This window comes from Ahaetulla prasina, chromosome 6 (genome assembly GCF_028640845.1).
Source record: "Ahaetulla prasina isolate Xishuangbanna chromosome 6, ASM2864084v1, whole genome shotgun sequence".
Taxonomy (NCBI): domain Eukaryota; kingdom Metazoa; phylum Chordata; class Lepidosauria; order Squamata; family Colubridae; genus Ahaetulla; species Ahaetulla prasina.
The window spans coordinates 91,836,501-91,973,210 of record NC_080544.1 but is presented as its reverse complement, the minus strand read 5'-3'; the positions used below and the strand labels follow the sequence as shown (position 1 = coordinate 91,973,210).

The window sequence follows — 136,710 nt, the reverse complement described above, 5'->3', positions numbered from 1 at the left end:
GGCAAGTTAGGTTAGGCAACTATGTGTGAATTAGGAATGGAATAGAGAAGAAAACAACCAAGAAGGAATGGGTTGTTGGGAGGTTGAAGGAATTTGACAGATTAAAGGAGGGGAGATCAAGGCTGGGAGCAAACAGGGAGAAGGCTTAGAAACAGACTGGATCAGACTTGGCATCAGAATTGTGGAGTGTTTTTTTTTCCATATTCAGAAGCAGAGGCAGTGAGAAGTCGACAGAGGAGAAGGTGGAAATAACTTGCATTGGAGAATGAAATCACATCATAATGGCTAACATGATTGGGCAGCTGTAAGTTGGCAGTGGCGGTGAAAGAACAGCAGGAATGGGCTAGTGAGTGAGCTGCAGAGATTGCCCTGTTGAAGATCAATAGGAGAAGGGGGTAGCCTGGATAAGAATGTGATAATCTGTAACTGGAATATGAGCAAAAAAAAAACACTCCAAAAACAAGAATGGAAAAACTCTTAGCTGGCTACAAGAAAAAAATTAGATGCTGTTGATTCTGCCACACGAAATATTATAAAGAACAAACTGTCCAAATGTCTGCACTTGCTATACTCAGTTTTGAACTATATCGAGGATGTATCACCTCCTGTTCACTTACTGATTCACCGAAACATACAACTTGATCAGACTGTATAAACTATAGCATGCAACTTACATTTCTGATGTTGACTACCCAGGGTCATCTGAGTGGATGGCATAAAACTTTTGTAAAACATAGAATAGAATAGAATAGAATAGAATAGAATGGAATGGAATGGAATGGAATGGAATGGAATGGAATGGAATGGAATGGAATAGAATAGAATAGAATAGAATAGAATAGAATAGAATAGAATAGAATAGAATTGAATAGAATTGAATAGAATTGAATTGAATTTTTTATTGGCCAAGTGTGATTGGACACACAAGGAATTTGTCTTGGTGCATATGCTCTCAGTATACATAAAAGATATGTTCATCAAGAATTCTAAGGTACAACACTTAATATACGAGCTAAGCAAGGACGGAACAAATTTTTCATTAAAAGAAAAACAGAATGAAAAGAAAATAGGGTTAAAAAGCTGAAGGTTTGCAGAAGCATAAAAGGAGGTGGTTTCTATAGTCATTTTTATATTCTAAGTAGAAAAACTATAGTAGATTCCAAACAAAAAGCATTATATATCAAATGAATCTTAATATTTCCAGTAGTTCATAGTTACCTGATTTGGGAAAGGAAAAGTGTTCAGTTCATCATGTGAATTAAACATTGTTTCCCTGAGAAATTCTTGGGAGAAAATGTGATCTAATTTGAGGTCCAATTTAGCTCTGCCTGGTAAGGCCTGTTATTAAGAACACAAAGCCTGCAATTACTGCAGGTTCGAGCCCGGCCCAAGGTTGACTCAGCCTTCCATCCTTTATAAGGTAGGTAAAATGAGGACCCAGATTGTTGGGGGGGCAATAAGTTGACTTTGTAAATATATACAAATAGAATGAGACTATTGCCCTATACATTGTAAGCCGCCCTGAGTCTTCGGAGAAGGGCGGGGTATAAATGTAAACAAAAAAAAAAAAAAAAAAAAATTTCTAAATTAGAAATTGGTCCTCAAAATTGTAATTAATACATAACTTTCCAGATTGTAGGAACAAATTGAATCTCAAGAACTGTATTTTTGAGGAGACCACTTAACGAAATAATAAGTTCCTGGTAGCCCATCCACCAGGCCTCATTGCCGCATTTCCCTGTTTAGATCTCCATCGAGTACAATGCTTTACAGACCCAAAACAGTAGCCCCTGTGAGTCATAAAGATACTATCATCTGCTTCAGTTGGCCAGCCTGCTTCCAAAGAAAGTCACTTTTGCATATTCATGGCAGCACTTTTGCATGATGAAAGCCTGCAACTGGCTCTGCACTTAAAAGTGGGAGGCCTTAAAAGTGGTCCTTTGATGAAGGATTTTGAAGAGACATTTTATTTGGACTTTCACTGAAGTCTTCAGTCTTTGGAAGGTTTGTACCAGCCCTAGATAAAAAAAAAAGGCCCAAGGGCAGCCTCTTGCCCTTACTAATCCCCTGGAATTGCCAAGGATTGAACATAATAACATTTTGTATGCATGTCTTGTGTTCTTTGCTACTGACCTACAGGTTTCCCAAAGAACTGGGTTTGTACTGTAGAAAGAACAAACATAAATTTACGCTTTGTTTGGCCCATCACCAGCAAAGGTCACCCCACTGCTTCCTGGGTGCAGGAACAGATGTTGTCAGCCTCCTCCCATTCTTAGCCCATTGCAAATGCACCCCAGGCTGATGTTGTCCTGCTCTGATTCATAACCACTCTTTTCTGTCCAAATATGGTCTCATTCTGATACAGTGATAGCTCCTGATTGGCATTACTTCTCCACTCAAGCAGCTGGTTGCTGCCCCATGCAGCTATTTTGCCCTGGGCTGCTCAAGAGCTATGTTCTCAACAGTTCTAGAGTTGCAGATGATCCAATAATGTCCCTAAAGTCAAATGAACTATTCTCACTCCCCAAAGCTCATGTTTTATTCAACCCTTACCTCTCTGAGGCTGAATGAAGCACATCCCCCTTGTTTTTCCATTCGCTGCTCATAATACTTCAAACCTTCTCTTCTCATCCTCCCTTTCCTTCTCTCCTTTAAAAATCTTCTAGTGGTTTTTCCCTTTCTACAACATTTCCTTGGACTACAGAAAAAGGGAGGAGTTGAAACAACAGAATAAATATAAGCCTCAAAAGGGTTAATTTGGGAAGTGGATGGGGTGTGAAGATATGTGCGGACATCTGAGAAAGCAAAGAAACTGAGACTAGTGAGAAGGGAATAATTGTTGTGGTCCGTCAGCAGCCTATGAAGCTGGCAACGGAGTCGGGACAGCGATGAGGCTGAGGTGAGGCCAGGGCCATTGGGAAGTGAGGTGCGGACTCCAGAGCCTCCAGAGACTGATAATAGTGAGGAAGAGGAACAGGAGGAGCCTGTTCCTAATGCACACATGAGAAGAGCTGCCAAAAAGCAAGAGCAGCTCAAGCAGAGAGGACAATTCGGGAGTAGGCCAAGAGATGATTGGCTCCTCCCATAAGGCTTAATAAAACACCGGTGTTTCAGCTTGCCGGAAAACAACGTTGTAGCTGCATCATCTGCTTCATGTATGTCTCTGTTTTTTTGTGGTTTCTGAACATTTTCCAGGAAGGGCTTTTGGCTGTTTGCCTAATTGGACTAAGGTTTGTGATAACTGAAGAATTTGTCTTTGGGAGGCATTTGTTTTACTTTGGGTTGAACAACGCTGGGAATGAAGTAATTCCCAGCTGTTCGAATAAAGTTTATTTTTTCACGGACTGAGTTTGTTGCTACCTACTTGGGTCTGGGTCACAACAATAATCCCTAAAAGGATAAGGCACATGGATAGACTGATATACATGGGAAAGAGCCAAAGAGACTTGACTTGCTGCATGGATGAGAAGGACCAAAAGCAGAAGAATAATCAACTAGCTTTTGGGGTGGCCTTTGTCCTATCCAGGGGTGAAATCTAAAAATTTTCCCTACTGGTTCTGTGGGCGTGGCTTAATTGGTGGGTGTGGCTTGGTGGTCAGGTGACTGAATGGGCATGGTCAATAATAATAAATAATAAAAATAATAAAGTATACAAAACTTGGGAGGCACCGGTCTACCTTCTTTAAAAACAGACCTCGGTCTACCAATTGCCTTTTACTGACAGGCCCCAGTCTACCTTCTTTAAAAATAGAGGCACCGGTCTACTAGCTACCTACAGTGCTGATCAGCTGTAGTGCGGCTCTTTGAAGTGCCACGGCAGTCATATAAGGCCGTTTGAAGCTATATCACCACCGAGCGCTTCAGGGACAGAGAAGAGGAATAGTGAGGCATGGGCAGTGTGAGGGAGCAGGGATTTTTGCTACTGGTTCTCCGAACTACCTGCCCCCATCGCTACCGGATCTCTTGATCCGGTCCGAACCGGGAGCATTTCACCCCTGGTCCTATCCCATTGGCAACCCACTGCATCTAGACTTGAATTTCTGAAGTTGCCTTCAGAAAGAGCTGGGAATAGCTCAGGAGAGTAGCAGCTTTGGCTATAGAAGACAATTGCCCTGAATGAAGTTGTGTAAATGTTGTAACGTCAGTGATATATGCATGAGCATACATATATATATGATACGGTGCAGGGGTCTCCAACCTTGGCCCCTTTAAGCCTGGAGGACTTCAACTCCCAAATCCCCCAGTCTGCTCTTAGCCAAGGGAAAAAAAATTCTACTAACAGATGACCCAAGAATTCCCTGTTCAAACAGGAAATGAACTTCTATGTAAAAAAGCTAAATGTAATTTGAGGTTGCGCCATTTCTTCTTGTTGTTTTAACTTTTCAGGAAGGGGGAAGGAGGAGAAATATCTATTTGAATATTTATGTTCAGGGCTAATTGAGTGACAAAGTTGGAAAGCTTGACTCCCCCTACCCCATTTTCAGGTCCTGTTCATTTCTTGTAGTTATAGGACGTTCCTAGAGATGCTCAAATTTGGCAGGGCCATGCTAGGCACAAACAGCTCAGAAGTCTGAGCACTTATAGCCAGAAAGATTCCATCTATTACTAATCCCATTCACAGGAGTTGGCTAAAATCGGGAGGCTAGCAGAATCCAAGACAAGGCTAAATCTCTTTTATGAACTTGCTTTAATTCCACAGGTATGTAGCAGTTTCCATGGAATACCAGCCCTATCTCTTGTTCTATTCAGCATGTCAAGAGCCTCTTTCTTTTACAGATTTCTATTGCTTTCCTGCCAATGTTATTAATTGGTTCAAGGGTTCAGGGATTGTGCACGAAAAGGAAAGCGTCTGGTGTGTGATCTGGCCTTGTCTGCCTCCACAGAGCAGAGGGAGTATGATCGCAAGACCTCCCATATTCAACCACCCCTTAGAAAGAGAGATGGAAGGACCAGTGCCAGCAGGCCAAGCAGAACTTTTGATCTCTAATTACTGCAGATTGTTAGACTTCTGGCTTAAATTGGGTCTAATTGAGGTTATTGCAATTACAATAGCTTTCTCTTTCAGATTCTGCCCTTTCCCCTGTGTGAGCTGCTCAGCTAATGGGAGTTGGCAGCTCTCATATATATTGTAGCGCTGTTTGGCAGGAAACCGTAGGAACGTGGCCTGCTTCTTAGGGGGCAGAGAATGATTTCCTTTTGCAAAGAAGGCTGAGAAGGTGAACAGCCCATTTCTGCCAGTGGCATTTGTCAAGTTGCGTTATTTCTTTCAGCTTGCAAAAAGGCCCTTCCACTGAGCTGGAGGTGAGCGATTATTTCCTTTTTAAAAAAGAAGAGAGAACAAATTAATGTTTTCTTGATAACCAACTGACTTCCAATCGTCCATTAGGTTTTTCATTTCAGATTGCCTGCAGGATTCTCGGTTAGAGAGCCCCTGCAGGGATCTACTTCGAATATTTCTGTGATTGTCAACTTTTCAATGGGGCAAGAGCTGAAATGGGCAGGGTGAGGGGATTTGCTAACATGAAACCATTAAAAACACAGCTTTGCTACACGATATGAAAGCAGCTCATTCTGATGCATCATCACAGCTATTTATGATGGCTTGGGAGTGCATTAGTTGCAATTACAAGACAAGAAAAACATCTAAGTATCCCCTGTAAAATAATAGTATGAAAATGGTCTTTTTGTTATGCTTTAGTAGCATCTTTCTCTTTTTTCTCTTTCTCTTCTTGATATAAACCAGCTTGAGGAAAAACATGGAAGCTTTCTTACAAAAAAGGACATAGTCTCTTTCCCAGATTTCTCCTAGATGTTCTTCTGGTAAAAGGTATTTCTGATCCCCATTCTCAGCTCGTGCTTGTACAACCTAATTGATTATTCCATCAAGAGCTTTACTGCTGTCCTCTTAGGCAGTCAAATTCTATGACTTCATAGTATAATAGACTGTCCTACTGGCAGAATGAAGCACACCCACTGTTGAGATGTAGGTTGCTGTAAAAGTAGGTTACTTGCTAATTCCAGCAGCTGCCAACAAAGGCAGGGTGGAGGACACATTGCAAATGTTCCTTTAGCTGGTCTGATTTACTGCTGTGTGTGCCAGTACACTTTAATAAAACAAATTCAGTGAGAGGGAAATTCAGTCCAAACCACTGAAATATCTTTAACTTCACAAAATTAGTAGGATGGGGGTCTCACTCTTTACCCAACACAGAAGATGTCTCTGGAAAAGACTTTGCTAAAGTCAGCCATTCTTTCTTCAGTGATCCCCTTTATTATTTAATTTTTAAATGCCATGGTATAAATCGAGAAGGTTTTCTGACAAAATATAAATTAAAAAAAACCCCAAATACCTAAAACATTATTTAGATAAAGGGACTGGGGAATGATAACACTTTTCTCCCATTTTTCGCCCTGACACAGTCCAGGACACCAAGTGCTACTAATTTGGAACAGGAAAATGCACAGTCCATGTATTGTCTGAATTAGACTTGAATCCTTTAGTTATAGCTAACCTGGATTACAGGCTTTGAAATGCCTGATTCTACAGTGCAGTATCTATCCAGCAAAAAGCTTAAAGACAGTAGATTCCATGAAAACGGTCAAATAACATTAGCAAGCACAACTTGGTATTTCATAGACACTGAACACAAAGTGATAGAAGCCTTTCCCTTAAAGGTTTCTGGTCTTTGAAAGAGTCATAATAGAGCTGGAAAGTAACTTGGAGGCCTTCTAGTCTAACTCCCTGCTCATGCAGGAGACCCATTTCAGACAGTTGGCTGTCCAGTCTCCTCTTAAAAACCTCCAGTGATGAAGCACCCTCAATTTCTGAAGGCAAGCTGTTTCACTGGTTAATTGTTTTCATTTTTAGGAAGTTTCTCCTTAATTCCAGTTTGCTTCTCTCCTTGACTAGTTTCCATCCATTGTTTCTTGTCCTGCACTCTGGTGCTTTGGAAAATAAAATGACCCCCTTCTCTTTGTGGCAGCCTCTCAAATACTGGAATACTCCTATCATATTACCTCTATTGTGACACCCTTTGTCCTTCTTTTCTTTAGACCAGCCATACCCAAATTCTGCAATCTTGACCAAGACCCAATGGACTACTTAAAATCTGTCTTGGCTTACCTTGAGAGTTTCTATCCCTACTGCAATCTCTGGAAATTAGTTGAATTTCTGAAGGAGCATCCATGAGTCGCTATTGGCTATTGCTCAAAGAGAATATTGTCAGATATTTTCCTTGTCAATGTGCATTTCAAAGCAAAGAAAGGAACATCAATCATTTGATACCCTTACCTCTAATTGAATATCCAGCTTTTTGTTGAATAAGCTTAATATTCTGAGATGGAGTAAGTTCATTTCCCCACCATAAATTTCATTCTCCATGCCTATCAAGCACCCCTCAGCTACCAATACCACAAAGTGTTCTAGGTTTCTCAAAATGGGCCAAATCATCAGTGCCCATTCTGTCCGAAGCCAAACTCTTACTGGTTTAAATGAATAAAAATATGTATCTGAGTTGCCCAACCATTTAATCTTGGATGTCTTCACCAGTCAAGAATTTATAAAATTCTTAGGGTGGCAATCATATCTTGGAAGCACTTTGCATGTCTCTTAAAATTCCATGTATTATGTTTGTTTTTTTTAAGTTCATCATTGCACAATATATGGTAAAATACTACATTAACTTCTTTTGTCATGCTCAGTTTTAAATGCTAGATTGATTTGGATGTAGCTCAGTGATTTATTGAAAAAAGACTCTCTGCTAAAAGATATTCATTACTCATTCTCTATGGCTACATTTCAGCCAGTAACTTTCATAATGTTCCCTTCTTAGTCACTAGGTTTTTTTAAATATTGGTAACTGTGTTCAGAAGATAAACCAAACCAGCAGGTTCTGCTTATTTATTTTGCTCATGAGCGTTTTTCCTTAACTTCCAGCAGTGACTTTAGGAGTCTTGCTTCCTAAAACCCTTTGGACTAGGTTTTCTATCCATCATGAAAAGGAATTCTTCATCTAGCTCAAAACATATATTTTCTTTTGTGTTCACTGGATCTCTGGTTTTTCCAGATGTAGATGAATATGAATATGGAAGGTAGGATCATCCATCTAATGGATGTCAGAGTGTTCCCCTGTGAGAAACCCTTAGTTTATGGTATAGCAAAATAATATTATCTAATATATACTTGATCTGAAAAGTCACCGAGAAGTAGGTCTTAAGATGAAGCATTCTTGAAAGCAATAAGACTTTTCACAATGTTTTGCTAGCAAAGAGACTCTGATGCAATTTTCTCTTACAGCTGATTATCTGTGGTGGCCTTTATAAACTCATATACAGTCTCCTCGCAGGCTCTTTCCATCTATGCAATACTCTCTGCTATTTGTTGCCTTTAATAGCATGGATAAATTCCTAGTCAGATGCTTTTAGTGCTTGATTCCTATTAAGTCCAATATGGGTAGAATACTAAACTAGAAAAAAAAATTGCCACAAGACAAATATGTGACTTTCTGGGTTTTTGAGAATCACAGTGTGATTTACATCTCCACTTGGTGATCACTGGGAATTTCATACTAATTATATATTGAAGGGATGATTCCATTTTTTTTATTGCCTTTGAAGAAATCACATTTTTCCATTTCTAAAGCCCATGCAGTACAAGAAAGCCTCTGAGGCTACTGCTCAATTCATTTATCATTTATTAATTATGGAACTAAGCTCAGAACAGTTGTTTCTTGGTTTGTTTTTTCACCTCCATAAACTTCCAGTCAGATCTACATTTTTCTTCAGGAGTATACATGGTTGCATCCATTTGAGATGTATTTGGATGCTATAATACAGTGGTGTCAAACTCAAGATCCGCGGGCCAAATCTGGCCCACGGGGTGCTTAGATCTGCCCATGGGGCCACTGTGGAAACAGCAAAGGACTGGCCCATGGTGCCTCTGCCAGTGAAAACAGAGCTCCGTTTTCATTGGCAGAGCATTCAGGCCACCACAAGAGCCCCCAACATGAGTGAGGAAAAACTGGTCACACCCACCCTGGCCACGCCGAGCTGGTTGTCTGAGGTCAAAAACAACTCTGACACAGCCCTCAATGAAATCTAGTTAAACACCCCTGCTGTAATAGGTGCCAGACCACTTGAAGTCTGACTAAAAGGAAAATTAGCCCTCATTTTACAACTCATAACCTCCCTGAAAGCAGAAGGCTTATCATGAAGTTTATGTATCTCAGAAAATGTAATCTCCTTAGAAAGAAAATGTTCTTCTTTGCCCAGGGCTGTTATTCCGACAGATAAGAAGAATATAGCAGAGAAGTGCTGACATGAGCGAAGGTTTCAGAGGCGGGTTTCAGCAGGTTCTGACCAGTTCTGTAGAACCGGTAGCGAAAATTTTGAGTAGTTTGGAGAACCGGTAGTAAAAATTCTGTCTGTCCTCACCCCCATCTATTCTCTGCCTCCAAATTCCTAGCTGATTGGGAGGAAATGGGGATTTTGCAGTAACCTTTCCCTGGAGTGGGGTGGGAATGGAGAGGGAATGGAGATTTTACAGTATCCTTCCTCTGCCACGCCCACCAAGCCATGCCCACTGAGCCATGCCACACCCAGCAAGCCACACCCACAGAACTGGTAGTAAAAAAATTTGAAACCCACCACTGGAAGGTTTATCCCATTTTACAGGCCTAAGTGGCCCTTTTTGATGCAATGTAATCTGGATTCCCAGGAGGGAGGGAGTGCCTTCCAGACGAGTACAAGGCAACTCAGTTCGGATCAGGGGTCTCCAACCTTAGCAAATTTAAGACTTGTGGACTTCAACTCTCAGAATTCCTCAGCCAGCTTTCCTAAGGAATTCATATACATACATATACGGTACATACCCTGTTTCCCTAAAAATAAAACATCCCATGATAATAAGCCCAATTGGGCTTTTAAGCACATGCACTAAAATAAGACACCTCCCCCCCTGAAAATAAGCCCTCCCGAAAATATTTAATCACATGCACAGCCAGTCCCCACCATTTTCTCTGGTTAGGATTAGAGAGACAGAACTGGAATCTGGTAAGACGGCAAGAGGGGCCCCGTCTTGCTCCACACGCCCCAAAATAAGACCTCCCTGAATATAAGGCCAAGCGCTTATTTCAGGGTTCAAAAAATATAAGACAGTGTCTTATTATTGGGGAAACACAGTAGGTTTGTATGTATCCTCATCTATAGTCTCAAGTGCTTCTGTTTGGAGCACGTCTTGCCTGACTTTTGTCAATCAAAGCTCTAGTTCTAATTGCAGGTAATCTTTACCACCGCTACCACCTTTCCCAAAGAAATGTGAGATTTTCCTTACTTACTTGCAGGAGACGCTTCTGCTCAAAAAGTAGTCTTTTTTTACTTGCTAGTTCAGTTGGCACAACTTTCTAACGGAACAGTTGAAAGTATCGTGTAGATGTTAGATCTGAAATGGTAAATTTAGGTTTTGCTCTCCTCCCCTATTCAGTCCTCCTGTGCAAATGCAGCCTCGATGTGGAAGTTCTGATCTAACTTAGCCTGCCAGGCTGGTTGATCTAGTCCAGGGCTTTCGAATCTAAATTGTCACAAGTGCTGATGAGGATGAGTGCATGAAGATGCCTGATGAAGATGACATGAGGATGACTGATGAGGATGAGCTTATCAGTCTGGGGTTCACCACAGATAAATTCCAACATTTAAAAAATTGGACCACAATGTAGAGAATGTACAATATGTACCGAAATGTACATGCTATTAAAATATAAATGTATTAATAAGCAAAAGCTTTGCTGCAGAACAAAGCTTCTTGCAAAACAAAGTAATTTGGTTTTGGCCATTAAGCCAGCAGAATTTTTCATTAAGCAGAACACTGATATTTGATTTTATTATTGGGTTAATAGATATTTTTTCTCAAGATGAATCTAGCAAGGCTACTCCACTCAAAGTGCCCTAGTTGTGTCTTTTCTTTTTCTTCTTTCTCTTTCTGGAACAGATGCTTTTTTTTTTCTCATACAAACTCTTTTCTCTCAACTTTCCTGCTGCTGCTTATAACAGAGGGATCTTACTTGTTTGGCCTTTTTCTCCTTCCTTGCCCCACTCTTACCTGGTCTTGGGTAGTCTTCGTCTCCTGGGGTCTCTTCCCTGGACAAGCCAAGCCTTCCCATCCCCCCCACCACTGTTTCTGCCTAGAAAGCAGGGGTGAAAGCTAAACATGTTCCCTACCAGTTCTGTGGGTGTGGCTTAATTGGTGGGCATGGCTTGGTGGTCAGGTGACCGGGTGGGCATGGCCAATAGCAATAAATAATAAAAATAATAGACAAAGTACACAAAACAATAAGAGGTACCAAAAACCAACTTTCACACTTTATACACACACAAGACAATACAACTGACTCACACACAATGTAGCTGCACTTCACCCAAAATGGCCCCTGCAGCAAGCAGCAACCTCACACAGCCACAAAAAGCTCAAAAACCAACTTTCACACTTTACACACACAACACAACACAACACAACTGACTCACACACAAAATGCCACATACAGCTTTGTGAGATTTTGTGTGTTTCTGTAGTTAGAGTGAAACACTACAGAAACACACCAAATCTCAGAAAGCTGCACAAATATTTTATTTTATTATTTTATTTTATTTATATTTTAGATAAAAACAGCTAAATTCAAAACTTCCTTAACTTTAAACTGCTATGTCTAAAAAAATAAAACTCCTTAAAAAAACCCAATTAACTATTTTTTTAAAGTGCCCCCCCCCCAGTAACTTACCCACTTCAAGGGACAAGGCAGGCAGATTGAGTTGCTCACCAACGAGATGGATTGCAGGCAGGCAGATTGAGTTGTTAGCTGATGCAATTGATTGCAGCAGCTAAAGCAAGGCAGCGCGAGCCCGAAAGAAGCAGCAAGCTGCCAAGTAGGCAAGTGGAGACCGGACAATTGGGTGGCCATGGGTGCCGGGGGTGGCAGGGATTTTTGCTACAGGTTCTCCGAACTACCCCCCCCCATTGCTACCAGATCGCCAGATCCGATTCGAATCGGGAGCATTTCACCACTGCCAGAAAGTCTTAGTTTCAGAAGAATGTAGGAGAAGGAATGGCAGAACCTAGGAGTGGAGTAAAAAGAAGGATTAGCCTAGAATCCCTACGCAGCCATAGAAGAACTAAGTCCGATCTCCTTTAAACCCTGTTGGCCCTTATCTAACTCTAACCAGGTGCTGACAATTACTTGAGAAGGTTCTTGTGCATGGTCATGATTAGCAATAAATTAGTTTAATTGGATCTTCACACATGGACCTGATCTTTTGCACCTGACAGAGAAGGACTTCTCACACTGTAAGAGACTAGGCAATACAGCTGGGTTCAAGAGGCATTGTTGTGCCAAGTATATAGGCTCTGCTGTTGATGAAACACCTGCTGGAAAGATGTGAGAGGCTACTATATTGCTGTACAATGTTGCGCCAATGACCTCAATACCTACCAAGTATTCTTGTGGGCCACAGAAGATGATTTGAAGAGTTACCTGACATTATGAGTTTGAGATCATTGTGTAGTGTGTGAACTTGGACTTTAGAAGCTATTTCAAAAATGTTTCTGTGGTATTGCACAGCAAACAATAGAACTTTTGTATGTGTATGTGACAGTAACTCTTAAGTACAGATGTACTATTTTGGCTACGCTATTACAGACATGAGGTCATAATGACTGTTCTAGCTGCTGGCTGTAGTCCAAGTAATTGCACTACAATATTGTGACTAGTGGTTCTGGATCTATTGCTTCCAAAATGTGCAGAATACCATTTGAATTTGTTCTTGCCATATAAATTATTGCATGATGTAGATTGTACCTGGTCATCAATTTCATCGGGAGCTTCATCATGGCTGATGTCAAAATCGGCGGTGGGTTCCTCATCATCCATTACAAAAATTTTGTCACAATCCGATTCCACTTCACTCAGATCATTCTCTGTTTCTTCATACCATGTTAAAACAGTTTCTTCAAAGTTTGGATCACCAAATCGCACTCTTTTTGGCAGAAAATGTGGCCCCGACATAAAAAAAATATACGTTAACAAAGATCTGCATTCAAAATGACCGCAACTCAAATTCAAACGCCGCTACGGAAAACACCAAATAACTCACGCAAGTGCAATGCTGCATACACTCTTACTGGCAGGAAAACAAAAGCTATTCACAACCATTTGTAAAAATAGGGGTGTTCCAAACATTTTGGAAAACTGTTGCGGTCACTATGATCGCAGGTCTGTGGTTATGGGTTATAACGCATATACAACAGGGTTTCAGGTGGGTGGATTGTACCATGATGCTGTGATGCTGCTTTGGTCATTCTGATCCTGTCCTGCCTTCCCACAGATGTTGCGGCTGCTTGTGAAATTTTGGATGAAGCACCAGTCCTCACCAAAGGCCTTTTCTCTTTTCTCACAAGTCTGTGCAGGAATGGCGGCTTCCATCCCTCAATACATCCTGCATAACATACCCTTTATATTAACTCAAACTTAAACACACACACATCAAACACAGTCGCTGATAATGATGATGATGCTTTGTTAAAAACTGTAAACCTTACTTCAGACAAATCCGAATACATGCTGATTCAGTTCAAGTTCCTGTCTACTTTTAGAAAATTCACACAAAGTACCTGATTGGGCAAGTGGAGTGTAATATAACTTCTAAAACATTGCTCCACTAATATACTAGATGGCAGACCAATGAAATTAGTAATATTGAACTAGCAGTATTAATGCTAGTATAACTAGCATTTTAATTAATTAAATTTGATTTTCCTTAAACTTCTCTTGGGATTAGGCTTCAAATAGGCTTCAAATGTCTTCTTTCTCTGCATATAAAAATCGGGTTGATTTTTATTCTTGATCTTGTTGCTTTCTGTTCAGTTAATTCATTGGAAGGTTATGAAGAATTTTTTTTAAAATCTAAAACAGCATTTCTTCTGCCCTTGCTATTATATTTCCATCTATGAATATGAGAAAACTCAAGGAAGGGTTTTTTTAATGTGTCTTCAGGGAAGACTGGATTGGGTGATTATTAAATAGCATAAAGAGATTTCCTCCTGAGTGATTTCAAATAATTATTTTGATAGCTTTTTAGCATCTGAAATGAGTTTGAGGCCTTAGGTATTTGCAGTATTAAACACAAGTCTTTCACAAGGAAAATGAACTGTGCTACATAACTTATTTTGCCAAGTCAACAATTATTTTTATGTAGCTGCAAAGCTGAGGTTGGACTTGTTCCTAATCATGCATATAGTATGAGGTTCTTCCCATACTAAGTAGAAAATCTACTGTCAAAAATCATTTCGTCCCTTGTTGGAAAAAAGCAAATATGCTGAGCTCAGCAGAACTGTCCCAAAGGTGATTTTTCAAACAGCAATTGGACTTTCTTTGGTTTTGCTTTAAAGACATTTCACTTCTCATCCAAGAAGCTTCTTCAGTTCTGAATGAAGAGTGGAGAATGGAAGGATTTATGTTCCTTGCAGTCATCTGGAGAATCTCCATGGAGCTAAGCAGAACTTACTTCTGAGTCAATACATATTGTATAGGACAGGGGTGGGTTCCGCTTGCCTTTACTACCGGATTGCATCGTGCCCGCATGCATGCGCAGATCACTTTTGATGACGTTCGGGTCAGTGGGCGGAGCCTCCCCCTGGTTTTACTACCGGTTCTATAGGACTGGTCCGAACCGGGGGCAACCCACCACTGGTATAGGATCATCTTCCAGGATATGGTACCCATGCCTTAAAAATATTCAACCAAATCTATTATTTCTATTTATTTATTTGATTTAATATAGCTACTCACCTCTACTTTTGACCTCTGGGTGGCCAACAATAATTAATAGCATAATGATCAAATCCAAAAACTCAAATGGTTACCATAGCAATGTTAATACTATGCAGCCAAGGTCCTCAAAACATTAAATTGTGCAACCCTATAGCTGGACTCGCTTAACATGTGGGATGGATCTTCAGAGATGGAGAAGGGTGGTAGCCAAGGAAATGATCAGACAACTTAGCTCACTGCAGGAAAGTGGGAGAGGCAAGCAGCTTGGAAGGGACCCTCCTTAATTTTTTGAGCTGTAAAGACAATGGGAGAAGGGGTAAAATGTGCTTAGAAGACTTAGAAGATTTTTTTAAAAATATTCAACCAAATCTATTATTTCTATTTATTTATTTGATTTAATATAGCTACTCACCTCTACTTTTGACCTCTGGGTGGCCAACAATAATTAATAGCATAATGATCAAATCCAAAAACTCAAATGGTTACCATAGCAATGTTAATACTATGCAGCCAAGGTCCTCAAAACATTAAATTGTGCAACCCTATAGCTGGACTCGCTTAACATGTGGGATGGATCTTCAGAGATGGAGAAGGGTGGTAGCCAAGGAAATGATCAGACAACTTAGCTCACTGCAGGAAAGTGGGAGAGGCAAGCAGCTTGGAAGGGACCCTCCTTAATTTTTTGAGCTGTAAAGACAATGGGAGAAGGGGTAAAATGTGCTTAGAAGACTTAGAAGATTTTTTAAAAAATATAACCTTATAATAAATTAAAAATGGTGTATCAGGCTGTGCTTCCTGTGTAGTCTACATTGCAAGATTGACACACATACATGTGACATTTTAAATAGACTTGCCAACTGAATGGGCAATAACCATTTTTCAACACTGCCTCTAGGAAAACATTGGGCACTAAACTTAAAGGTAACAGGCTAGCTTCAGAAGCACTGAACCAATCACGTTGTGCACAACGCAGAATTATGGTACAGAAGATGGCCATCCATATAAGTTTTTTTTAAAAAAATAGATACCTAAATAAAATATTGCTCCAATGTCTTTCTCTCAACATCTTTATCAGAATGATTACCTCATTCCACCTAACAGTAAGACCAGCTATAGTGGGTCAACAGTTGCCTCTTAGTTGTGCCAGTTCCTGAAGCTATTCCAGTTTAGAGTATGTTCATATACAATTTTCATATTGTTTGATGTGCCTATAAATACATGGTAGCTTTCAATGAAAACTTATGAGAGTTGTCTAGTAAAAAAACATCACCGAGTTACTGCTATTTAAACAAAAAACTTTAAACTCTGTTTCTTACTCTGTTCTTCTTACAAGTCCTCAGAATCCAGTGGAAACAAGGGTCTGATGACTCGAGAATCATTTGTCAATACAATGTCTGCAAAGATTAAGCAAGGCACTAAGGAGGAATATGGTGAGCTTTTTGATAAGATAGATTTGATCCGGGATGGCCTTATCGATTGGGATAAATTGACTTCCTTTGTGCTTCTTGAGCTATATGAAAGAGATGAACGAACCAAGATGTCAGTCATTCCCCAGTGGAAAGATCTCCGTTTTCTCCCAACAATACATAAAGATGTTATTCAGAATGTGATATGTTTTAAACACCCCAGCAAATACCTGACTGTGAGCAGAAATGGATTGCTTGGCATCTGGGGAGAAAGCTTAAAGTTACAAAAGATGGTGCAAATCACTACAGAAGCTGTGAAACCCAAAGACCTCTGGGTGACTTCTCTGGTTGCATTACCAAATGTTAACAAGGTAGGTTGATGAACTGATGGAAATGGAGCACAATTTTTTGAGAGGATGGTGAATAATAATGATAAAAATAACTGACTGGTGATCCAAGAATGGTGGTTCTCAAGGAATATTCTTTTTTCTTCTTTTTCTGTCCCCATGCCTCCTCTCACCCTTTAGGTAGCCGTTGCATTTACAAACAAAGAGATCCATTTTGCAGAGTTAAATTTCAAAAAAAAGTTCTCGTGTCAATACAGGCTTCAAGGCTTTGAGGGAACAGTGACATGCATGCACTACTGGTATAACCCTCATGATGGAAACGAAGCTATTCTGAGCCTGGGAGATGTCTGTGGACAGGCAAGTATGGCACAACATCTAGAATTGTGGTGCAATATGATCTTGTAATGCTATACATTCAGTGCTAACAGTTTCATAGTACAAACCAGAGAAAGTTCCCTTCAGAGTTTTACGTAACAGAAGGCTGGAAACAAGATTGTCTGGAACAAGATTGCCGGATCTGGCCTACAGGGTGTTTAGATCTGGTCCACGGGACCACTGTGGAAATAGCAAAGGTCCAGCCTGTGGTGCCTCTGCCAATGAAAACAGAGCTCAGAGTGGCTCTTTTTTCACTGGCAGAAGGCTGCAAGAGGCCGTCTCAGCTGAAAATGGAGCTCGGGAGTATGTTTTTGCTGGCAGAGCACTTGGGCAACAGATGCCCCCGACACAAGTGATGTCAAGCTGGCCACCTCCCCTTCCCCCCTCCAAGATCAAACACAACCCTGATGAAATCAAGTTTGACACCCCTGGTTTGGAAGATATGACACTAACCAAACTTGGTGGATCTGACTGAAGATTTGAGATGACTTCACGATATGGGCTCAGTGAGTTCCATAGTTGTACATGGATTTGAACTTGGATATGGTCAGCTATAGTTCAACACTTTAAATCATATACCATAATGGCTCCCTAGATCTCTTTAGATTTCTCTAGATTTATACTTCATCTCATCCTATCTGGAGAAACTAGAAACTGAACTGAAGTAGGTTTGCATGCAACCCATTTGATCTTCCACTATACTATAGACTTTCTTCCTCAGAGATTTTTAAGCTGAGGTTAGATTGCACCTCTTGTGGGCTCCTTGAAATACTTCACAATTTTATTATTTAGGATTTCTTCTCTTCCAAACCAAATGCCCACTGAACTCAGTTGTTTCTCATTCCTCCTGCTCTTGAGCTGCACAAAATTAATTTGAGTTTCCCAAGTATTTGCTTACATTCTTTGATTAAATTAGGTCACCTTCCTTCCATATTCAGGCTCTTGTTAAAGTAGACACCTTGCCCAGATATAGATCTGAGTTATTTCCGTTGTCCTTCCCTAAATATTTTTCTGAACTCTCAATAATAACAACTACTATAACAATAAATTAGACATAGCTGTGGCCATGAAATTTAAATGCCTACCAATTATGAATTTATAACAAAAGAGAGGTATTTGTGTGACATTGGTAATGGGTTGTCTTGAAATGTTTCGAAATGGTTAAAAGACTGAATCAATTCTTGTATAGGTCCAAGCAATTATCTTCAATGCAGCCTTAATTTCATTGTTTGAACGGCCTCCCAGTTCTCTTGAAGATGAAAATGTGACAGTGACAATTAATTGGCAGGAGTTGGTTTCTGGGTATCACAAATGCTGCCACACCTTAAGACACAAAATCCATAATAAAGAATGGATTAAGCAAGGTACATATTTGAAGAGTAATAAAAAAAGTCTTCTTTTAATCTTGAGTATTATCTTTGACATGTATTGTGATGTTAGAAAGAATATTGAAATGATGAAATCCTGCTTTTAAATGATAAATGTATCTATATCTCCTAAGCCCTATTAAATATAAACCATGCCCTCAACTCAGGGGCAACCTATCCACCAATGCAGTTTCCTGGGTTACAGTGGAGAAGTGATTTGTCATTGCCTTCACAGGTATTTTATTTTATTTATTTGTTAAATTTGTTTGCTGTCCGTCTTGTCATAGGGCTATTCTAGGTGGCTTACAATAATAAAAAAGGAGAAAAATGAAAGGTGTGTAAACAGAAGAGAAGTAACATAATAAAAGAATAAACAAACAATGACAAAGGAACACAATGAGAATAAATATATCAATATGCTAACCAAAAAATGGATCGGTGGAAAGCAGAGAGCAAGGGAGAGGGGAGGTGGAATCAGCTATCTATCTAGCAGCTGCCTCCAGTATGGAATTCCCCCATTTGGTCCCCAGGCAAACCAGAAGATCCGGGTCTTCAGGCTGTTGCAGAAGTGTAGGAGGGTGGGGGAAGATCTTACCTTAGTGGGTAAGATTTTCAAACCTAGCTTACAACCTTGAGATGTTCTGGTACCTCCAGTGGTGAAATCCAAATCTTTTTACTACCGGCTTGGTGGATGTGGTATGGCTTGGTGGGCATGGCAGGGGAAGGATACCACAAAATCACCATTCCCACCCCACTCCAGGGGAAGGATATTGCAAAATCTCAATTCCCACCCTACTCTGGGGCCAGCCAGAGGTGGTATTTGCCAGTTCTCTGAATGGCTCAAAATTTCTGCTACCGGTTCTCCAGAACCTGTCAGAACCTGCTTGATTTCACCCCTGGGTACCTCCCATCTGAACAGTAACTAGGTCTGACTGTCAATCTGAAAAATGACTTCAGTTAAAGCCATGCTTACTTCTACTTTGTTTCTTAGTTGCCATTCAAGGGGGAGGGGGAGAGTATGGGGGGGACTCAGGAATGTGGTGTCTCAGCTGGCTAGCTATAACATCTACCAGCCAGTGTGAGAACCAAGGTCATGTCAATGTACACCTGTCAAAGTTGAGTGGAAACCTACATCTGGACTGATTGGCCCCTGTGATCTGAGAGACATAGGGTGTGGGTGGGGGAGGTCTCATTCTTTTAACTATCCCTATGCGCGGGAATAATTTAGAGATAGCTTCTGCTTTCTAAGTGCCGATATGATGTACTCAATAATGGGTTTCTTGAACCTGAACGAAGTGTCAGAGTCCTGACTTCCCGGAGTTCATTACTCGGAACAATGACAGTGTCTTTGTAAAGTTTATGAATCTACATAAAGTTTACAAGGAGCTAGGTTTACTTTTAAAGGAAGGTCTTAAATGGAAGGCTATAAGAAAACTCCCAAAAATGAAGGACAAATAGACATTTATCTGGATAAAGAGGAGTTGGCCTTTCACTTAAGCCTTCTGGGACTTTGATCTCCACAGGGCAGGTCAACATAGAGAAGTTGACAGAGATAGAATAGTAGTTAAAGTCCTGCCTTTTGGCATGATGCCTTTTGAGGGAGGAGGAAAGATGATAGATTTAGGAAGCAGGAGGAAAATTTAACAATTGTTTTCTTTGAGGTGGAGGGCTGTGAAGGACATGCTTTTTATAGGCATTTTGCCCTAATTATCAATTAACAGTTGTCTATCTGCGGTGGTGCAGTGGTTAGAGTGCAGTACTGCAGGCTACTTCTGCTGATCACCAGCTGCAGCAGTTTGGCAGATCGAATCTCATCAGGCTCAAAGTTGACTCAGCCTTCCATCCTTCCGAGGTCGGTAAAATGAGGACCCAGATTGTTGGGGGCAATATGCTGACTCTGTAAACCGCTTAGAGAGGGCTGTAAAGCGCTATGAAGTGGTATATAAGTCTAAGTGCTATTGCTATCGCATCCTTCAGAATTTCAGGTCAAAGGTGGAAATAATTTAAAGTAAGAGAAAAGGAGGATTCCAACTGATGATTACCAGAATGAAGGAGTCATTAAAATACCATCTACCATCAAACTTGACTTCTTCTTTTTTCAGTAGTCTTACATTCTTTTTCTTTCTTTCTTATTCTTTTTAACTCCAGCACTTGTTCACTTTTAAACCAAAACTTGAAGATGATAACAATGGGCTCTGAAATGCTTCATATTATGAAGAGGCTCTTTAAATTCTAAAGCAATAAAGCATTTTCCATAAACGACATAAATTATTCAGATCTGAATAATTAATAAATGTCTAGTCCGCAGAGAGGAATCGCTCCCCTTTCTGTCATAAAAGTGTCCCCATTAATACAAAATTTCAAACTTTCATTTCAACGTTAAGTTGTCAAGTTGCAACCTGGAGACATCTGTTAAATCCCATAGTACAGTTTAAGAAAAAATAACCACAGCATCTGTTCTGCTCTGTCCTGTTATTCATTTTCCTTACTTGCTTGTTATGGCATACTTAGATTCCTATTCCAGGAGTTAGAATAAGCAGAGAAGTGGGACTGAGTGAAAAAAAAAAAAATACCGAATTCAGTATTTACTTCAGTGAGAGATCTCCAGTTTGGAACCTTATTCTACTCTTAAATATTTCAAAGGAACAAAAGTGGATTCACATTCGCATTTGCATTCTGAGAATTATAGTCCCATCACAATGGAAAAGTAGTGCAACAACTTAATATATATTATCTGTAACCTTGATTTGTTTGGGGCTCTTCTGCAATCCTTAGGTGAGGAGTCCAGCGATCACTGAAGTTTGTACATGTCAATGTCTTTGGTTTCATCTATATCTATTCTATATCTATATATTCTATTCTATTAAATAACCCTCTCTAAGCGGTTTACAGAGTCAGCATATCGGTCCCAACAATCTGGGTCCTCAATTACCGACCTTGGAAGGATGGAAGGCTGAGTCAACCTTGAGCCAGTCAGGATTGAACTGCTGGCAATGAACAGAGCAGCCTGCAATACTGCATTCTAAACACTGTACCACTTTGGTTCTTAAAATAATATAAAAACAATAAGCATGTCAAAACAGTCATATTAAGCAACAACAACAGTAACACCCCAGTCCTCTTCCTTATTGTGCCCTTGTATCTCCTTCTCCCAGATAGAATTCCCATGTAATCTTCTACTGAAATGTCAGAGACCAAACACCTAAGGGCAGGTCAAAAAGCAATGGGTGGAAACTAATCAAGGAGAGAAGCAACTTAGAACTAAGGATACATTTCCTTACAGTTAGAACAATTAACCAGTGGAACAACTTGTCTCCAGAAGTTGTGAATGCTTCAACACTGGAAGTTTTTAAGAAGATGTTGGATAACCATTTGTCTGAAATGGTGTAGGGTTTCCTGCCTGGGCAGGGGGTTGGACTAGAAGACCTCCAAGGTCCCTTCCGTTATTCTATTCTATTCTGTTCTATTCTATTATTGCTTTCGCTCGCCATTGAAAATTGACATTTTTCCACAACAGAATGGGCTATCAGTGAAATTGGGAGGACAAGTGTCTGTGTCCTTTTCCATCTATGATCCAGATCCGTTTCAAGATACTTTTGAGGGCTGGGGAAAATTTTAAGAATTCTTTAAAAAAATAACTTATTTTTAAGAGCCGTGGTGGCGCAGTAGTTAGAATGCAGTATTTATTTATTTATTTATTTATTATTTATTATTCGAATTTATATACCGCCCTATCTCCCAAAGGACTCAGGGCGGTTCACAGGCATATAAAACATCAATATACAAATTAAAATAATCATTAAAAAACTTATTCTAACGCCCAATTATTAAAAATAGAAATATAAATATAAAATATAAATATTAAAATCAATTTAAAACCCCTCTAAATTTAAAATCTAAGCCAGTCCTGCACAGATGAATAAATGTGTCTTGAGCTCGCGACGGAAGGTTCGAAGGTCAGGAAGTTGACGGAGTCCTGGGGGGAGTTCGTTCCAGAGGGTGGGAGCCCCCACAGAGAAGGCCCTTCCCCTGGGCGTCGCCAAACGACACTGCCTAGCTGACGGCACCCTGAGGAGTCCCTCTCTGTGAGAGCGCACGGGTCGGTGAGAGGTATCTGGTCGCAGTAGGCGGTCCCGTAGATAATATTGCAGGGTATTTCTGCTGACTGCCAGCTGCTTGCAATTTGCCAGCACTGTGAAGTGATATATAAGTCCAAGTGCTATTGTTATTTTATATGCTAGCTATTACAAGTAAGAGGTCTCCATTGCTGGGGGTAGATATTTGTGTCTTATGAATTCCCTAGTTGTGCATTTTCTCCACCCAAACTAGTTACATTAATAACTTTCACATCCATTTCCAATTCTGATTTTATCATTCTCTAAGAACATACTTTTCTGCTGTTTAATTTCTTCATCTTTTCTTCAGGCACCAGAGCATTTTAATTTATCATGCATTCTCTTGATGCAAAAATTGCTCCGACATCACCTTTCCTAGTCAGACATCTTCCAAGGAGGTTGATTTACAGCTTAATTTAGTCAGGAACAAGTAGAATTGTAAAGATTAGTTGGCTCATAACATATATTTTATTCTCATAAAAGTCCCCAAGGCCTCCTGTATTGCTAAAGTATGCCCTTAATTTTTTTAAAAAAAAGAAATTCTATTTCACCACATAAATTGCCAAGCAAACATTTCAGAAGCCTATAACAAATCTATTTCCCAAATACTTACATCTTCTGGTAGAAAATGTGTTTATTTTAATGTTTCATTCTTGCAGAGGCAAAACAACTTTGAATTTTAGAGATTTATTTGGAACCTTTCTTACTCAGTAGGTTTTTTAAATAATGGTCTTCAATTGTCTGCACACAAGCACATAAAAATGCAATATATGAACATATCACCTATACGTTTCTCAGATTGCTGAAATTCATGAGGGCTCTCTGAAACAAATGCTTATGTTTTAGATATTCCAGGATGAGCTACACTGACTTATACCCTGGCAGAGATACCAGACAGCTGATGAAATGATATATATAAATTCTGATACAGGAATACAGGTGAAGTCAAAATATGTAAATGTTTGGAAAATAAAGACACAATTGCAGTGGTGGGATTCAACCAGTTCAGACTAGTTTGGCGAAACCAGTTGTTAAATTACTGACTGGTCCTGCCCCTCCCCGCCCCACCCCTTCCAGGAGTCCCCGGCAGTCCGTTTTTGCTCCCAGGAGGCTGCAGGGAGGCCTACTAGGCCCAAAACAGAGCGCAAGGGGCTGGTGGTGCCCCCGTGGCCCATTTTTGCTCCCAGGGGGGTGCAGGAGGCCGAGTGCTGCCTGTCACAACCCCTGGCCACATCCACCATAGCCATGCCCACCCAGCCAGTCATTAGGGCAGCAAACTGGTTGTTGTTGTTTTGTTTACATTTATATCCCGCCCTTCTCCGAAGACTCAGGGCGGCTTACAGTGTATAGGGCAATAGTCTCATTCTATTTGTATATTTTTACAAAGTCAACTTATTGCCCCCCCAACAATCTGGGTCCTCATTTTACCTACCTTATAAAGGATGGAAGGCTGAGTCAACCTTGGGCCGGGCTTGAACCTGCAGTAATTGCAGGCTGCTGTGTTCTAATAACAGGCTTCTAACAGCCTGAGCTATCCCGGCCCATTATTAAATTATTTGAATCCCACCATTGCACAATTGGAACATCTGGTTTCTTACTTTTTTAAAAAAAAATTCCAGAGGAAAAATGACAAATGTTGGGGGGAAAAACATGGAACAATTTTAAAAACTGAAAACTCCGAGGGATATCCAAGGAGTTGAGGAAATTCATTTCATGCTGGCTACTGATCTTACCATCCTCATCAGAAGAATGTCTGTCCTTTTCATTCACCAACAGGCTAATTTGTAAGCAGAGTTTGTCTAGGATTCATGCTTGTGAAGATTTTATCAGGCTGTTCCTGAGATATCTTTCATTGACTCAAGTGGGGGCAGAAGCTAAATTCATCACAGGATACTTAAAAACTGTTTTTGCCTGCCCTTTTGTAGACTTGCTACAAAGCATTTTAAAAATCTGAATTAGCATTAGAATGTTAAAAGTCTGATAAATTATGCATTGAATGTGAAGATGTATATGGGTCCTGTGAGGGCACAGATGGCCTGAGACCAGATAGGTCCATTATTAGAGCAATGCACGGATATCAACCACTCTCAAACAGAGAGATGATCAAGAGCTTTGCTGGCTGAGGAATTCTGGGAGCTGAAGTCCACAAGTCTTAAAGTTGCCAAGGTTGGAGACCCCTGCCTTAGACTATTAACACACACTGGTATGAAAAGGAAATGGAAGTTTTGTTCCTGGGAAGAGACGAGAGAAAGAGAATGCTGGCTAACTCCACACGTGTGTCTGTCTGTGTGTGTGTGTGTGTGTGTGTGTGTGTGTTTATACATGTGTGCTTGTAATTGGCACTTGCTACTTTTCTGATGTAGTAACAACATTTCTAATATTTAAAATATACAATAAACCTAATTTATCAGAAAGCAGGGTTCTTGCATCTCTGCTTCATAGCCTTCACGTTCAAGTAATAGCCGGCGTGAAGCCAGTCATGGATCTTCACTAAGTCACACCAGGTGGCAGCATCTAGCTGATCTTTGCTGATCTTGCAAGTTAAGCAGGGATGTTGTTGACCTGTTTTAAAAAAAATTAAACATAAGGAATAAAACCCCAAGAACAAGTGATGGCAAACCAACTCATAATGGCTAGAAAACTGCATTAATGCAATGTCCAGGAATTAAGTTCAACAAGAACATCTTTACTGACCATTTATTTATTTATTTATTTATTATTTATTTATTTATTTATTTATTTATTTATTTATTTATTTATTTATATGTCAAGTACGTTTTAGATCATATATATAAGTATAAGCATGAATTGAATACATAAAATGAATACAATTAAAGGGAACATTAGGACAGGGACGGTAGGCACGCTGGTGCTCTTATGCACGCCCCTTACAGATCTCTTAGGAAAGGGGTGAGGTCACAACAGTAGCCAGTCTAAGGTTAAAATTTTTGGGGTTTTGGATGAAACCACAGAGTCTGATAGTGCATTCCAGACATTGACCACTCTGTTGCTGAAGTCATATTTTCTGCAATCGAGTTTGGTGTGGTTTACCTTAAGTTTGTATCTATTGTGTGCTCATGTGTTGTGGTTGAAGCTGAAGTAGTCATTGACAGGTAGGACATTGTAGCAGATGATTTTATGAGCTATGCCAAGATTTCTGGAAGGGGGTTGTAGCTCTGAAAGAACAACAATTTGAGCCTATCAAGTCTTCATTTCATTAGAGAATAAACATGGGGGGTGGGGGGAGAGAATGGAGCCATGACTTTAGTTTGTGTCACAGGTCACGTTGATCAACCAAGCTGGTGATGAACTTTTCAGCACTCTCTCCTGCCGTTGCTAGGGCATGTTGATCTGGCCTTGGTTTTCTGGAGCCTTATCGTTGTTATGTCTCACACATAGGAGGAAAACAGTCTACATTCCATAAGTCCCCCTCCATCCCATAGGTACGGCAACTAAGAAACAAAGCAAGGAAAATATGGCTTCAGCTAGAATCATTTCGAGAATTGACAACCTGTTTCGTTACAGCATTATTTAATTTATTTTGCAAATTGGGTAGACAAGTTAATTCAGTAATCAAATTAAAGATGTTGTTCATTTAGAGTTCTTTACTGTATATTAACCAAAAAAGATATAATTGGGGAGTTCTTATTCAAGAAACAAAGCTGCCCATTCAAGGAAAAAGGAATAACAACTGAAGTATTTGTTCAAGAAGGTGACATCAAGTTCTTCACTAGTTTTGAACTTTATTATCGCTAAATATATTTTCAAAGTCTGATAAAAAGCAATAATAACCATATTGTTTATGAGAAAAGAATCCAGAGCTGACATATACTGTTAGGTCATCAAAAGTGATACAAAATCGTTGCCTTTCAAGTAGGGAGTAATTTTTTAGGATAGCATCCACCTACCTTTTAAATTTCATGTTGTTTACGAAGATGCAGCCCGCCTACATCAGTAACTAATTTTCTAAAATGTTTCCTTGATTTTAGCTCCTTGACTATAGTACTGTATACTTGGGGAAATAACTGGCTGTTTTTTTTTCTGAGTGCTGTAATATAGTTTTTAATTCAGAGCAAAATGTGCTTTAAATGCACATTTTAAAATAAAATGCTTTTAGAAATATGTGCAAAATGCTTTTAGAAATATAATATTGCATTTACATATTTTGATAGAATTATGTATAAGTGAGCTGCCATGGAAATTGAAATACACACACATCTGCATAAACACATTCATAGGTATAGCCATACCCTCCCCCCCACTACATCTCAACCTAAATATATATCTGCATACAAGGTATTACAAAGTGTACAAGGCTTCCTACAGAAATCTTCATATGAATATGGAAATGAATGGGATGAATTTATGAAGGAACTCATCCAGGAGTGAAATCCAGCAGGTTCTGACAGTTTCTGGAGAACCAGTAGTGGAAATTTTGAGCAGTTTGGAGAACCAGCAAATACCACCACCAGAGTGGGGTGGGAATGGAGATTTTGCAATATCCTTTCCCCAGGAGTGGGGAGGGAATGTGGATTTTGCAGTATCCTTCCCCTGGACTGTGGTGGGAATGGAGATTTTGCAATATCCTTCCCCTGCCACTCCCACCAAGCCACACCCACCAAGCCACACCACTCCTACCAAGCTACTCCCATAGAACCAGTAGTAAAAAAATTTGGATTTCACCACTGAACTCATCTAAAAGTTTAAAATATCCTAATGCATCCAATATTAAGTAAAGTTAAGCAACAGTTGCGTGACCACAACTGACTCAGTTCAAGGTAAGAACTGTTGCTTTGGCAGAACTTAATTCTAATGTCATCTCTGTCCTATTTTAGTTTTGTACAGCTCGTCTTTAGATGCATTCTTGTCTGTTACCACCAGCAGCACAAAGACATTGGCGCTAGCCTGGAGGGAAAAATTAAGTCCTTGCCTAACAATGACAGCTTTCCATATTGACCAAGGAGTCAATGCCTTTGACTTTCATTCCAGACTTAACTTAATAGGTATGTATATTCCTTCTGATTTTTCCATTATTATAAAATATAATGGGTATAAAATGTAATGAGTAAAAGAATAGAAATGGCTGAAATATAACAATTCAGAACATGACAGTAGATAGAAAAGTCCACATATATTCTGGTTGGGATCTGCACTGACATGAGCATGTTGGGTTCCATTGATCTTGACCTTGGCTATCTTGGGCTTCTCCTTTAAAAAAGAAGATTTTATAGGGAAAGATTGGTCAATTGACTACATACATAAAGACCGACACTTAGAAAAAAATCTGCATTTCTTTCCTATTAGCTACCATTGTGTTTCATGAATGGAAATTTGCTTTTGAAACTTAGATCAAAGGAGAAAAAAATTACAGAGAAATTTTATTGAGTGGAATCTGAGGTTCAAGCATTCCCATCTTGGTTAATTGAATTTTAAAAATGTATGGTTTTTATTTATTGTTTAACATTTTATATCATATTTTAATCATATCAATGTAAGCCGCCTAGAGTTCCTTGGCGAGATCACTGGCATAGAAGATATAGATATTTTATTTTATTTTACTTTTTATTTGTCAAGCATATATAAGATTACAGATATAAGTATAAACATGGTTATGAATACAGGAAATAGATACAAATAAATGGGGATATTAGGACAGGGACGGTAGAAATGTTGTGCACTTGTGCACCGCCCTTTACAGAACTCTTAGGAATGGGGTGAGGTCAACAGTAGACAGTCTAAGGTTAAAGTTGTGGGGGTTTGGGGAAGAAACCACAGAGTCAGGTAATGCATTCCAGGCATTGACACTTTGTTGCTGAAGCTGTATTTTCTGCAATCGAGTTTGGAGCAGTTTACCTTAAGTTTGTATCTATTGTATGCTCGTGTATTGTTGTGGTTGAAGCTGAAGTAGTCATTGACAGGTAGGATGTTGTAACAGATAATTTTGTGTACTACACTTAGGTCAGACTGAAGACGGTGTAGTTCTAAATTGTCTAAGCCCAAAATTTCAAGCCTGTTGGCATAAGGTATTCTGTTGCAAGCTGAGCAGTGGAGGAATCTTCTTGTGAAATATCTCTGGACTCACTCAATTGTATTAATTTCCGATATGCAGTGCGGCTTCCAGACAGATTAGATAGATAAGATAGATAGATAGATAGAAAAAAAGAAGGAAGGAAGGAAAGAAAGAAAAAGAAAGAAGGAAGGAAGGAAGGAAGAAAGAAAGAAAGAAAGAAAGAAAGAAAGAAAGAAAGAAAGAAAGAAAGAAAGAAAGAAAGAAAGAAAGAAATGAGATGGCTAGAGATAGACAGTCTTTCACTATGCAGCTCCATCTCCAATGGTCTCCTTTCTTCCCGGCTCTCCTTGCTTTAGTTAAATCCCAATGGAAGACATTCTTGGGAATCTCTTCCCATTGGACAGTTTCAAGTTAGAAGCAACCTTCAGCTATCCAGTTAGCTCAAAGCACCAGCAAGGAAATTCTGGACCATTATGAGTTTATCATCTCTCAAGAATAATGTATTTTGCTAGTGGTGTCCGCAGAAGGAATCAAAATCTGCAAGATGATCATGATTTAAGGCCCAATTATTTTGCATGTACTTCAGTATTATTTGCATGTACAAAATCAAAGGCTTGGATTGTGATACTGCAAAATCTTGAAGCTTTTGGCTATCGCCACCTCCTTTGAGGATGTCTCTGCTGCTAGGAAGAAAATCTCTATAACGCTACAAATCAAGTGTTGGCACAGTGCTAATGCCAGATATTAATTATATTTTTAAAACTACTTTAAAACCATTTAAAATGTACTATTCATTTCCACAACAAAAGTGTGCTTCTTCCCAAGTAAGACAGAGCTATCAAAAATTCTTTTGCCTCCCTAAAATCTCTAGCTCTACAAATGGTGGCAACAGTATTTGTGTTTATCATACATGGAAAGCGGTGTAAAATCAATCACTCATTTCCTGGGTTTGGATTCCGTTCAGAAAAGTTCAATAAATCTCCGTGAAGTTGTAAAACATGATGTTTTCTAAGCGGAGGTTGCTCCTTAGAGTTATATATCTCTGGCCTTTTGTATGACAAATGCAAAAAAAATAATAATCGTAGATAAATATATTCAAGATAGGTTCGCTGAAGAACTTTGCAAACCAAGTTTCTGTGAGAGAATTTTGGGAATTCTGTTGTAGGAAGTTAGTACTCACCCCTCTCCTAGAAGAATGTAATAGTCTAGGAAATATTAAAAAGGCAGAATATTATACCTCCGGAGAAACATGTTTTTTTTTTAAGGTAGGTAACAGACTCACTCTAAATAGCTCCCACCCTCCTCAATAGCCCACAGCAGATATCAGCACTTAAGAGATAAAGAGATGGCTAAGTCTATTCATAAGAAAATACCCTCACCCAAGATCCAACAAAGGTAGAATTAGCCGTCAGCCATAATAGGAATTGCCCAAAATTCTCTTCATTATATCACCCAGCAAGATTCAACCAAGGGTGACTAAAGACAACCTACAAAGTTACCCCTGCATGGTCCCATGGCAGCCTGACAACCAATCAGAGTACATTTCTTACACAGGAACAGTAAGCTCCAAGGTGAGGCCCAAGACAGAGTATAAATCTCTCTCTCTCTCTCCCCCATGTGCTTGATTGCCCAGGACTTCAAACCATGTGTTCCTGTCCACCATTAAACCGTGTTTCCAAACAGCTTCCATGTTTCCAGTGTCTTTCTCCCCACTTGGAACTGAACCCAGATGGACATTTCTTTCAACAATTTCTTCCTAATCTCTTCATAAAGATGGCTGCACTTCATGTAAAAATAATATATCAACCCTATAAGGCTTCTTGTACAGATGTCCCACTACTGCTTCTATGATCCATAGATGCTAGGCTGTAGCTTTTCTGTTTTTGCCTCAGTACTCAGATTTTTTTTTTTTAAAAAGGAATATACTGAAAAGCTCATTTGCAGAGGGAAGACATTTTAAGCTTGACAGTTAAAAAAAAAGTCATACAGAATTCAGCTCTGGATGTAGAGCATTGCTGGTAGAGAAAGCGAGAGAAAAGGAACTTGACATGAATTGGATTGAGGTGAAAACCAATGAAGAAAATACCACAAAGAAGTAGCAAGGAGGCTGGGCAGGGAGAACAAGAGGCAAACTAGAATAGAGCATGTTCTGATCAAGTTATAATTGACAGAAAAGCTAGATGGAAACAAAGCCCGAAATACTAGAATAATCCAATTGTAGAATAGAGTTCAGATAGGTCTGAAAAGACATGTGCGAGATAGAGATATTGTAGACACCCTTGGTGCTAGTTGAAATATTTCCTCTTTATCAAAGTTATTAAAGTCACAAAGGTAGATATATCCTGTATTATTTCATGTTTCAACTGGTTTAATGAGTATAGCTATTTCAAATGGCAGTCTGTCATGAACGGGAGGAAAATCAGCTAGAGGAACCAAACATTTTCCGGAAAAGCTGCAGTTCCCTAGTAGATTTAAAAAAATAATTGTTGAACCAGTTTAATTTGGTGGTGTAGTGTAGTTGTGCTCGAACAGGAAGTAAAATATTTGGCAAGTATTTCTCACTTGCCAGATTACTTGTTCTGGAGGTTTGCCAGTGGCATATGGATGGATAATTCAAGGTTGATTTATTTTCTAAAAATCTGGCCATAAATTTTATTGCCATAGATTAGCATCTTATTAAGGTGATGTATGCCAAGGGACCAATATGTGTATACTGGTCAATAGTCCTTCCTCTGTTTAGAGATTGCTTCTGCTGCCAGATTCATTCTGAAGGAAGGAAGGGGATCCTGATATCCTTCACAGAGAAGAAGGTGTTTTCGTTCTGTTATGAGAGACACTAAAAAAAAGTGAGGGTTTCATGAGGTGTGGCAGATTCTTAGTTGAGAACCTATGGGCTAGATCAGGGATGTCAAACTCACATCATCACAGCAGCATCCTCTTTGCTAAACCAGGCATGGCTCCAGCCCACAGGCCAGGAGTTTGACAGCCTTGGGCCAGATGGAAAGACTACTGGTGGTCCGTGAGAAAACTTTGGTGGTCTGCAGAAAAATCATTTGCATTTTTTATATTGCACTAAATCAGGCTACAGCCTCTGGGCCAGATGCATGCAATGAACGTTTATGTTACTGCAGAGAATCTCCCCCTTTGGGGTCTTTTTTGTGTGGATCGGAGGGGGGCAGAAATTCCAACTTGGGTTCTGCTTCAGCCTCCTGCTGCGGGGCTTTGGGCGAAGGCTGGGGGGATGTGCTGCTGGTGGCAAAGAGGACCTTGTTCCAGTGGGACTGCATCATGGCCTGGAACTGGCTGACCATCTCAGCCAGCTGAGCCTCCAGGCATTAGTACCTGGCCTTGCACTCCTGCAGGTCTTCCCTCTGCTTGGAAAGCCTATGCTCGTAGTACTCAGTGAGGTGCTTCTTCTGAGCTTCCTTCTTGGTCAGATCCAATTTGAACTAAGCCAGCTGTTTTGGCAACTCTTTCTTATGGTGGCTGCTTAGCTCCAATAACTGCTTCCTGTTGGGGCCCTAAGGAGCCTGGGCGGGGAGGCAAGGAATGGCTGAGAGGGGAGAGGCAAGTAGAGGTCGGCGAGGTGCCCTCAACACGAGTGAAATTGAGTTGGCCACACCCACCCAGTCACATGACCACCTAGCCATGGCCACCCAGCCGGTCATTAGGCAGATCATATTAGCGGTCCTTGGGATTTAAAATTATGAAGTTAGTGGTCCCTGAGGTCCAAAAGGTTGGTGACCCCTGGCCTAAAGGATGTTCAAGAGGTTTTGGGGAGGGGTTGTATGTGTGAGAGAGAGAGGGGGGGAGGGGGAAGGAGGGAGGGAGGGAGAAAGAGTGAATGGGTGAATGGGTGAGAGAGAAGAAGGGAAAGATAGATAAATAGAGAGAATTTGACTCTGAGCTAGCAGGTTATAAGAATAGAATAGAATAGAATAGAATAGAATAGAATAGAATAGAATAGAATAGAATAGAATAGAATAGAATAGAATTCTTAATTGATCAAGTGTGATTGGACACATAAGGAATTTGTCTTGGTGCATATGCTCTCAATGTACATAAAAGGACAGGATACATTTGTCAAGAATACATACAATACATAAGATACAACACTTAATGATAGTCATAGTCAATATTAATGTTATACAAAAGAAATCATTGGAAAGAAAGCAGAAAAAAGATAAAAAGCAACTTTTCTCAACCTGGTACTCCTGAGATGCATACCAGATTGAAAAAATTATTGGAATCAAAATGTGTCCATCTTCTTACCAATATGCCAAAGGCACAAACTGTCAGACTGAACAGAGCTGAGTCATATAATCAATTAGAAGGAAAAAAGACGTGGCATGCATTACAAAGTGTTAGATCACTAAATCTATTCAGCAGCATCAAGTTAACATTTGAATCAATGTGACAATTCAGGTAAGAAAGTCAATTTAATTTTGGAGATTTGACCAAATCGCAGTTCACTTGAATCTCTGGATTAGATCTTTGCTCACTGATAATACTCATTAGTTACACCTTGGAACCGTTTTGTAAAACCCGTATTTCAACTTTATGACTCTGAACAGCAACTGCAGGAATTAATTGCTCCGTCTGCCTTTGGAATCCTTATGTCACATCAAAACCTGCTGGAATCCTGACAGGTCATTCTGACAGCGTAATAGCCGTCCAGTTCATTACTGAACGCAAACTGCTCTTCAGCTTTGCCAAGGATAAGGTGAGTGTTGAAAGAGTCTGTCAAACATATCTCATTATACTATACAAGTCTCCGGTATAAAAATCTAAACTCACTGTGCCACTTGGTAACATTAATATGACTATTTAGAAGTCTCCCTTAAACTATTTTTCTAGAATAGAATAGAATAGAATAGAATAGAATAGAATAGAATAGAATAGAATAGAATAGAATAGAATAGATTTTTTTTATTGGCCAAGTGGGATTGGACACACAAGAAATTTGTCTTGGTGCATATGCTCCCAGTGTGTATAAAAGAAAAGATACATTCGTCAAGAATCATTTAACGATAAGTCATAGGGTACAAATAAGCAATCAAATCATATTAGGAAACAATCAATATAAATAGTAAGGGTACAAGCAACAAAGTTACAGCCATACAGTCATAAGTGGGAAGAGATGGGTGATAGGAACGATGAGAAGACTAATAGTAATGCAGCCTTAGTGAATAGTTTGACAGTGTTGAGGGAATTATTTGTTTAGCAGAGTGATGCTGTTCGGGAAAAAGCTGTCCTTGTGTCTAGTTGTTCTGATGTGCCATGCTCTATAGCGTCGTTTTGAAGGTAGGAGTTGAAACAGTTTATGTCCAGGATGTGAGGGGTCTGTAAATATTTTCACAGCCCTCTTTTTGACTCGTGCAGTATACAGATCCTCAATGGAAGGCAGGTTGGTAGCCATTGTTTTTTCTTCAGTTCTAATGATCCTCTGAAGTCTGTGTCTGTCTTGTTGGGTTGCAGAACCAAACCAGACAGTTATAGAAGTGCAGATGACAGACTCAATAATTCCTCTGTAGAACTGTATCAGCAGCTTCTTGGGCAGTTTCTACATATATATTGAGCTTCATTTGCCCTAATTCTTCCTTCTCTTCTTTATAGTATAGTCCACACCAATTTCTGAGTCTAGCTGACCTTAGCTGAACTCAAAAAACAAACAAACAAACAAACAAACAAACAAACAAACTAAGCAGAAGTAGAAAAGGTTATTATCTGGATAAGAGGCTACCAGGAACTCCCAGAGTTTAGGTTACACCAGGGGTATCAAACTCGCGGCGTCACGTTATTGTTCATTTGACATATCATGACTTTTCCCCCCTTCACTAAACTGGAGGTAGACATGGCCAGCGCATGATGTATTCAGCCTGTGGGCCACGAGTTTGACACCCCTGGGTGTCCGATATTTTAAAAAAATATCTCAGTAGAAGTCAGTAGCACACTACATCCAAGAAAGCATCATTAATGTATCCAGGAAGTCTCCAGGAGTAAAGCTGCTTTCCTCAACTCAGAGATTTATAACTTTACAAATAGTTGCATCCATGTCTTTCCTGGTTTGTCCTCCCAGGAGATGACATGTGGCTGTATTTTGGTGGTAGGGAATTGGTAATTGAGAGAGGGGTGGTTTGACAAAAGAGGTAATCTGTCTCATCTGGCCCTAACTATTCAATTTTCATCTGCTTTCCAACTTCTCCTTTGGGAGGAAGGTTTTGGAGAAGGAAATTGCATGGTAGCTCCATTCTGGAGTAAATGGATTATCTGGATACTTTTCAGTCAAGATTCAAATCCTGGTGTGAGTATTGATCACACTTCTAGATGACCTCTAGTGACCATCTTGTAGCTCAGGAAGAGGTATCATCAGTGTGCTTATTATACCAGTTTTGTTTCTACAACCTTGGCCACTGAGTGATACTGTAAAGGACTTGACTCATTTGGAGAATATGGGGGGAATGTATGGGGAATATCTTGCTTCATCTCAACCCTAATAAGTTTGAAGGTCCACTTGGACTCATTCCCAAAGAGCAGGCAGCAACAGTGGCTCGGAGGGTCTTTACACAGCTACATGTTATCCACCAGTTGAACCCATTCTTATCCAAGAGGCCCTACTCATGGTCACTCAATCCTGATTGGAAGATTGCAATCTGCAGCACACCCGCAGAGGATTTTCTTTGAAGTGTATCCAAAAGCTTCAGCTGGTTCAAATGAAGCCACAAGGGCAGTTATGGGCTTAATTCATTCAGTGCATGGTTACCAGTGTGCTTCTGGGTTCAATTCAAGGTGCTGGTAGTGAGCCGTTAAGCCCTTCATGTCATGGGGTCAAGTTACTTGCAGTATTCCAGTAGAAACAAGAACATGGTGGCTCAGTGGCTAAGATGCTGAGCTTGTCGATTGAAAGGTCGGCAGTTCAGTGGTTCGAATTCCTAGTGCCGCATAACAGGGTGAGCTCCCCTTACTTGTCCCAGCTTCTGCCAACCTAGCAGTTTGAAAGCATGTAAAAACTAAATGCAAGTAGAAAAATAGGGACCACCTTTGGTGGGAAGGTAACAGCATTCCATGTGCCTTTGGCGTTGAGTCATGACCACGGAGATATCTTCGGACAGCGCTGGCTCTGTGGCTTTGAAACGGAGATGAGCAGCACCCCCTAGAGTCAGGAATGACTAGTACATATGTGCAAGGGGAACTTTTACCTTTATTCCAGTAGAATATAACAAAATAACTCTCCTGTAGGTCTTCACAGATTCAAAGAAAGGAGATCTTTTTTTCACGTGGGAAGATAGAACCTTTTAGTTATCCATATCTAAGCTATGACTGTCAGAGGAACCAGACATAAATGTGGTAGCCAGGCTGAAATAGAAGGCTACTTACTTCTAACCGATTTCAAAGTTTCCTTCTTGGGGCATCTATTGGATTTCTAAAGGGATGAAATCACTTCTTTTGTCACGTGAAGACTCTAGATCAGCGTTTCTCAACCTTGGCAGCTTTCAAATGTCTGGACTCCAACTCCCAGAATTTCCCAACTATTAAATCTGATTGGGGAATTCTGGGAATTGGAATCCACACATCTGAAAACTGCCAAGGTAAAAAAACAAAAGAAAACCACAGCTCTTAATAAAAGTACCACATTTTTAGTAGGTCAAAGATTAACTGTATCCTCTATATTGGGAAAAACATTTTTAATTCAGTGAGAGATAAATGCCATAGACACAAGCTGAAGTTGGAACTCTAATCTAATTTCTTCCATTAATAACATCTTTCAAGAAGACATGAGATTGGAACCGGATACAGAGAATACAGAATGTGCTCAGATTGAAAGATTGAAAAAAAAATATTAAGTTATTAAGTTTCAATAAGTATCTTAACAGTTGGCTAACACTGTCTTCCCTTTGTTGTTCAGCCATTATTTTACAAACAATCTTGTGTTATTTTTGGCATTAGCATAAATCTGTTTCACTTTGATGGATGAATGGGCATCAGCAGTGGTAGCTATTTACATACAAAGCCTTCTGCTCTTCTTAAGCAATCTCTTATTGACTGCCAGAAATCCAAATTAAACATCACAATCCTATGTAGGGCAAATGGCAGAATAAAAGAAGATAAAAAGGCTTCCTTTCCATAAAGGCTTGATCTGACAGCTCAGAGAAGAAATGACAATGATGAACAGCCTAACATTGGTTTGTGCTTCCCATGGATTAAGGGCAACTCCAAGACTTTTTTTTAGAATCAGAGAGGTGGAAGAAACCACTTAGGAGTCTTCAATATTCAAATTCCCTTTTCTCTGCTAGTAATGCATAAGTTATTCTGGAGATCTCCAAATATCATTGGGCCAAAAATAAGAATGACACGCATGGACAGGTTTTAATGGTAGCTGGCTGGGTGATAATACCATCAATGACTGTTGGAAAATAACTTCAGGGTAGAAATCCATATTGAAGTGTCCCTAACAGATGGCTTATTGTTCGTTGAGTTTATTTATTTTATTTTTATTTATTTATTATTTATTTATTTGTCAAGCATGTATAAGATAACAGATATAAGTATAAACACGACTATGAATACAGGAAATGGATACGAATAAATGGGGATATTAGGACAGGGACGGTAGGCATGTCGGTGCGCTTATGCACACCCCTTACAGACCTCTTAGGAATGGGGTGAGAGCAACAGTAGACAGTAGACAGTCTAAGGTTAGTAGACTTCCCCTAAGGTTTGGGGAAGTAACCACAGAATCAGGTAGTGTATTCTAGGCATTGACCACTCTGTTGCTGAAGTTGTATTTTCTGCAATCAAGTTTGGAGATACATTGAGTTTGTATCTATTGTGTGCTCGTGTGTTATTGCAGTTGAAGCTGAAGTAGTAATTTGACAGGTAGGATGTTGTAGCAGATAATTTTGTGTACTACGCTTAGGTCAGACCGAAGGTGACATAGTTCTAAATTGTCTAAACCCAAAATTTCAAGCCTGGTGGCATAAGTGTTCTGTTACGAGTTGAGCGGAGGACTCTTCTCGTGAAATATCTCTGGACTCGTTCAATTGTATTAATGTCTGATATGCAGTGCGAGTTCCAGACAGATGAGCTGTATTCGAGAATTGGTCTAGCAAAGGTTTTGTATGCCCTAGTTTGCAGTACAATATTACCGGAGAAGAAGCTTCTCAAGATTAGGTTAACAATTCTTAATGCTTTTTTGGCAATGCTGTTACAGTGAGCTGTAGCACTTAGATCATTTGAGATGAGTACTCCAAGGTCCTTGACAGAGTGAGGGTCGTCTATGAGTTGATAGGAAATCTGTCCAGCCCCTTCTTGAACAGATATATTGAAGGGGAACTTCCTATCATTCAACTAGTATTTTCTTTACTGTAACTTAAGATCATAATTTTGCACTCTTGTACTCTTGGACAATGGAGAACAAGTCTTGATCTTCTTTCTGAAATTTAAGGAACTATATCTTTATCAGTCTTTCTTCTTAAAACTAACCATGTGGTACGTTTCTTTAAGCTATCTATAGATAGATATAGATATCTATAGTATGCACTATTTTTGGCCTGAGATTCCATGTTTTACCTTTGTGTATTGCTGGGAAGTTAGTGGTGTCATGAATCATCAAAGTATTTGGGTCGAACGTTTTGGTCTAACTTTTGAGGAAAGGTTGAGAAGACTTTGGATTGGGTTTTTAATTTTTAATTCTAATTTATTTCTATTCCTCTCCTCCTTCCTCTACACAGATCTTAAGGCTTTGGGACATTCAGCATCAACTTTGCATGCAAAGAATTGCTGGATCCTTCCCTAAAAGTGTGGATTTTCACTCCACCCTTTATTTTCATGAATCACAAGGTCTCCTATTCATCTCAATGAACAACCAACTGATGGTCCTGGAAATGGAATGCGAATTAGGAAAAAGGAGAGTGGCAAGTCACAAGAAAGCTGTGACTTGCCTCCTGTATAATTCAGTGCTCCAACAGGTAAGACATACAAGAAAAGGATTTTTTTGGTAATTGTCTGAGAAACTATTTGAATTCATATTCAGTTTTCTGGATGTTCTTTTCAGCAAGTAAAAATTGAAGCACAAGAGGCATTTACAAAGGGATTTCCTTTGTGCTGTGATGCAGTAATTGTATTTCTCTGGCTTTCCTTTAAGACACAGGCATTTTGCCTTCTCTAGAATTTTATTTCAGTACTGGAGGTCACCCAATTTTCTATAGCTTAATTAACACTGTGCTGAAATCTGGCTTGCATTTTGTCAAAAGTTTTCTTCTCTTCTGCTTCTTCCTCTGCCTTTCTGCATTATTCTCAGGATGTGCAAAAATTTCTTTTTAATTTCTGTTGATGGCATTTTTGAACTGGCTTTATTAATGGAATAATAATAATACAGTGCCACTATTTTCTTTTATGTACTTGTTCTTCACTTGTAATTTCTGTACCTGCCTCCACTTTTACATCTGAAAAGATTGTGTGCAAGGTTCTGTTACACTCTTCCTTGGGGTATAATTGAGGTACAGGAAATCAGGAATGATGCAGATAGTTGAAAAGATGTTTCTCCAATGAAAGAGAGGATGTTTATACATACTCTTGGCACCATATTATTAAATAAGTATGAGAACTGTACTCTTTAAACAGGAAATTCTGTTTTCTTCTAACAGCAAATTCTCTTTCACCACATTGAGTGAAAACGTCAAGAAACTTTAATTATGGTTCCATTTAGTTTAATTTAGTTCAAATGTCTTCCACAAATAGAGCCTTACGCTTTCTTTTAATTTTAAATAGATAGATAGATAGATAGATGATAGCTAGATAGCTAGATAGCTAGATCTAGCTAGATGATAGATGGATGGACAGATAAATAAGATAGACGGATAGATGGATGGATGGATTATTATTAGAATGCAGCATATGGGCCATTGCTGGGTTTCCAAAATGTTGTCACATCACCACGTGGAAGCAGCCACCAGAACTTCAAATCTTGGTCATAAGTAGCTTTTTCTGAGGGGGCGGGATCTGTCGTACCTTCAAATGGTTGCTAAATGAACAGTTGTAAGTTGAGGACTATCTACAGTACATTGGTAGGTTCTTTCAGAGTTTTGGTTAAATGCGTGGGTTTGGATGTAATGTTGGGGAGAAGAGTCAGTGGGCAAAGATTTTGCACACTCTTGTATATATTTAATTCTCTGATCCATACCTATGAATACACCAGATGCATTTTTAAGCACAAGAAATGATACGTCCTGCAACGAAATATACATAATTATCAGGGGTGAAATCTAGCAGGTTCTGACAGGTTCTGGAGAACTGGTAGCAGAAATTTTGAGTAGTTCAGAGAACCGGCAAATACCACCTCTGGCTGGCCCCAGGGTGAGGTGGGAATGGAGATTTTGCAATATCCTTCCCCTAGGAGTGGGGTATAAATGGAGATTTTGCAGTATCTTTCCCCTGCCACACCCACCAAGCCACACCATGCCCACCAAGTCACACCCACAGAACCGGCAGTAAAAAATTTGGATTTCACCACTGATAATTATCCTAATTGGAATACATTGTATGTTTGTGGTGTTTACTCCAAAAACATTATTAGCCAGTATTTTACAGAAGAAGATGAGCAAAATAATAAGAGGAACCAGGGAAATAAATATAAAAAGGAAAGTTATAATATTTGGACTTTATTTTTAAAATGAATTAATAGAAGTTATGGATTAAAATGAGAGCCAGTCTAGGGTAGTCATTAAAACATCAGGCCAAAAATTGAGAGAACATGAGCAATGCTCTCATCTTGGGCACCAAGCCAGCTGGATGACCTTGGGCCAGTCATTCTCTCTCAGCCCTAGGAAGGAGGCAATGACAAACCACTTTTGAAATCTCACCAGCAAACTGCAGGCACTTGTCGAGTCAGTCAGCAGGAGTTAACACTGACACAAAAGCAAAATAAATAAATAAATAAGGGAAATTTATATTATTGATGGTTTTAGAGAAACTCAACTGAGAACTTTTTTCTGTACCACCTAGTAAAAAGCATATTAGTGGAACATATAAGACAAAGCAAAACACTTCTTTATATAATATACTTCTAAACTATTTTGCTTTATCAGAAGGTATTGATTGCCATTAATTAGATGGCTGCATGGGTGAGTTATACTAAGTCAGGACTATCATCAATGGCTACCAGTTGTGACATGTGTATGAAGCATATCTCTAAGTAATAATCCTTGGGGATTTACAGAAGGAAACAGCTTCTGCCTTCATGTTCTGCTTTATGATTTCTGAGAAATAATTTGTTTAGCTACTTTTGAGAAGCAAGACATTGGACTAGTTGCTTGGCGTTTCTTATGTTCTTGCGAAAATGTGTGACGGGGACAACTATTCCTTTGGGAACCAGAATTTGCAAACATGAAGGCTTTCTAAACATTGCATGGAGCCCAACTGAACCTAGTCACTCTTATGCAGACATCCTACTCAATGGGTATAAGGCAGGGGTGGTATTCACTTACCTTCGCTACCAGTTTGCAAATGTGTGTGTGCATATGCAAGGCCATCTTCTGCGCATGCACAGAGCCTCGAAAACTTCAAAAAATGGGACATCATGATATCCGCGCAGATGGTTGGGGCATCACACAGTTACCCCTACCAGTTTGCCTGAACCAGAACTGGCTGAATACCACCACCGGTATAAGGATTAGAGGAGAGCTCTCCAATCTTGGTAACTTTACAATTTGTGGATTTCAACTTCCAGAATTCCTCAACCAGGACCCCTAGGTTAGAGGAGATTGGGCATATAAAGCCCAGCTCCTGCACAATTTTGTTTGTGGAGAATGCATGGAAAGACACCCTTACTTTGAATCGATCCAGTTTTACCCATCCCATAATCAATGTGGAACGACTGTTTTTGTCTCTTAATAAAGAGCTGTAGTTGTCAGCGCCACACTAGTCCTCAATAAAAAGAAAGAAGCTTAAGAACTGAGGCTGAGAATAATATTTAAAAAGCATCTTGCTTCCTGTTGCAAATGAACTTGCTTTTGAAATATTCATATGAAATCACCTTATGGCCCATGTTAGTTGTAAAATGTGCAAAGTGTACTTAGCTGAGATCTGTGTTTTGCCTTGTGCAATTTTTCCAACAGAAATTCATAACGGGCAAGGATCATAGTTATATCTTTGACAGTAAAAGAAATGAATTAAGCACACAGCCACTTGGTATGCAAGTTGGATGTTCATTCCCTTTGTAGCACTGCAGCTCTTGTAAGCAGAGTTTTACCTACATCTCGCCTGAGATTCAGGAACCTCAGCCGTCATAATGTACAATGCAATGAAATGAATCTCTGGGCAAATTGTGATTATTTTTCCTTTTCCTCTTTTATGAAACAATGTGGCTCTCTTAAAACAAAGCAGGAAAAAGAAATTATTTACTATTACAAGTGCTGTCACTGCTAGGAGAAGAATGAATAATTTGGGCCCCCCAGCATAATATGAGTTTTTCAGCTTCTATGTTTCCCTCCCCCTGAATATTCTTGAACTGCATGCCAAAATTTGATGGCACAGATGACAAAAGCAGTAATGTAGTGTCTGTTGTTTTAAGGAGACTATGGGAAAATTAAAGGATAACTGCTAAAAAGAACTGAAGGAAGAAATATCCATCTGGTTCAATTCCAAATCAGGAGAAAGGCACTGGAAACAAAATGGAGGCTGGAGGCAGATTGAAAAGAAGGTTCATTTATTGGTGAAGCAGAACAGTGGTGGGTTTTAACCAGTGTTATACCGGTTCACTTTACGCATGTGCTTTGCGTGCTTTGCACGCTTCGCACAAGCACATTGAATTGCTGAACAGCTGAGGCATGGCAATCCGCTCTGCCGCGCCTTTCAGCTGGGCTAAAAATGAAGGAATAAAGGTAGGTATAGTGCAGGGGCGGGCGGGATGGCCCAGCTGATGGTCGGAGTGAACTGGTTCGCTCTCACATCAACATTTCTGCTACCGGTTCTCCCGAACCGGGGAGAACCGGTAGTAACCCACCACTGAAGCAGAACCACCAAGCCCATGTGATTCTGGGCAGCTGACAAAATGGAGTTGAGAGTGGTGGGTTTTTATACCTTCTTTTGGGCTTTGAATTTGAGCTTCCTGCTCCTGTGCAAGAGCATGCATTCTATTGGCTGTTGTCAAATCCCTAAGGGGTCATAGCTGGCTCTATAGGCAAAGAGGACATACAATCCTAGGTGTTTGTCTGAGCTAATTTGTCAACCTTTTCTTTGTTGCTTATCTAAGCTTCCAGGTGAAATTTGGACTGCTCTGGGATAATGCAATGAAGGGGCTTGTATTCTGAAAGGGTGTTTGGCAATTCCTATTGTGGCTTAATGTTTTTCATTCTGTTTTGGATCTTGAGTGAGGGGCTGCTTTCTAATCCTACCATTCTGCTTTCGTTTCAAAATATCATGTCTTGAATGGATTACCAAATCTGCATTTCTAAAAACTGCCTCCTCAGTTTCTGCTTGGGAGCAGGGAGACTGGGTCTGCTTCCTGTCTCTTAAAAAATACGTTTCTCCATTTCTCATTTAGGGAAATATAATATTCTGTCTTTTTAAAATATTCCTCAAAATATTTCATTCTTCTAGGAGAGGGGGGACTTCCTACAGAATATTAGCATCATCTTTTTTCCCCCATAAAAAAGAAGTAAGCCTGTGGTCCACGCTCCAAACAGAAAGATCAGAAATATCCATCCCCACCCATGCTGTTTTAACCAGTGAAGCCTTTTATCCCCTGGCTACCTCTGTCCTTTGTTTTTATATTTAACATGAACTTTGGCTACACTCAAATGCACAGGGAACTGAAAGTAAGCAGTAAGAATTCAAGGAGATACTTTCGAGTTAACATCACACCTAATCAGGGTGTACACCCCATTTTCTGAAAGTGTTTTGTATTAAAGATCAATGCCTGTGATTCTTAATGTTTTGAAGGCTTATACAATCCATAAGAAAATGACATTTCCCTGAAAATGTCTATTAATCACAATATTTTGGCTTTTGTAATCTCAGAAATTCTCTTCAGCTATATATTAGTATTCATGAGGATCTGAATTGCAAAGCCTCTGAGCCTACGAAACTCTGTGCCTTTACATCCTAATGATATGCTGAGTGAACTTCTCTGATTTTGCTGGTTCTGTGTGACAAAGTCAAAGATGAGGTGATAGAGTCAAATGCACACGGAATTGCTGCGAGCGAAGTCAGAGTGTATACCCCTCACTCCAGTTTGAAATTTTACAAATTCAGACAAATCTTGAGGAACCATCTGTCTTTCAATTTTGAGAATTCCCACAAGGTACTTGTCCAGAGTGAAAATTCTGACTGAACGTCTGTTATGTGTATCTGAAATTATCAGGCTATAAATCTCTGATGGGTTACAGTGGGAATATATGCATCCATAAACCTTATAAATAAATAAATCTATAACTGGAATATAATGGGTTAAAACACACACACACACACACACACACACACACACACACACAAATAAATAAATAAAAATGCTTTGTTTCATTGTTAAAACTAAAAGTGAAGACTCATAGTCATTGTAATAGAAAAGGGTTACGTTGGAATATTTACTCACAAGGAAGAAACAGTCAAGGAAGGTCCAAGTGAAGAAGAGACCAAGAACAGTTTGGTGTAATCCGAATCCACATATAGACGAGAGGTCGAATGACTAGCCTTGTGGTGCGACCAAAACAATCTGGAACTGAACACACTCAAAACCGTAGAAATGGTGGTAGACTTTAGGAGAAACCCTTCCATACTTCCACCTCTCACAACATTAGATAACACAGTATCAACAGTAGAAACCTTTAAATTTCTAGGTTCTATCATATCGCAAGATCTAAAATGGACAGCTAACATCAAAAACATCATCAAAAAAGGACAACAAAGAATGTTCTTTCTGCGCCAACTCAGTAAGCTCAAACTACCCAAGGAGCTGCTGATTCAGTTCTACAGAGGAATTATTGAGTCTGTCATTTGCACCTCTATAACTGTCTGGTTCAGTTCTGCAACCCAACAAGAAAGACACGGACTTCAGAGGATAATTAGAACTGCAGAAAAAATAATTGCTATCAACCTGCCTTCCATTGAGGACCTGTATACTGCACGAATCAAGAAGAGGGCCGTGAAAATATTTACAGTTCCCTCACATCCTGGACATAAACTGTTTCAACTCCTACTCTCAAAATGATGCTATAGAGCACTGCACACCAGAACAGCTAGACACAAGAACAGTTTTTCCCCGAAGGCCATCACTCTGCTAAACAAATAATTCCCTCAACACTGTCAAGGGGGCCGGTTTAGCTCAGGCTGGTAAGGCCTGTTATTAAGAACACAAAGCCTGCAATTACTGCAGGTTTGAGCCCGGCCCAAGGTTGACTCAGCCTTCCATCCTTTATAAGGTAGGTAAAATGAGGACCCAGATTGTTGGGGGGGCAATAAGTTGACTTTGTAAAAAAAAAAAATATACAAATAGAATGAGACTATTGCCTTATACACTGTAAGCCGCCCTGAGTCTTCGGAGAAGGGTGGGGTATAAATGTAAACAAAAAAAACAACAACTATTTACTAAATCTGCACTACTATTAATCTTCTCATTGTTCCCATCACCCATCTCTTTCCATTTATGACTGTATGACTGTAACTTTGTTGCTGGTAATCCTTATGATTTATATTGATATATTGACCATCATTTGTGTTATAAATGTTGTACCTTGATGAAGGTATCTTTTCTTTTATGTACACTGAGAGCATATGCACCAAGACAAATTCCTTGTGTGTCCAATCACACTTGGCCAATAAAAAATTCTATTCTATTCTATTCTATTCTATTCTATTCTATTCTATTCTATTCTATTCTATTCTATTCTATTCTATTCTATTCTAAGACACCAGGCTACAAAGCAGGAGACTCTGAGTTCAAGTTCTGCCTTAACCATGAAAGCCAAATGGCGACCTTGGGCCAGTCACTCTTTCTCAGCCCAACTCACCTTGTTGTTCTGAGGAAAATAAGAAGAGGAACATATCTTGGATATGTTCACTGCCTTGAGTCATTTGTAAAAATAATAAAGGCAGGGTACAGCTACCTAGCTAGATGATAGGTAGATAGGTAGGTAGGTAGATAGAAAGGTAGGTAGGTAGATAGATAGATAGATAGATAGATAGACAGACAGACAGACAGACAGACAGACAGACAGACAGTTGATAGATAGATAATTGTAAAATAAAACAAACCAATGAATCCATTAATTCCCATTTATTCACGATGGGACATCATCCCCCCTCCTCTATGACTACTACTACTACTCTAATAATACCTCAGGTATTCTCCAATTTATAATCATAGTTGGGACCAGCATTTCCATTGCTAACTTAATAATTTGATTAGGTTATTAAGTGAATCATGCCCGATTTTACGAAAAGTTTTTTTTTTTTGCCACAGTTAAGTATATCACTGCAGTTGTTAAGTGAATTATGTGGTACTTAAGCGAATCTGGGTTTCCCCATTGACTTTACTTGTTAAATGCCAGCTGGGAAGGTCACAAACGATGATCCCATGAACATGCTGGTTGCCAAGCTACCAAATTTTGATCATGTGACCATGGGGATGCTGCAATGATTGCAAGTGCAGGACTAATCATAAGTGACTTTTTTTCAGTGCCGTTGTAACTTCGAATGGTTGTAAGTTGAGAACTACCTATAGAGAAGAATGGAGATACAAGAAGCTACTGGGTTAGCAAAGACTACTATAATCATATATATATACTCACATACATGCGCGCGCGCGCACACACACACACACACACACACACACACACACACACACAAACACACATCTGCCTTCTTTTTGCCCTTAAAACATATTTTCCTCTGGGGAAAGTGGCTGTATGGTCATTATACTGCAGGATACTTCTGCTGACTTCCTGCACTTTGGCAGTTCAAATCTCACCAGGCCTCTAGATTGACTCAACCTTCCATCCTTCCGATGTGGGTAAAATGAGGACCCAAATTGTTGGGGGGCAATATGTTGACTCTGTAAACTGCTTAGAGAGGTCTCTAAAGCCCTGTAAAGCGGTATATAAGTCTAAGTGCTATTGCTATTGCTGTCATGTACAAGGACTTCGAGATCCCTTTAATTCTTTAGAAATCACCCTATAAATGAGAAAATGGCTATCTGGGTGAATCTCCTTCCTGCTTCCATCGCTTTGCTTTTTCTGGGTTTCCTTGAAATCTCATATTCTGCATACTATTGTGCATGTCAGCCATTCTAACTCAGAAGAAAATCTCACTGCTCCTGTTGAGATTCTCATCTTGTGATTTTACTTCTGAACACTGGTTCTGGCATTGCCAAGCTTAAACAGCTCTCTGGACCCCTGAGGCAGAATAATTCTAAAACTTGGGATAGCACAAATGTCACACTGAGAATGCTTATAGTATGTCCTTCTCCATGGTGATTTTAACTGTGCCTACCTTATAACAATACTGACAATGAAGCTGCCGCCTCTCTCTGCTTCCATTCCGTCTTTGTATATTTGTCCAATAGAATTTTTTCAGCACTGTGAAAAAGTTATTTAAATCAGACTTAAAGCGCAATATGTGTTCTGTTTCCCTTCCCCCAATACTCCCAGCAAAGAGTCAGTCAGAGGCCTCTTTTCTGATTTATTTACATATATATAAATGTCCTGGCTACGTCTACCCACGGGCCTGCCAAGTTTCTGGAGATAACAAGGAAATTACAGATAAGGCCAGAATTACTCACGAATATATTCTTCCCTCCGTTGATACAGATTGCCCGCGCAAATTCATTACTTTGTCCAAGACAAAAAACCAGGAAGTCCCGCCTCCTATTTATAGTCTCTGCAGATGTCACTGCATGACAATTATGACTTGGCTTTGTCCCAACTCTTCCGCTGCTGCGCACGCCGATCACGTCTTCGTAATCTTGCATCACTCCAAAACTGTTCTTGGGGCGTTGCCAAATCAGAAGGAGGCTCCATGGAATCAGGCTTTGCCGGCCCCTCCTCCTCCCTTTGAGTGGGTGCCAGGGAGGGAAAGGGCTCATGAGAAGCAGGGCTGGCCAGGTCTTCTCCCTCACTTTCTGAATCATCCGAGTCCAGGAGTCCGGGTCCAGGAACTTGGGTCACAACAATATGGCATTTCTAAGGCACTGGGAAAGGAATCATTCATTTTTGCTTCAGCTTGACTGCCTCATTTATATGTTGATGATTTTGACAGTATTGCTGGACATACAGTTAGCATTGTAAGAATGAAGGGAGAACTGTGTAAAAAATGCTTGTAAATAAATAAATACATAGTTCTTTAGACTTCCAATGCAAACATAAACATGTTCAGCTGATTAACATATTTTGTACCAGCTGTCCAGTGCAACAAGTACTATTTTTTTTCAAATTGGAAGTACCCCTGATATAAATAAATATACTAGAGAGAGATACAGGTATCAATAATGAAGTTCCTGCCAGAGAACGAGAAAGAACATGGAAAATTTGAAAACACGAAACGAAGCATATGGAGAGAAGGCCATTGTGTAGGAGTGGAGGTACACCACATGATCCGTATGCAGAAAATTTTACAGTCTGTTTCCTGGCATTTGCAGTTGATAGCACACACACAAAATTTTTTACTGGGCTAGATGGATAAATATACTAATTAGTTGCAAGGCAGCTTCACAGTATCCTAAAGGTTGCATCACTGGACAAAGCAGCAATTAATAACATGGAATAGTTTAGAAGGATAAAGATGATGATTAGCAGGAAATGCCTAGCCAGAAGAGAATGTGGAAGAAAAATGTAAATTAATACATATATGTTAAGAGTTTTCTTATGTTCCCTAGAAATGTTCTCGATAAAAAAGACAGAAAGAGGAGGGAAATTAGAATAGAATGGAGTGGAGTAGAATGGAACGGAACGGAACGGAACGGAACGGAACGGAACAGAACAGAACAGAACAGAACAGAACAGAATGATAGAATTGGAAGGGACCTTGGATATCTTCTAATCCAGGGATCTCCAACTTTGACAACTTTAAGACTTGTGGACTTCAACTCCACTCTGGGAGTTGAAGTCCACAAGTCTTAAAGTTGCCAAGGTTGGAGACCCCTGTTCCAGTCCAACCCCCTGCTTGATCAGAAGACCCTATACCATTTTGGACAAATGAGTGTCTCTTTTTGAAAGCTTCCAGTCATGGAACACCTACAACTTCTGAAGACAAACTATTCCATTGCTTGATTTCTCTCACTTTTATGAAATTTCTCCTTAGTTCTAGTCCTTGGTTAGTTTCCATCCATTGTTTCTTGTCTTGCCTTTTGGTGCTTTGGAAAATAGTTCGACACCCTCCCCTCATCTTTATAGGAGCTCCTCGAATATTGGAATACTGCTATCATGTCTCTCAACTTCTTCTTTTAACTAGACTAGAATACACAGTTCCAGTTCCTGCAACTGTTCTTTGTATGTGCCACATGGAGGTTTTTTAGGGAACCACTAATATCTTAAACTGGGATTTGGAGTCTTGTAGCCTACAAAATAGTGATATCCTATTGATGTATCTGCTTTCTGAGATCCAAAGAGCTCCAACTCTGTTAACTTCAGGTAGAACCAAAGATGTTTCCATCACTGCATGCATGACCAGCTGCAACTTCTGATCATTCTTTAAGAGCAGCTCCATGTAGATTTCATTTCAAAATAGTATTTTTTCTCAACTGGGAAGTGATTAAAGTATGTTTCATCTTCCAGCTTCCTTGTATTGATAATGATCTGCAGATACTATATCCACATTCAGTTCAACCTGGACAAAGTGCTTTGTGTAAATAAGCACCCTACTGTGCAGAATTTCCAACCATGCAAAATCTTGTAACTTTTGTTCCACTGACTTTCCTTGCCAAATTTCTGCATCAGCTTGGGGAGACTGGGAATTCAAGCTATATTGAGCTGCTATTTTGAGTTTTTGTTGTGTCTTCAAGTTTTCTGAATTTGTAGAATAGAATGATATGGTCCCTATATATTTGCTTCCTACCAAAGATAAGAAAGAATGGTTGTTTCCCCCCCAAAAAAAGTATTGTGTTAACACTACTTCATGCTTCTTTCTACAAGTCTTTCTTAAGGAAAGTTATTTTGAAAAAAAAAACACCCATATTTTTCTTAGGGCTGTTGAATTTGTTGGCTGATCCTTCGTCAACCAACCATGGTTACAGAAAGACTGTATGTTATTTCACAAAGTCTATTTAATTCAAGGCCTCCCCATGTCTTTAAGAGAAATAAGCTATGAAAGTTCTTTTCTACTCTAATCAAGGTGGGGAAATGGATGAAGCTATTAAAACTAGTCTCAGAACTCCCATCTGTTTGACTTGTACAGCCAAAACAAGACTTCTAGCTGGTTTTGTTATTATTATTATTATTATTTATTTTTTGCCAAGGGGAGAAAAAAAAGCTTCTTTACATTTGCTTTCTTGAAATGACAGGTGTTATCATCCAGGTTTTTCGGAGGAGAATTTTTAATAGGCCAGCAATGATACGTCTGTTATTAAAAGCATATTGGATAGCAATTAAAATTCTTCATGTGTGCTATTCATAATTATGCTTCCAGGACTTTAGAAGAATGTAATTTAACACAAATATGTTTGCAACTTCTCATTTCTTTACAAGGAAAATCCGTTTAATTATTAATATTGAAAAGTAGCAAACTTACTTCACTTACAGGTAAATAGCTTCAGTCTGACCTTTGATTAACCAGTTCAGCCCAAATATACCTGGTTATAGAATGTTATAACATCAATAAATATGTCAAATATAAACAGTACATCTTCCTAGTGAAAATAATAAAGGTATTATATTATTGCATCGAGTTTATGACTATGCATGTCTACCCAATACAATCTGTCTACCAAACAAAATGAAGAAATGCTTGGAAGATGATTCAGTAGATGATATTTATATTAAGCAATATGAACTTTAAACAAAATAGATGGACTAAGTCACTTTAAACCTATTCAGAATTAAGAATGAATAAAATGCATTTATAGAGGAAAAGCTCTTGGACTTTCCTGGTAAGCCGTAAGTCACCATTAGAAAAAATTGGCATGATTATTAAAAAAAAATACTGGCATGATTTCATTGTCATATTTTAATGGAAAGTATTTCACATTGAACTGGTTCAACTGCAGACAGTACAGAAAAAATAATAGTAATGGAGGTCAATTTATCTCCTTCAAATTGAATTCAAGTCTGATGACATCACAGGCCCATCCATAGAGTTTTCTCATTCACAGTTTGCAAATTATTTGTCATTGCCTTATGTCAGGATATTTGTCAGCTAAGATTATAGGTAGTCCTCAATTTACGACCACAGTAGAGGGCAAAATTTCTGTGGCTAAGTGAGACAATTGTTAAGTGAGTTTTGCCTCATTTTACGAACTTCCTTGCCGCAGTTGTTAAGTGAATCACTGCAGTTGTCTATGGAGATTCTCAGTCATCCAGGTCTTGGTTGTCCCGAAGGTGCTTTTTCAAGAGGCAACTGGACTTTCTGGTTTTTCTTTGAAGACGTTTCGCTTCTCATCCAAGGAGCTTCTTCAGCTCTCCAGAGAAGCTTCTTGGATGAGAAGCAAAACGTCTTCAAAGAAAAACCAGGAAGTCCAGTTGCCTCTTGAAAAAGCACCTTTGGGACAATCGCTGCAGTTGTTAAGTTAGTAACATGGTTTTTAAGTGGACCTGGCTTCCCCTTTGACTTTGCTTGTCAGAAGGTCGCAAAACTTGATTGCGTGACCCTGGGACCATCATAAAGACGAGTCAGTTGCCAAGTGTCTGAATTTTGATCACATACATGAATTTTGATCATGTAACCATGGGGATGCTGTGATAAGTGTGCAAAATGGACATAAGTCTTTTTTTCCCAGCACCGTAGTAACTTTGAATGGTCACTAGATGAACAGTTGTAAGTTGAGGACTACCTGTACTGTGAGGATTCAGAGTATGAATCCCTTCATGCCATAAATACGGAGCAATTTGCTGAGACTCAGGCTAGAAATTGCAGCTACTGTAGCTTTAAAAATCTGGTCCATATCAAGAATCTATTCATTTCTAGGAAAGGTGAGAAAAAGAAGCAAGACATGCAAATCACCAGGGATGTAACAGTCATCTTCACTTTCTCACTCACACTGAGCAATCATTTGTTTCAAATAGCTTCATGCTTGTCTGCAATACAGATTCCTTTCTCTCCAACCCAAGCCATTTAAGAGGAACTGGGCTATGCTTCAACTTCTTGGAGAACTGTGATTTAATCCTCAGTCTTTTTTCATTTTATTTTTATTTTACTTATTTGGGCAAGCATGTATTTTATGACAGATACACGTGTAAACATAATTATAAATACATTGTAAAGGATACGAATAAAAGAAAATATTAAGACAGGGACGGTAGGCACGTTGGTGCATTTAGACACTCCCCTTACAGACCTCTTAGGAATGGGGTGAGGTCTACAGTAGACAGTCTAAGGTTAAAGTTTTGGGGATTTAGGGAAGAAACCACAGAGTCAGGTAGTGCATTCCAGGTGTCTATTAGGAAACTCTCACAGAAGACATACTGGGAGCCTCCCTGTCAGCCGTCACAACTGGTTCAGTTAGAAAAGAAAGACTTTCAAGCCCATGGTTAGCCAAAAGTATACCTGTTGTGGCCTGTCAGCCACAGGCCCCTGCAGCAGCCAAATCAGAGGAGGAGGCGGCGTTGTGGGAGTCAGGGTCAGCATCAAGGTAATCTAAGAGCTCCAAGGGGAAAGAGGGAATGGAGGTGGAAGAGAGAGACTCAGAGGTGGAGCCTGGCCCATCTGTTAGCCCTCAGATGGAGAGTCAACAGCCCCCAGGTCTGGAGATGGCTGATGAAGAAGAGGAGGAACAGCTGGGTCTAGTGCCTGACGTGCAGCTGCGCAGAAGGCAGAGAAGAGGAGAGCAGTGGAAGAGCCACCACTGCTAGCGAGGCCCCACCCTAGCTCTAGGGATAAAAGACAGGGGACGGAGATGAAAAGATGTGGCAGACAACTATTTATCTTCTGGCCGGATGGACTTGTTAGCTGGCATTGAGAGTGAAACTTTTTGCCGGGGCTGTTGGCGCTCCTAATAAAGGAATCTTTTGAGTTCATTTCAGAGGGTTTGTCATGTTTGGGGAGCTGGGTCAGAACAATACTTTACTAAAGCCAAGTGGTTACAAGGGAAGCAAAGCTGGATCTGAGGTTTTCGGGCCCAAAGCATATGGTTAACTTTTCTCTTGTTTCGGCGTCCCGCCTTTCCCCTCCCTTGTTATTAGTGAGTGTCCAGTTAGGTGCTAACAAATTGTTTGCGTAACATTCCCTGTTTTCAGGGGCTGGATGGTTCTGCATTCCACTGCATGACCCTGGAACAGCTGACTGTTCTCACAGGGTTGTCCGATGCTTAGTTTCAATTCCTATCATGCTACTCCTTCCCTTATCTCACCCCACAGTTCCCGTCCCCATCAAATATGGCAGACTGACAACAGGCAATGCATAGCATAGCAGGATGGCAGTCCTGACATTCCTATTCAGATACTAACCAGATCTAACCCTACTCAGCTATTTTGAGATTAGCTAACATCAACTAGGTATGCCATTTTCTTGAGAATGTGAACTTGGATTATTTTAAAAGGGGATTGGATAGATTCACAGAATGTAACTATGGTAGCCAGAGCAATGGCTAGCAAACATGATGAATATAAATTATATGCAGATTTAGAATGAGTATGCTGAGGAACACAAATGAAGAGCACTAATCTAATTGGTCTGGCTTCCCCGGGAAAGTGATTGGGCAGTATGGACCCCCCACACACAAAATTATAATAGGCAAGAGAGAACTATATTTTACAAAGAGCATAACTAGTAGGTTTTACCTGCATGTAAATCTTTCATAAATATTAAACATAACCTATAGGTACACATGGGAATGGCTGGGTGACTTATAAAAAATTGGAGTTGCATTCTGAAATCACAACACACATTTTACCAAGGGGTTTTTTCCCCCCATGTGTGTGTGTGTGTGTGTGTGTGTGTGTGATATGTCATGATTTATCCAAATGGCCCTTCCTCCAATGTACAGAGAAAATAAATGCCAATATGCTGTTAAAAATAAATGTATAATACTGATATTGCAAGCTAATGCATTCAGAGACATTCCCTTAATGCTTTATATATGGAGCAGTTTGCTGACATAAGGAAGGCTGGTATTTATTACCTGTATATCACAAAGTTTTTCCTCTTTGTCTACTGCAACCTTAGATTTATTTTATTTTGTTGAAAAAGATTGCAATTTTCATTGCTAAAGACACAATGTCCCTGTCTGGATTAAAATAGTATCTGCAGTAAGAACAAGTCACCTCTTTTCTCTGTTGAATGATAACTACATCATTACTCATCAGTTAAATAATGCTTGCTGTGAAGAAAGGTATTTAGCATAGGATCACAATCAACCTACAAACTTTATGATTTGGAAGAAAGGTGAGAAAATTCAGCGCTGATTTGCATTTCAAATTGATACTTAGTAGGCTGCATATGTATTAGTTTATTATAATACACATATTTGGAAGCTGTGCATGTCAGCAAGGTTTTAATTTGAGTGACTTTTCTCTCCTCCTCTTCCTTAGGTAATCAGCTCAGATACTGGATCTACAGTTATCTTCTGGTTGATTGATACTGGGCAGAAAATCAAAGAGTTTACTGGTTGTCATGGCAATGCAGAGATCAGCACTATGGCTCTTGATGGGACTGAGACCCGGCTCTTCACTGGGGGAACAGATGGAACAGTCAAGGTACCCATTATGTGTGTTTAAAAAGGTGGCGGTGGTGGGAATGAAGTGGGCTGAACCATTTCATATTATCAGAGGGGTAGCTTGAGCATCTACCAATAAGAAATTCCACTAGAGGAATTTGAAGTGGTATGTACTATAAAATAGCCAATACTGTTAGTTAAACAAAAATAATATTCATTATCGTAACTGGAGAAATAAAGTGTTAATAATCCTATTCTGTGCTTCCAAGTAGACTGAAGAGTAGACTGCTTTTCTTCAGACTGTATTTAATTTCTGCTTCTGTTCTTTCTGGTTTCTTCTTTACCTTATAAATGTATGTTGTCCTGCTTAATTATTATTATTCATGATTTAGGGTCACTTTTCACCTCACATGGAAGTTAGGGTGGGAAAGCATTTAAATTCTGGAACTGGGATACAGTCAAGAAAAATACTTTGAATATGTTCTTCTGACACTTAAAAATATTAGCTAAAGTTCAAGCAGTTACATTTGCACAACAGACCAACCTAAAGTTGATCAGACTTTCTTTGACATGTCAAAACCTTGCTCAAGTGCTTAATTTATAGTTCAATATACAGTACAAACCCCCCAAATGGATTAATTCAGTAAGGATGTTAGGTGTCTTGTGTAAATGTAGTCCTTTGCATAGATCAAGACTGTGTTCCAAGGACTTCTAAATTGTGCTATATTATGATTTCTTGAAGAAGTGAAAGTTCATTGAGCTCAACATGCTGTGTTTTAAGTCATAATTTACAAACTACAATAAACAGATCTATATAGTCTGCTACTCTGCAACTGAACTGGCCTACTCACAATTTAGCACAATGGATGAATCCAATCATCTGCAGCTTCAGATCAGTTATTTACAATTTTATTTTATTGACCCCTAGAGACTGGGAAGGGACGTGGTGACTCAGGGGCTAGGACGTTGAGCTTGTCGATCGTAAGGTTGGCAGCTCGGCGGTTCGAATCCCTAGTGCTGTTGTGCAACAGGGTGAGCTCCCGTTACTTGTCCCAGCTTCTGCCAACCTAGCAGTTTCAAAAGCACATAAAAATGCAAGTAGAAAAAATATAGGGACCACTTTTGGTGGGAAGGTAACAGCATTCCGTGCGCCTTTGGTGTTGAGTCATGCCAGTCACATGACCACGGAGACGTCTTCGTACAGCGCTGGCTCTTCGGCTTTGAAACGGAGATGAGCACCGCCCCCTAGAGTCGGCAACGACTAGCACATATGTGCGAGGGGAAGCTTTAACTTTACTTTAGAGACATTGATCATAAAAATAGCAAATAATAGCCCCTCTCTTGGTTCTTCTTCGAGTCTCTGTTTTTCTTATTTATTTCTTATTTTATTTATTTATTAAATTTTTATACCACCCTTCTCCCGAAGGACTCAGGGCGGTGTACAGCCAAGGGTAAAAAACAAAATATATACAATTAAGATAACAATTAAAACAAAGCAAATTATAAAGGCTGATAGTTAAAATTAAATTTTAAATTTTAAAATAGTAAAAAACCCAATTAAAATCCAACACTAGTTATGCCAGTCCCGCTTGAATGAATAAATATGTTTTGAGCTCACGAAGGTCCGAAGATCAGGCACTTGACGCAGGCCAGGGGGAAGTTCGTTCCAGAGCATCACTGCCCCCACAGAGAAGGCCCTACTCCTGGGGGCCGCCAGCCGACACTGTTTGGCGGACGGCACCCTGAGAAGCCCCTCTCTGTGAGCGTCTGGTCGGTGGGAGGCAAAGGGTAACAGCAGGCGGTCTCGTAAGTACCCGGGTCCTAAGCCATGGAGCGCTTTAAAGATGGTAACCAAAATCTTGAAGCGCACCCGAAAAACCACAGGAAGCCAGTGCAGACTACAGAGCAGCGATGTCACACGGGGAGCCACGAGCGGCTCCCGTTACTACTCGCGCAGCCACATTCTGGACTAACTGCAGCCTCCGGGTGCACCTCAAGGGCAGCCCCATGTAGAGAGCATTGCAATAATCCAGCCTAGATGTAACCAGAGCGTGAGTGACCGTGCATAAGGCATCCCGGTCAAGGAAGGGACGCAACTGGCGGACCAAGCGAACTTGGTAAAAGGCCCTCCTGGAGACGGCCGCCAGATGTTCATCAAAAGACAGCCGTCCATCCAGGAGGATGCCCAAGTTGCGAACCACCTCCTTTGGGGCCATTAACTCGCCCCCAACAGTCAGCTGCGGACTGTACTGGGATGCCGGCATCCACAGCCACTCCGTCTTGGAGGGATTGAGCTTGAGTCTGTTTCTCCCCATCCAGACCCGTACAGCTTCCAGGCACCGGGACAGCACTTTGACTGCTTCGTTGGGGTGGTCCGGGGTGGAAAAGTATAGCTGAGTATCATCAGCGTACAGATGATAACTCACCCCGAAACCACTGATGACCTTACCCAGCGGCTTCATGTAGATGTTGAACAGGGTAGGTGAGAGAATCGACCCCTGAGGCACCCCACAAGTGAGGCACCTCGAGGACGACCTCTGCCCCCCTGTCAACACCGTCTGTGACCGGTCAGAGAGATAGGAGGAGAACCACCGATAAACGGTGCCCCCCACTCCCAATCCCTCCAAGCGGCGCAGCAGGATACCATGGTCGATGGTATCAAAAGCCGCTGAGAGATCTAATAGGACCAAGGCAGAGGAACAACCCCTGTCCCTGGCCCTCCAGAGGTCATCCACCAATGCGACCAAAGCCATCTCCGTGCTATAACCGGGTTGGAAGCCGGACTGGAACGGGTCTAGATAGACAGCTTCCTCCAGGTGCCGGGGGAGCTGCCATGCAACCACACAAAGCGAAGGTTGGAGACTGGACGATAATTTCCCAAAATAGCTGGGTCCAGGGAAGGCTTCTTGAGGAGGGGTCTCACCACCGCCTCTTTCAAGGCGGCGGGGAAAACCCCTTCCATCAAAGAAGCATTTATAATCCCCTGGAGCCAGCCTCGTGTCACTTCCTGAGCAGCCAGCAGTAACCAGGAAGGATACGGATCCAGTAAACATGTAGTTGCATGTAACCTCCCCAGCAACCTGTCCACGTCCTCGAGAGCCACAGAATCAAACCCATCCCAAATAACCTCAACAAGACGAGTCTCTGTCATCTCGGCATCTTTTATCTCTGATTAAAAGTTTTTCAGATACTCTCCTTTACATATAGAATACTTGTTTCCTTCTTACTTTCCTCCTCTCATCATAGGTACAGGTATGAATGTCTTTATTTATATATTTATATTTAATAAAAGATAATGTCCAAAAGATATTATTTTGGACATTAAGGTCACTACTTAGATACTACCCGTGTTTCCCCGAAAATAGGACTGGGTCTTATATTTTTTGGATGCCAAAATAAGCACTAGGGCTTATTTTTGGGGATGTCTTATTTTTTCCATCTATGGGAGGCTCACTTCTTCTGTTTGCTTATGAATGAAATGGAGCAGGAGGCCATGCAGTGCCCCAGTGCCATTGTGGCAAGATAGCACCATTGAGCTTCCCCATGTGACCCACACTGGCTTACCTCAGGGCCTCGCAGCCAGGGCATCCACCCCCCAACATCTGCCTTGCCTCATGGTGGCAGCTCTGGCAGCCCCATCCAGCAGGACCCTGTGTGGCTGCTAGCCCACTTCTTCAGCTTGCTCACGGCTACAATGGAGCAGGCAAGCTGAGAGATGGTGGGACAGAGTGGGCAACCAGGCATGGGAGGCTTGTCTTCACATCTCTCAGCTTTCCCATAGCCCATGCGGTACATCAGGATCACTTGATTTCTCTCCCCACGCTTCTACATTCTGCTGCTAGTGCTGCCATGTGAAGACAAGCCTCCCGAGGCTTGGACATGTAATCAACTCACCTGCGCTGTGCAGGCTGTAGCTGCTGCTGGACACCGTTGGCCCCTCCACTCTCACTGCCTCTGTTGCTGGCCATGCCCACCTGCTGTTGACCTTAACTGGGGCTTATTTTTGGGGTAGGGTTTTAATAATAGGAGTATGGTAAAAATCAGGCTAGGGTTTATTTTTAGGGTAGGTCTTATTTTTGAGGAAATGGGGGTATTAATGGCTTGATTCCCATAATATACATCTCTAACTAGGACCCGGCAACTGAACTAGAAGCTGGGTTTCCTTTCAAATTTTCCCTACAAAATTTAGCTTGTGCTATGTTTGGAAAAGCAAAGAAACATAGCAGGAGTTGAACTTAAGCCCAGGGGAATTGTGAATTCAGAGATGCATAGCAAACAGGATTTCCAGGTTAATAAGTAGAGTAGTCACAGAGAATTCTAAGGAAGAAATAAAAGAAATCATAAAACAAGGAGCAAAATTGTGACATAAATATACCTCACAGAGGAGGATAAAACACCTCTGGACATGATAGTGGGTTTGTAAAGGGAGAAATAATTTTAATTCATTTGTATGAGCCAAAAATCAGTGAGTGAGTATGTCTCTCAAGTTAGATGAAAAAAAAAATACTGTATTTCAAATTTACAACAAGTTTTTGATTGATGCTACAGATAGACATCTTGAGTGTTTCAAGCTTTGTCTTCTGATGTAATCAAGAATGAAGAATGGATTTATTAGTTTAAATTTTGCCAAAAAACTCAAATGATTAATAAAGCAGTAGATGCTTTGCTGTGCTTTACTTAACCTTTGGTTGATTAGTATAAGATTAAGTTAGTATTGTACAGTAAATTGGCTGCAATTGTAAAATCTTTAAAGATTCAAAAGGTTTCTAGCATTGGTTCCCATCAGTCATGTTCTTTCCTCCCCAGCACAGGGATTATGTAGGCTTAAGATTTTTAACATTATTTTTGAAGTTACTGAGAAATATTTTACTCTATGGTTTGGATATACTGATTTTTTCCATTTTCCAATTTAATTGTTTCATTATTGAAAATAATACATCATAGAATGCAAATTAAAGTTGAGTACAATGGTATCTATAGAGTAGAAGCTGATAACCCTATGGTAATTAAAGTAAATTAAAATTTTCAAAATAAAAAAATAGTGTTAAAAACAATTTGTAATATATGTATGAATATAGAACTGCTTATATTGTACTGTTGATAATATTGACAAGAAGTTGTAAAGTGCACTGAATTATTTTGTAATATGAAAAATGTTAAACTTAATATTAAAGTATCCATCCTATTATTACCTATTGCTATTTTTCAGCATTTTTTTTTCAAAAAAATAGTATAAATCAGATATCCTGATTTTTTCCATATCTTCAGATCTGGGACTTCAATGGATACTGTCACCATAAGCTCAATGCTGGAAGGGACCAAACAGTTGAAATTTCTCAGATTTTGGTGTTAAGCTGGACTATCTTGGTCCTAGGATGGGACAGGTACTGTGAAGAATATTCTTCTTAAAAAGAATTGTAAATATAAGCCTATAAAGAGCCGTGGTGGCGCAGTGGTTAGAATGTAGTACTGCATGCTACTTCTGCTGCCTGCTGCCTGCCTGCAATTTGGCAGTTCGAATCTCACCAGGCTCAAGGTTGACTCAACCTTCCATCCTTCTGAGGTCAGTAAAATGAGGACCCAGATCGTTGCGGGGCAATATGTGACTCTCTAGACTGCTTAGAGAGGGCTGTAAAGTACTGTGGAGCAGTATATAAGTCTGAGTGTTAGTGCTATAATGTAGAAAACTATACTAGTGCACCTTTTGCTTCCATTAATGGGTGATAACATCTGCTAATAGTCTGTCCCCGTAATTCAAGAACTGCTTGATAATGGAAATCAAGAAAAGATGCATTCACTGGTGTAGCATAGTACAAGCAGCTCTCAAATAAATAAAGCTTTTTTATTCCAGTTTTCAACAGGAAGTTCAACAAATTTCTTCTCAAGGTCTTTGCAAGAGCAAAAAACAAAAAACAAAACCACACACCTCCAGAGTGTATTCAAGATAGGCTAGGCTTTGAAAACAAAGGAATGCATTATGAAGAGATTTGTTGAGTTTACATTTTTCCCTTCAATCTCTTAAACCCTTTGGCGAGATGAAAAAGAGTGTGTTTGTTTACACACACACAGGCAGAAGCATATTCTTTATTTAAATGCAATGATTTGAATCCTATGCTGAAGTGTATTGTAAGAACCACTTAAAATTCATGTAGAACACCCTCCTTTGTTTGCTAAGGCTAAAAATTCAAGCTGCTCAGAGCAGAAGTGACTCCCTGGAACCATTCCTGTTATGATGGAGTCACACCTTCCAAAATTTTTAGTGGATTCTTGGGGTTGTAATCAGTGGTGGGATTCAAATAATTTAACAACTGGTTCTCTGCCCTAATGACTGGCTGAGTGGGTTGGCCATGGTGAGCATGGCCAGGGGTGTAACAGCCAAGACTCGGCCTCCTGCACCCCTTTGGGAACAAAAATGGGCCACAGGGGGGCAGGGAGGTGCGCCACCCCTTGTGCTCCGTTTTGGGCCTAGTAGGCCTCCCTGCACTTACCTGGGAGCCAAAATGGGGCATGCAGGGACTCCTGGAAGGGGCAGGGCAGGGCCAACCAGCAATTTAACTACCAGTTCGCCCGAACCGGCCCGAATCGGCTGAATTCCACCACTGGTTGTAATCATAAACCTCTTTGAGATGACTAGGTGTCAGCCCTACTAAATAGACCAGACCATGAAATCAACACTGCAGGAAGATTAAATACTTTTATTGAGACAAGCTCAATTAAAAAAAAAGATTAAAAAGTGTTTCAGCCTCTTTTACGTGATAATAATGTTGTAAACCAAGAATTGCTTAAGATGTGTGGCCATATAAATCTTTTAAATACATACAAAATAATTCCAGGCCTGTTTCTCTCAAGGTCATTTTCTTTCTACTCTACACAAGGCCAGGATGGAAATAATAGCATAAAATTGTTATAATCTTCATGTTTGTCTGCTACACTGATGTATACAGTACGTACAGAACATTTTAGACCTCTCCATAGATACTGTAGTAGAGCAGAGATTTCTTTATGTTTAAATTAGCCTTTTTAAAGGCTAATTTAAACAGGGTGAGGGACATATAAATCTCAGAGATAATATTATTTCGGACAGCAGATTCCATGACAAAGAAGACCCACTTCCTGCATCCCACTTGCTAATATTATTTATTCAATAAGAATTAGAACGTGGAGACTCAAGAGCATAGAGGACCCCAAAAGAAGATACAGTTTGTCCTTGACTTACAACCATTTGTTTAGTGACTATTTGAAGTTACAGTGACACTGAAAATGACTTACAATCAGTCTTCACATTTACAACCATTGAAGCATCCCCATAGTTATGTGATCAAAATCTGGACACTTGACGGCAATGAACAGGTATTTACAATAGAATAGAATAGAATTTTATTGATCAAGTGTGATTGGACACACAAGGAATTTGTCTTGGTGCATATGCTCTCAGTGTACATAAAAGAAAAGATACGTTCATCAAGATAAACATTTGCAGCACTATAGGGTCATATGACCACCGATCATCTTCCAGCAGATAAAGTCAATGGGGTAAGCCAGGTTTGCTGAATGATACCCTGATTCACTTAAGAACTTCAGCGATTCACTCAACAAGTGTAGCAAAAAAATAATCATCATCATAAAATTGGATGCAATTCACTTAACAACTGCCTTAACGATGGAAATTCTGATCCCAATTGTGATCATAAGTCAATAGCAATAGCACTTAGACTTATATACCGCTTCACAGTGCTTTACAGCCCTCTCTAAGCAGTTTACAGAGTCAGCATATTGCCCCCAACAATCTGGGTCCTCATTTTACCCATCTAAGAAGGATGAAAGGCTGAGTCAACCTTGAGCCTGGTGAGAATTGAACTGCCAAATTGCAGGCAACTAGCAGGCAGTAGAAGTCGCCTGCAGTACTGCACTCTAACCACTGCACCACTGTGGCTCATCAAGTCAAGGGTTAGCTGTATTGAATATGTCCGAATCATATGCCCTATTCTACAATATCATTCAGTACTCTCTATTCTATTGCAGGTTGCCACTGATAGATTTAAGGCAAATCCCATAGGCTTTGTTGCTTTCTGTGGAGAAGAAAAACAGATGAGATTAAAGCAGAGATCATTATAGGGCACATGCAATAATACTGTACATGGCAATTTGCTAGGTTTACTTTCTCTCTTTCTCCCTCTCTAGAATATTGCTAGTTTTTGTAAATCCTTAGTTTCTACACCCATGAGCTTTGCAGATGCTAAAGAAAAAAATATGTTAGGCTTTAATTAGAAACACTTCTGTCAATATACTTGAACGTTCCAATAACACATACAAGTACTTCCTCTATAATAATCATTGCAAAATTAGGCTGCACATCTGGAGATTTGGATGAAATAAATTGATTTCAGGGTACAAGTCTCTTTTGAATTAAGAGCTGTTTATTTCATAGGCTCAAAAACATATACACTGAAATCAAAACTGAATTAACCACCAACTATGCCATCATTCAGCATGTGGGAATATAGTTATGCCTTCTCAGACAGTTCTCACAATTTGCAAGAGAAAACAATAATTTGAGTCTGCAGACGTATAAACAAAGACATTCCTCCTTTCTACAGAAAGCTCTCATGCCATCTGAAAATATATCTCAGTTGTTAGGGAAACTTCTTCCTCCTCCTCCTCCCATTATAGTCATATCGGGAGCTGAAACTTCCTGGTTGAAAAAATTTAAGAGTGACATCACCACTGCTCGGAGGACACCCAATTGGGGGTTCCTTTCATGTCCTTGTTAAATGGTACCCATTTATTTACTCGTGGTTGCCTGCTTTTGAACTGCTAGGTTGGCAGGAGCTGGAGCATGAGACTGTAGCTCACCTGTCTCAACAGCAATCGGGTCTCGAATGTGAGCCTGCTGATTGTCCAAACCATCCCCAGTTACCATGCTCCTTCAATTTCCTAATACCAATGAGATATAACACAGAATGCTGCTCCATAATGTTTGAGTTTTGCTTTGACAAGATTTGTGTATCTCATCAATATTCTTTAAACATTTTTTGAAGGACCCACAAGCACAAATATTTTTTTCATAGAGTAATTTTAATCTTAAATCATGAATTTATTTCACATTTGCAGGCTATAATGTTAAGTTAGTACTGTTTCAGTTGTAGGCATTGCCAACATTGAATGTTGTAGGCAAATCATATGCAGAACACAGTGTCCTGAAGTCTTTGAAACAGCCTTTAGAAGTCAACTAATTCAAAGTATTGATCCCATGTTTGGCCAAACCATTCCAGTAAAGCATCTTCCCCCTAATTTTCATTTCATTTTACCTATGAGTAACAATATATTCAAAATTGGAAAATAAATCCTCTCTTTAATATGCTTGAATTCTAAAACTTTCAAGTTTTCTAAGATGTTATACAGTATATTTATTGTCCAAGTACACCTAAGGGAGGAAATATTCATAAAAGGTGTTGTCCCAAAACAATATAAATGTTAAAATAAGAAGCCAATTATACGGTTGGAAATCTGGTAAATTAAATCTGCTTTCAATGTATTTTTAATGGTAATCTCAATTTAGCCAGTGATAGTATTTAGCCAGCTGTAAAAAAAAAATGTCTTATTAATCCATCTCTCTGGGTGATGTATAGAATTATATATAAAACAGATGTACAGTAGTGAAAAAATTCCAAGTAGGAAAGTCAAAACTGAAGGCAATATCGTTGCAAAAATGTATCCTGACAAGTGTTAAAATAAATACTTTCCTTACTCTAAATCAGTATTTCCAACCTTAGCAATTTTAAGATGTGTGGACTCAACTCCCAACTCCCAAATTCCCCAGCCAGTTGGAATCCACACCTCTTAAAGTTGCCAAAGTTGAGAAACCACTGATTCAAACTGTGAGTCCTTGGTGCTCTATAATAATAATAATAATAATAATGGGGACTTCCGGTTTGGCACCGTAGGTGATGGCGGTGATCTTTATGATCACCAACCTCTGGATTATGTGGAATCGCTAGGACAGCTTAAATCTGCTGTCCAGCGGTTCGGAAAACCCCCTCTTCGGGAGAAGGAGAAGGTGGTGAGCTGAGGGCAGAGGTTGAATTTCCCTAAAGCCCCTGAGAAAAAAGGGGTTTGAAGGGTTAAGTTCCCTCCAGTAACCCGAAGTGCTCCAGATCCGAGGATTCTTCTGCTTTGGCAGAACCAATCACCACGACCAAACGCCGAGATTTATTTTGGACAATAAAGGATTATACCGGACAGAACGAAAGTGGGAGAACTTTATGCAAGTAGCCAAGCCGATTCCCCGTTACTTTGTAACAAGCTTGAAAACAGCAAGAAAATGGAGGCGAATTGTTAACAAGCTAACGAGTGGAAAGCGAAAGTGATACTTTCAGCGTTTGCCGTCTGCAGTTGGTAATTTGCATGTTACTTGCTGCTTTAACTCTTTAACTCTTTGCTGCCTGCTGATAGAATCTAGGGGAGATTTTTAAATACTGCTTTAAAAGACTGTGTTTCTCAGAGATTAAGAAGATTTAAAGTGAATATTAAGTTGGAAATAAATAAATAAATAAATAATTTTATAGAAGATGGCAGCCAAACAATTAAAGTCTACTGTAACAAAGAGCTCTGGAACTTTATCAGCTGGTGCCTCTCCAGCTCATACAGCAGAGACTAGAACATTGAATTTAGAGGCGTTACAAGAGAACTTAAAAGGCTTTATAGAAGAAAAATTTAAAGTAATAACTGATGAGATGTCTGAAATGAAAGAGCAGATATCAGAAATTCAAGTGGGAAATAAAGAAGTTAAAGAAGGATTTGTAATGGCAGTACGAAGTTTGGCAATGAATGTGATTTTATTAGAAGAGGAGGTTGAAGAAATTAAGCAACATAATTTAAAATTAGAAAATAAAATGGATGAATTTCAAAGTAAAATGGAAAAAACAGAGGATGAAATAGTTTTGATACAATATAGAAATATGGAATTTGCTCTTAGAATTCGAGGTTTGAAAGAAAATAAGGAAGAGAATTTAAGGGAAATTTTTTCTGAAGTATTTGCTGAGATATTAGCAGCTCGTCCAGCAGATGTGGCTTATCAAATTGATAAAATATATCGTGTGAATTCTTGGATAGCAAGGCAAAAAAAGTTGCCAAGGGATGTTGTTATTTATTTACAAACAGAACAGTGAGAAATCAGATTTTGCAAGCTTCATATAAGGGGGAGAAGATTCAGATTGCTGAAATATATATAATAAATATAATTAATGTAGGGTCGGGTCTGCCTAGTTACCATTTTAGAACGGTGAGGAGGGAGAAAAGAGAGGGTAGGAGGTAGGAAAGAGGAGAAGAGGAAGGAAGAGGGATAGAAGAGGGAGAAGGAAGGTGTAGGGTGGAGGGAGGAGTGGATGTAGATAAGAGAAGGAGAGGAAGGTTTGGAAAGTAAAAGAAGGTAGAAGAGGGAAGAGTGTTAAAAAGGGTGGTGGTGACTGGGCAAGCCCGACTAATTGTATATAACTGTACATTGGATGAATTATTTGATATGATTGTAAAAATAAAACTTTTTATAAATAATAATAATAATAATAATAATAATAATAATAATAATAATAATAATAATAATAATAATAATAATAATATAACAACAATAAGAACAACAACAACAACAACAACAACAACAGAGTTGGAAGGGACCTTGGAGGTCTTCTAATCCAACCTCCTGCCCTGAGCTTGTTTTCTTGCAGACATTTCATTACCCAACTAGGTAACATCATCAGTGCTAGAACGTTATATATTGTGTTCTTTTAGCTTTTTGATTTATCTCTTTTGAATGCTATAAAGCAGGGTTGTCAAACTCACATAGTCATGGTGGTGTTACATGACGTATCGGGACTTCCCCCACTTCACTAAACTGGGTATGGGCGTGGCCAGTGTGTGATATCCAATGGGCCGGGAGTTTGACACCTCTGCTATAAATAAAGGTAAGATAAACAACATATACATTTCATTCAAAACAGACAGTCAAAAACATAAAAGGCTACAACACCTCCTAGGCAGCATTCAATACCCAGATAAGCAGAGAAACTACCAATTTAGTAAACAACAGTTATCAAGGAGCAACCAAGAACATCTACCAACACTGATAGGGAAAGACACTTGTACTTAAACAGAGAACAAATTCCCTTCCCTTCTAGAACTGATGATGTTACCTAGGTGGGTAATGAAACCTCTGCAACAAAACAATCAAGCCCAAAGATCACCAAGGACTTCACAGTTCAACCCTGAGTTATAAATATTCTCCACTATTGGTACTGATGTAAAGCTTGAAACAATAATGTTTACAAAATAGGAATGCAATGGATAACAAAAATGGGGAGCCTTATTTTAACAATAAAACAAGGGATTTCTGTGTGATACATAATTAGTCACCACTTAGTTGCACAATAATCTACCCATTTATCCAGAACATAGATATATGAATGGGCTGCATATGTTCAGAAGGCTTGGATCACAAAATGTTCTTAGTGACAAATAATTATTAAGGTTTTGCACAATCACAATATATATAGTATTGCATACAACAATCTTTCTAAATCTGATCTCCTCACTATATATGGGATTAAACTTCCCAGAGGTCCCAGGCTATATGTCTTTCACTGTATTACCTCTGATGCTTTTTCTCAACCTTGCAACTTTTAAGATGGGTGGATTTGCTGGCTAGGGAATTCTGGGAGTTGTAGTCCACCCATCTCAATGTTACCAATACTGAGAAATACTGGCTTGGGAATTTAGGGAAGTCAAATCCATCATATCCTTAGAGTGTTAAGTTTGGGAAAGATATTCTACTCTACTAGCAACTTTCAAGAACTCAATGCGTTCCAGGAATAAATTTGTTCTGTTAGTGACCTGATACCTTTCTGTCTGGTAATTTACAAAAAAGTCCTTCTAGATATCTCTCAGGTCTTTAAACATCAGTCGTCATGCTGATAATTAAGCTGACATCCTTGCACTATAAAGATGGACCACGAAAAGCAATAATGAATTGTACACCTGCTTTTAATGGGCTTAGAAACTTGCAGTCTATAAATCAGTTGCATCGTATTTGTGCTTTTAAAAAGTCTTAACAAGATAGTAATTGTTATAACTGAATCTGAATCTCCTTTTCTAAAGTCTGAGTTTGGCTGATCTGCACTCAGCAGCTTTTTAGCTTTTCTACTGAACAAATGTTATTGGCAAAGAAAATAGAAAATCAATGTAAATACATTTAAGCAGAATAAAATGTGTCTGTGCTGCATGCTGTACAAAGCCTGCTTTAGCCGGGGATAAGTGTTATGTGTTTCTAAACTGTAGATTAGACAGGATTAAAGGATCTCAGCCTACAGTTTGAAAAATCTCTTATTTTCTCAGCACTCTCATAAAACTGATGTTCTTTTTCTGCAAAAACTCTTGTTCTTCATTTGATTCTGGTATAACCAAATAAAGAATGAGGAAAATATAGATTTGGGTTATAGAAAGTGTGGAAAGTACTACACATTGAACTGATTCAACTGCAGAATACAGTACGGAAAAAACTAGTGGTGATGAAGACCAATTTATCTTCCTCAAATTGAATTCGGTTCTGGTGACATCATGGGCACATCCATGTAGTTTTCTTGGTAGCAATTTGGGTGTGGTCCGTCATTGCCTTATTTCAGGATAAATTTCTCAGCTGAGATTACTCTGAAGATTCAAAGTGTGAATTCCCAAGTGTTGGTTTTGGGAGATAGAAAATAACTCATAACATAACATAATAACAGAGTTGGAAGGGACCTTGGAGGTCTTCTAGTCCAACCCCCTGCCCAGGCAGGAAATCCTACACCATTTCAGACAAATGGCTATCCAACATTTTCTTAAAAATTTCCAGTGTTGGTGCATTCACAACTTCTACAGGCAAGTTGTTCCACTTATTGATTGTTCTAACTGTCAGGAAATTTCTCCTTAATTCTAAGTTGCTTCTCTCCTTGATTAGTTTCCACCCATTGCTTCTTGTTCTATCCTCAGGTGCTTTGGAGAATAGTTTGACTCCCTCTTCTTTGTGGCAACCCTTGAGTTATTGGAACACTGCTATCATGTCTTCCTAGTCCTTCTTCTCATTAAACTAGACATACCAAGTTCTTGCAACCATTCTTCATATGTTTTAGCCTCCAGTCCCCTAATCATCTTTGTTGCTCTTCTCTGCACTCTTTCTAGAAACTCAGTTTCTTCATCTCCTTCTCTTTCTTGAAACTGAGATAAAATCTGTTGCATCCTTCTAAAGTTTAGCAGCCAGGGATTTTAGGTATGCCACAGGAAAATCTGTTCTGAATGCCTGCTCCATGCTTCCCTTTAAGCAAACTGAAGAAATTGAAACCCAAATTCATCTACCCCATCACAAGAATGGACAGATTGCCTGAACAAGCTATCTCTTCCTGAGCTGCTTTTCTCTGAAGCACCTCTTAGAAAGTGCTGACTGCAAGTTAACAAGCTCAGCTCTGTGACCTTAATTAGTTGATTAGAGCCTTATGGCCAGCTGTCTCTGCTGGCTGACACTGACAAGACTGTAATCAGTTTCACACTAAATACTTTTGTTTGCCTCCTCAGTGGCTCATGGCTCACAGCAGAAGTGCTTTAGGCAAACAGCAGTACAAGTACATTCCTTTCAATCTCTATTCCCCATTATATGTCTGTTTACTCTCTTATAATCCCTTCCTCTCCAATAATGTAAATACAAACATCAGCCCTGTTCTTGCTAATTATCCCAGAGCCAGGGTGAGCATTCCAAAAAAGGAAGAGAGATAAGGGGCTATAAAATTTGCTCTTTTTCTTGGCTTCCTCATGAATCAAATTCTGGAAATTTTCCCTGTTCTTTAAGCTTCCCTGACTGTTTGGGGCCATATCTTTTTGATGGATTAGGGCTAGGATATGACACTGCGTAAAGCAGGGGTCCCCAAACTTGGCAGCTTTAAGACTTGTGGACTTCAACTCCCGGAATTCTGGGAGTTGAAGTCCACAAGTCCACAAGTCTGGGAGTTGAAGTCCACAAGTCTTAAAGCTGTCAAGTTTGAAGACCTCTGGTGTAAAGCAAAGGAAATCTGGAGTGAAATGGTAAGCACAGCCAAGGTTACATGACTTTCAGTTAGCAACTGCTTCACTTAATGACCAAGCCACCAGAATCTACTGTGGTTACTTGAATAGTTAAAACTCTGCTACTGAATCTGGGAAATTGTCAGCATCTATGCAGAATATGGGTTTACATTCAAAGCTCTGTGAATAACACAGAGCCAGGTACGGACCAAGTTCTGAAATCTTCTGGGAACAGGCAGGACTAGCATTACTCAGGCAAGTTCATAAGAAAGCCAAGCACTTATGAAGACTAACATTTACTAAAGAAAATTAGGATGCTGTAAGCAAAAAAACTGGTCATATTTGTTTCAATTTAAGAATAAACCCTGTATATAGAAAGATGGGGCACAATGGCTCAGCAGTTAAAGACTCTGCGCTTATTAGCTAGAAAGATGACAGCGCAGGTTTGAGTCCGGAGTGTAGAACGATGGGGTGAGCTCCTATTACTTACCTCACCTCCTGCCAACCTAGCAGTTCAAAAGCATCCAAATGCAAATAAATAAATAGGTTCCATTTGGTGGGAAAGTAACAATATTCCATGCACCTCAGCATATGTTATGCTGGCCACATGACCACAGAAATGTCTTCAGACAATGCTGGTTCCCTCAGCTGACCAGATTTGACAAGGTTATCCAACTTCCATTGTCCTTTGTTTTACAATGGTCAGATTTGCTTTTATCGTGCATCTCACTGACAATATACACGAGCACACAATAGATTTAAGCTTAATGTGAACCATTCCAATCTTGATTGCAGAAAATATGACTTCAATAACAGAGTTGTTAATGCCTGGAATGCACTACCTGACTCTGTAGTCTCTTCCCAAAATCCCCAAAGCTTTAACCAAAAACTCTCTACTATTGACCTCACCCCATTTCTAAGAGGTCTGTAAGGGGCGTGTCTACTTAATGTTCCCTTTGATTGTATCCAATTCATATGGTTATTTCATGCTTATACATATGCTTATATATCGTATAGTTATTTCATGCTTATGCTTATATATACTGTTGTGACAAATAAATAAATAAAATAAATAAAAAATAAAAATATGAAAATTAATTAATTCTCACATACTGTTGATGCAAACTGCCAAAATTCAGTAGCACAATTTGCTTATTCACTGTTAAATTTTCATATCATTTCAAATTATTTTTTGGGTGGGAGTATAAGACCTAAACTTTTTCTTTTTATATAGTATTTTATAACACTGAAAATAAAGACAATTTGTTATTTTTTGATAACAGTCCTTGAGCTGCTAAACATAATTTACTGCTTTTATAACTGAATAATAAAGCTAATTCTTTGACCTCAGGATTAAATCTGGTATAATAAGCTTTGGTTTATAAGGTATGCCACAAGTGGGTAAATTTATATAACAATTTAAGTCATAAAGCATGGTTTGGAAACCACAATAGATGAGTTGCCAAGACAAATCCAGATATGCTATGTAATAATTTAGGATGTTCTATGAATTCAGCCTAGATGAGTTATAATTCAAAGATAATTCATTCTCTCCTATTCTATGCTGCCTAAAATATGTATACAATGGAGTTGAAGGGTAAACACAATCATTTGGTTCCTCAGCAACAAACTCTGCCATTTTTTTCAGGATATATCCAAAATATTGTTTTTTTAAGGACTCCACATTTTCCCTATTATTATTTTTAAATAAAGGGTTTTCTTTTTGCTTTAAGGCAATCAATTTTATAGCAGATTTTAAAAAAGCTGTGGATTGGTCAGGGCAGTAATTATCCTTGTCATCAACTATTATGGTTAGAAACAATGAACGGTGCACTGGAGACAGATTTTCCATTATGATTTAGCAGTAAGAAATGTAACTGAACAATAGATTTTTTTTAGAAATATAGAATGACGTTTGCAACATACAATTTCTGCAACAAAAGTGCAGAAGAGAGAGAAAATTAAAACACGAAAACATCAAATTTAATGTAGCAAGGGTATCTGTTAATAAAACATTATCATTTCTTGCAGATCAGGCTGCCTTTTGAATATTAATTCAGTTCCAAAAGTGTAGCATTTCATTCATATATCAACTAAAAATAATTTCTAACAATAGTGGATGGAATGGTTTGTGACGATGGAAAAAGAAGAAGAGAAAATCCAAGGGGATGAATCTTCTTCTTGTGCCATATCCATCGTCGGACGTTGATTGTGTTGGCGATCCTATTTTTATCAACAAGCAGTAGGAAAAGTGCTGCTGAGTTTTGTCCAAACCAATACTTTAGGTATTGAAGCCATGATGTGCTTCTTCTGCCTGGACCTAATTTGCCTTCAATCTTTTCCTGGAAGATTAAGTATGCCATATTTTTCTGGGTGTCACATCACATGTTCAAAATATTCTAACTTTTTTATGATTTTCCTTGGCTTTCCCAGGTGGCTTTTCACCTCCTCATTTCTGATTTTGTCAATCCAGCTTATACATAACAGCCATGTGTAAACCCACATTTCAAATGCTTCTAGTCTCTTCAAGTGGCTTGAAGAGGTATTGAAGCCATGATGTGCTTCTTCTGCCTGGACCTCATTTGCCTTCAATCTTTTCCTGGAAGATTAAGTATGCCATATTTTTCTGGGTGTCACATCACATGTTCAAAATATTCTAACTTTGTTATGATTTCCCTTGGCTTTCCCAGGTGGCTTTTCACCTCCTCATTTCTGATTTTGTCAATCCAGCTTATACATAACAGCCGTGTGTAAACCCACATTTCAAATGCTTCTAGTCTCTTCAAGTGGCTTTCTGTCAGAGACCAACTCTGCTCCGTAAAGCAGGATAGAAAAGATGTAACATCTGAATAGGAAAATAATATTCTGAGGTGTACCTTGTCTGCTAACTTGGTGCACCACAATATATATATAGTTTGTGATGTACCTCATATTTATTTGTACTCCCTTAAGAGATTATTAAAGGGACTGTTGAATCTTTCCTTATAATAACCCACAATATCAATATAAATTAGGTTAGAAGGGAACTGGTAACTGACATAAGCAAGTTCACCATTCAAAGTTGGTTCTTAGGACTGATGTTTGCCCATGGAAAATCTCCCCTTCTACCACCATTTTTGTCTCCTTTGCATATTGTCACATAGGCGTGGGATGTATATTTATTCTATATTTATTGCTCCTTAGCCAAGAGGTAAAAAGCTGAGGAACAAGAAGGTCATTCATTGGTTTCATTTGTACTTGTTTGTGTCTTTAGGGTGATCACGGTTTTCCGCCTAAATAATTTGACTCAGTATCTTGTTCAGCCTTCGGAATGGAAAGGAGGAACTCAGCATAAGGATGACATTTTATGTGCAGCATTTTTACCTCCACAGACTCTTGTCACAGGTAGAAAAATACTTAATGACTGAACTAATGGTGCTTCAGTGCAGAAGTAGATCTGCTGTCTGGTCTACGTTATATATTGTATTTTGTAGAGCATAATCGCTTCTGAAACATAGAAAGGAAAATGAAATCATGCAATAAGACAATTATGGGTCTGACCTTCCCTTCTTTTCCATTATGCTCTTCAACTTCTAACTTAGAGAAATCTGGGAACTGTGAAATTTCTTTCTAGATGGTCCTACACTAAGAAAAGTAAAAGAAATGAGTTTTAAGAAACATGACAGTGGATATTAATATATAAAATCATACACTTTTAAATATTTTTTATCCATCCAGATGGAAAGCATATGTTCTACACTAGAGTCTCAACCTCTTCCCATTATACTCCTGTTATCGGTCCCAAAGGTGCTTTTTCAGGAGGCAACTGGATTTTCTTGTTTTTTCTTTGAAGATGTTTCACTTCTGATCCATGAAGCTTCTTTAGCTTTGACAGGATAGTGGGGAATGGAATGATTTATATTCCTTGCAGACAGCTGGTCATTTGCATCCTTTTAGAGGCCCATTGAAGTACTTGGAGTTTAGAAGCTTCTTGGGTGAGAAGCGAAACGTCTTCAAATAAGAAACAAGAAAGTCCAGTTGCCTCCTGAAAAAGCCCCTTTGGAACAACCATGACCTGGATAAGTGAGAATCTCTACAGGCTTTTAGCTATACAATTTGGGATGAACACCCTTTGAATGGTGTGGGAGGAGGAATGGATTTCCAGAGAAAAAATTGCAGACTACAGGAATCAAGAGACTCCTACTCAGGAGACCCTGAGGATACATGTAAACCTCCAAATGCTTTAAATCCTTCCATTCCTTCTACTATCCTGTCAGAGCTGAAGAAGCTTCTTGGATGAGCTGTGAAACATCTTCAAAGCAAAAACAAGAAAGTTCAGTTGCCTCCTGAAAGTTCAGTTGCCTCCTGAAAAAGCACCTTTGGGACAGCTGTGACCTGGATGACTGAGAGTCCCTACAGACTCCTCTTATCAGTATTAATTACTGTATTTTTCGGACTATAAGATGTACCTGACTATAAGACGCACCTTAATTTAGAAGAGGAAAACAAAAAAAAACTTTTTGGCCTCCCTTTTTTCAGGCCTTTTTTTGGCCCATTTTCGAGGCTTTTTTCAGCCTGTTTTGGGGGCTTTTTTGGCTCATTTTTGAAGGGTTTTTTTTTGGCCCATTTTCAGGGCTTTTTTTTGGGTTTTTGAGGCTTTTGGGGGCTGTTTTTGAGGCTTTGGGGAGGCATTTTTGAGGCTTTCAGGCCTATTTTAGAGGTTTTTTTCCAGGCCATTTTCCAGGGGTTTTTTGGCCCTTTTTGGGGAAATGGGCCAAAAAAAGCCTTAAAACTGGCTTAAAAAGCTCTTATAACAGGCCAAAAAAGCACCAAAAATGGGCCAAAAGTCCCTGAAAATGAGCCAAAAAAGCCTTGAAAATAGCCAGAACAGACCCCAAAATTGGCCAAAAAAGCCTTGAGGCTGAAAAAAGCTTCGAAAATGAGCCAGTAAAAGGCTTGAAAAAGGCCAAAAAAAGAGGCCCAAAAATGATGTGTGGAGGCCAAAAATGGCTGGCAGGTGGGTGGGGCTTCAACAATATTTGGTCTATAAGACACACAGACATTTTTGCCCCCCTTTGGGAGACAAAAAGTGTGTCTTACAGTCAAAAAAATACGGTAACATCAGTTAAAATATTATTCAGTAAATTTGTATAGGTTTACTCCCAAATGTGGTCTGGATACACTAAGGATTGATTTCATTAAATAAGCAGAGGACACTTCTGACTCTGTAGCTCTATGGCTCTATTTCTTTTTAACAAAAATATTGTGTGAACTGAGCTATTAGTTCTTACCTGGTTTTCCCCCATGTTCACCACAATTGAGACTGTTATTGGTTCCTGTTGCTTCCATCTGAGTTGGATTCTTGACAATTATTGTGAAATTGGATGAACAACACTTTTAATATTGGATGATTATTTTATTTTATTTATTTGAACAATCATTTTGTATCCTGCCAACATCTTCAAGAATTCCCTATGGTTTACTAGCATAGCACTAATTAAAATGTCCGTAGCAAGATAAATTAAATAAGGATTAAAAATGGAGCAGCCACAAGCAAGCAATAAGGCATAAACTTTCAGAAGGAAAAACAAAAGAAGGAACAAATTTAAATTCTAGAGTGGCTTTTGGATAGACACCACTACTGAACTACAGCATCCCTGGGTGTCAAATCCCACCTGCCTCAACAGCTGTTCTTCTCAGAAAAAGTAGATGTGATGGGCAGGTTCTGGTTGCAAGAGAACTCCTACCATAATTCTCTGAAAATAAGAGCCCAACTTATATTTTTTTGAAGTCCGAAATAAGCCCTTGGCCTTATTTTTGAGGAGATCTTATTATTTTGGGGCACGTGGAGCAAGAAGGGGCTCCTCTTGCCATCTTACCTGATTTCCAACTCTGTCTCCCTAACCCTAACAAGAGAAAATGGTGGGGACCGGCTGCACATGCATTTAAATATTTTTGGGGAGGTCTTATTTTCTGGGAGAGCTTATTTTAGCACATGCGCTGAAAAGCCCAATTGGGCTTATTATCTGGGGAGGTCTTATTTTCAGGGAAACAGGTACTAAAGTCAACTTATCAAGCTGTATGAGGCTTAGCCCTTCGAACTGCACCCAGTAAGCTTTGGAAGCAAATGAAAAGTCCATTAGTCAGACGTAATATGCAATGGACACTAGTTAACAAGTGGGCTGCTATATTTTTTATTACTTGCAAGTTCTGATGAGTCTATGGGGGAGAGGGAGTCCCATGTAGAGCACATTGCTGTAATCTAATATCATAGCACAGATTTGTTCAAATGATTTGTTCAAATTATGATTATTCATAATTGACAATAGTGTAATCTTTACCTACACAAAAAAACTGATGTAGGGCATGGGAAGGGGGGAGGAACTTACATCTTTTACATGTTGATAAAGTCATCAGTGTGCATATTGGCTTTCTGCTACTGGTTCAGTTTTCTTCTGCAGGTTCCACAATTACCCCACTCTAATGCAAAGACTTCACATAAGGTCGCAGAATGGACTTTCACTTTTCACTGGTTCTTTTCACATTTGAGTGGATATGACAAAACAAAATCAAGAATGAGGATCTATTGAGAATGTGGAACAACTTGCCTACAGAAGTTGTAAATGCTCCAACACTGGAAATTTTTAAGAAAATGTTGGATAACCATTTGTCTGAAATGGTGTAGGGTTTCCTGCCTGGGCAGGGGGTTGGACTAGAAGACCTCCAAGATCCCTTCCAACTCTGTTATTATTATTATTATTATTTTACGGCTGGATCCCATTCCATCAATGGTTTGATGCCACTATGTGCAAACTCAAACCTGAATTGCTGGAACAAAGGAAGATGTCAGGGATTGCACCATTAAGTTAACTTAGTCTTTTTTTAAAAATTCACCTGTTCATCTGATTTGTATTTAAATAGAAATTTATGCAATGTTTTGTTATTAACTTTTGCATCCATTTAACATTTTGCATAGCTTTGTTTGCTTATTTTGCAAACAGAATGCCTTCTGGAGAAACAGATAAGTACATGCCATGGGATCCTAAATAAGATGAGTGTGTGTGAGAGAGAGAGGGAGGGAGGAAGGAAGGAAGGGAGTGGGAGAGAGAGAGAGGGAGAGAGACTTATAAGAAAAAGAAAAAAATTAGAACAAAAATAATTGGGGTAATAAGACTGCTTGAAAAAATACATAGATCATAGTTTAGTGGTTAAGTTCACAACATTCTTCACTTAATTAATAAAGCTTAATTGGTAAAGCTCCTGCATTCCACAACATATTAAGTTTGGCTATTTATAATATTGCTAGTTTTCTTATGTTTAGTTGTATGAACCCAATTGTAAGGTCAGTTTAGGGTTCATTACATTAACTGATCCCAGTACATGAGTTAATTCAGTAACTAGGGTGAGTATGTTATATAACTGTATAATGCATTTTTCTTCTTATTAGACCATTTCTTATAGAAAACTGTAGCCGTTCTAACAACCCTGAACATAATCTTTCTACACACCAAAACATGAAGCATTCAGCACTTCTCAATCTTATTTTCATATTTGATTCATCTTTGCATAATATTTTTGGTAATGCATTTACTTTTATGATTTAATTCAGGCAGTTCTGATGGTGAGATTGTTGTATGGAATAATAGTACTGAAAATGCCATCATGAAGCTTTCCTACAATCCTGGAAGATCATTGAGGTCCAACTCAGGTTAGTGAGCATCATAATGGGACATTAGTTTTCTTAACATAACAAAACTGTTATTTTGTATAGGAAGGGGAACAACAAATGACTTCACCTTTCATGGTATTGAATTTTTCCATTATAGGTTGGTGCCTGCAAGGAGTAGTCCAAACTGAAATCCATAAATAATTGGGGGGAACTGTCCATTGAGTGATGGTGCTGAATTATAATAGTTGAATGGAGCTACTTGTTAGCTACATAATGGATGGTCATATTGCAATGGTCAAGAATGGTAGAAATTGGAACCATGCTATTCAAGATATGATACCCTCAAATGTCCATGCTGGCATGAGACAAGAGATTTTACTAATGTACATAAATCAGCTATCCCAACTTGAGTGCTCTCCAGATGTGTGGAATTCAATTCAGCTGTGGAGGAATCTAGGCTGGGAAAACATAACACTAGATAATCAATTACCTAGCAGCACTAACCATATTGAATAGGTAATTATATGTACAGTAGTCTGTCATGTCCTTATGTAGGATAAAAATAAGTTCACCAAGCATTTAGACTTGGATCAGAAGTTCCAGAAAATAAAGGAATGCTAGCTTCTCTATTGAAATATGGGCAGCTGCTACATATGTACAGTTACCCTCCTGTATATCTCCTATCATATTGCTGCTTGGTAAATTATTGTTTGTTTTTAATTTAGCCACATTGCAATTATCTCATTCTATGGGATCAAGCAGGCCAGGAAAACTTTGATCTCTGGAATTAATAATAACAAGTTCCAGCTAGGCAACTGTTTATGCTTTGCTGTCAAAGTGACAAAAGGCAGCAGCAACCAGGCTGTTCCTTGTAGATTGTTTGCTAATTCCCCATCACACCAAAAACAATTGTTCCTGTTTATTGTCTCAGATCTATGTCAGCAATTTTTGTGTTACCATCTTCAGCAGGGAGTATTTTCCTTAATTTCTGCCTTGTTTAAGTGCAAGATGATAAATAATTTCAGGGGGCTCCCTTGCAACTCAGCCTCCCCTCGAGGCTGTTCATAACCTGAGAAATTTCATTTGGCTGAGTCTTCACACACTAATGGTTATCATATATTAACCAACATGCCAGCAGGCAATTCATAATTGCTCCCCATTCTACATTATGGAAGAATAACTCGCATATATAAGATAGCGAGGTGAGAAGAGTTTGTTGCAGTAGGGATAGAAATGTATCTTCGACTAACGTTACAGGATGGCTTCGCACATCCCTCTTCTGCTCCTTCCTTAAATTGCACAACATTTTTGAAAAAGAGCCAGCTATATAAATTTTAATCTCATCAAATCTTGCTGTCAGGATAGCCTATAACATACAAGGCAGAATGGTAAGACAAAGAAGACTTTTGATCTTCTGCACTTGTGTCACTCGCAAGAAGAGAAGCTGTTCTCTTTCTCTCTCTCTCTTTTTTTTAACATAAATTGGAAGATATCTAATCTTCACTATATAAATAATCCCTTCATCTAGATATGCCAGAAAATCATTTTGTTATGAATAGAGCTGAAATAATGATTTTGGAAGAAGATGTCTAAGCCCGTAAGGACCTAAAATGTGTATGAAGACTATAATAAACCAACAGAGAGCAATTTGGTGGCTGTGGAGCATTCCTAATTTAAAATGACCTCTGCCGGTCCATGTCTAGCATGGGATCATTTCAGTATATTTGTTATGCAGAAGCCCATTAAATTGGTGTTATATTATCTGCAAATTTCTTTTCTTTATTAAGAAGAAGAGAAGTCTGAAAATATACTGCAATATTCATTTGAGAGAAAGATAGAACCAAGTTTTGTCTTTGAAGAGGTACCAAATGCAACATATCCAAATTGGAGAATGCCAGAATAAAACATCATACATTATATATAAAATGCCTAATAAGTTATTCCCTGCATATTTAATATTTTCCCCTTCTGTCCCATTTAAATAGGTATTTGGCAGTAACATTGCTAGGATCCTAGCCATACCCAGAGCTTAAAGAGTTTATTTATGGCCTCAAAACATAAAATTTTATTTTTTAAGACTCTGGGGAATATGAAGGGATAAGAAGAAAACAAAAATAAGGAGCAAAACATGGAAAGAAAATGCAAAATTCAGCATCTGTTACTTAATAATTATGCAGCATATAATTAACTTTGAAACTTGTCTGGTACCTGGGTGTTCCTGTGAATATAGAAATAAATATTCTATATTTGAGCTACAGCAAGTCATGGCAATAAGCTGACCTTGAAAAAAATAAGTAAAAAGCAAGCATAAAGTGAATGGGAGACCACCAGGAAATCACAGGGCTATACATCAATCTGGGAAAATGAGAACAAAAACAGTCATGGAATAAAATAATGGCAAAATACTTCCAAATTGCTGCCAAGAAAACTACATGGATATGTCTAGAGTTAAGCTGAATAAAAGACTCATTTATTTTTATCCTGTTGTTAGGTAGGTTTGTGATACATATTTTAGCAATGATCGGTTCCAATTTAACTCTAATTAAAACCCATATAGTGGCACAATATGATCAGGGAGATTATTTGACTTTTTTTGTAGTTTAGGATCAAAATCCCAAACTACAAAAAAAAAACAAAAAAAAAACCGCAATGAAATAGCTTATTTTATTTCCTGATTCTTTTCTTTGTAGTCTGCTATTCCAAAGTAGTGTTGCTTTCTGGTTGTTGCCATTTTTAAAAGTCAGAATTATAGGATCATAAAAACGTGCACCTTGATGAGACTACATCTTATTAAACCCTCTGCAATGAGCAGGAAAACAACCAATTAAATCATCTTGGAGGTATTGCTCTCCAGACATCTTAACATCTTCAGAGGTAGTGTCAACCTTGAAGACATTCTGGAGTGTCTTTAGGGCTGCCACAACAAGGCTGGTTGGAATTGTGGGAATGGGAGGAAGGGAATAGAGATAGTTGGGGACTTGTAGCCAAAATAAAATTCTTTCTCCTGGGAATCAAGAATGTTCCTACCAGGGGCTGGGGAGGCATGGACTGAAGCCAACCAGAGTTGGGATTGTGACCTGGTTGGACCATGTGATGGATATGTGGACTGGGGGAAGGAACTTTGAAATTTAATTTGGGTGGGGAAAACTTTAGAGTCTGGTTTTTACCAGATGTGCCAATATGAGATGCCTAATAAATTTGGACTTTGACGAACACTTTGGCTTCGGAGTTTTGATTGCATTGGGTCTGTTACTTGGAACTCTGACAGATGGAGAACCTAAAGTCTCTATAGGAAGATTGATTTTGCATGTATTTAAACCAAATCTAGGTAGCTGCAACTTATACCGATCATTTCTGGTCCTAGTTTCTGTGGCCAATTGGTCATGAAGAACAGTTCTTGGCCATGTTCTTATATTCTATGTTCCTGTATCTTCTCTGCATTTCTTTCCCCTTCATACTGAACAGTATGGAGGCTCCTTCAGAACCTATCCTCACAGAGCATGCTCTTAACTCCTTGAATCTTTGCTGCCCTCTGAACCCACTCCAACTTGTCAATATCCTTCTAGAAATGGGGTCTCAGGATATACAAAACCCCAAGCATGGTCTCAAGAGTGGAGAGTCAAAAGGAGCAAAGTTTTCCCATTTTTTTCTTAGATACAAAGTTTCTTGCAGGGATGAAATGCTACTGGTTTGCATCGGTTTGGGCGAACCAGTAGTAATAAAAACTAACGATTCGGGCGAACCGGTACTTTAAAAAGTACTTTACTTTAAAAAGTACCGGTACTTTAAAAAGTACCGGTGTGTCCAGTGCGGTCTCACAGGGAGGGCCTCCTTAGGGTGCCGTCGGCCAACCAATGTTGGCTGGTGGCCCCCAGGGGAAGAGCGTTCTCTGTGGGGGGCTCGGCCCTGTGGAACGAGTTGCCGGTGGGACTCCGTCTTCTCTCTGATCTTCGGACTTTTAAGCGCGAGCTCAAGACCTTCCTTTTTCACCAAGCGGGGCTGGCCTGATTGATTTTAATATTGTGGGTTTTTAATGGGCTTTTAACAGGGGTTTTTATCTTTTTGTAATTTTCTTATTTAATATTTTTAATCATACAGCGTTTAAATTAGATTTTTAAACTTGGTACTGTATTTTAAAATTTTTTGGATTACTGTTGTTTTATCTGCTGTACACCACCCTGAGTCTTCGAAGAAGGGCGGTATAAAAATGTGAAAAATAAATAAATAAATAAATAAATAAATAAATAAATAAATAAACATATTTCTGATGATCAGCTGTGCCATGTGATTTATATTTGCTAGAAAGCAGAAAACTTTCTAGCAAATCTAAATCGCGTGGCACAGCTGTTCCCCCGCTGTTCTACTTACCTTCTTAACCTCCTTTTTCTGCACTGCGTGGTAGCACCTGTGGTGCACAGGCACACGAAGAGCATGGTTGGTGTGCACTGTGCATGCGCACACACACAGTGCGCATTTGGCAGTACCGCATATGTGCGTACAGTGAATCGGTGGCAGAACTCACCACTGGTTTCTTCTAATGAAGGCCTGAACAGTGCTTCTAAGTCATGAATCCTACTTCTTGCATATTTTTCTCCCTAAATATAGTATTGATATTTTTTTTGTTGTAGAATATCTTATTTCTCTCACCTTAGTGTTCTATCCTCTCCTGATTAGATTGCAACCTTGTTCTGTCTTCCAGAGTATTGGCCATAGCTCTCAATACTGTGACATCCACAAATTTTACCAACAACCCATCAACCTTGTTATCCAGATGGTTAATAAAAACGTTGAAGAATACCAAATCCACCGGGTGTTGTTGTTCAATGCAATATGGAACCATTAGTGCTGAGTCTCTGAGCATGAATTAATGAGCCAGTTGCCAATTCATCTTCAAGTAGGATCATCCAAGCCATCTTGTCAATAAGAATCTTGTATTGTATGCAACCTTTCCAATAGCTTTGTTGAAATTAGTTTGTATCTATAATATTTCCATGGTCCCTTAAAGTAACTTGCCTTGTCAAAGAAGGTGATGACACCTATTTCATGTGAGCTGTTTTTGACAAACCAATATTGAATGTTGACTAGAATCACAGCATTGTGTCCTTGATACTTGCAAATAATCTGCTTTATAACCTGCTCTAACATCTTTCCAGCCATTGATGTTAGGTTCACCTGTTAATAATTACTAAGATCTTTCCCCCCACTTTCTCCAGACCTCTGGCACCTCCCCAGATGCCAGAAACTCTGAAAGTTAATTGATAAAGGTCTTCAGCAAATTCTTTCAGTCTTCTCCTTCAGTATATTTCACCAGGGCTTGATGAATTGAAAGCCTTTAAATTAGCTAGAAGTTCATTTGTTACATCCCTCTGGACTTTTCATCCTCCTCTCTTGTCTCAAAGGGTCAGCAGTAAAAGGAATGAGGTCTGAAAGGCAAAGGCAGAAATTGATCTAAGGCTAGCAAAATTCAGTAAGGAGGCTGACCAAGAGAAAAGAAGCAGTGATTTCACTTGGATAAACTAGAGATTGTTTATGTGACTCCAATCACCACTTATTTTGGATGCAAAATAATAATTATTGATCTCCTTTTCTTGGTCATCCGTTAAGATCTCTCCATTTGGATTAAGCAATGAATTTAAAGACAATGGTGCCTTTGTCTTCAATTCAAATCTTTATTGTCAGTGCACAACATATGTACAATGAGATTGGTTGAGCTCCCTCAGAGCACCCCCCCTCCGACCCAACACAATACAACTCACAGTGAAGACAGAAAATCCCTAACCCAATAAATCATATTAAACAAAAACCCCAGTCCTATTGCACCTGTGTGAACATGTTACACATTGCGCCAGCCCTGCAGTCCATCATACTACATAGTTTTGATGTTATTTCTCATTCAGGAGTCTGACAGCCCACGGATAAAAAACTGTTCTTCAGCCTGTTTGTGCGGCTGGCTATACTTCTATATCTCCTTCCCGATGGCCTGGATGTCTTCCTCTATAGCTTTTTTTTTTAATTTAATCCTTCCTGCTGGATTCTGCTAGTTCTAGCAGATTATCCTGCTTTTGCCTTCCAGACTTCATTCTCCATTTTTGACCTGAAGCTTTTTTGATTTCCTTGGTTGTAATGCCATTTTTCTATTTCCAATAAGCATCCAATTTCATCTCTCTGAAATAATGCTTTATTTCTCACTGGTATTCTTTGAGACTATGCTATCCTTAATTTCCTTTTCAAGAAGTCTCAGCCAGCTGTGACATCTTTTCAATTAAAATTTTTCTTCTCATGGTATCTACTTTACTACTTCTCTTAGTTTAATAAAATCAGTTAATAAAATTCATGGTTCAACCAGGAGTCAGTTAATAAAATCCATGGTTTCCGTTTAATAGTTTGATAGCCTTTTTTGTTTTTGTTATTAAAAATCAGTTCTAACAATGTGTGGTCAACACCCTCCCCCCAAAGTTTCTATTACTTTAATATCTTCAATTAATAATTCCTGTTACTAAGGACCAAATCTGAGCTAGCAGAACCCCTACTATGCACCTCAGTCTTAAGAAAGGCAAAATGATTGCCAACTCAAGTAAAAATAATACTTAATCCCTTGTGTTTGGCAACATTCATTATCTAAGCAGATGTTCAGGTATGTGAAATCTCCCATTGTAACTTTTTTCTGTTTTTCTAATATTTCAGTGATCTGCTTTAATAAATCTTCACCTATGTCCTCTGATTGGTTTTGTGCCTGTAGGAAACTCTTTGTAGAGGAAGAGCAGGCAGAGCTGCAGGGTTAAGTGCGTCATCAGTTTAGAGTCATTGTGTTCCTACAAACACTCCTAGTCCAACCCTTCTGAATTCTATTAACCCCTGTCTGGCACCAATTTAGTGTTGGACTTTAGTTGATCAGATTCTTTGCATTATCTTGAATAAACTATGTTGCAATCTTACAAAAGGTCCTGAATCTTTGCACCCTACATTAATCTAGTCAACTCAAGTTCAACACTAAATTGGAATCACATAAGGGTCAGTGGAATTCAGGAGGGCTTGGATTTGGAGTGCTTGTGGAAATGCAACAACTCTGAACTGATGATATGCTTAACTCCTCTCCCTAGCTCTATTTACTCTTTTTCCTATACTTTTAGGAAGATACCCATTCTGTTACCTTGCCATTTTATCTTAATCATTCAACATTATTATTAATATCAGTCCAATGGACCTCTGTACATGTATGTTCTTTGCTTTTATACAACTCAACACCCTCTCCTCTCTTGTATTACCTATTCGTCTGAAACAAGGTATTCTACAAATGGGTAAGATTCATCCCATCATGTTTCTGTAATCCCAATTACATCATACCTCCTTTTATGTTTGATGACATTTGGAGAAGGCTACGTTCAGAGTAAAATTTGGACACCAGAATCAGCTTGCCCCTGAATTATGTGAAGAAATGTGTGGAAAGTAATTGTAACTCTGTAGCCTCTTCTGATCTCTGAAACTTGGTAACGCTAGCTAACTAACTAACAAATGAACGAACGAACTAACTTCAGATTTCATGTTCCTATTTTTAAGAAAACAATACTGATAGAACTGATTATTGAGGAAAAAAATTGTATATTATGTAGGCGGCATTACTCTGTGGAATTGCCTACAAGATGATCCATTTGAATTTGTTAATTTTATTTATTTACCAGGCTTTGATGACCACTAATCTCACATGATGACTCAAGTTGACTGACAACAATCCATAAAAAGCATAGTTAAAAACAAAAGTACCCTTCTCCCACATTTCAGACCAATCATTCTCATAATTCAACTAGTACTGTAACTCAATGCTTGGGGGAAGAGCCAGGTCTTCACAGCCTTCCAGAAAGCTAAAAGAGTAAGGATACTCGGGTGGGTCTCAGGTAGGAAACTGTTTCAAAGAATTGAGGTGGCCCATCAAGAAGGCAGACCTCCAAGGTCCCATCAAATGACTACATAACACACCCATCCTATCTAACCCTCAGGAAGAGACAACCCCACAAATAACATTCTCTTAATTTTACATTTATAGAGCTACAGCAGGAACTTTGTCAGCCTTTAAATTATAACTTTCAGCTTCCCTCCTTTTGCAGAAACAAGAAAGCTAAAGTAGCTGAATACTTTTCCCTTTTAAAAAAAACCCAGCAGCTTAGCTAAGGGACTAATTAAGATACTACTTTATCTCAACAGTACAAGCACATTTACTTGTGCTGATATCTCTTGTAGACTGAGAACCAAAAACCCACATAAATTGTTCTTACACCCAGAAAGATTTGGGGATTTCATTTCTCTTCCAGCATTCTTATTCCATTCCCATGTTGCCCATCCATATCCTTTTGAAACTGAACAGGCTTAGAGATCAGCTCTCCTTGGATCACAAAGCTATAGTGTTTGAAAGTTGAAAAAAATGAATAGAAAATCCCTCTGAGAGCACCAAAGTTCTCATATATATTAAAAAATAAGCCGCATGGATGTTGGGCATACAGAAATGCAATATTATAAGGAGCCATTGTCTTTACCCAAGTAGATCGAAATGTAATCAAAGCAACCTGCTGTCCAAGTTAGGTCAAAAGCCAACAGGTAAGGCCATATAATTTTATAGTCAGTTTTAAAGTTTTATAGACCTAATTAGACTGCTTTTTAAAAGTCCCCAATGTTTCTATGTAGCACAAAACAGACTTTATTGTGAGTTTTTCCCACCCTGTGGATATCATCACTCGGAGGCTTCAGTTAGTCCAGAATGCAGCTGCGCGGGTGATAGAGGGAGCTCCACGTAGCTCCCATATAACACCACTCCTGCGCAGACTGCACTGGCTGCCTGTGGTCTCTCGGGTGCACTTTAAGGTTTTGGTTATTACCTTTAAAGCGCTCCATGGCTTAGGGCCTGGGTACTTATGGGACCACCTACTGTTACCTCATGCCTCCCACCGACCCATACGCTCACACAGAGAGGGACTTCTCAGGGTGCCGTCCGCCAAACAATGTCGGCTGGCGGCCCCCAGGGGAAGAACCTTCTCTGTGGGGGCTCCTACCCTCTGGAACAAACTTCCCCCTGGTTTACGCCAAATATCTGACCTTTGGACCTTTCGCCGCGAATTGAAAACGTATTTATTTACTCACGCGGGGCTGGCTTAAATTTTGTTGTATTTTTAAATTTATATTTTATATTTCTAAATTTTATATGAATTTTAATGGGTTTTTAGAATTTTAAATGTTTTAAAGTTTTCGGCCAATTGTATAATAAGTTTTTTAATTTTGTTTTAATTGTATATTGTATTGTTTGAGTTTTTATTCTGGCTGTACACCGCCCTGAGTCCTTCGGGAGAAGGGCGGTATAGAAATCTAATAAATAATTATAATAATAATAATCATGTGGACATAATAGTCAATTATTATTATTTTAACCTATGAGCCATACCAAATCTGGATGAAGATAAAAACAAGACTATTGCATGTAATATTGAAATCTGATTACTGAGTCTATTTTTTCTCTTGTTCTCACTTTCACTTTCCTTAAATAACCCAGTCATGAGAAGATAACTAGAAGTGTTCACTTTTTTTTGTTTTATGAAAATAATTAGTATAATACGACATATGAACCTAAACTATAGATTCATATGTCAACTTCATTGTGCAAAATCTAGTTACTTAGGAAGGGTGTTCCAAAGGTTGCCATGGAGAAGGCACACTTCCTAGGTCCCAGACGATGGCAGCATTTAAAGAGGGGACTAGAAGTGCGCCTGCTCTACTGAATCTGGTCAAACAAGCAGATGTTCCTAGAGAGAGCTGGTTCAACAAATAACCTGATCTTGTTCCATAGAGGTCTTTAACAAGCACCTTGAATTGCACTTTGAAGGAAACTAGGAGCCAATTCAGATTATGTAGAAGAGGTGTATTGTGGCCAGATTTAGGGGGATAGCAATAGCAATAGCACTTAGACTTATATACTGCTTCATAGTGTTTTCACAGCCCTCTCTAAGCGGTTTACAGAGTCTTCGCTTCCAACAATCTGGGTCCTCATTTTACCCACCTCGGAAGGATGGAAGGCTGAGTCAACCTTGAGCCGGTGAGATTTGAACTGCCGAACTGCAGCTAGCACTCAGCTGAAGTAGCCTGCAATACTGCACTCTAACCACTGCGCCACCTCGGCTCAGTCCATCATCACTGTGCATATCACTGCTTTCTGGACCAGTTATAACTTCTGGGTGGTTTTCAAGGGCATTATTGCATTGCAATAATCCAAATGGGAAATGACCAAGGTATGAGTGACCATGAGAAAGGCTTTCTAGACCAGGAAAGGGGCATAATTGGTTCATGAATATGTGCAAAAGCCCCCACTGGGAGGCTCACAGCCAAGAGTCACCAGTCACGACTCCAAATTTAGGGCCTCTGGTGGCTCAACAGATTAAGCAGTCTGTTATTAACACAGCTACTTGCAATTACTGCAAGTTCAAGTCCCACCAGGCCCAAGGTTGACTCAGCCTTCCATCCTTTATAAGGTAGATAAAATGAGGACCCAGATTGTTGGGGGCAATAAAAGTTGACTTTGTATATAATATACAAATGGATGAAGACTATTGCTTAACACAATGTAAGCCGCCCTGAGTCTTCGGAGAAGGGCGGGATATAAATTCAAATTTTAAAAAAAATGCACACCAACTGTATGTATTCAATGTCTATATACATTCAGTGATACATACACACTGCATTTTGCATGCTAAATCCTAAAACCAGGTTACTCTAACACAATTTTGTGCCCCGACAAATAAGCTAAAGAGAATAGCCAATTTATCCTAAATGCCAAAGCTTGATTCCCACAAGAAACCACCCAATCCCATTTTTCCAGCTCTAGTATATTATGTGAACCTGGTATAATTATGTAACTTTGCATAAATTTTATGATCTTGAGAATTCAGTTCCTATGTCATCTTTAAAAAATATTAAATATTAAAATAAAATAAAAAATATTTTAAAGTGCCTAGCAAAGCTAGTTGGTTTAGAATTATATAAAGGAAAATTACCAATGAGGCTTCTGTTTTTTTATGGAAGCCTTCTATCCACAGATCTCATATTAATCTCCCTAAATAGCTCTCCAAAACTGCCAGCAGGTCAGCAGTTCAAGGCTCACCAGTTCAAGGTTGACTCAGGCCTTCCATCCTTCCGAGGTGGGCAAAATAAGAAGTCAGATTGCTGGGGAGCAATATGTCGACTCTGTAAACAACTTATAGAAGACTGTGAAGTGGTATATAAATCTAAGTTCTATGGCAATTGCTATTTGGTAAAGGTAAAGGTTCCCCTTGCACATATGTGCTAGTTGTTTCCAACACTAGGGGGCAGTGCTTATCTCTGTTTCAAAGCTGAAAAGCCAGCGCTGTCCAAAGACATCTCTGTGGTCATGTGGCCAGCATGACTAAATGCCAAAGGTGCACAAAATGCTGTTACCTTCCCACCAAAGGTGGTCTCTATTTTTCTACTTGCATTTTTTTATGTGCTTCCGAACTGCTAGGTTGGCAGAAGCTGGGACAAGTAACGGGAGCTCACCCCGTTATGCGGCAGTAGGGATTCGAACCGCTGAACTGATGACCTTTTGATCGATTGCTATTAGTATATATTAAATTGGGAACAGAGATTCATCTTTTGTATTTGGGATCCTGGTCATTGTTGGCACCATGAAATCTGGCTTCCCCTCCACCTCACATACACTAATTGGGGTATTATTATTATTATTATTATTATTATTATTATTATTATTATTATTATTATTATTATTATTATTATTATTATTATTATTATTATTATTATTATTATTATTATATCACACAGGTTCTCAAATGCTACAGAACAAAACATATGACAAACATATGAGGTCTGCAGCTAATCCTGAAGCTGAAAACTGCAATGCTATAACCAGACTTGTCTTCTTAAAGAGTAGAAATATCTCAGCCACAGGTAAACTATAAGTCCTTTCTGGTAGCAATAGCAATAGCACTAAGACTTATATATTGCTTCACAGTGCTTTACAGCCCTCTCTAAGTGGTTTACAGAGTCAAGGCAGTCCCCAATTTACAACAATTTGTTTAGCAAACTTTCAAAGTTACAATGACACTGAAGTGACTTATGACTGGTTGTTGCATTTAAAGCCATTGCAGCATCCCGATGGTTGTGTGATCAAAATTTGGGTGCTTGGCCTTGGCATGTATTTACAATAGTTGCAGCCTCTTGGGGTCATATGACTGACATATGAAATCCTTCTCAGCTAGCCTCCAGCGAAGTCAATTGGGGGTGGGGGGTGGAGGAGGGGCGAAACTGGATTTGCTTAATGACTGTGTGATTCATTTAACAACTACAGTGATTTACTTAAAAAACGTGGCAAAAAATAAAAATAAAATCAGGCACTTAATAACCGCCTTTTTATTATATTTATACTGTATATTCTGGGGAAAATGTAAATGGAATGTTAATTCTCCTATATTTCTTAAGCTTTGATTAATAAGTACAAACAAAAGTGAGCTACTAACAGGGCAGAATATAATTTATAAGGGCACAAAATCCAGCAAAAGATGAACATTTCAGGCATGAGCATGTGCCCATTGCATCCTCCATTTCCTTCAAAAAAGATGGGGAGTTTTCTGCTGAAATATCTCCCACTCAGTAGCAGCAGCAGGTCTCATGAGAGGAAGGAAATGTGCAGGAGAAGGCTATACATAAATAAAAAACTGAATCAGATCTTTGGTTAACCTTTAAATACATATTTAATTACTTTCCAGTCAATACAGTTAAATGTGCATATTGGCTGAATCATGCCCATTTTTTTCCTGGTGAAAATTGTGATGTTTTCTTCAGACAGTTACAGTGCATGTTTTCTTTGTTTTCTTTCTCGTCTGGACTGCTGCAATGCTCTCTACATGGGGCTCCCCTTGAAGAGCACCCGGAGACTTCAGCTAGTCCAGAATGCGGCTGCGCGGGTTATTGAGGGAGCGGTTCGGAGCTCCCACGTAACACCTATCCTGCGCAGACTGCACTGGCTACCTGTTGTTTTCCGGGTGCGCTTCAAGGTATTGGTTACCACCTTTAAAGCGCTCCATGGCTTAGGACCGGGCTACTTACGGGACCATCTACTGCCGGCCTCTATCTCCCAGCGTCCGGTGCGTTCCCACAGAGAGGGACTCCTCAGGGTGCCGTCAGCCAAACAATGTCGACTGGCGGCCCCCAGGGGGAGGGCCTTCTCTGTGGGGGCTCCTACCCTGTGGAACGAGCTTCCCCTTGGTCTTCGACAACTACCTGACCTTAGGACCTTTCGCCGCGAACTTAAAACCTATTTATTTCGTATGGCTGGACTGGCCTGATTTTAAATTTTAAATTTTAAATTGAATTTCAGGTTTTAAATTTTTGTAATTCTTATGGGGTGTAATGTTATTTTAAATTTTTTGGCAAATTTGAATCAGTTTTTTAAGGGTTGTTTTAATTATTGTGTATGTTTCTGTTTGTATTTTATTTGCCTGTTCACCGCCCTGAGTCCTTCGGGAGAAGGGCGGTATACAAATTAAAACATTATTATTATTATTATTATTATTATTATTATTATTATTATTATTATTATTATTATTGTTATTGTTATTGTTATTGTTGTTGTTGTTGTTGTTGTTGTTGTTGTTGTTCAAATAAGGCTATAGCTATTAAGAATTCTGAACACCAAAACTTTTAAGCCTTAAGCTTTTTTTCTTGCTTTAACACTTTCCGCAGTTTACTTTTCTATATGGATACTCTATCTTTTCTTTACCTAAAAGACAATTCTGGTTAGAAGCAGGCAAAATTACATGGCAGGCAGAGTTCTATTTTAGGCAGAGGTCATAAAATCAAGAAATTTGTTGTGATGCATGCTTGTTTCATTTTCATTAAAAATAAGTATGAAATAAAGTTCAACATAAAAAAAGAATAACTGCCTTGCTTAGTGATGGAAAATCTGGTCCCAATTGTGATCGTAAGGGAATGATTACCTATAATCCCTTCCTTCATTTTTTTGAGGCTTAGATCATATGAAGCTCCTTGGAGTAAGGTGATACATAGCCTCACTGAAATTTTAAAAAGAGGGCAGATTAGTGAGGATAGCAGAGGTTTCAGACAGATGAATAAAGGACTTTGATGATGAAAAAGAGGAACTATCTCACTTTTTCTTGTCTTTCGGGATATCTGAACTTTTTTCTTCAGCTCTGATTTATGATTCAGGCCTTGTGAATTTATACAATGAAGTTGTAATATTTTTTTTATGTTCAAACATCTTCCTCACAATTCCTATACTTTTCATCCCAAAATGTATTTAAGAAATATTGAAACCTCCTTTCTTTGTCTTGCATCAGCCCAAACATAATAAACCCACTCATTTTGATAATTAATGAAATTCGCTCCCTTCCCCCATTTCTGGAATTAACCTTCTCCCAAAATTAATGTCATCACTTACCAAAATATATAAATATTTCTAAGCAGGACACTCATTTGCTTTCTTTTTATTTGAATAAGAACTAAATTGTGTTTGATATTGATGGTACATTCCAAATGAGCCAATTTATGATGAAAGACCCAGAGAGTGTCTAAGTAAATAAATATTGATTTATGCCTCTGTAAATTGGAACAGCATTGCAAGATGATGATGGAATTTTGGTCCAGTTAAGAGCTTGCTGCAACTAATCTTCAGAAAACAAAGTAATTTCTCAGCCACTTTTTTTTTCCAGATGTTTCTTGAATGAAAATATCATTGTTTCCCTCTAAAGTAAATTGGAATCTTTTTGCAGATTTATGTCCAATGATTTGAGAAATCTGTTGCTTTAAGGATTATTTAGGATTCTTTGGTGCCCATAAACTACATAAAACTGACAAGAGGAACTTTACTTTGCCAAAGTAAAAACCATTTATATGAAGATTTACAGTGTCGTGTACAAGTTTTGCAAATAGAAAATAAAAAAAAGTCTGGGAAATAGGTTTCTAAGGCTTAATTTCTTATTGTGATAGCTTCTCTCAGTGTGAGAATGCTATGGATTGCTGCATATTTCACTCCTGGTGGAAAGCTGCAGTATTAAAATGAAGAGTAAAAGCCACAAAACACCCATCTAACAAGCTTCACTTGCAGTAAAAATGGGTCATGATGAAAAAAAAACACTACTGTATTTTAGAAAGTTAAACCAAATGCACAATTCTATTTTGCTATTCTCAGAAAGAACATGTAAGAGAAGACTTCAAGATTAAGGCTTTAACCTTATAAATATTTGCACAAAATAGAATAAAGAACATTCATAGGACAAAACCACATGACATGTTCCCCGTCTCTCTCTCTCTTTCTCTGAATTACTTTAGCAGTCTTCACAGTAATTGTCCTCCAAGATTGTTTGAGAGATGCACAAGGCCCCATGGTCCTGTGCTATTCAAATAACCTGTTTTCATACTTTGGGGAAACTCTAGGCCTCAGAGTTTTGATTGCTTTGGGTCTGTTACTTGGAACCCTGACACTTCCCTTATTTGACACAGCCCAGCATTGGTACCATTTCTGGAAGGAAGACCTTTATTCAGATAAGCTGTGCATGTTTTCATACTTTGCAAATATGTACCCATCCTTAAAGATATTTTAATCTTGGACCTGTGCTACCCCATATCTGTTTACCTATTAGTTTATTGATTAAGGTACAAGCTGAAGTTATGTGCCATATTAAACTGTATACCATAGTTTAGAAACCAATATATCTGGGGTCACATACCATAATAAGATGTTCCCTCCCTCCCTCCCTCCCTCCCTCCCTCTGTCTCTCTGTCTTCACAGTAATTGTCCTCCAAGATTGTTTGACAAGATGCACAATACCATGAACTTGTGCTATTCAAATAAATCTATTTTTTAATGCATGTAATTGAGTCAAACTTCATAGTGTGAGATTAGGCCCAACTTCTTTATGCCTTCTTGTCTTCCTGTTTTAGGTGGAGCCAACCTTGTCTCTTGTGGAGGTGCTGGTTGGGTCCAGTTTTGGAATACACAAAGAAGCAAGCTACTGGCAGAATTTGAAGCTCACAGTGGTGTAGGATCTATTATTATGACAACTGAAAAACGAAACCAGTATCTCATCACAGCCGATCTGGTTGGATGGCTAAAAATATGGGACATAGAGGTAAGAGGAAGGATTTCTGTATTGACTTAATGGGGGTAAAGCAAGCAAACACATACACATATGCATACACATAATGCTCCTTACGTGGAACATAGAGTTTTAAGATCAATTCTACAAATTGTAATACTATTTTCCAGAATTAAAAAAAAATTCTTAATGGTATATACATTTTTATTTGTTTCATTCTTGATCATGGGATTTGAACTTAGGTTTCCCTGACCAAAATTCTACTACTAGACATTACAACAACTTTCCTGTCAATCCTGAAGCCATTTTGGGAGTATCTTCAGGGCTGCCACAGCCAGGGCTGCTGAAGCTGGTGGGAGGGAGGATATAGAGATAGCGAGGGGGATGTGTAGCCAAAATAACATTCTTCCCTATGGGATCCAAGGATGCTCTACCAGGAGTTGGAGGGGTGTGGACAAGAGCCAGCTGGAGCTGAGACTACGACCTGATTGGGCCATGTGATGGACTTGTGACCTGGGGGTAAGATTTGGATGGGGAAAACTCTAAACTCCTTCAGAGTCGGGTTTTTATCAGCCATGCCAATTTGACATTCCTAATAAATTTATACTTTGGGGAAACTCTAGGCCTCAGAGTTTTGATTGCTTTGGGTCTGTTACTTGGAACCCTGACACTTCCCTGTACCACAGCCCAGCATTGGTACCATTTCTAGAAGGAAGACCTGATTCAGATAAGCTGTGCATGTTTTCATACTTTGCAGATATGTACCCATCCTTACAGACATTTTAATCTTAGACCTGTGCTACCCCATATCTGTTTACCCATTAGTTTATTGATTAAGCTACAAGCTGAAGTTATGTGCCATATTAAACTGTATACCATAGTTTAGAAACCAATATATCTGGGGTCACATACCATACTGAGATAAAAACAGGCCAAGCTTTTACAGCTTAACTGGATTTGTGAATCCTATTTGGGCATTACACTTATGAAGAAGTCCAAAAGTCGAGCAAGCCCACAACAAATATCTCACACACTGTATAGCCTCTCTCTTTACACTTATACACACATCACACATGCATCCTTTGCATGCATATTTCTACTATACAGCTGTGTATTTTGCACATCAAATCATAACAATGAAGACAAATTGATGTATACAGTTGTATGCAAGAGGCATATTTCTACTTTATGTGAATGCCAGGTTACATACTTTTTATTAAGTTTGAAATGGAATTGTTAAAATGGTCGTTGTTGGGGGTAAATTAAGAGGGAGAAGGAGAATTTATTAGAGGTTGTTTTTTTTTACAAAAATAATAGAAGTGGAGTATACATTCATGGGGGAATGATTTCTCAGTAATTATGAACTATGGAACCTCCATGTTCTGCAAAGTTGACTATTGAATAAGCAGAAATGGTTTCCAAGTAGAAACAAAGCAAAAAGGCAAATGAATTGTCTTAGTTTGGGGTTTCTTAGATTCACCCGGACACTAATGGAAAAGGATGCTGAACCAAACACCTGTTTCTGATGCTGTGGATTCATCTTCTTTTGAATACAGCAGCTCTCAGCATAGCTGATAACACAAATCTTTCCATTCAGTTGCTGCTCTTTCAGGAGTTCGGAGATCAATCATGTTTGCCAATTGCCATAGCTACAATACAGGTTACTATATTCATACATTTGCTATTAGGATATTGGACCATGTAAGTATTTAAATTAATCTAAGGACTATATGATGACTACTGTTGTATATCTGAAGACTGCCAAAATGAACAGCATATATTTATGTAGACTTATGTTTCCCCTATTTCTCTCCCCGTCACCCCTTGCTCTCCATCAGGACTACTGCCTTGCTCGGGAAGAAACTATCATAACACAACCACCTGCTCTACTAAGATCATTTCAGGCACATGAAGACTGCATCACTAGCCTGGAGTCTTGTTGGCAAAACGCCTGTCTTTTTATTGTGACTTCTTCAACAGACCGTAGCATCGTTCTCACGGACATTTCTGGCATTCCGTTTGGGATATTTGGACAGGTAGAAATGTGAACATTTATCATTCTTTCTCACATGGTTTTCTCAGCATTGCATGAATTATTTTTATTTCATTTATATATTTAGAAAATTTATATAGGTGCCTACTCACTCATAGCAACTCTAGGCAGCTTATAAGCAATAAATATAAATATATTTTATAAATATATATAAATAAAAGTATAAATAAATATAAGCAATATGGGGGGGGAGACAATTACCTGGTGACAACATGCAGTCAAATAAGTCATTATTATCATTTAAGTATAAGAGGTTGCCGAGAACTGTGATGAAACCATTCTGTAAGAGAATATATATCCCTCTGTCACTCATAGAAGGAAGGAAAGAAGGAGAGAGGTACAAAGCTATATAGTTGTGTATTCTCCCTGTCAGAAGCCCATGTTTCTGAATTGGGGAATGGGACATCTTTTGAACTGTTCCCAAGGAGGAGAATTAGCTCCTGAGAAGAGTTGTGTTTGATCCCTATTGACTTAGCATTTGAAAAAATGCCAAATACACTTTGGTTTTATTAGTCCTATAATTATTAGCACCTATTTTATATTTTCAGTTTTTATATTTTGTCTGTTCCAAAGGTGCTTTTTCAAAAGGCAACTGGATTTTCTTGTTTTTCTTTTGGGTATGGGAGTATAAATGGATTTCCAGAAAAACTACAGACTACAGGAACCATTTACACTGATGCAGATAACATAGACTGATCCCCAACAGCCTGCCTCTGTGTTCAACAGTAAAGGGACACAGGGCAGAAAACATCCTGCAGAAAGCACAGCTCTACAACACTGTCCTTTCAGAAGTTTCAACAAGGCTCCATACCCATTTGCACTATTCAAGTGACCCTGATGACACAGAAAAACATCCAAGTAGCCTCAACAACTCTCTAAAAGAATGCAAATGACCAGCTGTCTGCAAGAAATATAAATCATTCTATTCCCACCATCCAGTCAGAGATGAAGAAGTTTCTTGGATGAGAAGTGAAATGTCTTCAAAGAAAACAAGGAAGTTCAGTTGCCTCTTGAAAAAGCACCTTTGGGACAACCATGACCTGGATGACTGAGAATCTCCATAGAAATATTTTATCTGTGTTTGATTCATTCCATTTATATATCCTCCTTGCATTTTGAATATCTCAATGAGGCAGATCTAATGCTTCCTCCTTCTGTTTTCCCCACAACAAAAACCCTGGCCCACAGTCACCCAGCTAGCTTTCGAATCTAAGGGAGGACTAGAACTCACAAGCTCCCATTTTTTATAGCAATATCAAAGCCACCTTTATAGCAATATCAAAGCAAATCAGTAAAACAAATGTACATAAATAATGTACAATACCCCCGCTCCCTTCTCCTTTTTCTTCCTCCTCCTCCTCACCTGTGGTATTCATTCAGATACACACACATACACACACACACACACACACACACACACACACACACACACACACGTATGTACTTTAAATAAGCTGAAGGTGACATTTGACATTTCAAGGAGCTAAAAGCTCTTCTTGGAACACAGATAACTCAAAAAAATATTTGGATGAGCAGTAATTATCTAAAAAAAGTGATGGGCCTATGAAGATACCATATTCTGAAGATGAGATGGAGGCTGATTTGCATTCTTGACCTTATCTTTAATACTTTCATTGTTTGATAACCTGCCTTTAAAGACCATTAAAGACCAAGCGAAATGTTGAGATGAGGAGCTTGCATTTGCTGATTTAGATCAACTTGGATCAGTTTTATTACTGAATTGTTTCAAATTCCCTTGCTTGGAAAACTTAATAGCTGGCATATTTTAGAGCTTCCTCCAATGAAATGTGGGATAAAATGTATCACTGACAAATTGGAGATAAAGGTTATTCATATCATTTCCTTGAAATGTTCCCAAAGCAGAGCATGTGTTAAAAGCATCTTTATTCTACCAGCTGCATTGGTCCATAAGGAAGGGGAAATGCAAATTCCATAGGAATTGGGGTGCAATACAACAAGCAATGCAGTGCACAGTGTGGTAGCTACTGCATCATCTTCATTCCTCACAGGTGAAATAATTGATTGTAGAGCATCCTTAGTGCCATAGTGGATAGGTGAAAGAAATCAGGAATGTGGGTAGAGTTTAAAAAAGTACTACAGGTTTATTTCATGCTTCCTTATATACAAGAATCTGAACTTCTAATGATCAAGGTAAATTCCCAAAAGTGCTTTTTCAGGAGGCAACTGGACTTTCTTTCTTTCTTTTGAAGATGTTTTGCTTCTTCAGCTCTTGACAGGATAGTTGAAGAACTTGGAGGTTTATCTGTGTCCTCAGGTTCACCTGAATAGTTCTCCTGGTTCCTGTAGTCTGCAATTTTTCCTCTGGAAATCCATTCCTACTCCCATATTATTCAGGTGAGGACACAGATAAACCTCCAAGTGCTTCAATGACCCTCTAAAAGGATGCAAATGACCAGCAAGGAATATAAGTCCTTCCATTCCCCATTATCCTGTCAAAGCTGAAGAAGCTTCTTGGATGAGAGGAGAAACATCTTCAAAAGAAAAACCAAGAAAGTCCAGTTGCCTCCTGAAAAAGCACCTTTGGGACAACCATGACCTGGATGATGGAGAATTTCTACAGATGATCAAGGTAAACTAGTATCAATTAAGAGTCAATGGACTTCAAAGGAGGTTGGACTTAGGTCTCATACAGGGGCATAAAGAATCCAAACTGATGATCTGTTTGACCCTGCCCTTGGCCTTAACCTAGTCATCTCCTACAATAGTTACCACTCCACCTCCAGTTCAGGATCTGTCCATACTTCAGACATGGGCTAAAAAGTTTAAAATATCAAAAATTGGAAATAAAATAAAAATGAAAAAAAATCATCCCAAAATATCTCAATCTTATGACTTCTTAGACTGTACAGTGCATTCAGAAAGTATTCAGACCCCCCTTCACTTTTGTGAATTTTGTTTATTCTGCAGCCTGGTTTTATAGTTGTTTGAAATTCATTTTTTTCCTCATTAATCTACACTCACTATCCCATAATGACAAAGTGAAAACAAAAGTTTAGAAGTGTCTGTAAATTTAACATTTAAAATTCTGTTAGGGCATAATAAGAAGAAGCTTGTCTTATGAATGCTAACAAGACTGGAACAAGGGCAGAATATCTGGTTGAAACATCCTGCAGTGAGTTGGAAATGTAATCCAACTTTGGCATGGATTGACCCTGCAGAAGCCATGGTTTAACTGAGTCTTAGAGGACAGGATGGTTGGTACATCTGCAATGCAATTCCTAAATCTCAGCTTGTTGAATCAGGCATTTAATCCTGATTAAACTAGTTCAGGGGTCTGCAAACTTGGCTCTTTTAAGACTTGTGGACTTCAACTCCTAGAGTTCCTCAGATCGCAAAGCTTTCTCGCATAGGTCTTTCTCGCATAGAGCTTTCCCACTTTCTCACATAAGGCTTATATCCACAGCAACAGAAACTGGTTTTCAGTTATAAACTAGCTTCCCCTAAACCAGGGGTCTGCAAACTTGACTCTTTTAAGACTTGTGGACTTCAACTCCCAGAGTTCCTCAGACAGCAAAGCTTTCTCGCATAGGTCTTTCTCGCATAGAGCTTTCCCACTTTCTCACATAAGGCTTATATCCACAGCAACAAAAACTGGCTTTCAGTTATAAACTAGCTTCCCCTAAACCAGAGGTCTGCAAACTTGGCTCTTTTAAGACTTGTGGACTTCAACTACCAGAACAAAACTGTCTGAGGAACTCTGGAAGTTGAAGTCCACAAGTCTTAAAAGAATCAAGTTTGCAGACCCCTGCCCTAAACTAACTTTCTCTGATTAATTAATTCACCTCATGTAATCTAAACTTTTGTGCCTGAGGATTAATCCCTTGCAACATCCATACCTGAGATGCTATAACTTTTGCTTCCAACACCTATTTTAGCAGTCATATGAAGCTAAACATAAACATTTTTGTAGTTTCAATCCTAGTTGCACCATCATGGAGCTAATTTTTGCATCCTAAGGGAGAAGAAGCATAAAAAAAGGCAAGAAGTGGGGAGGGAACCAGAAAGAGAAAAAAAAAATTCTGAAAGAGAGAGGGGGAGAGGGAGAGGGGGAGAGAGAGATGAGATATTTGGGGAGGGAAAGAATGTCAAAAAGAAATAACAGTAGCACTTGTTTAACCATGGCTTCATCCTCATTTGGCTCTGCCCACATCATTCACTGTCAGCCTTGAACAGATCGATCCTATGGCAACGAGCCCTCAAAACATTGCCCACTCCACTTTAAAACAATAGCTTTATATCCTTTTCTTAGCATCTTGGGGCTTATCACCTAAATTCTTTCTTCATCTTTCCTGTATTTTACTGAAAGTACTAAAGGCTCACCTTGTCCTTTAGATATGACACTTTTATCCTTAAAAGATAATACATAAGAACAAAAAATTATCTTGTTATAGAAGACTTACAAAAGATTATCAAGGAGGCGGTCAATCTAAGATATTTAGAAAGATAACACCATAAGATAGATGCTAGGTTTCCTTTCTTTCCACATTAAGACTCCCAAGAAGAAAATGAAAGAGTGAGCCAGGGTTACCTTCTAAAGCTCAGAGATGATATCTGTTTGATATATCCTTTATCCTATGATCTGTTTTTAGGAGGAGCACTGGAGAATTGGAAATCATGTGCCATCCTTGTCCAAAGGAGAAAATGGTACCCAAAGCGAAACAGAGAAAAATGTAATAAAGGACAACCCTGTCCAATTAGTTGAAGACAATGCTCCCCCTACTATCGTGGAACAAATTCAGCCTGTTGCAGGGGACAGCTGTACATTCATGTATGTAATGTATCTCAAAGTTGATATAAAACGAAATATTTTTGAGAGACTAGGTTATTAAGAGAGAGTCAATGTGTTCCACTATCGGGAGCTTTCTTTCTCAGGAAATATGATGCATCCATAGCAGGTCAAGGTCAGTTGCCATGATTCAGTTGCTTGGTTTGTGTTCTGGAAGATTTGGACCTTTAACTCAGTGGTGAAATCCAATTTTTTTCACTACCGGTTCTGGGGGAGTGGCTTGGTGGGCATGGTGTGGTTTGGTGGGCGTGGCTTGGTGGGCATGTCAGGGGAAATATACTGCAAAATCTCCATTCCCCCCCCCACTCCAGGGGAAGGATACTACTCCATTCCCACTGCACACTGGGGCCAGCCAGAAGTGGTATTTGCCAGTTCTCCGAACTACTCAAAATTTCCGCTACCGGTTCTCCAGAACCTGTTACAACCTGCTGGATTTCACCCCTGCTTTAACTACTAGTTTTTGCTAGTTTGTTTTGTACAGGCTAGTGGGTCTTCTCTGAAGAAAGGCTAGACTATTTTATGATTTCAATCTAGGAGGGCTGAAATAGTAGCCATTATTTGTTTTGTCTTTGTTTTGTCTTTAAAAGATTTGGCAGGGGTTTTTGTTTTTGTTTTGAACAAACAGATCCAGTAAAAGAATAGTAGTCTCCCTGACCCCTCTCTCTCCCTCCTCCTTCCTCCCTCCCCCCTCCCTCCCTCCCCCCCTCTCATAAAACATAAAATAACAGAATTGGAAAGGACTTTAGAAGTCTTTTAGTCTAACCCCTGCTTGAGAAGAGACCTTATACCATTTCAGACAAATGGTTGTCCAATCTCTTTTGAAAGCATCCAATGATGGAGCACCCACAACTTCAGAAGGCAAGCTATTCGATTGGTTGATTGCTCTCACCATTGAGAAAGTTCTCCTTAGTTCCATGTTGCTTCTTGCCTTAGTTTCTATCCATTGTTTCTTGCCTTGCCTTCTGGTGCTTTGTAAATAGTTTGATCTTCTCGCCTTTCTTTTTCTTTCCCATTTTTTTTCCTTTTAGCCCAAGTGACAATAGGAACTGTTAGTCTTTTTTTAAAAAGAAATCTGTCCTCAAAGGAGATATCCACAGAATAGAAAGCAGTTAGTACTTGTTTCCCCCGACAGGCATGTGAGTAGAAAAGAAGCAGGGGAATCCATCAATTAAGGGCCATGTTAACCACTGTCTGGATGTAATACCTGAAAACTACTGAGGGCAAAGTGGAGGAAGGCTTCAGTAATAGATTAAACTCCAGATATAAGCATCAAACTGCCTGAAGAGATTTTTCTCCCCAACATATTCTTTCTTTCTTTCTTTCTTTCTTTCTTTCTTTCTTTCTTTCTTTCTTTCTTTCTTTCTTTCTTTCTTTCTTTCTTTCTTTCCTTCCTCCCTCCCTCCCTCCCTCCCTCCCTCCCTCCCTCCCTCTTTCCTTTCCTTTCCTTTCCTTTCCTTTCCTTTCCTTTCCTTTCCTTTCCTTTCCTTTCCTTTCCTTTCCTTTTGCAAAATTGATGAAAATAGCAGGTAAGGTATATTCTTTCAAGGCTATTAAGCATTTATTTAGATTCCTTCCAAGGTTTCACTACAATAAATATCTGAAATATTCCCTGTTACTCTTCTAAGGGTAAAGATAGCATAGGGTAGAAAGGAACACAGCACCCCTCAAGTGATTTAGTAAATAGCCTACAGTTATGCTGAATCAATTCAAAAGTTATGCTGAATCAGTTCAAAAAATATCCTCCTCATCTACTACAGATCTACATATATGTACTCTTATTCTACTCTGCTTTACCTTACTGTAATCTGTTGCTAGAGATTAAGGAATCCATCACCCTTTGATACCTTAACCTTCCAGGTTGTTAGAATTTCTGGTCTTGAAGATTATTTTTTCAGTGATGTATCTTATCATCTTCCTTTAATGACCCCATAATCCCTTGCGGTGTGGAGTCTGGGCAACTGAATTGAGCTAGAAGAGTGTTTACCGTCCGGATGCCCTTCCTGATGCCAATGTGGAGATTTGTTCAGCAGATATATTCTCATTGTGCCCAGAGAGAGAAATATCTGCCTCTACTAGGATCAAACTCACAGCCTCCTGATTGTGAGGTGAGAGCTCCACCTCTAGGCCACCGCACCACTCCTCAATGATGTATCTTCTGCTGCTTAAAAAATACTTTGAGATTGTCTGTCTTATCAGTATTGTGTACAGTGATTTAATGTAATTGCATGTGATGTTGCAATAGTCTACCAACACTTATTTTAGATTTACTCATGTATGTATACGTATATGTATTTGTGTGTGTATGTATCTAGTATATATTTATTTATTCATATTCATATGCATGTGTGTGCATGTGAGTGTGTTTGTGTGTGTACACTTTTAAAATCCTCCCAGTCCATCATTTATTTATTTATTTATTATTTATTTATTTATTATTTAAATTTATATACCGCCCTATCTCCCGAAAGGACTCAGGGCGGTTTACAGGCATATAAAACATCAGTATACAAAATTAAAATAATCTTTAAAAAACTTATTCCAGTGCCCTATCATTTAAAATAGAAATATAAATATTAAAATCAATTTAAAACCCCTATAAAATTTAAAATCTAAGCCAGTCCTGCACAGATGAATAAATGTGTCTTGAGCTCATGACGGAAGGTTCAAGGTCCGGAAGTTGACGGAGTCCTGGGGAGCTCGTTCCAGAGGGCGGAGCCCCACAGAGAAGGCCCTTCCCTGGGCGCCGCCAGACGACACTGCCTAGCTGACGGCACCCTGAGGAGTCCCTCCTGTGAGAGCGCACGGGTCGGTGAGAGGTATCTGGTCGCAGTAGGCGGTCCCAGATAACCCGCCCTATGCCATGGAGCGCTTTAAAGGTGGTCACCAAAACCTTGAAGCGCACCGAAGGCCACAGGTAGCCAGTGCAGCCTGCGCAGGATGGGTGTTATGCGGGAGCCACGAGGGCTCCATCTATCACCCGCAGCCGCATTCTGACTAACTGTAGCCTCCGGATGCCCTTCAAGGGAGCCCCATGTAGAGAGCGTTGCAGTAATCCAGGCGAGACGTCACGAGGCGTGAGTGACCGTGCATAGGGCCTCCCGGTCCAGAAAGGCGAACTGGCGCACCAGGCGAACCTGGTAGAACGCTCTCCTGGAGACGGCCACAAATGATCTTCTAGAGACAGCCGCTCATCCAGGAGGACGCTAAGTTGCGCACCTCTCCATCGGGGCCAGTGACTCGCCACCGATGGTCAGCCGGATTTAGCTGACTGTACCGGGATGCCGCATCCACAGCCACTCTGTCTTGGAGGGATTGAGCTTGAGCCTGTTTCTCCCCATCCAGACCCGTCGGCCTCCAGACACCGGGACAGCACTTGATAGCCGTTGGGGTGGTCCGTGTAGAAAAGTACAGCTGGGTGTCATCCGCATACAGCTGGTACTTCACACCGAAACCACTGATGATCTCACCCAGCGGCTTCATGTAGATGTTGAACAGAAGGCGAGAGATCGACCCCGCGGCACCCCACAAGTGAGGCGCCTCGGGGCCGACCTCTGCCCCTGTCAACACCGACTGCGACCGGTCGGAGAGATAGGAGGAGAACCACCGATAAACGGTGCCTCCCACTCCCAATCCTCCAACCGCGCAGCAGGATACCATGGTCGATGGTATCGAAAGCCGCTGAGAGGTCTAATAGGACCAGGGCAGAGGAACAACCTCATCCCTGGCCCTCCAGAGATCATCCACCAACGCGACCAAAGCCGTCTCCGTGCTGTAACCGGGCCGGAAACCGGACTGAACGGGTCTAGATAGACAGTTTCATCCAGGTGCAAGGGAAACTGATATGCCACCATATTTCTACAACCTTCGCCGCGGGTTAAGGTTGAGACCGGACGATAATTACCTAAAACAGCCGGGTCCAGGAAGGCTTCTTGAGGAGGGCTCACCACCGCCTCTTTCAAGGCGGCCGGAAAGACACCTCCACCAAAGAAGCGCCAGAATCGCCTGAGCCAGCCTCGTGTCACCTCCTGCGTGGCCAGCACCAACCAGGAGGGCACGGGTCCAGTAAACATGTGGTGGCATTCAGCCTCCCAACAACCTGTCCATGTCCTCGGAGCGACAGGGTCAAACTCATCCCATACAATGTCACCAAGACCACCTCAGCCGCCTCACCAGATCACCGCAATCTTGGTCCAAACCATCCCGGTTGAACGATTTTATCGTATAGATAACGTTAAACTCCTCAGCACGCCCCTGCAACGGGTCATCCCGCTCCCCTGGTGTAGGAGGGAGCGGGTCACCCAAACAGGGCGGCTGGGCGGTTATCTGCCGATGCAATGAGGGAGGAGGCGAGGTACGCCGCTTCCTCATTGCCACCAGGTAAGCCCTAGTATAGGACTTCACTAGTGTCCGATCAGCTTCTGAACGGCTAGACCTCCAGGAACTCTCTAGGCGTCTTCTCCGCGCTTCATCCTCTCAGCTCCTCGGAGAACCAAGGAGCTGGTTGGGACCCGCGCCGGGTCAGAGGCCGCAAAGGCACGACCGGTCTAAGGCCCCGCCGCGCCCGTTCCCAGGCCGCAACAAGTTCCTCAGCCGAGCCGTGTGCCAGACCCTCAGGAAATGGCCCAAGCTCCGTCCGGAACCCCTCCGGGTCCATCAGGCGCCTGGGACGGAACCAGCGTGTCGGCTCCGTCTCCCTGCGGTGGTGAATGGCGGTCAGAAAGTCCAGACGAAGAAGAGAGTGATCTGACCATGACAAAGGTTCAATGACTATTTCCTTTAAGTCCAGATCTCTCAACCACTGACCAGAGACAAAAATCAGGTCCAGAGTGCCACCCCCAACGTGAGTAGGGCCATCAACTACTTGGGTCAGGTCCAAGGCCGTCATGGAAGCCATGAACTCCCGAGCTACCGTCGATGACGAGCCGGACGATGGCAAGTTAAAGTCCCCCACGACTAAAAGTCTGGGGGTCTCAACTGCCACCCCAGCAAGCACCTCCAGGAGCTCGGGCAGGGCAGCTGTCACGTAGCAAGGAGCCAGGTACGCGACCAGCAAGCCCATCTGACATCTATGACCCCATCTCACAAAGAGGGATTCGCACCCGGCAATCTGAGGTACAGTGGTCTCCCTCGGCTCTAGACTCTCTCTAATCACAACCGCCACCCCACCACCCCTACCCTGGCCCTCGGCTGATGAAATGCTCGAAACCCGTGGGCACATCTGAACAAGGGCACGCCTTCTGGGCCCAACCAGGTCTCCGTAACGCCCATAAGGTCCGCGGCACCCCTGAATAAGATCGTGAATTAGGGGCCTTATTGGCCACGGACCGTGCATTGCATAACATCAGCCAAGGCCAGGGCCCTGAGGATCCTGACCATCCGGGAACGGGAGAAGTTTGAGGGCTCGGGCGCGATCGCCTGTAAGCATCGGCGCGCACCCCTAACGCGATATGAGCCCCACTTCCGCCATATCTGCCCCTCCCCTTACCGTGGAAATAGCACCACCTCGACCAATGGAACACCGACTCCCCATGACCTCGGACCCACCAACCCCGCCACGAGCATGTGCAGGAACTGACTCCGACGGGTTACCCCAACACCCACCCTTTCCCTCCCACCCCCAACCCAAGCCCGTCGGTTTCCTCCCCTTAAAATCCCTTTAAAATTCCCTTAAAAATCTATTAAAACAGCCAATTAAAACCCTAAGCCTCCTATTTTTCGTGATGCCACCTCTCGGGACTCCAAAGCCTGTCCTCAAGGTGGGCCTCGATAATCTGAGGGCCAGACCCGAGAGAGGGGCATCTCGCAGGGCAAGAAGGTCAGCCGCAGTAAATGTTCGTGATCACTGAGACGGTCCGGGCAAGGCCCATCCTGGGCTGGTCAAGTTGGCAGCAAAAGTCACAACAGATGGTAAAATGACCATGACCAGTCTGTCCTGATGGGAAATAGTTCGAGATAATCCATGTGCGGTAGATGACAAAACCGCTGACTCAGTCAGTTCACCACCCCATACAAACGACCTGGGGTGGGCTAAGGAAGAAGGGGAGAGGAACGATGGTAAAGATGTTATAAAGATGGTAAATAGTGGAGGGGTATCCGCTGGACCCGCGGGCCTTCCTCCGGCGCTGCCACATATCCGCGCCACTAGGGCAAGGTCACAACCACCCTGGGCCTATCGGGCCATCCGCCACTTCAAAGCACCGGGCAGGCCGCCGCCCACCGCCTCCGCCAGGCCATCGCCACCGGAACGCCCCATCGCCACCGCGAGCCGGCCACTGGAGCTCCCCAGATGAGAGGGGACACCCGTCGCCAAACCCGCCAGCAGACCCAGGGCCCACCGCCGCCAACGCCCGACGGAGAGGGAAGGGCCAGGCCGCCGCCCTCGCCACCGCAGGTTCAAAGAGGCCGATGGAGCCCGGGCGGCCCTCCAGATCTTCATTGGGGCGCAGCCCCTCCGGGGCTCCTCCCATCGCCACCGGAGACGCCCAAAGCTCCAAACCCAACTTCCACTAGCCAGGTCTTCCAGGCAGGGGTCCAGGGGGCGCTGCCAACGCCCCCCTACCCCCCGCCGCCGCCGCCGCCGCCGCCGCCAAACCGCCGAAAAGGCTGGCGGTGGCTTGGCAGGCCGCTAGGCTAGGCTAGGCCGCCAGGATTACCTCCATAGCTCCGCCGTGACTCCGGGGCTTCTCCCGACGCCCCGCGGAGTCGCACAGCGCCCAGCCACCCTATTTACGGGTGGCTGGATCTTCCTCCATCAGGGCGGGGGGCCTATGGTGGTATCAAGGCCCCCCCCAGACCCAAAAAGAGCCCGGAAAGGCCCGTCGCCGCGCCCCCGATCAGCAGGGCGGCGCCATCTTGGACATGCGCAGAAGGTTGAACATGCGCAGAAGGTCAAACTTCAAATCACATTCTAATATCTCCAAAGCTATTCAAAGTGATACATTTCAGAAATAAGTTTGAGGAGGTAAATCAGTCTAAGATCTTCTAACTGAAGAATGTATGTATGTATGTATGTATGTATGTATGTATGTATGTATGTATGTATGTATGTACAAGAAATGCATCACCTGAAAAATGCATCTCTACTCCAAGTTATTAAAAATTCAGGAGCACAGTTTTGGGAGAAAGGGGACTAACGTATCTGTAGATTTTCTGTGGCAGCTTATTGTGTTGTGTTTTAGAAACACAATTTGTGTTTCTAAAACACAATTTAGAAACACAATTCCCCCCCCCCTTATCCTAGTATATAAAAATACACTGAATAAGTAACTGGTATAACTTTGTAATTCTGATGCCAAGAATTAAGATGTGCAAAAATTTGATTTTTAGTGAGTTCATATATGACAAAATGCATAAATTATTCAAGGATCTTTGTAAAATATGAAAACATAAAAATGGTAAGTTAAATTCTGGCTAACTGCTTCTTCACTTTAACTTCTTTGATATAACATAATTAAGCTTTTGTATTATTAAACATGCTAATAACCTTGGGCAAAACAAAGTAATTTTCATATACAGGGCCAATGCAAAGCTAAATACAGCAATAAATAATAAAATACGATGCTTTTCACTACAATTGCAGGGTTACAAGACTGGAAAATGTTGTCCAAAGCTACACTGCCATGTCCATGCAACTGGCCATGTATGATTGTGGTTAAAATTGGAATTTTGATATTTTCAAATTCAAAATTAATCAGAACACATTTTTTGGGGGGTGGAATAATCAAAGGTTTTTCTTCTTTTTTTTTCATAGCTGAAGGAAAGCCTTCCATAAACCTCTAGATCTGTTGAGGTTGTAATTCCCATAATTCTTTTAGCTATTCAAATGGGGAATTTGAAAAATTGCAACTGCAATACAACTAGGGGTAGTTTGTTGGTTGGTTGGTCGGTTTATTTATTTATTTAAATTGTGACTAATGTCATTCATCTCCCATGTGTCTCTGGAAGATATTCACAGTATTTTCATCCATGTCTCCTAGTATATCTGTTTCAAATTATAATGGAAAATATTAAAAGACCACTGCATAGGGCCCTGGAGGAACAGATTTAAAAAACATAGAATAAGTGGGCTAGGTCAAATCACAGAATAAATAGTTTATGCTTCATTGTATTTCCTATGGAAGTCAACCAAATGCATCCAAAAACAGGAAATGTTTGATATAGACCTTATCGCATCCAATGGTTGGCTTAATAATATAGATGTCAAGGATATATGCATTGTCTACACTGACTGGCAACATCATTCATGAATCTCAAGCAAAGGTTCTTCTTTACTACCTGATCATTTTAACTGGAAATACCAAGAAATGAATTTGGAATCTTCTGTGCAGAAAGCACAGGCTATTTAATTGAGTTATGACCCCTGTCAAATTACATTTCAGCCGTAGTTAATCATCCCATGGTACATGGGCTTTTCAGTTTTTGCCAATTTTCAATGTGTTCAGATTAAATTTAGCGACTGAAGATTCAGATAAGGTAGAAGAAGATGGATGGAGTGCATGGGAATCAATATTTGGATAGGGAATTGTAAAATAATATAGTTTTCAATACAAAAATCTACAACCTACCTTCCTTCCTTCCTTCCTTCCTTCCTTCCTTCCTTCCTTCCTTCCTTCCTTCCTTCCTTCCTTCCTTCCTTCCTTCCTTCCTTCCTCTTTTCCTTTGGTGCTGGCCTGTGGCCTGTTATACACATTTCTCTAGAACTCTGAGCCACTTTCGAATCAAAAAAGCCTGTGCACCAATGGATAATATGTGTATCCAATCTATACCAGAATTTATGAAAATTGGAGAATATTCTGTTCGTTTGTTTATTCAAAATGTCAGTGGCCGCCTGTTAAAATCAATGACTCCAGGTGGCTTACAATTCAATTTTAGAATATAATAACAGAGTTGGAAGGGACTTTGGAGGTCTTCTACTCCAACCCCCTGCTCAGGCAGGAAACCCTACACCATTTCAAACAAGTGGTTGTCCAATCTGTTTTTAAAAACTTCCAGTGCTGGAGCATTCACAACTTCTGGAGGCAACTTGTTCCGCTGATTAATTGTTCTAACTGTCAGGAAATGTATCCTTATTTCTAAATTGCTTCTGTCCTTGATTAGTTTCCACCAATTGCTTCTTGACCAGCAGGTGTTTGGTCTCAAGCAAACATTGTTTTTATAGAGAAGTTAAGCCAATAATCTTAGCAAAATGAATACAAAACTTTCTTAAACCAAGTAAAAGAGTTATAATTACAGTAGAAGTAATACAAGGGTACAACAAGGAAGAGGAGAAGGCAGGCATTGCAGCAGTGAAGGTCAAGATGAGACTGGGGTGTTACTGTTGTTATTGCTTAATATGGCTGTTTTGACATGCTTGTTGTTTTTATACTCTTTTAAGAGCCAAAGTGGCACAGTGGTTAAAATGCAGTATTGCAGGCATAAATTGTTCTAACAATTTAATTGTTTCCTTAAGTAGCCATACTCAAATTGAACTTGAAGATTTTTGCGTCCAGATTAATTTCCCTAATGGTTATTACTGAAGCTAGAACTTGAAGAGAGTTTCTAAAATGCAAAGCAGAGAAACCTCAACTGTCTTGTCTAAAATGGAAAATCTAGGTTCCAGAACTTATAATTCACTAAATGAAATTATACCTCTACATCTCTAATGAAACTGTAATAATGACAAATGACTGTGTGTGCTTGAATCCTAAGCCATTTAGAACCAGATGGAAGACTCATAATTGAACTTTGTTTTTTTAAAAGAGGGTAAACCATCTCTAAGTGATAATTTGCTTTGTAGCCAGAAAGTCTGAGATTTAAGCCCTGGCATCTGCTTTTTTAATGTACTAAGTCATTTCCAAGACCTCTGTATATCATGCTGCAAATTATATTGCTACTGGGCACAATTATGAGACTAGAGGTTTTCATTTTTCTATGTTCCAAGTAAACAACTCGATATAAATTGCATGCAGATGTGCACACAAGATAGCTAACAGCATGAATGGAAAACTGATCTTAATGACACATGATGGCTTCATCATTCTTGTTTTTATGAGAAACATGTTCCTATTTGTATTTGCATGGATGTAAATAGAACTCCCTGCACAGTTAAGAAACCTGAATAAACAGCTATTCATTAGTGCATAGGAGTTCTACATCCAAAGGATGCCGAGAAATGGCTCCTTCAGACATCGCTGATCAATATTTAAATGAAGTATGGGACATATGAGGTAGGACTAGTGCAAAACAGAGGCTCCAGAGGAGTTTAATTCAGTTCCTGAAAGGCAGTCTCCAAAGGTGGTATTCAAAAGGGCAAATTTATTATATACACAGCTGGAACACAATTTTTCAAACTATATTTAATTTCCAATACATTTAAGTGTGAATGCAATACAACCACATTTAGCTTTCATCCTGGTTCTATCCATTTTTTTAGGAGTGGAGTCCCAAGCATGTCACTCTAGATCAAAACTGTGGGCTACCAACTTGATCTAGCCTTCTGATTACAAAAGTGTTGGAGCATAATCATTCACTAGGTTAGTTCCCTCAAAACACAAGTTCAGTTTCCATAATGGTTGCATCTGCTATGAAAATACACTGCATGACACACAGGGTTTTATGACAGTTCGTTATTCATGAGGAATAAATTCAGCTTGCAGAAGTGAGCAGTGCACCAATGCCAACTTTACTGCCTCCAAATGTCATGACTGATGATTGATGTTTCATCTTTGTAAGCACTGGTATTTTTATTTTTTTATTTTTTTTTTGCTTTTGAGGGAGGCATAGTAAGTTGAAGTTGTCTTCATAAAAGTAGAGTTGACAATTATGATAAAGACTAAAGAACTGGTGAGCAATCCATTTTATTTATTTATTTATTTATTTTTGTCACAACAATATATATAAGTATCATACAAAAAGATTATATAGTATATAAACATATATATGAGTAAATATTAGGAGGAATAAGCATTATATATATAAGAAGAAGAAAAAGCAAAATAGGACAGGAACAGTAGGCACGTTTGTGCTCTTCTGCACGCCCCTTATGGTCCTCTTAGGAATGGGGTGAGGTCAATAGTAGAAAGGTTTTGGTTAAAGCTTTTGGGATTATGGGAAGAGACCACAGAGTCAGGTAAAGTATTCCAAGCACTGATGATTCTGTTACAGAAGTCATATTTTCTGCAATCTAGATTAAAGTGGTTAACATTAAGTTTAAATCTATTGGTTGCTCTTGTATTATTGCAATTAAAGCTGAAGTAGTCTTTAACAGGAAGGACATTACAATAGATGATTCTATGAGTTAAACTTAGGTCTTGTCGAAGGCGACGGAGTTCCAAGTTTTCTAAGCCTAGGATTTCAAGTCTGGTGGGATAAGGTATTTTGTTGTTTTCTTTAGAACTTCTCCAAATACTGTAAGTAGAAGATAGGAGATCACCTACATGTGGTCTGGAAGGCTGCTCCTCATAAGAGAACCACAGAACAGGAATCTTCACTCAGTTTCAGCACTAGAAGACAACAAGATCAGCCATCTTGCTTATAACCATGGTTATAATTTATAACCTTTTAAAGGGCACTCACTTTCAAATTTGGAAATTGCCTATTAACCATCTTAAAACTACTAGAAACCTTTAGAATGCCAAGCTTGAAAAGTTGCCAAGTGAGTTTAAGTTCAACTCTGAATCACAACAGCAACAGCAAATAATTACAAATTTATGAACTTAAAGAATTTAAAATAATGACAAAAAGCTAAATAAGATTTTGATCTAAGAATGTTATCTGGATTTAGAGTCCAGATAAATCTTGAACATTGGCTTTTACGATAAGATTTTGGAATTAACTATGAAAAATAAATAAAATAAATAAGTAAATATTTTTTTAAAAAAATCAGAGATATATTGGCTATCTAGTTCATAACAATGATGAGCAATTTTATAATTTTAGAAATTGGACACTAAATATTGTAAGTTGAAGGGGAAAATGCAACCCAGCTTTTGGTATTGATTAACGATACAAAATGTCATAACATGGGAAATATTAAAGGGGTTATTTGAAGAATGAAGTTAGAAATTAGTTACAATATCAACAGTATCGCTAATGATGTCAGATTCCAATGGAAAATGGCTGAAGTTTTAAAAATTAAAAGTGAAAAACAAATGATAGACCAAGAGGATGACCTGGAAAATATTTTCTGATTGGATCTACAAAAGATCACACAGAGTTCTTTAAATGTTATGTGATGTGACAAAGAAGAATTGAAGAAAAATCAGATCCTATGATAATATTTGTCAATATTCATACAATAATAAACTAAAATTAAGACAATTAATTATATTCCTTCCTTTTAATTACAATTAAACAGGAGTACAACACTGATTTATTTGATCGAGGGTAAAATAAGACATTTGTTTGCAAAGTTCTGGCAATCCTTCATGGGCTTTTAGTTACACCAGGATTGAAAAACTGATGTTTTATAATGCTTATAGATAACAGATGAGATATTGTAAGCCAATAGGGAGTGATGAGTTACTAAAATTGTTTATACTTATAATGAAGATCTTTATATATTTATTATATTTTTATCATATTCCTTCTTTTCTTTTTTTCCTTTTTTCTTGCACTTTTTATTTTTTTACCATTGTTGATTCTCTTTTAAAGGTTAGTTTGTATTAGTTTTTATTGTATAGTCAAAATCCTTTATAAAAATTATGCACAGGAAACTGGTATTTTTTAAAGCTTGGGGTGTGTGTATATGAGTGCACAGATAATTAGACAATCTTGAACTGACTCAGTCATCCAGAGATCAGGTTAGACTTGAAGCTGAGCTTCCCAATTCCTAATCTAGCATTTTAACCATCTAACTACGTTGGCTGTAACTTTCTATCTTAAATTATATAGATTCCGATACAGATTTTTGTTCTAAGCTAAAAATTAGTGTATTTATTCAATTTATTTAGGCATGTATTTAAAAGTAGGTTGTGGGGCAAATTACTACACAACATGCTAAACCCAATCATCTACTAATTCATGAGCTTTTCCCATGAGCTCTTGCACCAGGGAAGAAGTGGCAAGGCTTCAAAACATCATTTGCTGTTTCTCCATTGGTCTAAAAGGGAGAAGACATGATTTGGTCACTGTTGTTAAGCAATATTTGGATAATAGATTGTCTAGGCCAGTCCCTGGCACTGACTTCTGTAAACAAGTTTCTGAATCATTCTTTCCCTTCAGTTTTTCTTCCCGTAAGATTAGGAACACAAAAACAATAGCACGAATCTAGTTTGTGTCCCACAACACAGCTTTTTGGATGGAGTTAATTTAACCTGTTCATCCCTGAGACTTTTGAGACATAATTTAATTATATGAGAATTAAGTGACTGATTCAATTTATCAATTTTTGGTGCATATTTGTGTGTGTGTGTGTGTGTACACATGTATTTAATCCTACTTTTATTACATTGATAAATAACTCAAGGTGACTAACATACGTAATATTCCCTTTTTTCCTATTTTTGCACTATAACATGACTTGGGCTGAGCGAGAGTGGAATACTAGAACACACAGTCTGCTTGTTTCTGACCTTAACCACTACACCAAACTAACTCTCAAGATACATTTTCTCACGATTAACTCATTAATTCATTGAACTCACATCTTCTCACAATAGATTTATCTTCACATCAACCAACTGAAATACATTGTGGAACAGGGCTTCTAGTGTTACAATGGGAGTAGACTCCTTCATGCATGCAATCAAGCAACTGTTTATCTTGTAGCTGAACAGGGAGAGATTTTGAGAACGAACTCTTTTTAAAAAGAATGTCCTTCATGTAATCACATCAAAATTGTAATTCAGCACAAAACTACACGTCATAGTCAACCAGACCAACAGCTCTTTTATTGATAGGAAAAACTGCTGCTAAGGCTTCCAGGACATAAAAAGATGAGAAGAGGTGGGACAGTGATTAATCTTCCCCCCCATATTTTGTCCTTTATTTTAAATGGCCCTTTTCATGATTTTTCATCCTTCAGGGTTCTGAAAAAATATGTTTGCAAGGGCAAACGTGTGTTTCAAATTCAACAGGCAGATAATTCACTTGGGGAACAATTTGGAACAGCAATGCAGCAAGTTGGCAATAAGGTTAAAAACTGTGCCCTCTACCCCATCCCTCCAGATATACCCTTTCATTAAAAAACAGACACACTGTTCTTCTAGTGTATAATTTACTCTACTTTTAACTGATTGGAAACTGATTTGCAAAGCATCCAGTCCAGTTTTTTTATTTTGTTCTTTTGCGGAGATTGAAGGTTGCTCAAAACCATTTGACAAATGAATAAGCAAAAGTCACCTCTTATATTTCAAACAGCAGAATGTTATTCCTTGATTATTTTTCAATGGCGGAGTCCTTGTAAGATGGAAATAAATGTTGTTTTTTGCTCAGTTACTGTGATGTGTGGATTTTAAACAAAAGAACTGTTTTTAAAACAAACAGAAATAAACTCACACAATCTTCCAATTAAAAATTGCCTTGAGGTGCAATAACAAAAGATGTATTAACTTACATTATTACAACTTTTTGCACATTTGTCCAGAAAAACAATACCCTAGAAATGAATGTGTGTTTAACTTTCAAATAAACATTCTATTTATGGCTAGGCTTTTCATGTGTGCATGTGTGTGTGTGTTTGTATACACATAAATAAAATAGCAAACTGTTTTATGAATCTCTCTTGAAAATTCTTCGATTTTCCTACCTTGCATTTGACTTTGAAATGAAAGGTGGCCCATTCCAAATTCAACTTCTCATCTTGAAGGCCTCTGACTGACTATTATAACATCTCAGAGTTATAATAGTGGAAGAGTTTATTTTGCTGTTTCGCTTGGGATATTCACTTGATTCATTCAGCCCTATAGAGCCAACCCAAGGAGAATGGATAGCAAGGTTCATTTCAGAGCAAAGTTTTCTTTTGCCCTGTGGTCCAATAATTCTGCTACCTTGTCTTGTTAACTGTCAATGGTAGACACATCTTCCAAACTCTTGCTCCTTTGTACAAAAAAAGAGCAACTGAAACAAAGCAAGATCATGTCAAAATATTTCATTTTGTTTCCTATTTCTATCCATCTAGGGGAAATAATATATGGGAGAACACAATCCTGGGGAAAAAATTCCAAGAGAGACAAAATGAGAAAGGAAAGAAATACAGTCTCAGCACTAGAATGACTGGGATAAAACCATCAGGTATGCTATATTCATGGTTAGGAACATTGTTAGAAACATTGAAGTATTATTATGTACTTTCATATACTGTACCTTACCATTATAGATGTACAATGTTGACTTCATTGATTTGAGGGACTACATCTAGTCTGTTGCTAAAAGAAAGTTCATAGAGCAAACTGTGAAAAATATTGGAGCAGTGGTGAAATCCAAATTTTTTTACTACCGGTTCTGTGGGCATGGCTTGGTGGGTGTGGTGTGGCTTGGTGAGCGTGTCTTGGTGGGCGTGGCAGGAGAAGGATACTGCAAAATCTCCATTCCCACCCCATTCCAGGGGAAGGCTACTGCAAAATCCCCATTCCCACCCCACTCTGGGGCCAGCCAGAAGTAGTATTAGTCAGTTCTCCAAATTACTCAAAATTTCCACTGCCGGTTCTCTGAACTTCTCAAAATTTCCACTACCAGTTCTACAGAACCTGTCAGAACCTGTTGGATTTCACCCCTGTATTGGAGAAGCAATGGGAGGTTCGAACCTCCAAAATTGTCATGCTTGGTAAATCAGGCTAGGACCTTCAAAGGGCCAGAATTGGCTTCCTGCTGCTTCCTTTAGTAAAGTCCTACCATAATTCATCATGGCCACCCGCATTGATGGCTCTAAATTTAGGACATAGGCACCCTATTTCTGGTACTTTGAGGGTTGCAGTGAGTGAAATGATGACATGAAATGGACAGAGTCAGAAAACAGATAGAATGAGATTGTGATTTCCAATAGTTTTTCTTTTCTAATGTGGCTGTTTCTCTTCTTTTTCTCTCCCTCCACCCCTTCTTTTTTAAAGTCTCACTTTAAACCCATTTTAGGGATTTTTATGTTACAATTTTTGTGTGCTTTCTACCTTAAAATTGGGGAGAAACCCCACCATGCAAGCTTCTGTATGGTGTATGTCCATTCTGTATTGACTATTTCAATTCTTGATTGACATAGTCACAAGAGGTTCCGAGGGCCACAGAAAAGATGTTTAGGGACACGATATCTGGCCTTGAGTTAGATAAGAATGCTGGAGTCTGTGAGTGGAAGGTGACTGGATGTGTCAGCAGCAAATTTTGTGTCAAATTGGACTTCAATCCAAAGAAGGGTTTTATACAGCTTTCTTGGAAAAACTGCCATTTATGGGTGATTTCTAGAGCAATTGGTCTGAGGATTGGTGTTCTAACTCTCTTTATTTAACTTATGGCTGAACATTTTTAGCCACACAAATGGCTTTAATGTGATTAGGTGATTTTACTTCTGCTGGAATTTGCTTTTGGAATGATCCTTTGGTTCCGGACAAGTTGTATTTAGGTCACTGAAGATTGAAGCCCTGAAGGAGATAACAGATACGAATGAACTCGAATTATTTTTGCACCCTGACAAATACTGTGGGGAGAAGTTAGCAGAGAAATCTTCTAAAGATTTAAAACTACCTACTTTTTCAGCAAGTAAGTAGATATTCATTATATCCTCATTACACTGAGTCTCACAGACGAGAGGCAAAAATTAATACCACTGGGTTATCTCTTTTAAGAAGAGAGGAAGGTAATGGGGAGATCTTGGATTTATTGTGTGGCCTGTGGGAGCCCTTTCAGGAATTAAGAAAGCTGGAAGACTCAGAAAATCTGTGATCCGAAGTTGTAAATGATGTTTGGCATGCACCAAAGTCAGACAGCTTAGGCATTTTTAGAAACTCTAGTGGATATTAAACTCTTTGCACATTTATAACTACATTAGAAGATCAGGCTAATTCTCACTGGTTTTATCCTTTCCATCTTGTGTTGCTACCCTCCATGAAATTTATCTTCTATTACATTTACATCTTGTTTCCCCCTGGATAGAAATTGACAGCCTTATTCTTGAAACCTTGGGAGTATTTATTTTATTTTTTCTTTAGCTGTAGAACAGGGGATCCTCAATCCCTGGGCTATGGACTGATATCAGTTTGTGGCCTGTTAGAGTCACAAGCTGGAGGTGAACAGCAGGTGAGAGAAACTGTGCATGCATAGTATCTCAGTTGCGCATTCCTCCCCCATCTCCAAGGTCCATGAAAAAATTGTCTTCCACAAAACCAGTCCCTGATGCCCCAACAGGCTAGGGGCCATTGCTATAGAGGGTTTGTCAGTGAATTAGGGTCCTGGAGGATGATAAGGAAGGTTTGTGGATGGATGCATGGAGAATGTGGTCCTTTAACCACCATCAGCCTGGGTAATGCTGACCGCTCAAGGGTAGGGCAGGTATGGTAGTGCCTGTTTGAAGGAGCTGGGTGTTAATTGTTTTGGCATGTGTTCATCGGTTTCTCATAAGAGCTGGAATCAAGATAATTGGTCTAATAGTCTTCTAAAATGGTTAATGTCAAAGGACCTGACTCAACTCCTTTTCTCTTCCATCTACATCAGTTACCATGGAAAGAAGAAGGAAGAATGAGTCTTAGATGGTGCTAGTTGGACAAAAATAGTGATTAATCTGTGACTTTGGGAATTTCAGAAGTGATATGAACAGATTTTGCCTTTGCTGCCTGCCTTGTTCTAAACCATTCCTTAATGTATTTCGTTTTCAGCATTCCATAACTGAGGAAGCATATTTATTTGCTAACATTCATCTTAATATCTTTCAACAAATCAAGAGAGGGTTTAATCAGATAAAAGAAGTATTGTTTGGGACTGTACAAATACAATATGATATGTGATTTTTTTCCCTTTGATATTCAAATAGTGCCTTTGGAGGATACTTGAGCCAAAAATATCCACATCAAATATCAGAATAGAGAACCTTTATCATAAAGGAAAGCATTCATGCCAAGACCTGAGATCATTCATAGATTGCCAATGTGAATGGAATAGGATTAGCAATAAGACTACTTTCACATATCAACATCAGCACTTTTGATGGTAGAAGGAAAAAAAAACTGTTGCCTCTTCAAGCTGTGTATTAAGAGGCAACTGGGAATTAAATGGAAAGTAACCGAAAAACAAAAAGTGTGAAACTGGAGATATATTGATGATTCAGCGTAAACCAAGAAAAAGATCCTGCTCAGCTCCAAAAACCAATTTTTCAAATTAAAAATTAACTTTTTGGAAGTCAGATCAATTTCCAAACAGCTTCTTGATTACTGTAGCTAGGTATATGATCTCAGTTGGCAAAATACTGATTTTTCCAGACTGTTATTAATCTTGCCAGACAGTTGAATCTCTCCTATTTCCCTGGAGCTTTCGATATAAAATGCTATTCTTAAATTTATATGAAGCACTTCAGAATTCTCTCATTAATCCTTGAAAAAATCCTATTTTTATACAATGGAGAAAAGCCAAAATGAGGTAAGCTTTGGTGTTAACTCTTTGGTTTGAGAAATTTGCAAGCATTATTTTGCACAGACGGGTGACTAATCCAATATAATGGTAAAATGAAAAACAAATCAAAAGACATAATATTTGACAGAGCTTGCTGACATTGTTGTATTGTATGTGTTTGTTTCTTTCACCAATTCCCCTTGGAAATGTACAAGTTAAATTAACCACAAGGTTGGGAAAAGAAAAATGCTGTAATTTCCTAATGTCACGCAGTCAAGATTTGACTTGAATTTTGACTTTCTGTTCTGAGATTGTTACACTATATAAGAACCCAACCTATAATTTTAAATTGATTGCCAAAAGTATTCTTTCCCAAGGCTTCAAGAAGGTTGGATTTGCCACAAACCCAATACAGTGATACTACCAAGATTCAGATTCTAAATTCTGGGGCAACAGAATTTAGAGTTGAAAGAATAGAATATCAGAGTCGAAAGAGACTGTGGAGGTCTTATAGTCCAGTCTCATGCTCAAGCAGAAGATCCTATATCATTTCAGACAGGTGCTTGTCCAGTGTCTTCTTAAAAGCCTCCAATGATGGAGCACCCACAACTTCTGAAGGGAAGCTTTTCCACTGGTTGATTGTTCACACTGTCAAGAAATGTCTCCTTAGCTCTAGTTTGGATCTCTTTTTCATTAGTTTCCATCCGTTGTTTCTTGTCTTGATTTTGGGTGTTTTGGTAAATAGGTCTTCTTTATTTGTTATACAGTATATTCTTGTTTATGGGAGCCCATGTTTCCTGCTGCTGGTTGAACATTCATTTTGAAACGAGGTGCCCAGATATGGACTTAGTAAACCGTTGTGAGATGCTTTGTGATCATAGTGACCATAATTAGCAATTGCACTTAGACTTACATATGCTTCACAGTGCTTTACAGCCTTCTCTAAGTGGTTTACAGAGTCGGCATATTATCCCCAACAATCTGGATCCTCATTTTACCAATCTCAGAAGAATGAAAGGCTGAGTCAACCTTGAGACTCGGCAAGACTCGAACTGACAAACTGTCGGCAGTCTGCAGTCATCAGAATTATCCTGCGATACTGCATTCTGCATCACCATTACCTTCTGTCAATCACAGGCTTGGCAAAATAAAGCAACATGTTGTAAAATTAATAGTTATCTATGATAAATGACCGACTCAAAAAATAAGATTTCTCACTAACATATTTATTGCATATTTTTTTTATTGATTAAAATACATATTTGTTGAAATAAAGACTTGGTTTCATTTGGTCTGATAGCTCTGAAAGCTGCCTTTGATGAAAAGAACTTATTCCCCAAAGAAATTCTGGATCGTGAAAAACGGTCAAGACAGTTGCAGGAAGAAATGTGTCCCAAAGATAGGATAACAAGCGAGAGAAAGCAAGGGAAGGTGAAACGAAAATGAATCATTCATGACTTCAAAAGGAAGGTAAGAATGAGCCTTGACAATGTAAGAGCTGCAACTTTTGTTTCCTCCCATTCAGAAAGACATTGGATGGAGAAGATGCTAAAATGAGAAAAAGGTACATGGTAAATACTATAAAGAAAGCATGAAAACATAATGAATGATTTAGCTTTTATATGTTTAAAATTCACTCTTTCCGCTTTGGAACTGCACCAGTAGTGGGTTTCAATTTTTTTTTACTACACCTGGTTTGGAGGGCATGGCTTGGTGGGCATGGCATGGCTTGGTGGGCGTGGCAGGGGAAGGATACTGTAAAATCTCCATTCCCTCCCCAACCCAAGGGAAGGTTACTGCAAAATCCCCATTTCCTCCCAATCAGCTGGGACTTGGGAGGCAGAGAATAGATCGGGGTGAGGACAGTCTCCAAACTACTCAAAATTTCCGCTACAGGTTCTCCAGAACTGGTCAGAACCTGCTGAAACCCACCTCTGAACTGCACAAAGAGCATGATGTCAATGAAGTAAGGCCAGATGACAATGCATGTTAATCGATCACTCTTAAAAGGCATTAAGAAAGAATAACTGTGCCTTTTCCCATGAGGATGAGCTGAGGATTTTTTTTCAATATAATACTAATGGTGTTTATGTTATAGCTAGATTAAAGCCTTCAGTACATGTACATAGTTGCTGATGTTGCCGTGGAGGAAGATAAATCCAGAGCTGCAAAGATAGAACAGTTGAACTGTGGAGCATAATAAACATGAACACAGGAAATCTCAACATGGTGAAAAAGGAAATGAATCAACTAAAAAAATTGACATCTTAGGCATCAGCCAGTTGAAAAAGACTGAAATTGGACACTTTCAGTAAGAAGATCATACTGCGTACCTTGATAAACTGTCATCAAATCATTGAAACTCTTAGTGACCACATATATAAAGTCTCTCAAGGACAATGTGACCCTAACCTGGCCTTTCACTCTTCTGTTGCCACTATAAAAGAATCTATCCAGTTTCCTGCTGGTCATTCTCTTTTCCTTCCTTCCACCTTCCCCAGAATTAGAAGCCCGTTCTCCGGGAATCTTTTTTTTTTAAATCAAGTTTTATTGTTTTTTTCTTTCACACACACCCACATATTTTATGAACAGAGTATTGACCATATCACGTCTTATGCAACTTGTCATATCCAAATACATTTTACATAATTGCAATTTCTGCAAAAATATTCTTTATCTCTACTTTTTTATCTTACCTTAATACTTCTCCACTTATTATATAAATAATATCACCATCTGCCCTCAAATCCTAATTTCTTAACATTATTTCAATTAGATATCTTGTCTTATCCATTGTTAATATTCTCTTTTAACTTTCCTATTAATTCGTTCTTCATCCTAATAAATTTGAACATGTTCGGGGTTGCCTTTCTACCATTTCATCTCTCTTATTTTACAACAATCTTTTTTCTCCTTTTCCTCTCTTTCCTCTCCTTCCCTTCTTCTATCCCTTTCTACTTTCTTTCCTCCTCTCCTACTCCTACTGTACTTCCCCTTCCTTTCTCCCCCTCCTCCTTTCTTCCTCACTTCCAACCTTCTCCCCTACTCTTATTTCCCCTCCCTTTCTTCCTCTCCTTTTCCCTTCTATTCCACTCTCTCCTTCCTCTCTCCTCCTCTCTTTCTATCCCTCTACTTCTCCTTCCATTCTCTCTCCATTTTTGTATTCATTTTCAATTCATTATTTTCCACAATGGTATCTGGGCAACCCTGATTTTTTTCTCCATTTATTGAATATATTTCTCAAAACCCCCCATCATATTTTTTGATTATTAACAATGTATTTCAACTTATTCCATTTTTTACCTTGAAATCTTTTAAGTAAATTGACCTTCCACCTCTTATTTTCTTTAATTCCTAATTTCTCATTCCAACATCAATTAATTATTTTCTTCATTTACTAGCATTTCAATTTTATATCTCAATTTCAGTTATTTTCACATTTAAACCAATCTGTATTTCATACTGCATCTGCTGATCCATTCTCCAGGAATCTTCACATAAGATATCTAGACATACTCTAACATAGTAGGGTAATTCAAGTCATTCATTTGTCCCTTTACTGAGTTGATTGCTGATGCATTTTTTGTTTTGCTGTGTTTTCTGTTGGCTGTCCATGGCATTCTCAGAAGTCTTCTCCAATACTAACATTCAAAAGTATCAATACTCTTTGAATCCCACCTTTTCAAACTCCATCCTTTGCTTCTATAGATTGTTGCAATGAATATCCTTGCTTGCGTTAGATGCATTATGACATATGAATATCTTTTCCAAGGCCTTCATGGCTGCTCTACCAAGTGCTAATCTGTGATGGACAGCTTGCTTGTTTGCTTGCTTGCCTGTCCCTTTGTTGTTGATGGTTGAGCCTAAAAGGCAGAAGCTACGTACCCATTTCAATATCTTCATTATCAATTCTAGGGCAGGTTATTGGATCTGTTGTCATTAGGAGATCACTTACTCCCAATTTTTTCATTATACTCCTTGACTTTTGTTACTTGAGTTTGCAGATCCTTTGCATTTTCAACTGTTAGTGTCAACAGCAAAGGACAAATTATTGTAGTCCCTTCCCCCAGTTTTAAACTATGCTTATTTTCTTCCAAACCAGCTTTCCTAAATAAATATTCAACATATAGCTTGAATAAATAAGAGGTAAAATACAGCCTTGTCTCAGTCCCTTGCCAACCTGCAGCCAGTCTGTTTCATTATGTACTTCCCAACCTGTGTGTAGGTTTCTTGTCTTTTTGAGGACAATAGAGTTTAATTGTCAACTGAACTTAAAAAACACACAACTGAAGACCTTTCTATAACCAATGAAGCACATACTGACTTCTTTTTTGCTATGTTTTGACTTTCCTAATTATTCAGCCTGCATCAGAAATAATGTCTCAAGTTCCTCAGCCTTTTCTAAAGCCATCTTGAACATCTAGCATCTTTTTCTCCCATACGGGGGCTCCTATATGTATAGCAGAGTCCTAAGCATGATTTTCCTAGCTTGTAATATTAAGGACATTGTATAATTGTTTGTAAAGAGTCTCTTCTAATCTGTTGGCAAATGCAATCTTGTAGCACTCCTTGAAGGGAAAAGTCAAAGGATGGATGTTACAAATGGTCCCATTTCAATTGACGAGAGAGAAGTTAAAGATTTCAGTTCAAAGAAAGAAGGCAATACAAACAAATCTGACAGTGGAAACATTCTCCATAAAAAGACAATCAAACATATAAGCAAGTCCAGTGGATGAGCTATTCTGTACTATTAGAACTCTGAAACAGTTTTCAAGCCCTCACAAATAACACAGGTTGATAATTACCTCTACCTGCTAATGCATGTATGGCTAAACAGAATTGCATGGTACAGAATAACCATATTACCATTATTATTACCATTATTATTACTACAATTATTATTATTATTATTATTATTATTATTATTATTATTATTATTATTATTATTATTATTATTATTATTTATTAGATTTTTATACCGCCCTTCTCCCGAAGGACTCAGGGTGGTTTACAGCCAAAAATAAGAACACAACAATATACAATTAAAACAAAATTAAAAAACTTATTATATAATTGGCCAAAAATTTAAAAACATATAAAATCTAAAAACCCTTAAAATTCATCTAGAAATTTAAAATTTAAAAAAATTAAAATTTGAATTTAAGCCAGCCCCACGCGAGTAAATAAATACGTTTTCAACTCACGGCGAAAGGTCCGAAGATCAGGCACTTGGCGCAAGCCAGGCGGGAGGTTCGTTCCAGAGGGTAGGAGCCCCCACAGAGAAGGATCTTCCCCTGGGGGCCGCCAGCCAGCATTGCTTGGCGGACAGCACCCTGAGCAGTCCCTCTCTGTGTGAGCGTACGGGTCGCTGGGAGGCATAGGGTAACAGTAGGCGGTCCCGTAAGTACCCAGGCCCCAAGCCATGGAGCGCTTTAAAGGTAGTGACCAAAACCTTAAAGTGCACCCGAAAGACTACAGGCAGCCAGTGCAGCCTGTGCAGGAGTGGTGTTACATGGGAGCTGCGTGTGGCTCCCTCTATCACCCGTGCAGCTGCATTCTGTCCAAGAATGGTCCATACCATGGACTTCGACCATTTCAAAGGGGTGATGCTCTCATGGAAGAGGAAAGAGAAATACTAAAGATCAGTAACTTAAAGTTCAAATTATGTTGATGGAAAGATTTGGTTTAGAGCAGGGGTGTTAAACTCGATTTCACTGAGGGTCACATCAGAGTTGTGTTTGATGTCGAGGGGCCAGGTGGGTGGGGCCAGGGTGGACATGGCCAGCTCAACATCACTCATGTCAAGGGCGCCTTTGGTGGCCCAAGCACTCTGCCAGTGAAAACCAGCTCCTGAGCTCCGTTTCCAACTGTGATGACCTCCTGCAACCCTCTGCCAGGGAAGACAAAGCCCAGGAGGGCCACATGGGGCCCTCTCCCGAGCTCCATTTTTGCTGGCAGGGACAATGCAGGCCAGTTGTTTGCTGTTTCCAGGGCGGTCCTGGGGGCCAGATCTAAGCACTCCACAGGCCTTGAGTTTGAGAGCCCTGATTTAGAAGATCATCATCTGAGTTATCTAGAAGATATTCTCTTGGCATGATATGGGTTGCAGCATTTAAAAAAAACTGATAAAGCTATATGTGATAGAAGCATGGTGGATTTGAGTCAGGAAACTTTAATTTCTATAATATAGTACCTTTCATTATAATTCATTATAGTTGAAAACCGTGACACAATTGATGTACCATTCTTCAGTATAGGAAAAAGCAGGAGTATTGCTAAAATGAAATTTATTAAACCACTTGATGAAAATCAGAAGGGAAATGGCTTAGCATGAATGACCTTAATTCTTTATACATTAATTGTCAGAGCATGAGAAATAAACAAGTCAGTAAAATGAAGCAAATACAATTTATGAAGTATGATAGATATTTGGTGAGATGAGACCCTTGATTGGAATAAAATGGTTGACTCATACAATTAGTTCAGAAGGAACAGAAGCAATAGATGAAGGAATAACATCCCTTCCTTCTCAGAAACCCAAATAAAGCAATTGGCAAAACAGTGCAGAACTTCTAGATTAAAATAAGCAGACAAACAAATAAAACCAATACACTTGTGGATATCTATTATTGTCCCCCTATTCAGGGAGAAGATGTGAATGATACATTCAGAAAGAAAATTGCAGGTCTTTCAAATATGCATGAAGTAGTAGTGCTGTAAAATTTTCCTCACTTGTAGATATTTTGAGAGATGAACTCTGCCAAATCTTTCTGGGAAATTCCTAACTTGTCGTGCTGACAGATGTCTTATTAAAGAACAAGGAAGGTATAGAGGACCTTCTACTCTTGAGCATTCCCAATGCGGAAATTAAGCCAAGGAATTGGAAGTAACAAGTAGATTAGTGAGGAAACCATAATGCAATGCTGACTTGTTTAATTATAATGGAAACTTAAGCAGCATGCAGTCAAATGCATATCTTCAACTTCAAACAATAAAGGTATTAATGAACTCCAGCATCTGTTCACGATAAGTCAGATAGCACAGGAGGAGAAGTAGGATAGCATAGAGAACTCCGGTGTACTCCTGATAAATAGGATAACATTAAATGAGAAACTAATAAGAACAGGAAGAAATATGTCGATATGATGTCAGAAAAATGAAAGCTCAGAATGTTTGGTGGAAAGTGTTGATGAATACGAAAAGAGTTTCTCTAGATACAAATTGAGGGATGTGGTGGCTCAGGAGCTAAGACCCTGAGTTTGTTGATCAAAAGGTTGGCAGTTCAGCGGTTCGAATCCCTAGTGCTGCCATGTAACAGGGTGAGCTCCCGTTACTTGTCCCAGCTTCTGCCAACCTAGCAGTTCAAAAGCAGTAAATAAGTGCAAGTAGAAAAAATAGGGACCACCTTTGGTGGGAAAGTAACAGCGTTCCGTGGGCCTTTGGTGTTGAGTCATGCTGGCCACATGATCATGGAGATGTCTTCAGACAGTGCTGGCTCTTCGGCTTTGAAACGGAGATGAGCACCGCCTCCTAGAGTCAGGAACGACTAGCACATATGTGCGAGGGGAACCTTTACCTTCAGATACAAATTAAAAGGAAAAGGAAAACTTCAGAGTGTTGTTCCGTCCATGAAGATGGAAACAGTACTGTCTACAAGGGAATAAAAATCTGACTATACTTGCCACCTATGAGCCCAATATCTATAGATGGAAAAATATATAAAATACAGTTAAGTTAAAAAGAACTGCAGTTATAAAAATGTATTATAAATTAATATATATGTACTTGAATAATATTTACATATGCAGATGGCACAGTTCATTTAGTGACCATTCGACACTGCAAAAAGTGACTTATGACTGTTTTTCACACTTATGACCATTACCAGAGACCCATAGTCATGTGAGCAAAATTTAGGTGCTTGGCAACTGGCTCATCTTTATGACGGTTGCAATGTCCCGGGGTCATATTATCACCTTTTGCAAACTTCTGAAAAGCAAAGTCAACGGGAAAGCCTGATTCACTGAACAACCATTCTAATTTAACAACTCCAGTGATTCACTGAACAACTGTGTCAAAAAAGGTCATAAAATGGAGCAAAACTCACTTAACTACTGTCTCACTTAGCAATATAAATTTTGGGCTCAATTTTGATGTTACGTTTGGGACTACCTAAAGATACGTATACACAGAATTGTAACTTTTAATTGCTTTAATGATATATTATTCTTTGTTTCTTCTCATTTTTTTTCTGCTATCTTTTCTCAATTTTGAATACTTTTAATGCATAGTTTTACTATGTACTTGCTATGTATCTTTGTATCTGGAGAACCGGTAGCGGAAATTTTGATTAGTTCGCAGAACCAGCAAATACCACCTCTGGCTGGCACCAAAGTGGGGTGGGAATGGAGATTTTACAATATCCTTCCCGCAGAAGGGGAGGGAATGGAGATTTTGCAGTGTCCTTCCCCTGGAGTGGGGTGGGAATGAAGATTTTGCAAAATTATCCCCCTGTGACGCCCACCAAGCCACGCCCACAGAACCGGTAGGGAAAAAAATTGGATTTCACCCCTGTTGTATACTATGTATCTTTGTCTTCTTTTTCTGGTTTTTAAAAGTGGCGACAAAAACAGTGAAAATGGCAATTAGTATCACAATAAAAGTGCTGCCTCTTTAGATACCAATATGGGCAATCCCTAGACATATGATAGAGAATATAAATATACTCCAAAAAATGGAGGTTATTACCTATAAAGAGCTCTTGATTATGGAAAAGGGGGAATTACAATTAAAATCTAGGGAGAAATTGAGGGATGAAGGGAGGAATTATACGTGGTTTCAGTATGGACAATTGCAAACTAGATGGAAATTAGATCAGAAAATTGGTATTAGACAAAGTGATGATAATTTGGTAAAACAAATAAAAGATCAAGGTCAACAGCATATAAAGAGATTATATAATCTCTTTATTGACTACTGCAATGCTCTCTACATGGGGCTCCCCTTGAAGAGCACCCGAAGGCTCCAGTTGGTTCAGAATGCAGCTGTGCGGGTGATAGAGGGAGCCACTCGTGGCTCCCATGTAACACCACTCCTGCGCAAGCTGCACTGGCTGCCTGTGGTCTTTCGGGTGCACTTCAAGGTGTTGGTTACCACCTTCAAAGCGCTCCATGGCTTAGGACCGGGTTACCTACGGGACCGCCTACTGCCACCGTTTGCCTCTCACTGATCCGTGCGCTCTCACAGAGAGGGACTCCTCAGGGTACCATCAGCCAAGCAATGTCGGCTGGCGGCCCCCAGGGGAAGGGCCTCCTCTGTGGGGGCTCCCACCCTCTGGAATGAACTTCCCCCAGGACTTCGTCAACTTCCTGACCTTCGGACCTTTCGCCGCGAGCTGAAGACGCTTTTATTTATTCGTGCAGGACTGGCATAGATTTTTTAGAAGTTTATTATCTGGTTTTAATTTTTAATGTGGGTTTTACTGTTTTAAATGTATTTTAAATCTGTGGCCATATTTAATAAGTTTTTTAATTATTGTTTTATTCTGTATTTATCCATTGTGGTTTTATTTGGCTGTAAACCGCCCTGAGTCCTTCGGGAGAATGGCGGTATAAAAATCTAATAAATAAATAAATAAATAAATAAATAAATAAATAAATAAATAAATAATGTATTGGTAGAAATTGATTCAGAAATGGAGTTGGTTAAAGATTGTATGGTAAGATGGGCACAAAATTTTCAACAACCTATAATATTAGAGACATGGGAAAAAATTTGGGTGAGGAATGTTAAATTTATACAAGTACAAAATTTAAGAGAAAATTTTTATAAAATGTTTTATAGATGGCATTTAGATCCGAAAAAATTGTCATGTATGTATCCAAATGTGAAAGCAAAATGTTGGAGATGTGATTGTGAGGATGCTACTTATTATCATATATGGTGGACTTGCAAAAAAGTTAAAGCTTTTTGGATTAAAATATGGTGGATAACGCAGAACATTTTGAAAAAGAAGATTAAGTTTGCTCCACAGTTTTTTTTATTAGGAATAATTTCAGGTTGTACTGCTATAGAGACTAAACTGATTTTGAATTTAATAACTGCTGCGAGATTATTGATTGCACAATATTGGAAGAAAGAAGACTTACCCACAACTGGAGAATGGATTAGTAAAGTAACAAATTTAGCAGAAATGGCAAATATTTCTGCCTATTTGAAAGGCTATACACAAGAAAAATATATTTTGGAATGGAGAAAGTGGATTGATTATATTCAAAATAAGTATCAGATTAAAAAATACCAACTAGTTTCTGAGTAAAGTTAGGATTTGTTTTGTATTAGTATGTTTAAGAAAGAAGGGAATTGATAGTGTGAAGGTGTGAAATGATTGAGGTTTATGTTTTATGTTTTATTTTAGATTATGTTTGTTAGATACTATATCCTGTATTTTGTTCTGGGAAGTCTGGGGTGGGGAGGTGGGAGGGGAAAGGGAGGGGAAGGGGGAAGATTAGAAATTGATTGATTGCCATTGTACAGGAATAATTGTAGAATTAAATAATTTGGAATGGTGTAAAGTCGGGGCTGCTCAGCAAACACTCCAGAAGGGAAAGGGTAGGGAGAGAGGAGTAGAAAGAAGGAAGAAGGTAGGTAGGTAGGTAGGTAGGAAAGAAGGGAGGGGGAAGAGAGGGTAGGAAGAGAAGAAGGAGGGGAAGAGAGAGGATTAGAAAGGATGGAAGTGAGAAGGAGGAGAGGAAGTAGGAAAGTGAGGAGGAGGAAGGCTGGGGAAAGTAAAAGATGGTAGAGAAGGATAGAAAGGTTCAGAAAGGGAGTGGCGGCTGAGCAGGCCCGATTGAGCATAATTTGTGTATAGGATTGGTCAAATCGTTGGAATGAATATGGAAAATAAAAACTTTTTTGGTAAATAAAAAAAAGTGCTGCCTCTTTGTAGGTATGTGTAACAGCGACACATGTGCAAAAAAGAGACAGGGCATTGGCTGTGGTGCTGTGATTGCCACCTGATCAGTTTCAACCTTTTCCTTCTCTCCTGCCCCCTCCCCCACTCTGCTACAGATGCCGCTGGATAGATAATGTTGTCTTTTTTCAACAACAACAACAACAACAAAAAAGGATATGCTCCACCAAGAAACGTTGAAGAATGGGATTGAAGATGTTTAAGGGAAAACTGGTGAACTTTTATCCAACAGAACTCCTGACAAACTGGATGACTGGATGACTAAAAGAAAACAAATGTCTTGTCATCATAAAGACAATCCATGGAACTGTAGACTGGTCAGGAACAGAATACTACATTACACTACCTACCAGAGCATATAAAACATTTGCTAGACCAATTCTAGAATACAGCTCGCCTGTTTGGAACCCTCACCACATCTCTGACATCAATACAATTGAACGTGTCCAGAAATATTTTACAAGAAGAGTTCTCCATTCCTCTGAAAACAACAAAATACCTTATCCCACCAGACTTGAAATCCTAGGCTTAGAAAACTTGGAACTCCGTCGCCTTCGACAAGACCTAAGTTTAACTCATAGAATCATCTATTGTAATGTCCTTCCTGTTAAAGACTACTTCAGCTTTAATTGCAATAATACAAGAGCAACCAATAGATTTAAACTTAATGTTAACCGCTTTAATCTAGATTGCAGAAAATATGATTTCTGTAACAGAATCATTAGTGCTTGGAACACTTTACCTGACTCTGTGGTCTCTTCCCATAATCCCAAAAGCTTTAACCAAAAACTTTCTACTATTGACCTCACCCCATTCCTAAGAGGACCATAAGGGGCGTGCATAAGAGCACAAATGTGCCTACCGTTCCTGTCCTATTGTTTTTCTTTTCTTCTTCCTATATATATATATATATGCTTATATCTCCTAATATTTACTCATATATATGTTTATATACTATATAAACTTTTTGTATGATGCTTATATATATTATTGTGACAAAATAAAAAAATAAAATAAAATAATAAATAGAATAACAGTTGGAAGAGACCTTGGAGGTCTTCTAGTTCAACCCCCTGCTCAAGCTGCAGACCCTTTTACCAGGGGTGAAATGCTCCCGGTTCGGACCGGATCGCGCGAACCGGTAGCGATGGGGGCAGGTAGTTCAGAGAACTGGTAGCAAAAATCCCTGCCCCCACCCACTGCCCACGCCTCGCTGTTCCTCTTCTCTATCCCTGAAGTCCTCGGTGGTGATATAGCTGCAAATGGCCTTAAATGACTGCCGCGGCACTTCAAAGGGCTACACTACAGCTGATCAGCGCTGTAGGCAGCTAGTAGACTGGTGCCTCTATTTTTAAAGAAGTTAGACCGGGGCCTGTCAGTAAAAGGCAATTGGGAGACCGGTGCCTCCCAAGTTTTGTATACTTTATTATTTTTATTATTTATTATTATTGACCATGCCCATTCAGTCACCTGACCACCAAGCCACACCCACCAATTAAGCCACGCCCACAGAACCGGTAGGGAAAATTTTTAGATTTCACCCCTGCCTTTTACCATTTCAGATGAATGGCTGTCCAGTCTCTTTTTAAAAGCATTCAGTGATAGAGCACCCACAACTTCTTTGGGCAACCCTTCCACTGGTTAATTGTTCTTGTTATCAAGAAATTCCTTCTTATTTCTAAGTTGCTTCTCTCCTTGATTAGTTTTCATCCATTGCTTCTTATCCTGCTTTCTGGTGCTTTGGAAAATAGATTGAAATAGAAAATAGATTTGGAAAATAGATTGAAGAGAAGGACCAGGGGAGACATGATAGCCATCTTCCAATATTTGAGGGGCTGCCACAGGGAGGAGGGGGGCAAGCTGTTTTCCAAAGTACCTGAAGGCCAGACATAATGGATGGAAACTGACCAAGGAGAGATTCAACCTAGAAATGAGGAGGAACTTTTTGATAGTGAGAACAATCAACCTGTTCTGTCCCCCCTCGCCTCCGTCCGAGTGATGGCTTAATTAGCCGGCACTATCAGCTCTGGCAACAAACTAGCGAGCGTCTGGCAAGTGTCTCTGTTATCTCCCTCGACGCCGAAGAACAAACAGTACTTCAGCTCTTAGTTAAGCAGTTAATTTGCCTGCTATGAAGAGGCACAGCAGCTCTTGCTGCCTTTATATCCTGTGGGGTGTGGCTCCATGACTCAGCACTTCCTAGGCCTGCCCCACCCCTGCTTCTGTTGTTCCCTCCTCTCCTGCCTACGAAACCTAGGGTCCAGCCAGGCCTGATTGCCATCAGCTGGGTCTGGAGGTGTGGCCTGGGGGGGGCGGAAAGAGTCAGGGTACGGAGGCCTCATTATCTCATCCATCTGGCCTGCCTCTGGCTCCTGGAGCTGAGCCAGGGAAGCCGGTGCTCCAGAGGTAAGTCCTGACGGTCCTTCTCCCTCAATTTCCAAGTCACTTTCTGGCAGGAGGCCCGGCTTGAGGGGCGCAGACACAACACAACCAATGGAACAGTTTGCCTTCGGAAGTTGTGGGAGCTTCATCACTTGAGACTTTTAAGAAAAGATTGGACTGTCATTTGTCAGAAATGTTATAGGATCTCCTGCTTGAGCAGGGGGTTGGACTAGATGACCTATAAGATCCCTTCCAATTCTGTTAATCTGTTAATCCTTTGCGACAACCCTTCAAATATTGGAACACTGCTATAATGTCACTGCTGGTCCTTCTTTTCACTAGACTAGACCTACCCAATTCCTGCAACTGTTTTTCATATATTTTAGCCTCCAATCCCTAAACATCTTTGTTGCTGTTTTCTGCATTCTTTCCAGTCTCAACATCTTTTTGATATTGTGGGGACCAAAACTGGTTGCAGCATTTCAATGTGGTCTTACCTAGGCCTTATAAAGTGGTACTAACACCTTCAAATCAGTCTGGTAGTGATTGCAGTACCTGTGATTACTCTGATTATTTGGCATGACTTTCTAATATTATCAACAAATCTTCCTTATCTGTAGTGCTGGGGTTGGTGAACTTGCCTAAATGGTTTATTCCTGCCTGTTGGGTGAAACCTAATATCCACTTAAACGTATCTCAAATTTTTGATAAGGTAGCTTCATTGATTGATAAATAATGTTGCATCTAGTTTTTAACAAAAATAGACTGTGTGATGTTTTGATTAGCAAGATAATTAAATGTGTGCTGGTAGCTTGACAAGTGGATATATATTTGGCCTGAAATACCACATTCAAAGAATGTCATCAATAGTTTTTCATCAAAATAGAATTAGGTATTAAATTGGATGCCTCCAGCTTCTGTCTTGGGTTTTCTACTCTTCAATATTTTTATTAATTACTTGATTGAAATGGTGAAGTGACTGCTTAGTCAATAGTATAGCTATTTTAGAAGATAGCTGATATCCTATAAAACACAACTAAAAATTAGAAGAGAAAACGTACAGAAAAGGGTGGAAAGGAAAGAGTTTCTAAATTATAGGAAGTAACAATTCCACTTCATTTGGCTTTTCCTGACTGGATATGTTCAAACAGAAGTCAGATAGACATCTATCAAAAGATCCTTTAATTTGGCATTCCGCACCAGGCGAGAGTTGAACAAAACATCTCTTTCCAGCTTTATGGCTTTAAAACTGGCAGAAAAGTGGGCTAGATTCAATCCACAAAACATACATTTCTCATAATAGTACAGAGAACAGTAACAAGGGCCAGAAGTTTGACCCGATGTAAAATAGTTTCCTATGTTACTGATCTATAGTAGTACTAATAATTACATCATTAACATAGTTATATGCAAACTAGGACTCTTTTGTTCCTTTGTTCATCAATATTAATATTTATGTGTAGAAACACTAATAAGCTTCAAAGGAACCTTATTTTTCCTGGAACTGAGTTTGGAAGAAGTTCAAGTAAATACTGAAAAATATTTAATGTACCTTTGTGTACTCATATAATTTTAGGGTTTGTGGATGCTCAGATGAGGTTCTAGAATTGCTAATGTTATTATTGCATTGTAGGTTATTGGAAATCCAAAGAGATCCTCATGTCTTTAGAAGTATTCAAGAATAAAAATAAGGACATTTATTTTTTATTGTTACTTACGACATTTTTTTTTAAAAAAATAGGAATATTCAGAGTTGTGAACAATACAATATTCATTTACCAGTAAATAAATCTTGGAAAGTCCAAAGTAACAATATATTAAAAAATCTAAGAAAATTTCAAATATTTGCCAGAACATTTATGTTTATTATTAACATTGGAACTACTTTGTCCGGTTTTTAAGGTTTAATGGTGTAAGGTTTTCTGTATTTTTTTACTGCTATTTAGTGATTAATCATTAAGTCTTTGCATCTCATATATGTTAACTTTTATTAAATGTAACTGTGAAAAAATGAAATTGCAAACTAATTTGAAATATCTGTTACATTTAAGCACTAAAAATAATTGTTGCTTGAAATACATGTAGAGGAAAATTGTATATTAAGTATTGTAATATCCATATAACAAAGTAAAACAAGAGTTTAAAAAGTCAGTATAACTTTAAATGAAGATCAGAGTACATTTCAAAGGCATTGTAATTCACTGTAAACCTTGCAGAGTGACTTTTTAAAGTGAGATGACCAGTGTATAAATTTAATAAAAGAATACAGAAAGACATCTTACAAAAGAAGATTGTGAAATATACTTCTTGAATTTTGTCTAAAGGCATTGTGTAGGCTAACAGATTTATGTCTAGGGACATGGTGATGAGTGTAGTTTTAAAATTGGAGAAAGAAAGATAAATAACTGTGCTACATTGATAACACTGTTCTGAGAGCTGAAAATGCAGAGGATTTGCAAGTCCTAGTAATAAAAATTAGAGAGCACAAAGAAAAAAAAAGGGACTAAGATTAAATATAAAGAAGATTAAATTAATGGCAACAGATACAAGAGCCAACCTTGGAAATGACAATGAAGATTCTGAAGTGTAGGTAGCTTCTGCCATTTAGGATCAACTAACCAGAATAAAGAAACAAGCAGTTAAGAAACACACCACAAAATAGGACTTTTGGGTAGTAGTTATGAAGGCTTTGAAAAAGATACTTACATGCTGTGTTGTATTTATGCCTTCAAAGATCAGTATTATATAGGCAATGGTATTTCCTATAGATTCTGTGGAAATAAAAGTTGGACTTTGAAGAAGCAAGATGGAAACAGAATTGACACTTTTGAATTTTGGCTTTGGGGAAGACTAAAGGGATCCAGAAAACAAACAAATGAATCATTGAATAACTCAAGCCAAAGTCTTACTCGAGGCAGAAATAACCAAGATCAAATTATTCTAGTTTGGACATGTTATGCAAAGGTCTAGTTCTCTGGAGAAAGCTCTAATTTTGGGGGAAATGGAAGGGAAGGGAAGAAGTGGGCAACCAGCAGTCAAGTGGATGGATTTACAGTGATAATGAATGCATTGTTGGAATACCTGAAAGACCAGGCTAGGAGACAATCTATCTATGTGTTCACTAATCAAAGCTTGATGGTACATAATCAATACATACAGAAGTTGGCAATTCATATGTCATTACCAGAGGGAATGTACATTACAAGGAAAGAGAAGATAAATGAGCATTTGTGCATAATTTGTGCCTCTGGATCAGAGGTGAGTTTCAGCAGGTTCTGACCAGTTCTGGAGAACCGGTAGCAAAAATTTTGAGTAGTTCAGAGAACTGGTAGTAAAAATTCTGACTGGCCCCAACCCCATCTGTTCTCTGCCTCCCAAGTCCCAGCTGACTGGGATGGAATAGGGATTTTGCATAACATTCCCCTGGAGTGGGGTGGGAATGGAGATTTTACAGTATCATTCCCCTGCCATACCCACCAACCCACACCCACAGAACCGGTAGTAAAAAAGTTTGAAACCCACCACTGCTCTGGATGTCCACCAAATAGGTAGCATAAATATAAAGTCTATTTTGAGTCTATTCTTTTCCAAGTAAACTTATTTTGTGATGAGTGTATGAGAGTTGACATAAGAAAGGAAAAGCCTTACCAAATTTATTTGCCCTGCATCCAAGGTTCAATGGACTTGAAATTTGGATCCTTCCTTGCCCAGTTCATTGGTTCAGAGGGCAGGGTGATCTCTCGGTATGCTTTTTTCATGAATATATATATATATATATATTTAAAAAGAGTCTTAGAAACACAGCTTTGTTTTTCCTCTAGAGAATTCTCCCAGGAAACCAAGTACAGTGTAAATCAATTTAGAGAAAATAAAACATCAGACAGCTTTAGATGCTCAGCTGGACTATTGATCTCCATAAGATGGAGAAGTAGGCACAACTTTCTGCTAAAATAACCTGAGAGCTGATATGTGAGATTCTGCTAATTAGAAAAGAAATAGTAAAGTTTTTTCGATAAATTCACATTGCTTTTATAGAAGTGAGGGATCATTACCCAAACTACATAACATCATCAGTGTTCATCAACTCACCATCATCTGCAAGTAAACAACCAACCTCAGAGATCACCAAAGCCCCTCATTTCAACCCTGAAATACAAATATTCTCCTTTATTGTTATAGAAGTACTCATATAAGATATTTTGGAATCTACATGGGGAAATTTTGGGATTAGGGCAATATGCTTATGTTCAACTAAGAAAGTTCCCAAACATGGACAAAGCCTATCTCAGTTTACTTCTTCCTCTCTGGTTCTATTTCATTCCCTTTGATGTTTAAAATTACTATAGTGAGGAAATTCTGTTGGGACTTAGAATAGTATTAATTGTTATCAGTCAGTGGTGGAATTCAAATTTTTTTACTACTGGTTCTGTGGGCATGGCATGGGGAAGCATACTGTAAAATCTCCATTCCCACCCCACTCCAGGGGAAGGATATTGCAAAATATCCATTCTCACCCCACTCTGGGGCCAACCAGAGGTGGTATTTGCCAGTTCTCTGAAGTACTCAAAATTTCCACTACTGGTTCTGCAGAACCTGCTGAATTTCATCCCTGGTTATCAGTAACTATCTTTGTCCTCTGAATTCGTTCTTGGATGTCATAAATAAGGAAATGTATTTAATAAATTCATATTTTCCATCATATTTGGGGGGGGGCAGAATGTATTTTAAAGATGTATTAAATATGCACCTGAAGATACAAAGTATAAAGATGTTTAAAAGTCTGGGTTTCATGTAGGAATGCTGGTTAAGAGCCCAGATTTGGCTACACACAAATTTGCACACAAAGTTACATTTTGGCACATGTACTGTATATATTTGAGGGCAGACTCT

General features: G+C 39.3%; 1 protein-coding gene across 1 annotated transcript; it reads left to right on the top strand.

Annotated features, from left to right (window-relative positions):
- Positions 1 to 16,135: 16,135 nt before the first annotated feature.
- On the top strand, positions 16,136 to 130,179 carry WDR49 (WD repeat domain 49). The gene is made up of 19 exons (XM_058188281.1): positions 16,136 to 16,593; positions 16,750 to 16,926; positions 18,134 to 18,308; positions 27,262 to 27,429; positions 33,011 to 33,159; positions 38,168 to 38,404; positions 54,104 to 54,268; positions 59,497 to 59,612; positions 72,560 to 72,690; positions 76,895 to 76,993; positions 78,149 to 78,169; positions 88,787 to 88,912; positions 92,924 to 93,111; positions 94,917 to 95,114; positions 99,763 to 99,941; positions 115,057 to 115,169; positions 116,478 to 116,624; positions 119,767 to 119,936; positions 129,537 to 130,179. The coding sequence occupies exons 1-18, from the start codon at positions 16,180 to 16,182 to the stop codon at positions 119,910 to 119,912; spliced, it is 2,949 nt and encodes a 982-aa protein (XP_058044264.1). The 5' UTR covers positions 16,136 to 16,179; the 3' UTR covers positions 119,913 to 119,936; positions 129,537 to 130,179.
- Positions 130,180 to 136,710: the final 6,531 nt, after the last annotated feature.

Excerpts from the sequence above, each read along its gene's own strand:
- WDR49 (XM_058188281.1), top strand. The coding sequence starts at position 16,180 with ATGACTCGAGAATCATTTGTCAATACAATGTCTGCAAAGATTAAGCAA. Across the intron at positions 72,691-76,894 it reads TCCACAGACTCTTGTCACAG|GCAGTTCTGATGGTGAGATT; the intron begins GTAGAAAAATAC and ends GATTTAATTCAG. Across the intron at positions 99,942-115,056 it reads GGGGACAGCTGTACATTCAT|GGGAAATAATATATGGGAGA; the intron begins GTATGTAATGTA and ends CTATCCATCTAG.